We start from the raw sequence: 105,625 nt of genomic DNA on the forward strand, positions 1-105,625 counted from the left end.
CGGGTTGTAAATTTGGAATTTGTAGGTTAAGGATAGTAATAGAAGCCAAGGGGGCAGATGAGATCTTTCAGAGAGAAAATGTGACCTGGGAAGAGAAGTGAAACCTGATACACATCACATGGATTTAACAGAACATTTGAAGGTTAGGCAGAGGAAGATGAGCTGACAAGGAGAGAGGAGGAGAGGCTGGACAGCTAGAGCTAGGAAGAAAACCAGCATAGGGAAGCGTTCTGTAAGTTGAGGGAGGAGAACATTTCCAATAGGAGAGAATGGTCGGATGTATAATGCACAGTCGGACGGTCAAGTTAATTAAGGTTTGGAAAGTGTCCATTTGACTTAGCAGTGAAGAAGCCTCTGAGGACCACAGATTCATTTAAGTGGAGTGGAGGGAGCACAGACTAGATTGGACTGAGATGAGGAGGAGGTAGGAGGGGAGGAAATAGAGACGGTCTGTATATACAGTACTTTTTGAGAATTTTTGTTGTAAAGGAAAGCAGAGAAATGAGATAGTAGCTGGAGAGAAAAAATAGGCTCAAGGGAGAATTTAATAAAGGATACAGTAGAGTGAGAGAGATTGGGAATAAAACTGAAAGGAAAGGATAGCCCAGTGTGGAAATATGTTCAGGAGGGAGGGCATGAGATTCAGAGCCAGGTAGAGGAGGTGGCCCTAAATTGGTGGAGAGACCTCTGCACCGGAGGGATGAAGCTGACTTGGAAGTAAAAGTACGTGGCTATTTCCATTCATGGCATCTATTTTTTTTTTAAAAGCAGGTTGTAGGGTCATTTTCTGGGGCCAAAGGGGGACATGGAGATTTGAGAAGAGTTAGGTGATTTGAAATAGAAATAGAATGCACAAATTGACTGTATTAACTCCAGCAGTGAAGGGCCAGTAGGATTAGTGATTGGGAATTTATGGAGGCACCATTTTCTCTGAAGTGTGGAGAAATGAGTTGTTTGACTCATTTGGGTTTAGTCTCTTTGCCCTCAAGTATGACAGGGGCTAGGAGATGGCAAAGATATTATCAGTAGAATACACAAAAAGCTAAATTATGAGTTTTTGCTTAGTTGGGAGGGAAATAAAGGTAAAATAAGGCTGATGGATATGGAGGAGATGAAAGATAATAATAGGGAAGGTGCCAGTGGGACTGAAGAATTGTTATGTTGGTTGTTCCCTGGTAGCTCAGTGGGTTAAGGATCCAGCATTGTCACTGCTGTGGCTTGGGTCTTTGCTGTGGCATGGGTTAGATCCCTTGCCCAGGAGCTTTCTGCATGCCACAGGCATGACCAAAAAAAAAAAAAAAAAAAAAAAAGATTGTTATGTTGAGGATAGTCCAACAAACAAGCTAGAAAATCAGCATAAAGATGCCTGATTTGGTGACTTCAAAGGTTGGGTGTTTTCTGGAGTGAGGCTGTGGAAGGAATGGAGGGGAAGAGAAAGCAGTGGAGGATGAGAGTCAGTGTATCGGATGCATCGTCTCTGTGGACTCTGAAGTCTTCCAGGAAGGTAGCAAGAATTGGGTGGAGAGAGGAGAGTGCCGAAATCTAATGAAAAGTTGGTGGATGACAGCAGTAGATTTGTGGAATAACAGCACAGCATGAATCTCAAAGGAGGAAGAACTTTCTCTAAGAGGATAAACAGCAGTGGGGATCGAGGAGGACCTCATTTCTAGCTGAGGACTGAAGCATTCTTTAAAGCATGAGAGAATCATGGTCACCTCTTGCAAGGGCTTCCAGAGAAGCACTGTTCTTGGTGGGGAGTGGGGGTGGGGGCGTGGATTTTAATTCAAGCCAGGAGGTGGGGGAATGTTCCAAGGGTCGTAAGGAATCTCATCTGTTCTAGAAGAGTCAGTGTTAAGTGTGCAGCTAAAACTGGCTGCCATTATCAGACCCTACCTTCCTTTCCTGCTTCTTTGCCAAACTTCTGTCCATTTATCTATTCATTTTTCTTATGTAACCAAATGAAATGGCAATGTAGATCGGAATATTAGGTTGTAGAAAATGTTGGCAGAAAATTGGATCATATATTAAGGACTGTTAAAAACTGCTTTATAAATTATTTTAAATTGTGGTTCAAGATGTAGCATTCAACAGTTGTCTAATGATGTATAGGAAATAGGTGGAGGTGAGTAACATACCAAAGGGAATCTTGCTTCTCCAGAAGATATAAATAGAATCTATCTTTTCTTTCTTTCTTTCTTGATGCTTAAAAAGATAAATCGACACAGTGAAAAATAGAGACTCACAAATTCTTTGCAGGTAAATTTTTTATCTGCAAAAATCATTAAGTACAAAACAGAGTGACAAAGATTTTCACATTGTGTGCATTTCTTTGGTCACTTTTGAGCATTTGGATGAATTACTCTTCACTTATGATTTTTGTGTGAACCTCCCGACTCTTGACCCGCAACTTGTTGACCTGGGACTCAGCAATGTCAGCCCGTTCCTCGGCCTCCTCCAGCTCGTGCTGGAGCTTGCGGAACTTGGAGAGGTTGACGTTGGATTGTTCCTCCTGAAAATAAATGCAAATGCATTTATGAGGGGAAAAAATTTCAGAATTTCTTGTTTCTTAGGTCAGTGGGTCTTGAATTTCCTTTTACTTAAAAATGGTTCACTCTAGTAAGCCTTTTAAAAAGCCTAGAAAAATGCTTTTGATTTTAAAAAAACATACACACACACAAAAACTCTTACGCTCCTTGCTCCTGGTAGCAAGGAGGGACAGGTCACATTTGTCTCCAGGTTGTTCTAAAAGTTCTCCTTTTATAACATCCAAATTTATGAGAGCTACTATTAAATATGCCGGCTTTCCAGCCTCTTTTTTTCCCTCCTGGAATCCTGAGAATGGAACTAGCCCTCTTAAAAATGCAGGGATACAATATATATTATACCAAACTAATACTTTTGAATATAAATTGTCACTGGAGTATAAATTATTGCCAATTAATGCAGTTTAGAAATTAAACAAGATAGGAGTTCTTATTTTGTCACAACGGAAATGAATCCAACTAGTATTCATGAGGATGCAGGTTTGATCCCTGGCTTCACTCAGTGGGTCGGGGATCTGGCACTGCCATGAGCTATGGTGTATAGCTGCAGCTATAGCTCAGATTTGACCCCTAGCCTGGGAACTTCCGTATGCTGTTGGTACAGCCCTTAAAAAAAAAAAAAAGAAAAGAAAAGAAAAAAATTAAACAATATAAAATAGTCTGACTGGTCCCTGATTATGTGTGAATATACAGCAGTAAATTTGAAAAGGCCAGTTCCAGTTTAGTCTCTAGTAACCATTCTTTTTAAAAAGGCTCATTAAGAACCATCCAAAATATAGCATTCAAATTTAGAGCATTTAGAAAACTTTGAGTCATTAAACAATAGAGCTTGGGGAAAAAAAAACCCATATCTTCCTCTTAAAGATGAAGAAAATAGGAGCCAGAGAAAAGTTAAGTCTCTTTCTCTCTCATATCTTAGAGGTCAGGGGAAAAATCAAAACCTTAAGTGAACAAAGGAACTAATTTGTGATATGTAGGTACATATTTCCACCCTTCCATACTTAGGAAATGGATATCATTTGATTGCTATTTCAAATAAATCACAGGCTGGAGAAAGGAGGTGAGGTGGAGTGCTGAGGATCTAGTGGTTTGAACATAACTGAGACCTTCTGAGACTTAATAGTTAACTGCATACTGGACACCTTCACTTGTGTATATAATGGCACTTCAAACAATATTTCCAAAACAGAATTCCTGTTTCCTTCTTGGACTCAAATATGTTCGTCCCTTAGTTTCCCATTTTTGTAAGTTATCATGCCATCCACCTGGTGACTCAAACCATAAACCTGATGAATTGCCCTTGTTCTTCTTTCTCTCACCTCCCAAGCACAACCTATTAGCACATCTTGCAGTTTCTACCTCCAAAATATATCTTGAATCTCTCCACTTCTCTCTGCTCCACAAGCCACCAGACCACCTGAAAATCCTCCTAAAATGTCTCCCTATTCTTAACTGTGTTATCTGACAATCCATTCTCCACATAATAGCCAGAACACTCTTTTTAAATATATATCAGGGCATGACCAACCCAGCATAAACCCTCTTACAGTTTCCCAGGCTTCCACTGTACTTCGAATAAAAGCCAGACTTTTTACCATGACCTAGAAGACACGTTGACCCTTCCCAGACCTCCAGCTCCATTTCTACTATTGTCTCTTGTTCTTTCTGCCTCTCTGACCAGACTCTTTTCCACTCAAAAGCTTTGCATTTGCTTTTCCTCTTCCCTAAAACACTCTCCCCCGGCTTTTCAAGTTGTTGGTTTCTTCTCATTCTTCAGATCTTCATTGAATCATTTTCCTTTGATCCTTCCTTATTTTACCCTTCTTTCACCACTGTAACTGACTTGGCTTGGACACACCTGAGAAGAAGAGACAGCCCAGTAACTCCAAGGAGTTTTAAACTCACCGCTTCCTCAGCTTGTCTCTTGTAAGATTTCACCTTTGCTTGCAGTTTATCCACCAGATCCTGGAGCCTGAGAATGTTCTTGCGGTCTTCCTCAGTCTGAAATATTTTAAAGAGTAAGTTTCTTGAAAGTACAGATACCATCACATTTTGTTGTATATTTGGTTTTTGATTACTTGTAGATTAGGGGGAAAACCGAGATGGGATATTTTACTTACTTGGTAAGTGAGTTCCTTTACTCTTCTCTCGTGTTTGCGTAGACCCTTGACGGTTTCAACATTGCGCTTCTGTTCACTTTCAACTTCTCCTTCAAGTTCACGTACCTGCAAGAAAGTGGGCATTTTATAGACATCCACTATGATCCATTTACTCGATGCATTTTTACTTCATCAGGTTACCCATAATACTTGCACTCTGCTTTATATGTAGTCCTTGATGCCCTGGTCTAATCATTCCCCTTGTAAGCTCTTGGGTGGCAAGGTGTATCTCTTGTTCATCTTTGTATGCCCCGCATCGTCTAGCGGTGCTAGACATTCAAAATCGTGCATTGGATTGGAATGAGATGGGACTATGATGATCAGAAGACCCACCCTGGCCTCCAGCTTCTGGATCTGCTTCTTCCCGCCCTTCAGGGCCAGCTGCTCAGCCTCGTCCAGACGGTGCTGCAGGTCCTTCACCGTCTGCTCCAGGTTCTTCTTCATCCGCTCCAGGTGGGCGCTGGTGTCCTGCTCCTTCTTCAGCTCCTCGGCCATCATGGCCGCCTAAGTAGCAGTAAAATGAAATCAGTCGAGGGAGCTGAGTAGCCCATTGGGACTGTAGCCTGACCACCCCTGCATGGCCCTCTGCTCACATCAGTGATGGCCTTCTTGGCCTTTTCTTCTGCGTTGCGAGCTTCCTGAATAATGTCCTCCATCTCTCCCTGGATTTGGGAGATGTCTGTCTCCAGCTTCTTCTTGGTGTTGATCAGGCTGGTATTCTGGTTAAAATATAAAATTTAGAAATATTGAGTACATAGGAACAAAATAGGGATGTCCATTGTTCTAGTGAATTCCCAAACTAAGTTAACTAATTCATCAACTCTATCACAGTTTAGATAAACAAATATTGTTAATCCAAAAATAGTAAACGTTGCTGCTGTATAGCACTGGGAACTGTATTTAGTCATTATGATAGAGCATGATAATGTGAGAAAAAGAATGTATATATGTATGTGTGACTGGGTCACCTTGCTGTACAGTAGAAAATTGACAGAACACTGTAAACCAGCTATAACGGAAACAATAAAAATCATAAAAAAATCAGTAAACATTGTAAACTTTAACCCCCATAAGACACTATGAATTAATTTTTAGCTAGTACTAAAATTTGAGCAAGAATTTCACCTTCAGTCCACTGTAGTTTTTACTCTTCTGTTATACTCACTCACCTGGGTGTGCAGGAGCTGGACACGCTCACTGGCATCCAGGAGCTCCTGTTCTGCGACTTTCCTACTCCTCTCTGTCTGCTCCAGCGTGGCCCGCAGCTCCTCAATCTCAGCCTGCAGCAGGTTGGCTCTGCGCTCCACCATGGCCAGCTGCTCCTTCAGGTCCTCTTGGCTCCTGAGAGCGTCATCCAGGTGGATCTGGGTGTCCTGTGGGATGAACGGTCATTGAGACGCCCTGTTCTCAGGGCCACAGTCACCCCAGCATCCCTGGGACCACCTCCCGAGCCCGTGTACCTTGAGGATGCCTTGGGTGTTCCTGTAGTTCCTCAGGGCCTCGGCAGCCATGCGGTTGGCGTGGTTCAGCTGGATTTCCATTTCATTGAGGTCTCCCTCCATCTTCTTCTTGAGCCTGATGGCGTCGTTTCTGCTCCGGATCTCAGCATCCAGCATGCTCTGCATGGACTCCACGACTCTGACGTGGTTCCTCTTCAGCTGGTCGATTTCCTCATCCTTCTCAGCGATTTTCCTGTCCACCTCCGACTTGACTTGGTTCAACTCCAGCTGGATGCGCAGAATCTTTCCTTCTTCATGTTCAAGAGATGCCTTAATGACAGCAAAGGGTGACATTAGCAGGGGATGGAAGTAGGTAGTATTCTAGAAACAGGAATTAGTTCTTACCTTTGTGCTACCATAGCACATCTTTATTCCATTGTTATGGAAATTTCTGTAATGTTTTACCATTGGTTTTGTATAATTCTATCTCCCCAGTTAGCTATTCCCTTGAGGGCAGGGCCCTTAACTTATTCATCTTTGTTTTCCTGCAGTTCCTAATGTACAGTTATGTTGTTTGCATGGTCAATTTTCCATCCTCACATTTAGGACACAGATGCTATTTGTCTTTTCTCTTGATTCACCAGTTCTTACATGCATTGGATCTTAATTCCTCTCGAAATTGTTTTAGAGTATACAATAAAATGTATACCTCTGCTTCCTCTAAAGCAGCCTGAATCTCAGACTTTTCTTGTTCCACTTGTTTCTTTATTTTCTCCAGTTCGTGGATACGTTTCCCTCCTTCTGCAATCTGCTCCGTGAGGTCAGAAATCTCCTCTGTTGGTGAACAAAGATTTAAAAATTTATTCATTGAGGGAAAACTTCCTTTTAAATCTTTCTTTCGAAGAAAAGGTAAAATTTACTCACGTTGCAAATTCTTATTTTCACGCTTCAGGGTTTCTAGTTGGTCTAAGGACTCCTCATAAGCATTCTTCACCTTGAACAGCTCTGTGCTAAGGGAGCGGGACTCCTTCTGAGAGGCTTCAAGTTCAGCATGAGTTTCTTCGTACTTTTGTTTCCACTCTGCTAGGATCTGTGCGCCAAAGAATGGGCAAGAAATTTGGTGGAGAAGGTTTGATGGAATGAAAACCATCTGTTCTCACAACTTTCAGAGTTGCAATGAACTGGGACTGAAAAATAATTATGAATCAGAAGTATTAGGAACCATGGGTGCTCCCTCCCTCTTCCCACTTACTCATGGAGCAGGAGTGGCTGAGAACAGCCCTCGTGTGGTTTGAATAAGGCACACGGAAGGTAGCAGGCTGCCTTTCATCACGTGTTGAATGCTGGGGCAGAAACATGTGCAGAAATTACCTTATCAAAGTTCCTCTGCTTTTTGTCGAGAGCTGCGCAGGCAGCATTGGATCTCTCTACGTCAATCATGAGGTCCTCGACCTCATTCTGGAGCCGCTGCTTGGTCTTCTCAAGGGAGGCGCACTTGGCATTCACAGCTTCTACATGTTCCTCAGCATCCTGCAGACGCTGGGCCAGTTTCTTTCTGAAAGAAGGACAGTAGAAGTGAATGGTCACTCAGAATCTTCTAAGGGATTCACCCAAACTTTATAATCCTAACTATATGGCTGTCTGTTATTCACAGAATAAATGACTAGATCTCTCCTTAAACTTTCTTTTTCTTTCTTTCTTTTTTTTTTTTGTCTTCCTGTCTTTTTAGGGCTGCACTTGAGGCATGTGAGGTTCCCAGGCTAGAGGTCTAATTGGAACTGTTGCTGCCAGCCTATGCCACAGCCACAGCAACCCAGGATCTGAACCACGTCTGCGACCTACACCACAGCTCATAGCAACACCGGATCCTTAACCCACTGAGTGAGGCCAGGGATCGAACCCGCCACCTCACTGGATTTGTTTCCAGTGCCCACAGTGGGAACTCCTCTCCTTAAACTTGGTGATAAATTAGATTCTCCCTCATAAGTTCAGTCTTGGAACTTTTGATCGCATTGAATATTTAGACTTTGTTATATAAATGGTTTTTATATATATATACACACACACATATATGTATGTTTTCTATATAGATTTATTTATGATTTTCTTTATATATAGCTTGTATTTCTTATTAGAATTTAATTTCTACTTTTTAGTTTTTAATAATGTGTTTCTTTTTCACTCTACAAATAGCCATATTTTTATATCTCAAAAGGAAGAGCTGTGCCTTAAAGTCTGATTATTTTTCTCTTATATACCTATCGCCTTGGATCAGTGTTTCCATTAGAGGCTAAGAAGGAGAAGCACAGGAGAGTGTAATTGACTCTTATTCTATCTATACTCACATGAATAAGATGATATCAAAAGTTCCCTCTTTTAAGAATAATCATTCAGCTCCCTCTTGCCTTATGTTCTTTTTCCTTTTATCCTCTAACTTAATTTCTTTCCCTAGAAAACCTAGAGTATTTGTTTTCTTGCTTAGGTTTACGTCATGCGTGATTTTTCTCTAGGTTTGTGTTTGTTGGGGAGCAGTGGACATTTGCCCATGTGGTACTTATAGCAGGTGCACTTCGATTGTTAACAGAGACATTTCCATTTTGATTAAGTCTAGAACATACTTGGCTTCCTCCAGCTCCTCGGTGCGCTGGATGGCATCCGTCTCGTATTTGGTCCTCCACTGGGCAACCTCGCTGTTGGCCTTGGACATTGCCCTCTGCAGCTCGGCCTTGGCTTCCTGCTCCTCCTCATACTGTTCCCGCAGCAGGTCGCAGTCGTGGCGGGAGGACTGCACAGCATGGGCCAGGGCACTCTTGGCCTGAGAACATAGAGATTGGTCTCTTAATTTTATATCTTTAAAGTGATGTTTAGTCCCTAAGCTCCAGTAGGCCACCAGAAGAAAATCTATAGAAGAAAGCAGAAAACAGCCTCAGATGCAGGGAAAATGACAAGAACAGCAGTAGCGGTAAATAGGGCTAACCTTGATCTCCTCTTCAAGCTGCCTTTTCAGTTCCTCGATCTGTTGTGTGAATGCTTGCTTGCCCCTTGAGAGCTGAGAAACTAACGTGTCCTTTTCATCTAGCTGGCGTGAATATTCACCTATAAAGACCAAGAGCCAGAAAACTTACCTTATTTTGTAAATTAAAGCTCTAAATTACAAACTAGAGTAGACTAAGGGAGCTGGGTGTGAAAGACAAAGGAGAGCGTGAATTCCAGCAAACCACCACCATCTGCTTCAACCTGGGGAAAATGAGGGGTAGGGAAGACTTTGAGGCAGATTATGTGCGTATGAACAACATAAAAGACTTTAGGAGATAGTTAAAATTATTTGATCATAACAGATTATGAAGAAATTTGTGAAAAGAAGTGTAAATCAAAAAACATTCTAAGAGATAGCAACAATAACAACAACAAAAAGACAAAAAGACAAAAAAAAAACAAAACAAAACAAAAAAAAAACATTCTAGTGATTTTTGTCTAAAAGGCACCAGTGTTGTACTAGTTTACCTGCCACTGAAAATTTATTGAAACAGAATTTATTCTGTGGAAAATAGGAGGCTTCCTCTCTGTAAGTGGAAGTGATATTTGAAAGAAAATCCTGGGAGGAGTTTTATATTAAGAAACAATCAAATGTCCTTCCATTCCAAGAATGAATTGGTTTATGGATAACCAATCAGTCCCTGAAGTAAGTGGCATTTAAATTTGCTCCTCATTCTTTAAGTACCATAATTCAGAAAATACGCTCTGCAGTTGACCCTCGAACAAACCAGTAGTTTACGGGTTCTGACCCCTTTGTGCAGTCAGAAATCCACGTATAACTTTACAGTGGGCCTCTTTGTCCACATCCATGGATTCGACCAACTGTGGATCATCCAATACTGTAGTACATATTGATTGAAAAAAATCCACATTGAAAGTTCACCCACACTGTTCAAACTCCTGTTTTTCATAGGTCACTTGTATTATGTTAAAAAGAGAGAAAACTCTTTCAGCACTATTTTTTGAACTGGTTTACTGGAAGCCTTATTATCTCTTTAACATTTACTAAGAATCACAAACTTCTCTTTTTTTCCATACTAGTAAATTACTAGGAATAAACATGTGTTGAGGAAAAGAAACTACAAGGAGCATTTTGATTCTTTGAGAATACAGATTTTCTTTTTCATAAAATGTACTTACCACCTGTATAATAGTAATAAAAGCCTTACTTGAGCTTTGTTCTAGAACGAACAACATTAGGATGAATTTTTAAAGAGTAAAATGGCTCTCCCACACTTTGATCTGCTCATGTGGGGAGGCAGGAAGTTGGTCAAGTTGATGGGGGGAGGAGCGAATGCAGAGATGCTCCAGTTTGGATAGTCAAGATTCTCTGAACCTCACATGAATGCTCCTGGCTGGACTGCGGACTAACCCTAACCCTGAGTACCTCCCTACTACTTATCTGTGATGCTCCCAGCCATTGGCAAGACATCACGAAAAAGACTAGACCACACATTCTTGGACGGGTCATGTCATTCACTACCAAAATCTGTCATCTTTAAATGAGGATAACGTTACACAGACCTAATGAAGGTAAAAAAGTGATGAGTAACTTGTGGAAGCATTTTGAAAAGTGAAAATAAATACTGTGAGGATTTTTATTTGATCACTTTCAGCTTAGAGTCAAATCTGCTTGAATACAGTAACAAACAAAAGAGCCTGGATTTATTTATTTAAGGGAAAACAAACCCCAAACCAAAAAGACAGACAGAAAGAACGTAGTCCAGGCCAGTCAATAATGTGTTTGCATGAATGGGCACCTCCCAGGGAGGTCATATGTGAGCTCAAGGATCTCAGGGCAGAGTTTTTTGGCAAATTGAGCATCTAAGGTCAATTTGTCATTCAAGGTCAGCAGTGGTAAATGGCCCACCTGATTCTGTCTGCAGGCGTGCTCTCTGAGCCGTCAGGTCATTGATCAGCCGCTGCTGCTCTTCCTCCTTCGTCTTAAGTTCACTCAGTTGATCTTCTAGAGTACGGCACATCTTCTCCAGGTTTCCCTGCATTCAAAAAAGGGTAGATGGTATCTCAAGCAAGTATTTTGGACCACAGAAATTTTCAGTAATCCAGGCATTCAACAGGAGCTGCAGTACTCATTTATTTTGAGAATAAACGTTATTTACAAACAAACACAACTGAGGCCTTAGATTATGGTAGAGTGACAAGACATATAGTCTAAACACACTGCCATGGAATCACTTTGTGAATTCCAACATTAACTCAGTGGGCTTATCTGTCATATGAAAATGGTGATCTTGATAATTCAGCTCATGAGATTATTTTGAGAAGCAAATTATGTATTTGTGCATAAGAGAAAAAATGAAAAATTTCAAAATATGTCATTGAATTGTGTTTTTTATTTGAAAGGACTTAACTTTTTAGGATGCACCTTCTTTCAGTTTATCCCTTCTCATGTGAAGATGGAGCCCTTTGCCCATCATACCAGAGTTGCCCCTCCCTCCCACCAGCCTCCCACCTTGCCCTGTCATAGTCTCCTCCTGCCAGTAACTAATGATCCTTGAAAGGCTCACTCACACTTACCCTACAGAAATCTCTTTAAGGCTTAAATCATGATTATACCTTGGCTTTGGAGACGGTCTCCATGTTGCTAGCAAGGTCATCAATCTCCATCTTCATCTCACTCTTCTCCTTCTCCAGCTTCTGCTTGACCCTCTGCAGGTTGTCGATCTGCTCCCCCAGCTCGGCCACGCTGTCCGCGTGCTTCTTCCTCAGCGTAGCTGCCGTGGCTTCGTGCTGCAGGGTGGCCTCCTCCAGGTCCCGGCGCATCTTCTGGAACTCAGCTTCGCGCTTCTTGTTCATCTCAATCTGGGCTGACGTCGCCCCTCCGGCTTCTTCCAGCCTCTCGCTGATCTCCTCCAGTTCCCGGGAGAGGTCGGAGCGCTGCTTCTCTGCTTTGGCCCTGGAGGCCCGCTCTGCCTCGATCTCCTCCTCCAGCTCCTCAATGCGGGCCTGGCAGTAGGGAAAACCCACACTTAGTAGCTTCTTTGTGTTAGTAATTTGGTCATGTTGAATGAGACTGATGGAAGTCCTGTCCTTACCTGTAACTCCTTGATCTTCTTCTGCAGCTGCATTGCAAGGGCCTGTTCATCTTCAATCTTGCTTTGCAGATTGCTCATTTCAAACTCCTTCCTGTTAGGAGAGCAACACACTGGCTCACAGTCCATCCTCTTACCAGTCTGCTTTTCTGTGTGTAATTGAACGTCTGTATACGGCTGATGGGGGAGGCCATGCAGAGCGCATGTTTTATATGTCAATGATGTGCCATTGTCATTAAGTACGGAAGTCAGAAATGTCACTCTTTGTTTTTTTTTCCATGTGCCGTGAAGTAATATGTTTGAGATCCAGACAATAAGCAGGTTACAGTGGAATTCTATCATCCTTACTTTTTGAGTTTCTCATCAAGTTGCTGTTTGTCATTTTCTATATCCATTGTGGATTCTTGTGCCAACTTGAGGTCACCTTCCAGTTTCCTCTTGGCTCTCTCTAGGTCCATGCGAAGTTTCTTTTCTTGCTCCAAGGACCCTTCAAGCTAAATAGAAATAATGCTGAGTCAAAAGGGATGCTTAGCTTCCTTTTGAAGAAAATAATTTCCTTGATAATCCTAGACTTACGTCATCCACTTGCTGCTCTAGCTTGGTTTTAGCTTTGGTCAGGGTGTTGACTTTGTCCTCTTCTGCCTGCAGGTCATCCAGGGTCTGCTGGTGGGCCTCCTGGAGGGCCTTCTTCTCCTTGGTCAGCTTTGCGATGGTTTCGTCCAGGCCTGCCATCTCTTCCGTGAGGTTTTTCACCTGGAAAGGTCAAGGCGAAGATTATCTCTATTCTAAAGCAGTTTAATTAGATGGCAGATTCTGTCTATGCTATGTAGAAATATGGTTCCTACCTTGTTCTCTGTGGCATGTTTCTCCTTTTCAACCTTGGCCAGTGTCAGCTCAAGGTCATCGATGTCTTTCTTCAGTTCTGAGCACTCATCCTCCAGTTTCCTCTTCTTGGCCGTCAGCTCGGCATTGATCTCTTCCTCATCCTCAGCTCTCTCAGTCACCTCCTTGATTTTGGCCTCCAGCTGGATTTTGGTTTTGATCAGCTGGTCACATCTTTCCTCTGCATCAGCCAAGCTATCTGCTTCCTTAAGAAGGGCCAATAGACACTTTTAGTTTTTGTTCTGTGGACATTTTCAGATTTTATTGAGATTTTGAGTCCAAATAAGTAAATTTGTGCTTTAGAGCCGTAAGTTAATTTTTATTAGCTTTCCATCACTTAGGAAATATATATTGAGCACTTATGGGGCTAGAGATTTTTAAAAAAGGAATTTAGGAGTTCCCTGGTGGTCTAGTGGATAGGATTTGGTACTTTCACTGCTGTGGCTTAGGTTCAGTTCCTGATCTAGGGACTTCTGCAAGCCATGGGCATGGCCAAAACAAAACAAAACAAAAAAGAAAGAAAATAAAAAAGACAAGAAAATAAAGGAAAAAAAAGAATTTAAGTCATAATTCCTGATGTAATTATGATTCATTCATACTTGATGATGTCGCTCAGGATATACTGTCCCCAAATATGGCACCTTGGCATAATGAATATCTTAAGTTAAAGGAGTTTGAGAAAACAGTGGAAACAGGAAGCCTACTCTGACTTACTCCCCTCGCCCTTCTTCCCTGAAACAGGTTATAAAACTCCCCTGTGGAAGGTGCCCTCCCTGTACTGGGAGGAAAGAAAACATTCTTTTCACAGGAAGTGGAGAATTTAGGGCTGAGGAGAAGGCTGTATAAACAAAACTTTTTAAACTACATTCCAAGTTACTTCTTCACCATTTACTGCCCCTAGTCCACCCCTTTGTCTTGTCCATTCTTCACCTAGTCATCATTTCTTCATCTAAGTTATAAAAGCTTCGCGGTTAGGTCAGTTCTTTAGGTTTTCATTCTCTTGCGAAGACTCCCATGCGTATGTAAAAATTAAATCCAGTTTGTATATTTTTCTCCTGTCAGTCTGTCTTTTTACTTTTGAGACCCCACCAGGAACCCTAAGGTCAAAGAAAATTTTTTTAACTCCCTTACGTGATAGCCTATGTTTCATGTGTTGGTATATAATTCCAGTTAATTTTCTTTATCTATTATTATTTTTGAGAAAAGCTTAGTACATGAAAAACAAAGAAAATGTCTGGGTCTTTAGCATGTTGCTCAGAGGGAGGGGTAATATCAGAAAGTGACTTAAAGGGAAGATGTGCTACAGTGACAACGTAGCTGGGGATTAAAGGGAGCACGTGGAAGAACTAGGGGAATGGAGCATTTCAAAAGGTGGTGCAAGAGAAGTAGCAAGTGTGTTTCTCAGGAGAAAAAATCAAAGTTGGAATACAGCAGGGACTCTGTCACTTGCTCGAAGGTGTATCCCTCATGCTTGGAACTGCGTGAAATATTTATGAGATGGGTAGCTGACAGAATAATGTTGAAAAGAGGATGCAGAGAGGAGAGGAGTGTGCTTGGATCAAGCTTAAGTACCCTGTAAAGTTATTCCTAATTCTTTTTTTTTCTTTTTGAAGCGAGTTTATTTTATTTTTAATTTTTTTTACATTTTAAAATTTCCGTATATTTCTTTTTTTCCATTATAGCTGATTTACAGTGTTCTGTAGATTTCTACTGTATAGCAAAGTGACCCAGTGAGAGATATATACATATATATATATATATTCTTCTTCTCACACTGTTTTCCATCATGTTCCATCACAAGTGACTTATCCTCAATTCTTGAAGGTGTGATGAGCCCCTCCTCAATTTAGACAACCTTGGTCTATGTAAACTACAAGGACAGTCATAGTGCCAACCTAGGTATTTACAATTCATCTTTCTTTAGCTTTTCTAAGTCTGTGTCTAAAACCTGTGCACCCGGTGGAACCAATGTAGATTCCTTTCTGAATTCAGAGAAATAGAGAGCAACTTTCAAAGTTTCTGTTCTGTTGTTGATTTCCATGGTGGCCGGTAAAATCCTTTTGTCATTTGGGGTATAAAAATGGGTTAGATGGTGGTATTGATCAAATATTTCTTCCCAAGCCTCTGGATATAGCTTGGGGTGGCAAAGCAAAAACATCAACACTCTCTTATGTTTTGCCTAATTGACACTCTTTGTAGAAAGAATCGCCATTATCTTTGCAGTGACCCTATTTAGGTACTAGAGAGTTTCTAAAGAGATAGTTGAGAGGGAAATCGCCAGAGGGCTATCGATATCATCAATCAGATCAATTCAGAGTATTGGTTTCAAGTTGACAGATTTTTATCGCAAAGTCTCTTCCCTCTTCACTGTCAATATTGTCCTTCTTTCACTTGTTCTTATTTACGTTTTCAGTAGGAAGAATCTCAGGGAGCAAAGATTATTTTATTTCCTGCCCATACTCTGCTAGGAAAAACAATGGAGGGGAAGGAAAAACGGCTTAAATTCTTCCCTTCTCTTTGATAGGATTCTCAACAACAGGGAATCCTACCATAGAGCTTTTTAGTAATATTGTGTATAAAATTTTATGGGACATTCTGAGGAGTTGTGAGCTAGGAAAGATTGATAATCAGTCCCTTAGTAGGGTGGAATCTAGACTGTCCCCTAGCAACTGCTGAAGTGAAATGTTAGTATTGGATCACAAGCAGTGGGTTCTGATACTCACAGCTTGAACCTGCAGCTGCAGGTCATTTTTCTCTTGCATCAGAGCAACCATCTTTTCTTCCAGTTCTTTTCTTTTGGCCTCTGCCTTTGCAAGGCTTTCTTTGGTCTTCTCAAATTCTTCCTTCATGTTGGCCATCTCCTTCTCTGTCTCTGCGCTCTTGAGGAGGGGCTTGATCTTGAAATACAGCTTCATCCAAGGCCAGTGCTTCACATTCATGAAGGCACGGATATTGTACTGGATGCAGAAGATGGACTCTCTGTGATAGGAACAGAGATGTTCAAAGTCAGGTATAATAGGAAGCAGAATCAAAGGCCTAAGCTGACAGGGTATAATACCCCATTTAATACCTTCTCTCCACCATCTTCTGGTACTCCACTCTTGCCAAGAACCCTCGGCACCTGGCCTGTGTTCGGGTAATTAGCTGGGCCAGCTTTTCATCTCGCATCTCCTCTAGGAGCCCCAGGAGACCAGCTTTGAAAAAGACCTGTGTGGGGGCAGAGCTGCCGATGAGGAACTTGACATACACTTCAAAGGGGCAGGCACAGTGTCAGGCGGGGCTTGGAGACTTACCTTGGTGTGACCAAACTTGTACTGGGTGTGGTCAATGTCAATGGACCCGAGGAGCTTCTCAGAAGCCTTCTTGCTGTCGATGAATTGTCCTTCAGGGATGGCACTTGCGTTTAATACCTTGTATCTGTTCAAGCCAAAACAAGTAAATGATATAGGTGTTGTCACTAATAAGAAATCTGCCTGCCTTATACAGGTGGGTAGTCTAACAAACATAAACAAGCAATCCTTTCTATCTATTTATTCTCTGCATGTTCAAACATTTAGTATATCAATACAGAGTCTGTTAAATTTCTCTTTTATGCAATTTTAATAGAAGTTATAAATGCTAGGATTGTTTCATTGAAAAATAAGAGGAACTTCTTTTTTTCTTTTTCTTTTTCTTTCTTTTTTTTTTTTTTTTTTTTTTTTTGTCTTTTTGCCATTTCTTGGGCCACGCCCATGGCATATGGAGGTTACCAGACTAGGGGTCTATTCGGAGCTGTAGCTGCCGGCCTACGCCAGAGCCACAGCAACGTGGGAATCCAAGTTGCATCTGCAACCTATAGCACAGCTCACGGCAACGCTGGATCCCTAACCCACTGAGCAAGGCCAGGGATTGAACCTGCAACCTCATGGTTCCTAGTCAGATTCATTAACCACTGAGCCACGACGGGAACTCCAAGAGGAACTTCTTAAAATAATTCCCAGTGAGGAAGTCTGACCTCTGTTTGAAGTCTGCATAAAGGATTCTGCTTGGGAAGCCCTTCCTGCAGATGCGGATGCCCTCCAGCACGCCGTTACACCTCAGCTGGTGCAGGACGAGTTCGTGCTCCATGGCCCCTGAAGAACAAAGACATGTTTTCCATATACTAGTCTAATGAGAAGTCACGCTGGCGTCTTATGTGGAGATCAGCAGTGTCTCACCAGGAGTTTTGGTCTCATTGGGGATGATGCAGCGCACAAAGTGAGGGTGGGTGCTCCTCAGGTTGGTCATCAGCTTGTTCAGATTCTCCTGTGGAGCCATGTGAATATTTGGTTAAAAATGCACTGTTTTTCTACATTCATATTTATAGACATACTTGTCATGATCCATGATAGTGGTTCAATTCTAACAAACGGTACCCAGATTGAATTTACGAAGGGCTATCTCTGGAATTTCCACATTCCCAACATGTTCTTCTGCTACCTATTTTTGTTCATTATAAACTAGCTGCTGACATGGTGTCCACTGCTGTTGAATTTCCTAGCATATGTTGTAGATTCATGACATTTTAACATATGGAAATACTCCTCCCGTAATCTTTTGCCTAGATATGTGGTCTGATTTACAGATAAATTCAGTCTTCCTCCAGATGTCCCATTTCCTTCTTTACCCAACTTTCAGTTGTATCTGCTTTTCCATCACATGCTTATTCTTTATAATTACAGAGCTGTGCCCTCCTGCTGGTTTCTTAGAAAGGGGCCTTTTAATGCCCGTTGTAGAAATTGGCAGAAAACAGACAGCCATATTACCAAAGGTGGGAAGTTTTTCACCCCATGGAAATCCTGATTTTTCAGAATAACTAGACCTTCAGTTATTACAGACTAGATTGTCAAAAGATAACTCAATTTTCCTTAAAGAGCTATTCATATCATATCAGGTTTCTTATTTTCTTCTTTTAGATTAGATTAGCCTCCAAATCCTACCACTTTTTCTATCCTCAGCTTTCAAAATCTACTCATTTCAGTTGTATGCCATTATACACCTAAGCAGCTACCTCATTTGGATGCTCCTAAAGGCTCAAGGAAATCTCATGTTTTTCTTAATTATCTCCCCAAAGAACCTTTTAAGTATCAAATGACCTTATTTCCCAGCCCCAGTATTGAATTTTATCATCTCGTGCCGATCTTGACCTCCTGACACCTGTGTTTCCTGACACCTGGAGCTGGCTCTACCAAGCTACCCCACACTTTCCCAAGGGACTGTGTTCTGTCACTACGTACTGACCCAGTTCCTAGAGTCCGTCTGGCTCTAGACTCTGTATGATTACGCCCCTTCCCCCACAAAACAAAGGGACAAGAAATTAACTTCCTGAATGTTTTAAGAGAGAGAGAATGAGGTTTGTACCCTGAAAAGGGCAGACACAGTCTGGAAAGAAGAACCCTTCTTCTTGCCACCTTTCTTTCCACCTCCAGCCTCTGTGAGGAAGAGAAATCACAGTTATAATGCAGGCTTTCTCTACCCAGCTTTTATCCATAGAATAGAAAAAAACTATTGAGAATTACCTGCATCAGCACCTGCTGCGCCAGTGAAGAGGAAAGCCAGAGTCTTCACGGAAGACTTCTGGTACAGCCCGACCACCGTCTCATTCAGGGGGTCCTTGTTCTTGTCCAGCCAGCCAGTAATGTTGTAGTCCACGGTGCCCGCGTAGTGGATCAGGGAGAAGTGGGCCTCGACCTTGCCTTTGGCAGGCTTGGGCTTCTGGAAGTTGTTGGACTTTCCAAGATGCTGTTCATAGAGCTTGTTCTTGAAGGAGGTGTCTGTGGCCTTGGGGAACATGCACTCCTCCTCCAGGATGGAGAAGATGCCCATGGGCTGGAAGCATGAAGGAAACATGTCAGTCGAATGTGTCCTCCTTGAGAAACAACGGGTAGCATTATGGTCCTACTGAAGTAAGTGCGTCCTTTACTTCTCTAGACTTAGTGGAAACTGATTTCTTCGGTCAGAAGTTGTTAAAGTACAGGTATGTGTCAAGTCCCATCAGGACCCAGGTCTGGTGTTGGCCTTAACACCCCACACTTACCAAAAGCATTTCTAGGAGTGAGATTAGGGAAATGTGCAGTTGTACTGAGGACTTGTGGCAAGTCTTGGGCACATCTGAGAGCCTGCTCTAAAGTGCTAGAAATCCTGGTTTGACATAGCAGCAGTACTGAATCCAAGGCTGACCAAGAATAAGAAGTAAAACATGCTCTCCTCACACCTCTTTTCTTAGGAAGGATGGTTTTTGTATAAGGCTTGCATTGTAGAATGTGGAGAAATGGAGAATTTTGGTCTCTCGAATAAAGATTCGATCTCCTTTCCCCAGAATGCCTACCTCAGCGTTGGCAAAACATGGACTTTTCCTGATTTTTATACAAGGTATTTTTTCCTGTTTTATTTGATATTGCTATAGTATCTAGCTGGTTTTGCGATTTTCTTTGAAATGCTGGTGAGAAGTATGATCTGTGGCCTGAAGAAGGGAACGAACCTTCTCGATGAGCTCGATGCAGGCGGCCAGGTCCATCCCGAAGTCGATGAACTCCCACTCGATGCCTTCCTTCTTGTACTCCTCCTGCTCCAGCACGAACATGTGGTGGTTGAAAAACTGTTGCAGTTTCTCGTTGGTGAAGTTGATGCACAGCTGCTCCAGGCTGTTGAACTGAATAAGCAGAAGAGACACACAAAAACATTGGCCTTGTGATGACAGCTTCTGTTTGAAAGGGGCTTTTCTTGCTCGGTGAGCCTAACTGCCACCTGCATATGAACACCACTGGGAACCCTCTTGACCGAGAGCGCTGTCAGCGTACACGGAAGCCAAAGAGGTTCTATAGCAGGGGTGAAGCTCGCAAACATTCGGCTGAGTGAAAGGAGCCAGGTTCAAAGGCCTGGGTGCTGTATGATTCCATTTCTAGGACCTGTCCAGAAGAGGCAGCTCAGAGTGAAGACAGAGAGCAGATGCGTGGTTTCCAGGGGCTGGGGCGAGCAGGAAATGGGGCCTGACTGCTTGCCGGGGAGGCTTTTCTTGTGGGGGGAATGAAGAAAATGTTCTCAAGGCTGTTGTCGTGAGAGTTGCACATGTCTGGGATATACCCAAACCGGTCGAACTCCGTATGAAACTAGATGCACTGTCCTGTGTGAGTTACATGTCGGTTAAATTGTTGTTTAAAAACTCTCAGGGAAGTCACAAGTGTGCGCTGTGCTTAGCTCTCTTACTTGAAAGGGTGTGGTTGACTCTTCCTGTGGCTGCTTGGGTGCAAGAGTATTCCTTGTGTTGTGTGGGGGCTTGGGACTTTGTGAAAGTGCTCTTGTCCCTACACTGAGAAGATCTCATGCAGTGTCCATCAGTGCACTCACAGACAGAGGTGTAGAACTGGGACCTTTGGATCAGACACACCTGAGCCACTGCGGTCAGGGAGAGGCCCTCGGGAACCTCGTTCCTAAGCTGCATGGGAGGTGTTGAATTTGAGTGTCTTTCCAATGCCATTTGCCTCCTCAGCCCCTGGACGTGGCAGGGCAGGTAGGAATCTCAAACCCTTTCTTTGAAGTGGTCCTGGCCTTCCCCAGTGCCTTTTGTTGCCACTGCTTCCCTCACCCCCTTCTCTGTCATGTCCTGGGTGCTGACTATGTGCTTGGGGACTGTTCCTCGGTCTTGAAATTGAGAAACCTTGTAGTGGCAGGAAGCTCTCAGAAGGGAGTGTGTGTTATCTGGAGGGCTAGGAGCTTTCCATCCGGGTCATAGTGGGATTTGCTCCATGGTGGGTCAGATACTATGTCCATTATCCAGGTTCCCAGGTAGGAATTGGCAGGTGGAGTCTGAGGCCAGGTCTGTCTCATGCCAGAGTTGATGCCCTGCCATGGACTTTGGATCTTCTTTCAGGTGTCGATTTGGTTACCCTGCATAGACCCTTCCTAGCACTGAAGGCGGCAGTGGGATTTGTAAGCTTTCCTCCTGCCGTGTCTGCTAACTCACATCAAAGATCTCAAAGCCGGCGATGTCCAAGACCCCGATGAAGTACTGCCTGGGCTGCTTGGTGTCCAGCTGCTGGTTGATGCGAGTGACCATCCACAGGAACATCTTATCGTAGACGGCTTTGGCCAGAGCACCCACCGCATTGTACACCTTCATCGATAGAATAGTAATTGTTGCTGTTATTACAGACAGGTACTGAAACCCTGAGATGTCTGTGGTTCGTAGAGCCATGTACTTGCCTGCTGGACAGTCTGGCCTTTGGTGACAAACTCATTGCCGACCTTGACCCTGGGGTAGCAGAGGGCTTTGAGCAGGTCAGCAGAGTTCAGACCCTGGAGGTAGGCAGCCTTGTCAGCAACTGCGGAGACACAATTCAGGTATCCAGTGTGACCTGCTGTGTGTGGCCCCCCACTCCTGGGCCCAGAGGAAGGAGTGAATCATGACTGTGTGGGTTAAATTTGCATTTGCCTGTCAGACGCTCAGCTGTAGAGGAGCCCTGAGTTTGGAATGGCTTATATAGTCTCTCATTTAACCACCTTGGCGGTTCGTTTGGTACCTTCTGTGCCATCTGGCTCTGCTTGCTCCTCGCGTTGCTTTTGCTTGAATTTCAAGTTTCCATAGTGCATTACCGCCCCTGTGAGCTTGTAGATGGACACCCTTTCGTCAGAAGTGAAGCCCAGGATTTCAATGGCACTCTACCAGGAGAGGTGAGAGGACAAAGGTTAGGGCAGCCGATGCTAACTTACTGAGGAGAATTTATCCTGTGTCCTTAATAGCACCGACAGCGGTTCGTCACGGTCATTTCCATACCCAACGAATTGTGCTTAAAACACTTACATCTGTGGCCATCAGCTCCTCTTGGTCATCAATGCTGGGGACAGTGATCTCCCCTTGACTGACGAAGGTGTAGTCATATGGGTTGGTGGTGATCAGGAGCATTTCTGGGGACACAGAGTTCGGGGTATGTGTTTTACGTCAGAAGGTGCTAATAAAACAATTAGCTTCTAGCTTACACATTGAAACTCCTTCTTACCAATGAGCTCTGGCTTCTTGTTAGACATGATCTGATAAAAAATGTGGTAGCTTCTTTCTGCCTTTAGCTGGAAAGTGACTCTAGACTTCTCTAGAAGATCTGCCAGGGCAAGCGGACAATGATTGGAGAGAAAGGTCGTAAAGTTCCTGGAGTGATTTTGGCAGTTGGGGGTTATGAGCTAAATCTCTTTGGCCCCTTGCGATTCCAGGTGAGTGATCCCATGAGGTAGTCATAGTGTGTCTCTGCGGAGACCACTGGGGTTGCTCTTACCACCTCTGGAGGGAAACTGCAGCTGCGGGGCTCAAGGCTTTTTCACACCGTACAGCATATCCTTGACACTGGCGTATACCTGGTTCTTGATAGCCTGTTCCTCCCCAGGCAGGGTCTCTTGTTTACTTTATAAGAGAGGGGTGGCTAAGAGCCACGTTTATCAAGGCTCACACTGGGAAGAAATGATAGACCCTCAACCCTTAGGGAGCTTAATTACCCCTCGCCTTAGATTTTTCTTAGAAACTCTTGAAATTGTTTTCTGAGGCTGGCATACTTGAGGCAAGGCCAGCAACTCCTGACAGTTTCTGCAGAACAGTTAGCTCATGCTGAAGTGGGGACAGCACACGCTGGGCGGTGGTTGAGCCTGGCATTAACCGCAGGCGTGTTTGGCAGCAGGTGGGGGTTCCACAGGGCCCAGGCTCAGCGGGAGCTGTAGAATGTTCCTCCCCACCATCATTTGTCATTCTTGGATTCTGTGGAGGCAGTCCTGTTACTCACATGTTTCGATGTCAGCAGAAGCCAGCTTCCCAGTGGTACCGAAGTGGATCCTGATGAATTTACCCTTGCACGTGAGAAACAGTGATGTCAGAAACCAAACTGGAAGCGCACGAGGGAGAAGAGACTGAGATGATAACTCAGACAGGCTTCTCTGGCACCCGAGGGCCGAGAAGACCCTTCCGTGTGCAGGAGACTTACAAAGCGAGAGGAGTTGTCGTTCCTCACGGTCTTGGCGTTGCCAAAGGCCTCGAGCAGGGGGTTGGCACTGATGATCTGATCTTCCAGAGTCCCCTGCCGAGAAGGGCGAGAGCAGTGCTCACCTGTGGGGCTCCAGGAGTTTCTCCCCGGAGAGCCCAGGCCGAGCTGGGCTCCTGATCCCAGCAACCCGACCCACCTGCATTTTGCCAGAAGTAGGTTCCTCCTTCTTCTTCTCCCCAGTGACGGCGATTGTGGCAAAGTACTGGATGACACGCTTCGTGTTCACAGTCTTTCCTGCCCCGGATTCTCCGCTGTGAAACAGTGATGAAATATGTGTGAGGAATTTAGCTCTGTGACGAGTGACTTCCTCCATCTGCATTTACCGTCTCATATGTCTGTTCTTTATGTGTCTTCGTCAGAGTGTCCTCGAACTTTCTCTGCGGCCTACATTTAGCTCATGCTAGTACTGTTGTTTTGCAGTAAGCTGAAGCATTCATTCAGTAATCATGTAGCACATATTTCTTGAGTGCTTAAAATATACCAGCCTCTCTTGTAGGTGCTGAAGCCAGGGTTTGAGGAGTCCCAGAAGCAGCTCCTCAGCCACTATGTTGTAAATTTTTAGTAATTTGTGTGTAGTTAGTAAAGAGCCTCTGAAATAAGACATGTGTTCTTCAGCTTCCTTAGACTAAAGTCATTCCCACATTAGGTCTTTAAAGGAACAGATGTTCCTTGGATAGGCCTTGGGAATGAACCATTGGTAACACGGCCCAGACTGCCCAAATTTCAGAAGGTGTGTCTGCTCCCTGCTCAGTACTGGATTCTGGCTCTGTGGTACCTGGTGTTTTACCTCTCTACCTTCGCAGAACTTTTAGGATTGAACTAACAAGTCATGTATTCTGTGTTTTATCCTCAAGATGCAATTTAAACCCTACAATTTCTGTTTCTAGGCTGTCATAGCCATTGTTTTAATATGGGAATATGAGCTAATTTCATCTTTTAGTTTGTCATTTTCCCAGTGAGAATAAAATAGGAATCAGTTTCAGAGAAGTAATACATACGTGATTAAGATAGACTGATTCTCCCGATCTAGAAGAAAAACAGCAGACCATCAACATATATACCAGCCGCCGAAACAAAACTTTTTATACAGGAAACACTGTGGGCATTGAGTATAAATGGAGTTCAGTGGAGTTTTTCAATATATAATTGTAAAGTTACATGTAGTGTTATTCATAAGTCCCTTAAGTTGGGGAAGAGAAACATTAAAATGCTGTCATATTTTAAGCTCCTTAAGCTCCACCAGAAGTGTGTCCTTCTAGTTTAAAGAAAAAAGCAGTCCTTGCCAGAACCACATCCCTGGTTGTCATTCGCAGACTTCAGTGGCCTGCTGTCTGCTGCTGAATGCATGTAACAGAAAGATGCATAATATGCTAAGGGTTTGGACTCTGTTTCATAGGTTTAAATAGTCTTAATCAAGCCAAGATTGAGATTTAGTTTCTAAATGGATCAATTCATCAGACACAGCGTCCTCTATCTCCAGATCACACACTCCAACCCCAACTCTCATCAGCCTCCCAAAAGTATACCATTGGGACAAAGAAAGATCAGGCGAGAGAGGGTACCTCAATCAGAATGCAGTCCTTTTAAAGGGGAACAGTAAGTACTGCTGTTTATATAATGTAGCCCCAAATATCATCTTCGTTCAAGGAGACAATATCATTTCTTAAATCGGTTCTGATGACTTTAATGAAATAACAGTACATCCTAAAAGTATCTGTATCTATCCATAATCAGCAAGCAACTTAGATTAAAAAAAAGGATTGAGTACACATTTTTCATTTCTATTAGACAATACTACTCAGCAGTTACTCAATCTTTTGTTACTTAAATATTTAAGATAAATCATGTATTCCAAGCCAGGAGACTATAATCAGTCAAACGTAAGAGGGATGGAAGAGTAGCGTGGCCTAGTCAGGTTGTGGATCTGGAACCAAGAGAACTGAGTCTTTGTCCCCATTACCAGTGTCTTCCTCTCTGTGCTTTAAGTCACCTCTTCTGTGCAACCTGGTGGTGGGATCTGATGACTCCTGAGGATTGTTTTAGCGTTAACATTTTGGGATTATAGGTGGCAAAATAATTTGTATGAACCATGGTTGGGCCACTCACCAGTCAGCATGAACTGATAGGCGTTGTCGGAGATGGAGAAGATGTGGGGCGGGGCCTCCTGGCGCTTTTTGCCTCTGTAGGCCGTCACCACCTCGGCGTTGTACACCGGCAGCCACTTGTAGGGGTTGACGGTGACACAGAAGAGGCCCGAGTAGGTCTGTACCATAAAGAAACAAAAGGGCGTAGAATTATTTGCTGGGGATCTCAGTAACGTTCTGTTTTTCCAAACATGAACGACCCGCATGAGCGGAAGGCCACGGGGATGAACTCACGTAGATCATCCAGGCTGCGTAACGCTCTTTGAGGTTGTACAGCACAGCGGGCTCGTGCAGGTGGGTCATCATGGCCATGTCCTCGATCTTGTCAAATTTGGGAGGGTTCATGGGGAACACCTGGTCTTCTTTCACTGTCAAAGTCTGGGAGACAGGAAAGATAAGCATTGATGTCAGTCGAGTGGCCAGACAGAAACACTCAGTAGAATGTGATCGGCTTCTGGGGCTCTACTCACCGCCCCTGCTTCCGTCTTCACTGTCACTTTCCCTCCTTCTCTGCTCTGGACAGTCCCTTTGACAAAGGATTCCTTGGGCTCCGCCACAAAGACTGACGTTTTGGCATCAAAAGGTTTATTCTGGGCCTCAATGCGCTCCTTTTCAGACTTTCGGAGGTAAGGAGCAGCCTCCCCAAAAATAGCCATTTCCTGGTCGGAACTCATGGCTGCGGGTTATTGATGGCAGCCCAGTCAAAGACCCTGCCCGGCAGAGAAAGAAAAGATGAGAAATTCAGAAACTGGACCATTAGATTCTTGTTAAAAAAAAAAAAGCAAGACCTTCTTTCTTCCCTGACCAGCTGAGTGCTAGCATCTTGCTGGGTATGACCACTTCCCTGGCTTGACTGCAGGTGAAATGTCACCCTCTGTATTCTGTGCCAGTGCTGACAGATACTCATTCTTGTGTTTCAAAAGAGTCTGTTGTTTCTGGCTCATATACTGTATCATATTATAGCTCCTTTCTCTGTTTCATTTTTTGTATTCATCTTTAGAAGTCCTCTATGATTGATCATCTTATACAGAAACAATGCTAAGATGCTTCTCCAACGCTTTTACTCATAGTTTTTATCTTCCATTTGATTTATAAGCACCACTTGGGCAGAGTATTTTCCTTCTGCAGCATCCTTCATGCATCTTAGAACACATGTCAGGGCTATGGGGAAGGACCAAAGCCAGCTTTGTAAAGTAAAATATCAATAGAAATATGTTGCTGAAATTATAGGAACTACTTAGTACATGGTGAAGACCTTTTCATTATAGATTTGGGATTTAAAAACAACTACCTAATAAAGGAAAGCAGGAACGTGAGGAGCTTTGTTTTGCACTGTTTCGTTAAAAATATTCTGTCATATATCAATTTCTCTTGTTCCTATCATAATGTTGACACTCAGCTTCTTCACCTGTCTTTAGTATTTCTCAGTGACTTCTATAAAATGTTGTTATTTATGTTTTCTTCCTTTATTAACAACACTCATAAAAATTGAAACTTTCTTTTCAAGATCCAGCCCTTGCCACTTGAACATTCATTAATCCTTCAATAGTGATCATATGTCACCAGTTTTATAATAATAAAGATGTCTTTTCCAGGAAACTCAAAGCACTCGTGTAGTTGCAATATTTGTCTATTCAAACTACAGTGATTTAGTAGCACAGTTAAAATCCTTTGTCTTTCTAAAAATGCTGAGTCAGTTTTCATACCATATTTTTTAAAAAGTCCATTTTACAGAGTATGGAGCAACATGCAGGTTTCAGCTCAATCCATTCCATTCACCCATTTAGACAGTATCTTAAGATTTTTTTATATTATATATAGTTTTGAGTAAAAGCTGTAGTCTAGGAAATTTACATTTTCTCTATAAATGAATAATAACACTGAAATGTATTGCGTGTTATAATTCAATTTAAAAAATCTGCAATGCTCTAAATAGGAAAAATTGTATCTAAAAACTTCTAAAGATTCTCAGAAAACATTTCAAGTATTGCAAAATGTATAAATGAATGAAAACCAGTGTCTAAAGCTCCCCTCATAGTTTTTCAAGGGAAGCATAAACAGCCATGAAATTGAAATACTTTTAATTCATAACTTCCTGATCACTCTTCAAACCACTGCAGAAGATTTCTTGCACCCTGCAAGCCATGAGAAAAAGAAACCATTATCTTACCTTTGAGATGCAACCTTGAAGTGGGGCAGAACTGTAAGAAAAAGAGCAAATTTCTTCTGATTAAATTCTAACAATTCCCAATAATAGCATGAATGAGTCTGAACTGAGAAGCAAGAAATGACTGGGACCCTAAACATCTAATTAAAATTGCTGCAGAGTAAGTTGGTGCTTGGCTGGCAGGGCTGCCAGGGCAGTAGGAGCCAGGATGTGTGGCATGTGTCGGGCAGCCAGGCATCCCTAATGGCCCTTTAGACAGAGCCCTGTCCTCATACACACTTACCTTGAAGCTTTATGAGGAAAGACAAGTCACACTCATTCCAAGGGTACTTTTATAGGGTCAAATATGGAAAACATGTCGCCGCCTCCTCTTTCTTAAATCATATTTGGCCAAACTTGTTTTTGGCAATGAACGTCTCCAAGTATAATTCCCCTCATATTAAAGATGTTTGGATATAATTAGAAGTATTTCCTCTCCCATTGGGTTAAGTGTATAAATCAGTCTCCTATAAATAATTTGAGTTGTTGGCAACCTGAAAGTGACTGCCTTTGGAATAATGTAAGGTGTTGTTTCAAAGAGAGCTATGATTTGGATTCCCTGGACTTTGTTGCCTGCTGCTCTTGTATTTCACCGAGTCGCCTGTGTAAAGTCTTTTCAGCTGCCTGCACAATTGCATATAGTATATTAGGGAAGAGAGTGTTTGCTCCTTACCGGAGACTCAGAAAAAGATTGTTAGTTTCAGATTTTTTTTCCAGTTTATTATACTTTTTCGATGATGCTTGGAAACTTAATTTTAAAACCTACTTTATGAAGAGCAGCCAAAGACAGACTGATGCTTTTGTTTTCCTTCAATCGGTCGCCTCTGATTCAATTCATGGTCAAATTATCCATTGTCTCACCAAGCTGGGTTGTCTTGCTTCTTTTGCCTTTTTTTTTTTTTTTTTATTGCAAATTGCTTGTGAAATCCCTTTACCTCTAACTCAAACGTAGGAAACTCAACATAGGAAAATACTAGAAAACAGGACATTTTTCTGTCTATATATGCAGCATCTGTGATTTCTCCTCCATCAGTTATCCATGATATGTTTTTCACATTTTCTTTACAGAGAGTTCCTGCACCTTATTTTCTATTCTGATTTTTCATCTTAAAAAAAAAAATTGCGTTATTGTCTATGTGGCCTTGCATCTCTTTAGGTCAGCATTGTCCTTCTGGGACTGGGACAAAATTTGCTTAATATATACCTTGTTTTGCAACCATTCCTACATTATTTGTGCTTATAGTTCAGTCCATTTAATGGAAATAGGCTGCCTTGTGAAAGCAGATGTCTGAAGATACTGTTTGTCATGGTCACATGACTTTATTGCTGTAAGGGATATCTAATCCATATTCCTCATCTCACTAATGAAGCAAGTGAGAGCCAAAGAATAGAAGACAGTTCATGAATCACACAGTGGTCTTGACCTTGATCACCTGGTTTATGGTCCGTGTGGGTCCTGGTAGCACTCCTCTACCTGGAGCAGGTTATCACCATCAGGAAGGGTCTTGCAGGAGACAGGCATCTGAGAGGGGCTTTCCTAGCCATCTCTCAACCTGCTTTGTAACCACAGGTACGTTATTTTACTTTCTTTATCAGACATCTGGAAAATGTCACCGTGTTCTCAGGAAGAGAGAACATTTTAATTATGCTCTCCGTAGGTTTCAATAGGAATTTGTAGACGGTCTTTTGAATGCTCTGGATAGGTTTTCCAATAAGTAGAAAATAAGGTGTTCTTTCTGGTCATCACTGCCAAGTTCTCAGGCACTTAAGCATTTCCAGGTGATGTGGGAACACAGTGAAAGGGGCCCGTGCAGCGAGAAATGAGTCCACACATTTCCTGAAGCCAGTGTGATGTGCGAATCCAAAGTACCTGTGAAGCTACTTCCACACGTCTAATTAAGTCGTTCTCTCACAGGGCCATTTAAACCAATAAACTGCAGTCACCATTCAGTTTTCCTTTATGCTACCCACAAAGTTTATGTTTTTAGCTATGCATCGCAACTGAATCCAGTTTAAAATATATTAATTCTCTCAGGAAACTTCTCTGCAGAATTTGGATTTCCGCTACATCTAGTTTTTGCACCAAATTCATACTTACTGTTATGTGTGTTCATTATATCTTTGGACAATTTATTTGGGGATTCATATTTTATTGACACTTTTAATAATTTGTTTTGGCTCTTTACATAATTACAGAAGACCTGGAAGCATAGGCTAATAAATAGCTTATCAATATTTTATGATACATAGAATAATATTTTGTCTCCAGACTTCATAACTGCTTTTTAGCTTTCATAGGGAGAAAGGTTACATCTCATGGTTTCATGTTGTACATATTAATGATGAAAACTTTCTTGGGCTAATAATACTACTTTGAATTTTTTTTTCTTTTTTTGCATTTTTAAGGATGCACCTGCAGCATATGGAAATTCTGAGGTTGGGGATCAAATTAGAGCTACAGCTGCTGGCCACAGCCATAGCCACAGCAATGTGAGATCTGAGCTGCATCTGCCGCCTACACTGCAGCTCATGGCAACGCCAGATCCCTGACCCACTGAGCGAGGCCAGGGATTGAACCCACATCCTCATGGATACTAGTTGGGTTCGTTTCCACTGCGCCACAACAGGAACTCCCAGAATTTGTATTCTTGGTAAGAGTTATTAAGCAAGGAGAATTAATGATACAGCTCAGAAGGAAGTCCTTGTGTGAAAATATAACTAGTGTCATCCTTTGCATGGACCTGAAAAACTAGGTTCATGTTAGGGGAAGCAGGAGCTATCTAAGATCTTACTATACCCCAATATTAGGAAAGGTTAGAAAGAAATAAAAATAGCTTCCACATTTCTGTTCATCAGACTTCCCTGATTAGCAACATCTTTATGGTCTTAAAGTATCACTATTGACCAAAATAAAAGCAAATACATAATTAATTCTTAGCGGCAGGTCACGTGTGATTATTTGATAGCCTTGTGATTATTCAAGCTTTGACATTGCTTTAGGAGAGAGAGAAAAGACCAGTTTAAGGATATTGTTTGCAAAGTACCCTATGCTCTTTATTTTCTTTGCAATAGGGTAGGATAGGCAATAATTACAGAGAAAAAAAATGACCAAAGACTTCACATTTTGTGCCTCTCTTCAGTCATTCTATAACATCAGGACATGATCATTCTTCACTTATGACTTTTGTGTGAACCTCCCGGCTCTTCACCCGCAGCTTGTTGACCTGGGACTCGGCAATGTCAGCCCGTTCCTCGGCCTCCTCCAGCTCGTGCTGGAGCTTGCGGAATTTAGATAGATTTGTATTGGATTGTTCCTCCTGAGAATAAAAATGGAATTGTAAGGAACCCATACTGTGCACCGTTCTAGACATTATAGGCCTAAGGGAAGAAAGGACCTAGCATCTATGAAGTTAAAATACTCATCAGGAAAACATTAATGTCTTACTACCTCTTGGATTTTGCCTGTCATTAAAATTAACTTTATGATTTATTTGAGGCTTCATGTCTCATAAATAATTGCAAGTCTATTTTTGCAACCAAAACATATTAAAAAATATATACCAGGAGTAGAGGAAGAAAAAATATAAGAGCAGAGAAGAAGGCAAGGATAAAATCATGCTTGTTCATACTTGCTGGGAGATGATGACTGTTCACTTGAGTTAGGTATTCTGTATCATTAAGGATGAATTTCTTTTTCTTTTTTTTTTTTTTTTGTCTTTTTGCTATTTCTTTGGGCCGCTCCTGCGGCATATGGAGGTTCCCAGGCTAGGGGTCGAATCGGAGCTGTAGCCACTGGCCTACACCAGAGCCACAGCAACGCGGGATCCGAGCTGCGTCTGCAACCTACACCACAGCTCACGGCAATGCCGGATCCTTCACCCACTGAGCAAGGGCAGGGACCGAACCCTCAACCTCATGGTTCCTAGTCGGATTCGTTAACCACTGCACCACGACGGGAACTCCAAGGATGAATTTCTTAATAGCATCTTTAAACTGATATAAGTGTTGGGTTTTATTATATGTAATTTTGGCACATTTCAGAAAAACTTTTTTTTCCTCCTGCTTTGATGAAATGATTCTGTGGACAGACTCCTTAATATTAAGTAGCCCTTTCATTGTAGGAATTAAGCCTTTTTCTCACTTAATAAAGTAAGAGTTTCAGTGACCTAGCTATAACTATACTCATGAGTAAAGCGGCCTTTAGTGTCTTCCCCTGTTCTCTCTTGGACAGATTTTGATATGAGGGTTACGTGAGCTTCTTAAAATGATTTGGAAAGCTTTCTATCTTTTCCCTTGCTCTGGAATGGCTTACATAGCTCAGGGATTATCTGTTCCTTGAAATTTTGAAACAGCTATTTGGACTTGAGTCCATTTTCAGAAGTAATTCTGAAGTAACTTATTCAGCCAACTTAATAATTTATATTCCCTTATTTACATTCTCTTATTTCTTCAAGATTTTCAAGTTTTCAAGATTTAAATTTCTTGACAAATTTATATTTTAAAATTCATCTTCTACTTATGTGGCTTGTTCTCTTTCTCATTCATAATGTGTGTTTGTATTTTCTCTCACTTTTTCCTTGATTAATCTAGTTATAAGTATATTTATTTTATTAATTATTCATAAATTACTGAAATTATAAAATTATAAAATTCATCAATTTCTACCTTTATCTTCAACAGTACATCTTACTTTCATTACTATTATTTGTAATTTCTTTATTGGACTTTCAGTTTCTTAATTTATTTTTATCTTTGGTTTATAATGAAAACATAAAGCAATGAATTGACCTCTAAGGGCAGCTTTGGCTATGTTCTAAGTTTATAAAAGTCTTGTCTTCCTTAAAATTTTATTTATAGTTAATAATTATTCAATAATTGTGTTTTTATTTCAATTTAATCCAAAAATTTTAGGCAAGTTAGTTTTTTAACATTTAAGTGCTTGGAAATTTTTGTTTATATATTCTACTTTACAACTTTATCAGACTGTGACTAGAGAATGTGGCCTGTGTTATTTTTGCTATGAAATTTTTTGAGATTATTTTGTGGATTGAAAGTTAACTTTTAAAATCAAGCTATTAATATTACAAATAATCACTAAGTAAAAAATAGTGTACAAATGTTTTAAAGAAGTACACAGTCTTCTATAAAGCAAACAGCTTATTTACTACAAGGAGTAATTAATAAATCTAATTATTTATTTATTACTTTTTCTTAACAGAGGTCTCTCTTCCCTCTACCATAAGGATACTTACAGCCTCCTCAGCTTGTCTCTTGTAAGATTTCACTTTTGCCTGAAGTTTATCTACCAAATCCTGAAGCCTGAGAATATTTTTCCGATCCTCTTCCGTCTGAAAGATTATAGAAACCATAGGGTCTTATTTCAAAAGCACATGACTGTTATATCTTTCATGTGAGGGTTTCCTGTATATGTAGAGTGCCTAGCTGATAAAAACTGTTGCCACACCTGGTAGGTGAGTTCCTTCACTCTCCTCTCATGTTTGCGCAGGCCCTTGACAGCTTCAGCATTACGCTTTTGCTCACTCTCAACCTCTCCTTCCAGTTCACGCACCTGCAAATGAGTAGGCTCTTAAGAATTTTGTTCCAATAAGGCATTGGGAACAAATGGAAACAGATAGATATCAAGAGACCCACCCTGGCCTCCAGCTTCTGGATCTGCTTCTTCCCGCCCTTCAGGGCCAGCTGCTCAGCCTCATCCAGACGGTGCTGTAGGTCCTTTACCGTCTGTTCCATATTCTTCTTCATCCGCTCCAGGTGGGCACTGGTGTCCTGCTCCTTCTTCAGCTCCTCGGCCATCATGGCCGCCTAAGTAGCAGTAAAATGAAATCAGTTGAGGGAGCTGAGTAGCCCATCGGGACTGTAGCTTGACCACCCCTGCATGGCCCTCTGCTCACATCAGTGATGGCCTTCTTGGCCTTTTCTTCTGCGTTGCGAGCTTCCTGGAGAATGTCCTCCATTTCTCCTTGCATTTGGGAGATGTCTGTCTCCAGCTTCTTCTTGGTGTTGATCAGGCTGGTGTTCTGTTTTAAAGTAAGTTATACATTTTTAAAAATCCTGTTACCAGAATATTTAGTGGTAGCTATTTCTTGAAAAAATTTTCAGATAAAAATTTGCAAGTTAAGTGCCCTTTAATATTTTTTAAAATGATAGCACACACGGCTCGGATTCTGTGTTGCTGTGGCTCTGGTGTAGGCCAGCGGCTACAGCTCCAATTGGACTCCTAGCCTGGGAACCTCCATATGCTGTGGAAGCGGCCCAAGAAATGGCAAAAAGACAAAAAAAAAAATTTAATGGAAATGTTATAGAATATTTAGCATTTTCAAGTACATAGTTTGTAGTTAGACCTAATAACTTTATAATTGTATAGCTGCCATTTACCAGGGAGACCACTGACAAGGATAAGCTTATAACAGATGTTCAAAATTTCAAATCTCCACAGTAAAAATGTCAATGTTGATAATGAGAGTCAACAAAGATATTAACACAAAAGAATATGAGCAGCCTTAGAATATTTTAGGAAGTGAATCAATAATAATATATGCAAAATAAAACAGTGAAAGATTTCTCAGTAATGCAGTGAAAATCTGATAGAAGTACAAAACCTGACTGTCATATATAAAATTCAAGCTTATGTTTTGGGACATAAGCATTAACTGAAAGTGAGCTCTTTGTGCTGAAACCTACCTGGGTGTGCAGGAGCTGGACACGCTCACTGGCATCCAGGAGCTCCTGTTCTGCGACTTTCCTACTCCTCTCTGTCTGCTCCAGCGTGGCCCGCAGCTCCTCAATCTCAGCCTGCAGCAGGTTGGCTCTGCGCTCCACCATGGCCAGCTGCTCCTTCAGGTCCTCTTGGCCCCTGAGAGCGTCATCCAGGTGGATCTGGGTGTCCTGTGGGATGAACGGTCATTGAGACGCCTTGTTCTCAGGGCCACAGTCACCCCAGCATCCCTGGGACCACCTCCCGAGCCCGTGTACCTTGAGGATGCCTTGGGTGTTCCTGTAGTTCCTCAGGGCCTCGGCAGCCATGCGGTTGGCGTGGTTCAGCTGGATTTCCATTTCATTGAGGTCTCCCTCCATCTTCTTCTTGAGCCTGATGGCATCGTTTCTGCTCCGGATCTCAGCATCCAGCATGCTCTGCATGGACTCCACGACTCTGACGTGGTTCCTCTTCAGCTGGTCGATTTCCTCATCCTTCTCAGCGATTTTCCTGTCCACCTCCGACTTGACTTGGTTCAACTCCAGCTGGATGCGCAGAATCTTTCCTTCTTCGTGTTCAAGAGATGCCTTAATGACAGCAAAGGGTGACATTAGCAGGGGATGGAAGCATTTTGGAAGTTTTTCTGCCCACCTTCCACTAATTTTGTGCTGTTTATCTTTCTAGTCAATGTATATGGACAGTCCTAATTTTTTTCTGAATTTGTTTACAGTGCACATTTTGACCTATACCTCTGCTTCCTCTAAAGCAGCCTGAATCTCAGACTTTTCTTGTTCCACTTGTTTCTTTATTTTCTCCAGTTCATGGATACGTTTCCCTCCTTCTGCAATCTGCTCCGTGAGGTCAGAAATCTCCTCTGTGGGTAGGTACAAGACAGAGATTTGATCAGACAGAGAACATAAAAGGAAGTTTCCTCCAAGGTATGAAAAGTATGGAAAGTGAAAGGAACTCACGCTGCAAGTTTTTGTTCTCTCGTTTCAAAGTTTCTAGCTGATCAAGGGACTCCTCATAGGCATTCTTCATCTTGAACAGCTCAGTGCCGAGAGAGCGGGCCTCCTTCTGGGAGGCTTCAAGCTCCGCGTGGGTTTCCTCATACTTCTGTTTCCACTCTGCCAGGATCTGGAACACCAAGAGTGGTTAGCTGCTGTGAAAGATAGAGGACAGTGGTGGAGAGCAGAGCCTGCTGCGGGAACTACCTTATCGAAGTTCCTTTGCTTTTTGTCAAGGGCTGCGCAGGCAGCGTTGGTCCTCTCCACATCGAGCATGAGGTCCTCGACCTCATTCTGGAGCCGCTGCTTCGTCTTCTCGAGGGAAGCACACTTGGCGTTCACAGCTTCCACGTGTTCCTCAGCTGCCTGCAGCCTCTGGGCCAGTTTCTTCCTTTAGGATAACGTATGTTTGTGGAGAGAAGTGAACCAAACCAAGAATTATGAACTATTACCACACTGAAAGGTATTGGAAGCTTCATATTAAAACTATCCATTCATTCATTCAGCAAATATAGATGAGCTCTTTTTATAAAGCAGGTGCCGAGTCCACAGCAGTGAACAGGGCCAAAAAGTTCCCTGTTTCATGAAGCTTCTAAACAAGTGAGAGAGATAAACAACAGGCCAGTGAGAAAATGCATAACAACATGTTGCACCTGTAAGTGCAGTGAAGGACAATAAAATGGAGTAAGGGGTAGGCAACGATTCCAGATATTCAGGGAAGTCCTCTCTGAGGGGGTAACGTTTGGGTCAAGATCTAAAAGAAGTCAGAGTGAGCTGTGGGAAGAGTATTCCAAACACAGAGGGACCAACAGCTGCAAATCCCTGAAGCAAGAATGAGCTTGGTGCACTTGAAAAACAACAACAATTCCAATTACCTATACAATTACTTTTCATTCTTTGTTTCCTTAATTAGATTTTAGGCTAGGAGGGAGTGATAGTGTTTGCTTTTTTCATGTCTTAATCTCAGGGCCTGATAGTGCCTAGCAAATAGGAACTAATTAATTAATGCACGTTCGTGGGCTAATTCACTGAATCTCCAAAGGTTGTGTCTTTCTGATTCACTGTACAAAGTTCTCTCTGCACATTCTTGCATGTCTGCGCACATACTTGGCCTCCTCCAGCTCCTCGGTGCGCTGGATGGCGTCCGTCTCGTACTTGGTCCTCCACTGGGCAACCTCTGTGTTGGCCTTGGACAGCGCCCTCTGCAGCTCGGCCTTGGATTCCTGCTCCTCCTCATACTGTTCCCGCAGCAGGTCGCAGTCGTGGCGGGAGGACTGCAGAGCGTGCGCCAGGGCATTCTTGGCCTATAGAGATAGTTACACCTTCATTTTACTGGATATTTAATGTTTAATTCTTAAGTTTCAGAGTCCTTTAAAAGTTGGTGTAAGGGACTCCAGTTAGGGTCAGGTCGTGGGAAGAAAAATGAGTCTTATGATAGTTACCTTTATCTCCTCCTCAAGTTGCCTCTTTAATTCCTCAATCTGTTGAGTATATGCTTGTTTGCCCCTTGATAACTGAGACACCAGAGCTTCTTTTTCATCTAGCTGACGTGAAAATTCACCTGATAGGCAAAAGAGATGGCGCTATTTTTCAAAGTGAAGAAAATTTTGCAAGCCCGTATCAGAAATAAATTGAAACTCCCAACACCCCCTTCCAGTGAGTGCTCATATGATTGAATTCTCTGTTGACATCTTCGTGCTTAAGGTCAAACTTGTGATTTTCATGGTAAAAAATCTGGATGAATAAATACAACTTAAATTTTATTTGTTCTCCCCATAGCTGATTCTTTCAGGGTCACATGATATTGTGCAAAACCTGCTGATGACTGGTCAGAGAAGGAAGCTAAATGTCTAATTCTACATGGTCCATGTTTTGTAAGATTTTCAAGAGACTGGGTTATCCATTGCCCTATTCAGGAATGTGGTTCACTTAGATATAGATAAAAAGAAGCTTGGCCTAAAACAGAAGCCCTGGACCCGTGCTGGGGTGACCAAAGCACTCCTCCATGTGGCCAGATACTCAAGGCCTTTGCAGAGCAGAGTCTGGCCCCGTCCTATGGAGGTTTTTCTCGCCAACGCTGTCCTCAAGTGACCTTGTAAGTAGAACGAGAGTCTGAGATCTTCGTTGACTCACACATGTTCTCAGTTGCTTTTCTTAGGCTCTCACATCACCAAAGCCATTGTTTTCCACCACATCATCTCCACTTTTAGGAGATGAGAGGAGAGGAGAGCTTACCAGATTCTGTCTGCAGACGTCCCCTCTGAGCCGTCAGGTCGTTGATCAGCCGCTGCTGCTCTTCCTCCTTGGATTTCAGCTCGCTCAGCTGGTCCTCCAGAGTGCGGCACATCTTCTCTAGGTTTCCCTACGAGGGAGAAAGTAGAAGGAAATGAAGCTACCATTTCTTCTAAAGCAGAACAATCTTCATGTTGACACATAAATACATTCTTTAATATTAACGTGATATATAAGAATTTTTCCTTATGGTTTCTGATCACTAGCCTAAGATGAAAATATTCATTGGGATTTTTTTTTTTTCAAAAGCTAAGTGTGAAGCTTTGTTCACTATTCCAGACATACTTTAATTTATTGCTCTTTGCAGATAGCACCTTTTTTACAAAGTGAAGGTTTGTGGCAATGCTGTGTCAAGCAAGTCAGTGCCATTTTTCCAACGACACATACGCACTCTGTGTCTCTGCATCACGTTTTGGTAATGCTCACAGTATTTAAACTTTTTCATTATTACTTGATTTGTTGTGGTGATCTGTGATCAGAGATTTTTGATGTTACTACTGTAACTCATTGACAGCTCTGATGATGGTTAGCATATTTTAGAGATGAAGTATTTTTAGATTAAGGGATGTACCTTTTTTTGACGTAATGTTATTGCACACTTAATAGATTACAGTATAGTGGAAACCTTACTTTTACACGCACTGGGAAACCAAGAAATTTGTGTGACTTGCTTTGTTTCAATATTTACTTCATTGCAGTGGTCTGTAACTGAACCTGCATTATCTCTGAGGTCTACCTATAATAAAAAAATCTAAAGATTATATTCTAAATTTAAGATTTCTTAAGAATTGAGTGGCATATTTTCTAAAAGCATGTTCATAAATAGTTTATTGACTTCATGTACATTTCTTTTTTTCTTTCTTTCTTTCTTTTTTTTTTTTGTCTTTTTGTCCTTGGAGCATATGGAGCATATGGAGGTTCCCAGGCTAGGGGTCTAATCAGATCTGTAGCCACCGGCCTACACCGCAGCCACAACAACGCAGGATCTGAGCTGCATCTGTGACTTACACCACAGCTCATGGCAACGCTGGATCCTTAACCCACTGAGCAAGGCCAGGGATAGAACCCATGTCTCATGGATACTAGTCAGATTCATCTCCGCTGAGCCAAGATGGGAACTCTGCCTTTATGTACATTCCGTACTGGATAATTGAGAATATGGTCCTATGTTCTCCAGTTGGAGAGCAAGGGAACACTGATGACCTATGTTCAGTGCTGGTGCTGGCATTTGTTAGTGCTATGAGGGGCGCCGATGTGTCTTTGAATTTTAGTTTCTTCATATGGTTAAATGAAAATAACACAAGTACTAATATCGTTCTTGCTTTACTGCCTGGATTATTGCAAAAAAACAAATGATTTGATGTGTGTAAAGTGCGCTGTATAAACCGTGATATGTACGTAAAGGATCATTGTGAATAACAATTTCCCAGACTCTGTGGTACCTTGGCTTTGGAGACGGTCTCCATGTTGCTAGCAAGGTCGTCGATCTCCATCTTCATCTCACTCTTCTCCTTCTCCAGCTTCTGCTTGACCCTCTGCAGGTTGTCGATCTGCTCCCCCAGCTCAGCCACGCTGTCCGCGTGCTTCTTCCTCAACGCGGCCGCTGTGGCCTCGTGCTGCAGGGTGGCCTCCTCCAGGTCCCGGCGCATCTTCTGGAACTCAGCCTCGCGCTTCTTGTTCATCTCAATCTGGGCTGACGTCGCCCCGCCGGCTTCTTCCAGCCTCTCGCTGATCTCCTCCAGTTCCCGGGAGAGGTCGGAGCGCTGCTTCTCTGCTTTGGCCCTGGAGGCCCGCTCTGCCTCGATCTCTTCCTCCAGCTCCTCAATGCGGGCCTGGCAGTGGGGGAATGCCCAAAATTAGCTTCTTTATGTCACGTCTGTGCCTCTTTGAGCCAGACTGATGGAAATATGAACTTACTTGCAACTCTTTGATCTTCTTTTGCAGCTGAATGGCAAGTGCTTGTTCATCTTCAATCTTGCTTTGTAAATTGCTTATTTCAAACTCTTTCCTTTTAGAAAAGTAGAAAAAGATAACAGTTGAGTCCATTTGCAACATTAGATGCAAGTTCATAAGCAATTCTTTCCTACTTACTTTTTAAGCTTTTCATCAAGTTGCTGTTTTTCATTCTCAATGTCCATTATGGACTCTTGAGCCAACTTGAGGTCACCTTCCAGTTTCCTCTTGGCTCTCTCTAAGTCCATGCGAAGTTTCTTTTCTTGCTCCAAGGACCCTTCAAGCTAAATAGAAATAATGCTGAGTCAAAAGGGATGCTTAGCTTCCTTTTGAAGAAAATAATTTCCTTGATAATCCTAGACTTACGTCATCCACTTGCTGCTCTAGCTTGGTTTTAGCTTTGGTCAGGGTGTTGACTTTGTCCTCTTCTGCCTGCAGGTCATCCAGGGTCTGCTGGTGGGCCTCCTGGAGGGCCTTCTTCTCCTTGGTCAGCTTTGCGATGGTTTCGTCCAGGCCTGCCATCTCTTCCGTGAGGTTTTTCACCTGGAAAGGTCAAGGTGAAGATTATCTCTATTCTAAAGCAGTTTAATTAGATGGCAGATTCTCTCTATGCTATGTAGAAATGTGGTTCCTACCTTGTTCTCTGTGGCATGTTTCTCCTTTTCAACCTTGGCCAGTGTCAGCTCAAGGTCATCGATGTCTTTCTTCAGTTCTGAGCACTCATCCTCCAGTTTCCTCTTCTTGGCCGTCAGCTCGGCATTGATCTCTTCCTCATCCTCAGCTCTCTCAGTCACCTCCTTGATTTTGGCCTCCAGCTGGATTTTGGTTTTGATCAGCTGGTCACATCTTTCCTCTGCATCAGCCAAGCCTTCAGCTTCCTTGAGTTGAAAACCAAATCAAAATCGGGAAGTATAAATGAAGTATTTCATAGCATTAACAGTGTAAATCTCCACTGTTATTTCTTTGGATTAAACTTTTTTGAACAACTTGCTGTGTGTGATGCAGGACACTCCACATTGTGGAAAAAAATCAAAATGTATCAGATACTGTCCTGTTCCTTTAGAAGAGTATATTCTTTAGTAAATTATAAAGCTTACCTCAACAGGCTACCATTGATTCGAAAGCGGTTAGTGACATTAGAGTTTCAGAGTTGTATCAGAAACGGTTTTGCGAATGAAGTTGCATTTGAGTTGGGCCTTGGGAGGCGGGTGGGATTTGCTTTTGTAGAAAAGAGTTTATTGGGGGAAGGAGCAGGAGGAGAGAAAGCATTTCAGCAGGAGAAATTCCAGATGCACTGCTCCCAAATTAGTTCCCTTCATAGCCCTGGAGGATGATCCTGGCTATGCTTTCTCAATTCTCGTCGAGGCATAAAGTAATCAGGAAATTCCTAGAAACCTATGTTTCTACTTGAGAGGGTTGGGGGTGGACAGGAAATGAGAGAGAAAGGGAATACCCATTCATCAGTGAACCTCCATAGCAGCCTTTGAATACGTACAAGAAAAAAGTGTGCTGCACATGGCCATGTGTTGAGTACAGTGGTTCTAGGGACAAGAGACGAGAATTCGGGATAAATTTGAAGGGGGTGGGAGCATAAAAACAGCTCTTTCACCCTCTGTAATCTAAAAGAAGGAATTATTATACCCCCCAAACTTGACAGAAGAAACCAATCTTAATCAGCAAGAAAAAATACATGATTTTGTTATGAGTAAATTATACCTGACCAATTCACTTCACTCCAAATGAAAGACGGTCTTATAAATTACATTTCAGAGTTGATGGAAACAGGTCTAAAATGACTGGTTTGGGAGTAGCAGTGAGCAGGCTGGGTGGAGAAAGAGAGGGCTGGGTGTGGGCAGAGCAAGTTGGGTGCTGATGCAGCAGTCTGGGCTTGATAGGATGTGGAACTGACTATGGAGATGACGTGGAAAGAGCACTCGGTTTTGGAGATCAATAGCAAATAATAATTCAGTAAAATTTGACAGAGAATACTGTCATTTGTCAGCCACACATAACTGATTTAAGACCCATGGACATCTAGAAGTTCAAGGCAGTTTCAGAGGGAAAAAAAAATCACTTTCTCCACGCTCTCCTCTCCTTAATATTTTATCTGGGCTAGTTTCATGTGAAAATCACTTTCAAGGACTTTCTTGAAAGGGAAGAGAAGTTGTAAGCCCTCTAGTTTGATGAAATTGTATAGAATGGAAGGCAAAGGTCAGTTCTAGCTCATTGCCCTGGTTCTGGTTTGGGAGGGGGTGTTTATTGGGCGATGAGGAATATGGAATTTACTAGTACCACTGGGGGGCCTCAACCTTCTCCCTGCAGGCGGTGTCGCCCACACTCATCATGCAACTCACTGCCACCAGTGGCCAGAGTTGCTTCCTAATTAGAAGTACCCAGAATGACACTGCTACTTACAGCTTGTACTTGGAGCTGCAGGTCGTTTTTCTCTTTCAACAGAGTCACCATCTTTTCCTCCAGTTCCTTCCTCTTTGCCTCTGACTTGGCAAGTTCATCCTTGGTTTTCTGGAACTCCTCCTTCATGGTGGCCATCTCCTTCTCGGTCTCTGCGCTCTTCAGCAGAGGCTTGATCTTGAAGAAGAGTTTCATCCAGGGCCAGTGCTTGACGTTCATGAAGGCGCGGATGTTGTACTGGATGCAGAAGATGGACTCCCTGAAATTTAATTGATATAAGTTAGATATTGTATGGATGATGAATGAGATGAAATCTTGGCAGTGAGAGTTGGAGGTTCTGCCCCTCCAAAAGTGTTCCTTGCCTGCTTTCAGATGCACAGACGAAAGAAATTATATTTGGGGATGGTGGTCAAGGACTCATGGGTCATTCATTTCTCCGCATCAGTGCTTCTCAAACTTGTTGTGCATAAGAACCATCTAAAGGTCTGGTTAAAATACTGGTGCCTGGACCCTTGCCCCAGAGATTCAGATTCAGAAGATATGAGGTCAGGCCTAAAATTTGCATTTTTAACAAGTTTGCAAGAGATGGTGATGATGTAGGTCCAAAGATCATCCTTAGAGCCACAAAAACAAAAACAAACAAAACAAAGACCACCCTTTGAGAAGTACTGCTCTCCTTGAGTGCATCTTCCAGCTTTCCTTCGAGAACACCACTGAGGGCAGTGATGGGAGAACTAGAGCCCTGAGATATATGGGACATGGGATGAAGGGACTCGGAATTTCTTCAAGAAACTCCGGTTTTATATTTCAATGCTGTATGCATTCTGTTTGCATTCTACTCTGTCATGTCATCCTATTTGCTTTAATCTAGGTTATTTTAAAAATTAATTACCTTCATATATAGCAATTAAATGCGCATATGTATATATACAGTGGGTCATGACCAAACTTATTTTTCTCAATGAAATAGAATATAATAGAAAACATTAGCATAACTACAGGTAACCAAATCTGTTTCATGTAAATCATTTATATATTTACACACACATGTATGCATGGATGTACAGGTGGCAATACAAATGCATTTCTCCCTCTGGGTCCCATTCATATGTGTCCTGCAGTTTGAGAAGCCTGACTCATAGTCTTTGAACTCTGTATCAAGTTGGATCACTAGAAATCTAGGCACCTTGGTAAAATTGTATTAACTTCCTGAAAAAAATTTTTCAGATTTTGCCCTTAATATTTTAAATCATAATAATTCAATAATATAAATGATCAGATGAAGGAGTTGTTTCTTCATTTTCTGTAAAACTACTGTTGAAAATACTGTGTTATGCAGTTCAGTATTTCTTATTTAATGATCTACTCAATATATTCATACTACAACCAAGTGCTAGGGCAACATTTTGTCTCTGCTTTACTCACTGGTATATTTTCTTTTGTTAGATAAGACCTGCACACAGATTATCCTTCTCTTTCTCTTTTTAAAATCCAAGCATTCAGTGTATTCCATGGTGATTCCTACCTACGTTTCAAGTACATAGGTATCTTCACTGGAGTGTCAGACTCTTATTCATCCCTTCTTACTCTGGTGGTCTTATCACACCTGGGTCCTAACTGTGAGCCAGCTCACATATGCTTCTGAAGAAGGAAGATGTGAATAACTAAGCCATGTGCTTGTATACCTTCTCTCCACCATCTTCTGGTACTCCACTCTTGCCAAGAACCCTCGGCACCTGGCCTGCGTTCGGGTAATCAGCTGGGCCAGCTTGTCATCTCGCATCTCCTCTAGGAGCCCCAGGAGACCAGCTTTGAAAAAGACCTGTGTGGGGGCAGAGCTGCCGATGAGGAACTTGACATACGCTTCAAAGGGGCAGGCACAGTGTCAGGCGGGGCTTGGAGACTTACCTTGGTGTGACCAAACTTGTACTGGGTGTGGTCAATGTCAATGGACGCGAGGAGCTTCTCAGAAGCCTTCTTGCTGTCGATGTATTGTCCTTCAGGGATGGCACTTGCATTCAATACCTTATATCTGATAAAGTGAATATAGCTTTGTAAAACTTGGTTTATTAATGACGCTAGTAGTAGCTAAGCATTAAACGATCCATTAAAAAATCAGCTTGAAGACAGTTACTACTCTTTCTTCACAGGAAGGTCATTGCATACATGGATGGTCAACCTGGTATCTCCTGTCTATTTTTATTTCATTTCACCTTCCTGTGCAGTTGCAACTTTCTGCCTCATCAGACCCTATTCTCAGGAAAGGATTCTATAACATGTTCACCTGGTGTATAGATGACTGATAAAGAGTAACATGTTATCCTTGCTAGACGCATCTGCTGTTAACAGCACTTACCACTACTGAGTTTTTGGAATGATTAAATGAAATCATCCAAACATATTAAGCACTTAAAAAGGATTGTTCTCCTAATTTTTGAAGTTCATGTAGACATCCATGCGCTAAGCCAGGAGCATGGTAAATCTAGTGGAAAATCTGAGAGTGCTTAGTATGTGCTCTCTCTGCATTTTAAAGATCCTTTGAAGCTCATAACTCTTTGCTCTTTAGTGACAAATTAAAAACAACACATAGAGGCATGTTTCTCACTAAATTGTTTTGATTACACTAAATATATTTATACTAAACTTCACGATAGACCATAATTAGGAGAGGCTGACCTCTGTTTGAAGTCCGCATAAAGGATTCTGCTTGGGAAGCCCTTCCTGCAGATGCGGATGCCCTCCAGCACGCCGTTACACCTCAGCTGGTGCAGGACGAGTTCGTGCTCCATGGCCCCTGAAAAAATATGTATTTACTTCACCATAGAGTGTTTTTAAAGAGAAAGTATGGCGGTCATGCTTTGTGCTTCTGCTCTGGAACTTCTCACCAGGGGTTTTCGTCTCATTGGGGATGATGCAGCGCACAAAGTGAGGATGGGTGCTCCTCAGGTTGGTCATCAGCTTGTTCAGATTCTCCTATAAAATCGGGAAATCCTGTTATCTGGTTACGCACATTTGGTGATGTCTATAAAATCAGTGTCTAGGCTAAGTTGACTGACCTGTGTGGACCCTTAGAACCTAAGGTAACACATTGGTATGTTTCTTCAGAGATGCCACTTCTGCTTCCATACCTCTTTTTCCACTTGAGTTGGCAGAAGTTACTCATGGAAAGTGGCTGACAGCTTCTTTTCAGTGTATACAAGCACCGTCCTCCTTCCTGTCCTGGTCCCTGGCCACCCCCATACACACATTTACAAGCCTAGATGGTCACACTTTCTTCTAAATTCCGTGGTTCTCCAATAAGGAAATGGAAGCCTGAACCATATTTGGACTTATAAGCATAGCTTCCCCTTTCCAATGCTAGCAACTTTGGGGACATAAAGATTATCTCTAAGGGGAACAATCCTACCAGCTATAATTGAGAATTGATTAGATTAAGAACAAGGCCACGTATTAGGTTCTTTATCAGCTAGCTGTTAGATTTTCATTAGTTTTACTGATGATGTAGCCTTTCTGAGGACATACCATTGCTTATTTCCATGACTCAACTAGTTGATGAATAGCAGAGCATTACGCTGTATAAATTTTCCTATAAAATATTTTTCATTACTTAGCTTAGCAATGAGCTAATAATTTCTGAGTAGTTCAGAGCTCTTAGTTAATGTCAATCCTTTCCTAAAGGATGTATGGAGAGAAGATCTTATGCTTTTAAAGACAAGTTCCCAAAGTAACAGGAGAGTATCAGAACCAGTTTCTTGCTTACTCTGAAAAGGGCAGACACGGTCTGGAAGGAAGAACCCTTCTTCTTGCCACCTTTCTTGGTCCCACCGGCCTCTGTAGAAAAAATAAGAAATTTTTCTTATTTTTCAAAACTGTCATTTAAATACAGTTTTGAATCAATGGCTATTTCTTGCCTATTTGCTTATTTGTGTGCTCAAATGGAGCATTTTTCAACACAAACAGCCTCTCTGAGCCTGAACAAGTCTTATCTGTCAACTAAGTTTATAGCCACTTTTTAGTGATTTTTTTTTTCCTCCATTAAAAAATGAAGTGAAGGCCATTCACTGTATGGAAATGGACTCCTCAATATTAGGACATCTGTGGACATAATAACTTTAAAAATCATTAGTAGATGCTAGAACTGAGAGGCAGAAGTTTCTCCCTTTATTTCCTTGAATGTCTCCAGATGCTCAGTATCCAGCAGACATGGAAGAAGGAGCAAGAGAGAATCACAGAAACCGAGGCTTTATTAGATGAGCCATTGGTTGAGATGCTGAAAGTTCCTTTCTGGCCCTTTGCAGTAGGGCCTCTATCAGGCCTGGAGTGAATCACACATGTATAATCGCAATGCAACCTACTTAGTCAAAACTTGGAGGCACCGGAGTTCCCGTCGTGGCTCACCGGAAACGAATCTGACTGGTATCCATGAGGATGCAGGTTTAATCCCTGGCCTTGCTTAGTGGGTTATGGATCTGGTGTTGCTGTGGCTGTTGTGCAGACTGGCAGCTACAGCTCCAATTCAACCCCTGGCCTGGGAATCTCCATTTGCCATGGGTGTGGCTATAAAAAGACAAAAAAAAAAAAAAAAAAAAAAAAAAAGCAAACAAATAAACGAAAAAACAAAAAAACTTGGAGGCACAATGATTTGGCCCTATAGCACTTCAGCCAGGGCTATGCCAGCAGTAGCCTCAATCTATCATCACATTTTACAGTATCAGGAGAAAGTGTTGGGATTTTTTGAGTGTTACCTGCTTCACCAGTTTGAGCCCCAGAGAAGAGGAAAGCTAGAGTCTTCAGTGCAGACTTCTGGTACAGCCCCACCACTGTGTCATTCAGGGGGTCCTTGTTCTTGTCCAACCAGCCAGTAATGTTGTAGTCCACGGTGCCTGCATAGTGGATCAGGGAGAAGTGGGCCTCGACCTTGCCTTTGGCAGGCTTGGGCTTCTGGAAGTTGGCCGACTTTCCAAGATGCTGTTCATAGAGCTTGTTCTTGAAGGAGGTGTCTGTGGCCTTGGGGAACATGCACTCCTCCTCCAGGATGGAGAAGATGCCCATGGGCTGGAAGCGGACCATAACACAAAGTTACAGTTCTGTCAAAGCATTTTTCTCTGTCCATAGAATTAAATAAGGTGCAATTAATAATTTAGTTGTCACAAGACAGACCTTCTCGATGAGCTCGATGCAGGCGGCCAGGTCCATCCCAAAGTCAATGAACGTCCACTCAATGCCTTCCCTCTTATACTCCTCCTGCTCCAGCACGAACATGTGGTGGTTGAAAAACTGTTGCAGTTTCTCATTGGTGAAGTTGATGCACAGCTGCTCCAGGCTGTTAAACTGAATAAACAGATGCGTTTATTTTTCTTTTAGCAAATTGAGCATTATAAAGTATAGGGTTTTGGAGTTCCCTGGTGGCTCAGTGGGTTAAGGATCTCATTAAGTGGAGTATTTCTCATAGGAGTGGAATTGCCTCTACAGTAAATGATTAGTAGCTGCCCAATCACTCTCTTTTTTTTAAATTTTAGCATATCTTTTTCATGGTGGTAATTAAAAGCTATAATATTTACAAATTTCTTATTGATATTTCCATTGCTTTACTGTGCAAAACCCTTACCAACTGACTGCCCACTCACATCAAAGATCTCAAAGCCGGCGATGTCCAAGACCCCGATGAAGTACTGCCTGGGCTGCTTGGTGTCCAGCTGCTGGTTGATGCGAGTGACCATCCACAGGAACATCTTCTCGTAGACGGCTTTGGCCAGAGCACCCACTGCATTGGTCACCTTGAAAGACAGAAGTGTATCTCTTCAGGTTAATGGAGGATTGTAAAAGGCTGGCATCACTGGCAGTGAAGTTGAATTATGCACCTACCTGCTCTACTGTCTGGCCTTTGGTGACATATTCATTGCCGACCTTGACCCTGGGGTAGCAGAGGGCTTTGAGCAGGTCAGCAGAGTTCAGACTCTGAAGGTAGGCTGCCTTGTCAGCAACTGAAAGGAAGAAAGAATAGAATGATGTTATTATGGCCCAAAGGAACCTACTTCCTCAAATTAAAAAAAAAATTTAAGCTATAGGCATTTTATGCAATATTTTCAGAATATCTTTTTGCATATTCTAGTCCTTTTTTTTCCCACTGAGTTCAAAACTTTGATTATGAGTAGTGTGCCCTAAAGAACTTCAGAAATTGTAGGAACATCTGTCTGATGCCCATGTCTTTTCGAGGTATACTTTCAAATGCAGTTCTTGGTAATGAATTTGTCTTCCTAGGAAAGCTCAAGGCTCAAGGGTAAAAGGTTAGGAAAGTGATCTTCAAACAAACGTGAAATCAGGTGGATTGTTCACTTGGTACCTTCCGTGCCGTCTGGCTCTGCTTGCTCTTCACGCTGTTTTTGCTTGAATTTTAAGTTTCCATAATGCATCACAGCTCCCGTGAGCTTGTAAATGGAGACCTTCTCTTCATTAGTAAAGCCCAAAATATCAATAGCACTCTGCCAATACAACCGATAGAATAATTGTTAGGTTACGATCCACACGTTTACTGTTAATAGTTCATGTTTGCATTCCTGACTTGGTGAAACTGAGGAAACTACCAGAATTGACGGGGAGCAAGGAACTCCTTAGATTGGGTGTATAGGGAGCTGGTCAATCAAAGGTCAGCACAGAGCATTCGAATTACCTCTGGGCGTTCCCACTGTGGCTCAGCGTTAACAAACCCAACTAGTATCCATGAGGATGTGGATTCGATCCCTGGCCTCGCTCAGTGAGTTAAGGATCCGGCGTTGTCGTGAGCTGTGGTGTAGGTTGCAGATGTGGCTCAGATCTCGCCTTGCTGTCGCTGTGGTGTAGGCTGGCAGCTACAGTTCCAATTTGACCCCTAGCCTATGAACTTCCACATGCCACAGGTGTGGCCCTAAAGAGAAGAAAATTTAAAAAAAGAATTACCTCTGAAGATTCAAAAAGGAAACTTAAAATAGATAATGAGGATAGTAAACTTAAACAGATTGTTATTTGAGAGGCAGTATGGATTTAACATAAGTAGATTAGGTCAATTCAGAAAGAATGGGTCTTTAAAAGACTACTAAGGGAAAATGAGATGTTGTAGGAGCACTTGCTGATCCTTTCGGTTGATTCCAGGTGGGGCATCCATACTCAGCCTTGAATCTTGTGATTTCTACTAGAAACTGAATGTTCATCTAGAGGCACCATGGCTCCAACCCCAAATAATCATTCTCATTTTCTTGTGTTCTACTTACATCTGTGGCTATCAGTTCTTCCTGATCATCAATGCTGGCTACACTGATCTCCCCTTGACTGATGAATGGGTAATCATATGGGTTGGTGGTGATCAGAAGCATTTCTAAGTACATGGAACAAAGCAAAGGGTAAGCAGAAGTATCCTCTTCATTAGCATAAGAGATTTACAGGCAAACCGTAAGGCATTAGAACGGAAAAAGCCATGATGTGTTACTGCTCAATGAGAAAAGTAGTTTATGGAAGAGCCTGTCACTGTGGTTCCACTTACTGTACTTATGTATCTATCTGCAAAGATATGTGTACAGAAAATAACTAGAATGATACTCATCCGAGTCTTCATAGTGGTTATTTCATAGTGATAGGATTTGGAGGCATTACTTTCAGTTTTCCTTTTGAATTTTTATAATGAGCCCACATAAAGTTTTACCAAACTTAAAAACCTATTTTCGAAATCAAGATAATGTATTCAATTGACAGAATACTCTCCTGGGATACTGAGTTGGACCAAGCATTGATAGGTGCTGGTGCAGTAATTCTGAAAAAGAATTATGACATTTCTTACCAATGAGTTCTGGTTTCCTGTTTGATGTGATCTGATAAAAAATGTGATAGCTCCTTTCAGCCTTAAGCTGGAAAGTAACCCTAGACTTCTCTAACAGATCTGGAAGGAAATAAATAACAGGAAAGGTATAAAAATTCATAAGAGATGTTTTTGTTTTTGGTCATTATTATGGGTCATAAGAAACAGAATTGATTGTAAAGGATATCCAAGCACTTACATGTTTCAATATCAGCAGAAGCCAGTTTTCCTGTAGTGCCAAAGTGGATTCTAATGAATTTACCCTTGAAAGAAAAATTAGTGTTACTACTTTGTTTTTGAATCATATCAAATCTTTGAGCAACTCAAAACATTTGCAGCGCTAACGTTTTTAATACTAAATCTGTCCAGAGACTATTTGTTTTGGGTAGAAAAAGATATATCTCCTATTTTGTAGGTAAACCAATTTTATCTTTAATTTTAAAGTTGTGAATAATTGTGGGTAATGAAAGATAAGAACTCAGATGTAGGGTCATATGTCTTTTCTTAGACAGAACTTGGATCCATGTTGTTACATGCTCAGAGGAAAAGGAAAGAACCATGGCATGGTATGATACAACGGGAATGCGAAAGACTCAGAGAATGGAGTCACAAACATCCCATAAATTTTGACCAGTGAGCAGTGCCTATAATAGTGTGCAAGAGACTTACAAAGCGAGAGGAGTTGTCATTCCTCACGGTCTTGGCGTTGCCAAAGGCCTCCAGCAGCGGGTTGGCACTGATGATCTGATCTTCCAGAGTCCCCTGCAAAGGCAAGAGCAGGGCTCACCTGTGGGGCTCCGGGAAATTTCTTACCTGACAGTCCAGGCCGAGCTGGGCTCCTGATCCCAGCAACCTGACTCACCTGCATTTTGCCAGAAGTAGGTTCCTCCTTCTTCTTCTCCCCAGTGACGGCGATTGTGGCAAAGTACTGGATGACACGCTTCGTGTTCACAGTCTTTCCTGCCCCGGATTCTCCGCTGTCAAATAAAAACTAAGCAGATGAGTTCCCAAAGCTGGCAGCTATTGCAATCGTGAAAAGAAAGCAAAAGTCTACTTACGTGATCAGGATTGACTGATTCTCTCGGTCTACAGAAGAGAAATTGTAGGCAGTCAATACTGTTTTCTAGTATGTTTATAAATGGTAAGCAAATAAAATGGCATGAACTTGGTATTTTTCAGATTTAGTATTTTTCAGTAATCCCCAGGGCTTGATGGTCCCTAGGCCTACCACCTTTTCCAGTACCCCCCTCCTGTTCCTTGTGACTCCCCTGACCCCACTTGAGCATACGAACAACTGTACAGAAGCACCAGCCTCTCTCATGTTATACTCTTCACTGACTAAATGCCAAAAGTGGACTTGGATTTTCAGGTGGATTTAGATAACAAGTGAGTAACGTAATTATTGTAGGCCTAAGAAGTAATGAAAAACTAGGCATTAGAGATATTTTTAGTGTTTCAGAGAGGTAATAAACACAGTAAAGGTGGTATATTTGGAAGTAATCATGGCCTCAGTTATAGTTTTGGGGAAAGGTAAAATTCATTTTGATGTTTTATACTCTTCAATGCAGAAATCTCTCAGCCCTTTCCCCCAGGTGTCATCGCACCTTAGGTTGGTCAGCTGAGATGGTGTTCTAGGGAGAAGGTTCATAGTGTTACTGTTTTAATACCAGATACTATGCTTAGGTTGGTTCTAGGCAAAGGGCAATAGCATTTACGGGACGACCTCAAAGAGTGTGCTGCGATGGGTAGAGTCTCTTTCTCCCATGGTTCTTCTCTAAAAAGGTGCACATACAAAGTGTTCAACTCACCAGTCAGCATGAACTGATAGGCGTTGTCGGAGATGGAGAAGATGTGGGGCGGGGCCTCCTGGCGCTTTTTGCCTCTGTAGGCCGTCACCACCTCGGGGTTGTACACCGGCAGCCACTTGTAGGGGTTGACGGTGACACAGAAGAGGCCCGAGTAGGTCTATGCAAGGGAATAAGAAAGAATAATATCCAAACACCATTCCTGTTATTTGTGCAGTTCACTTATTAAATGAGTTTTTACCACAAGGAACACTTTAAGTAAATACTCTACATTACTTCAAGGCATCAGCATGAAAACTAGTTGAAAAGTTCAACAAGATAGCAAAATCCTTGAGGCAAGGGGCTACAGTTTAGACTTCTTGTTATATCTCTTGGAATTTGTCACAGAGATTTTCACATAGCAGGAGCTGCAAAGTTGCCTTTTTAAAAAAATATAAGATTTTTTAACTGTAGTTTGGAAAATAGGCATATATTTCCTTTGTATCATTAAGATAGTTCAAATTTATGAGAACCTACGTACCCAACGATATGGAATAGTTAGGTGAACTATGAAAAATGTTCTCAAGATAGTATGATGCAGACATTTAGAAAGGTAAGCGTGAAGGTATGCAGCAATACTGGAGAAACAGGCATAAAATACTACTGGGTTATAAAGTAACGGAACACAGATAACACAGATACACTATGATTACATCAGGGGAATTTCCAAAATCTTTTGACAATGGAGCCAGGATAGACATCAGCCAATCAGAATAGATACTGACTCTGAATACCAGGTACATATGTGCAGGTGTTGTCCAACTGAATAGCAGCAGTGGCTAACCTATGCAAAATTGTCAACCTAACATAATAAATTAAACTAGAAAGTATTACTGAGTTTGTATTCTGTGCCAGGCCTCTGCAAGGCCCTAAGAATGAGTCCTAAATGAGATGTTGTTCCTTGAGGAATTCCAGTCTGTGTAGGAGACAGATATGTAAATGACTGATGGTTGAAAAACACTGTCAATATTATTGCAGGGGCAGAAAGAACAGGACAGATCATCCGATTCTTCCTGGGGAAGTTGGAAAGTTTTCATCAAAGAGCCATTCCACATAGAAGGGAGCAGAACACAGAGATACAAATTGCTATTATTTGGGGGGAGTGAAAATTGGTCTTTAAAAACATAACTTTTAAGTGTTAAGACGTAAGTTCATATTTTCCCTCTGGACGTTTCTCCAGCAGGAATGGGAAGGGGGGAGTTGTAGGCATGTGGCTTAGATATAAGAAGTAGCTGCTCCAATGTTCATTCAAGGTATCTGTGGCAAAGCCAGTCCATGTGGACAGTGGCCTTGCCTGCCTTTGGATGGGAAGACAAAGGATTAAATGCCCACTGTTGGTTCACAGTAGCGATTGTGAACCTTTTAACTATTCCAGTACTAGTGAAAGTGCAAGGGTTCCCTGCACCTAACCCATTTATACTAGAGTGGGCTGGCAGTGATAAAGACCACTCACGTAGATCATCCAGGCTGCGTAACGCTCTTTGAGGTTGTACAGCACGCCCGGCTCGTGCAGGTGGGTCATCATGGCCATGTCCTCGATCTTGTCAAATTTGGGAGGGTTCATGGGGAACACCTGGTCTTCTTTCACTGTCAAAGTCTGGGAAACAGGAAAGATAAGCATTGATGTCAGTCGAGTGGCCAGACAGAAACACTCAGTAGAATGTGATCGGCTTCTGGGGCTCTACTCACCGCCCCTGCTTCCGTCTTCACTGTCACTTTCCCTCCTTCTCTGCTCTGGATAGTCCCTTTGACAAAGGATTCCTTGGGCTCTGCCACAAAGACTGATGTCTTGGCATCAAAGGGCCTATTCTGGGCCTCAATGCGCTCCTTTTCAGACTTTCGGAGGTAAGGGGCAGCCTCCCCAAATATGGCCATTTCCTGGTCGGAACTCATGGCTGCTGAACTCAGAGGTCCTAAAGGAGATGAAGCATTTCATATTAGAGATTCTGGATGGTCATCTATGTCCATACATCTCTATATGGGGCTATTTTGTGGGCCCAGTCGGAAATTCCACCAGGCTGGTGCGCTGCATGCCCTGCTATAGTTATGGAAACAAACATAATCCAGGGACTCAGAGGCATCAGGAATCACTGTGTCTCCAACACTTTACTCAAGGCTTTCCATCCACTATCTTCTTTCATCCTTTAAGACTGATACTCTAATCAGGGAGCTGGACTGTATCCCTGCATGCTGCTAAGGTGCTTGTGTCTTCAGGTTAGGCACTGGATCTTTCTGAACCTCAGTGTCTCCATCTTTAGAATAGTGGTTACAATATTGCCTTTCTTAAGTCACAACCCCTGAGATACAGTGAAGACCTCTGAGAAGAAAAAGGTAAAATAATGACTGAGAAAGCAATTTGAACTAGTGCAGCCTACCATTGAGATATAAAATGTCATTTATTATCATGTTAAGAGAATCCCATTTCTTGCCATATAATGTAAGAGAACTTTATTTCCTCCTTTAGATGTTCAACCAGCAGAGTTCACGTTCAAATGGATTTTGGAGGGGGGATTATAATTTTGTTTACCCCCTTTTTTAAAATCTGGATGTTTATTCTCTCACATAACTTCTTTGCATATTAAGTCCAGTTAATCACTTCAACCCAGTTAAACTAATGGAGGATAAAAGCCACAGCAGACGTTATCCGCATTCTTCCACATCGAAGGCTCCCTTTGCTGTTCCACACTTCCTTCCAAAGGACGCAGGCTCAGGCTGCTCCATTCTGTTATCTGCAGGTTGCCGATGGCATCAGTACAATGAAAGGTTTGGCAGACGATGCTACGGCAGTCATTACGTGATCAGATTACTTGAATTTATTTTAATTAGCTATCCACCAGTCTTTCTCTTTAGCAATGCAGTGTGTGGTAGTGGGGCGGACTAGTTAGTGCCTTTACTATCTATGTAACAAAAACGTCACAGTGTTTGGTTTCATACAGCACTCTGCATTGGGTAAGGTAAGTTTTTAAAGGTCTTTAAAGAAGTAAAGGAAGCGTTTTCTTAGGTACTTCTTTTTTTGCTTGTTAGATTTCATGTTTACTAAATGAATTCTAAAAGCAGGACACATTGTTATCAGATTTGAGATTTTGAGCAAGAGAATCTTAAGGTAGATATTTTTTCCTACAAAAACAAAATAATATTCAATTGACAACTATTCCGTTGCTAAAATGTCATCCCACCAGTGCCTGAGTCCTAAATAAGACTGTGTGCATCGTTCTAAAAGGCAAGTTCTCCCTCTCCCTCTCCAGCACCTTTCCTGAAATACAGTTGTTAAGGTATTTACTGAGACAAGCACTTTCTCAAAGGTTGCTAAGTGACACAGATCCATCCCAGAGGCTCTCACATGCTCCTCCAGAGACTGGTTAGTCCAAATCTTACCTTCTTAGCAAGTGAGAAGATGCAGCCTGGAAGTGAAACAGTTCTATAAAAGAAAAGGGAAAAATACCTGATTAGTTAACCAAAACCCAAATCCCCTTTGCCGCAGTACTTGCTATTGTAAACGGAAGACAACAAAATTCATGGATATAAAACGTGCAGAATCAGAAGGAGCAGTACCCCAACCAGCAGCTGCAGCCGACACTGGGCAGCGTGGCTAGTGTCCCTCCTGAAAGTCCAGTCCTGTTCCCACTTACCTTGGAGCTTTTTAAAGCAGGACGAGTCAGCTTCATTCCAAGGGCTCTTTTATATGGAGAGCTATGGAAACAATGCAGCTGCCTCTTCTTTCTTAAGTCAAAAGGAATTGTTTGGCAAAAAAAGTCTTGGCAATCTTGTGTCCCCGCATAATTCTCATTCATGTTAAGAATGGTTGGATATAATTAGAAATATTTTTCTTATTGAGTATGTGGATAAATCTCTTATGGATAATTTGAGAAGATGATCTGAAAGGAAGGTTCAGGCTGGTGGATAAAGGCAGTGGCTGGGCAGCCAGAATACCTGGCTTCTCTCACAAATTCCTCCTGGCTCTGCTGGGCATGCCTTTCGGGCTTGTCTTGCATCACTTTTCATATTTAACAGATTAAATGATAGAAATAAAATACAGATATTTATTTTAATTTTGCCAGGGTTAATTTTCACCTGTTGAGTCTTCCAGCTCTGCAAAATTAAGCTATGTGTCTTCACCAATTTAAAAAGACAGTTCTCTCTTTGTTCCAATATTCTGATAGTTTCGAGGCTACCCTTACTCTCTCCTTGTTTTGCTTTTGCCCACGCTGGTCCTCCCACAGCACACTATTCCCCGTCCACCTACTCATTTGACTTGCCCGTGGAAAGAAAGGCTGAAGATTTAAAGGTGCTCTTAGGGAGTACTTCCCAACATTTTTCATGTCAGCACACCAAGAAAAAACGGATAACGTTTGTGGAGTGCGCTTAGAATAATGGGGATGTGATTTCGTTTCGTATATGAAGGCCACGGTGAGAACGCGTCTTTATATTTCTTTTTCTGATATAAACACAATAAATATAATATACATAGCATTTAGGAAAGTATTAAGTACTGAATGTATCCAAAACTTCCAAATAATATATTTTTTAAACCTTTAAGGAGACACTTCTGCTAGATGGCATAAATAAAACTTGTTTACTTGGCTTTATACTTGAAGTAAGGACACATTTCCTGATGAAGAAGGGCACACAGTATGTACGTTCTTGATAATTACCATCGTGAAGAAAGTTTGCACAAGAAGGTTGTAAAAATGTAAAGCTATATATATATACATATATATAACTTTTGAAATTATATTTTTTAAATGTCCAGCTCTTTTTCCTTCATTGACAAATATAATTTGCTGGAATTTGTAGGATAATGAAAGTAAATCTTGAATCCACTTGAACTCTTTTTCATATCAAATATTTAAAAGATGATAAAGTTCTAATCTTCAAAGAGTCCACGTATTATGGGAGTCATCCTGCAGCTAGGCTGGTCATCACTGTAGAGGACACATTACCCACAAATACACAGAAGTGCCTGCTAAAGTCCAAGATTTGGAGCTTCCACTCTGAGCTGTTTCCACTGGGACAGTCCACTCGGCCTTGCAGCTCCCCTGTGCTGGCTGGCTGTACTGGCTGCATGCCGCATTCCAGGCATCCTGGCACACCAGCCGTCCAGTGACTCCAGGGGTCCCTTGCCTATAGCTGGCACATCACATGCTCGGCTCCCTTCTGAAGTACATGCCCTCCTTGGTTCCACTCAGCATGTGGTAAATGCCACCACTGTGCCTGCCTGCTTTGCAGATGGTAAAGTCCATTGCCAGACTCTTAACTCAGCCCAGGCTGTCCTCTCAGGAACCCTTGGTTAGCTTCTCACGGCAAGAGACCACCTTCCAGGGCTCTGGCCTCTCTGCCCAGCAGCCATCCCGTGACTGGTGGGATAAGCACTTCATGGCACATCTGTAAACTTTTTGATGCTACAACTCACGGGTTGGCAGCGTGGTTCTATTTCCCCATACTAAACAGGCATTTTTAGTGTCCACACCAATATTTTGACGTGTTCTATTCCTGCCGCCCATGGGCATTTTCTCTGTGCTTTAGTAAAAGTTTCTTATTTTATGTTCTTTATAAAATGCCCTTTATTCTTAAGTCGTATGATGGTTATATATTGTGCTTCCTCAGTTTGTAAACTCCTTCGATGAATACCATATTTACTGGTAGAGGTGTCTAATGTATACCTTTTAGTGTAAAGAAGAAAAGGCAAAGCCTCACTCTCAGTGGTTGAGAAGTACTCCTAGTTGTTCCCTGTGCCATGTAGCTCATGACTTGTCACTGGTAAGTGTCCTCTAAGAACTAAGGCCTAAGGAATATGTAAGCCAGGATAATCTGCTTTTCTGTGCTGCAAACAAGTCAAAGATATTCATCCACCTCTGGAATTTTTCTTGATTTCACCAGTGTTTTCACCACAGGTCCAATGAGTCAGTAGCTTTTGACTTTACATTGCTTATCCCTTGGGATATGTGTCACCTTTAGGTCTAGTGACACTGAGGAATAGCGAGGGGTCTAGGGTAGATTCTGGTATATGCAGTGAAAGGAAGTTCAAAGGGAATGACAGCCACTGACTTTGTCCTCAGAAGGTTGTAATCTAGCTGGGAAACTAAAAAAGCATAAGGAGGTGGCTCAGGTCACCTTCTAAATAGTGTGATAGGTTTTAAATTACCATGTACTGGAGTTCCCATTGCGGTGCAGCAGAAAAGAACCTGACTAGTATCCATGAGGATGTGGATTTGATCCCTGACCCCACTCAGTGTGTTAAGGATCCGGCATTGCCGTGAACTGTGGTGTAGGTCGCAGATGTGTCTCAGATCCCATGTTGCTGTGGCTGTGGTGTAGGCCAGCCGCTGCAGCTCTGATTCGACCCCTAACCTGGGAACTTCCATATGCCTCAGGTGTGGCCCTTAAAAAAATATATATTTTATAGAAATTATTGCAGGCAGGAGCCATATATTAGGCATGTGTTTGAGCTTCATCAACACCTAGAATGGTGTAAACATATAGGAAGCGTCCCTCAAATTCCACTTTACAAATTCTGAATGTTCCACATTTCTTTATCCAAGTCATTCTTGTTCCCAACAATAAATCGAAACCTGGATTTGACTTGAATATACACCAGCTGGATATCCTTGGAAATTTACTAAACCTGCCCAGTAGACTGCATTTCCTGATCTATAAAATGGATGATGAAGTGATACCTCCTAAGGGTGTTTGGAGAATAAATAATACATTGCTTAGAAACTGAGAACAGTGTCTGGCATCAACTACTAATTGATGATTAGATATTAACAACTGTGATTTCTATGGCCTCTGCCTTTTGTTATGCTTTATTGTGAACTCTGTTGCAGTGAAGTTGTTTCCTTTCTGATTCCTGTAGCAACTTTGTTTATTTCATTGGTTATTTTCAACTACCCAGTAAACATTTACAGAGCATTTCTATAGGCTCTTGGGTAAGTTCCCCATTGCCACCGTGGGATTCCTACCTCTCTTTTTTTTACCATTCGTATGTCTCATGTTTATCAAAATCCAGCTCAGGACTTAGCCAGACGTTTTTTGCAGTTATTCTGCGTGCTAGGGGAAGGGTAATTTGGCCTGGAAAGAGACAAAGTGGTGTAAGAGACAAGCTGTTACATTAAGACAGCTGTGAAGAGATGGGAGTCTTGTCTAGGGAGTTGGTGGTAGAAAGGAAAAGAAAGGATGTGCAAGAACCTGGCGAACTGGTACTTTCTGAGGGAGAGGAAATCAGTGTTGGTAGCAGAGTGGGAGGGAGACTGAAGTTTCCCACTATACCTTTTTGTTCTTTCGAATTGTGTGCTGGGTACATCTATCACTGCTTTAAAAACAAAAAATGATGATTTGTCAAAAGAGAATGCCTCTGAAAAATGTAGCAAAGAATGGATGTAATTGAAAGAAGGGTGACCACAGAATTAAAGAGGAGACGAGATCTAAGAGGTAAGTTCTCGGTGGCCACTTCTCTCTCCTTTCTGCAGACTAGACTCCAGCCCCATCGACCCACATGTTGAGGACTATGGGTGTTGATGTTGTTTTCTAGGAATTTGTTGGCTTTCTGGCTCAAACTTGGTCCCTTGGCACTAGCAACCCACGTGTATAAAGTCCCATCAGTAGAAATCTGCACTTCCAGATGTCTAGTCATAGAATTTCCTGAGAATTTGTTTTATAAAGAAAAAAGAAAACTGGAGTTCCTCCTATGGTGCTGTGGGTTAAGAATCCAACTGCAGCGGCTCGGGTCACTGCAGAGGTGTGAGTTCCGTCCTGGCTCAGTTCAGTGGGTTAAAGGATCCAGCATTACCACAGTTGTGGCGTAGGTTGCAGCTGCAGCTCAGATTCAACCCCTGGCCTGGAAACTTCCGTACACTGTGGGTGTGGCCATCAAAAAAAGAAAAAGAAAAGAAAATGGCTAGCAAGAGGCCTCTGGGAGTCCTCACAATTGAGAGTTGTTGAGAGAGACGGTGAAGATCATTCGAAAGCCGTTTATAACTTGGTCTTGTCGTGTGTTACATGGCTCTTTCTAATACTTGCAGATTGAGCTTTGAGATCATACATTGTTTAGTCCCAATGTGAAATAGATGTGGGGGAAAGAAAGTTTGTATCTCTGAGGACTTGTGAGCAGAATTGTTCAGGAAGTTGCTGGGACTATGCTGTGCCAAAATCCAGGAATCCAAAGGCTGGTTGTTGGTAAAGCATTCTTTTAAGTGCTTAGGAGAGAGGATGATGGGTGCCTCAGTTCCCCAGCACAAAGCACGTGACCTGTGCCTTGTAAAGGAAGTTTGGTGAACTTTCACGGAGAAATTTGGCAGAATAACTAGTTCGCTTAAGACTAAACCAGTGTTTGTTTTCCTAATGACAAACGTAATGCGGATGTTCTAGAAGTCTGGGGAAAAACCAACAAAAGAATGAAAATCAAGGTAATTTGTTTCTTAATGGTGGATGGAGAAAAATGCATTCACTTCTGCACATCCCAGCACTCTCCTACCAACTTGTTACCAGGTTGATTTGATTATGCAGCTAAGAGGAGTAATAAGCCTGTGTAGGGTCTCTATTATTCTCCTGCTTATCAAGGAGTAGACATCAATTCATGTTAGTCAAATGATTAAAGAATAAATGAACATTATTTTGATAACACCACTATGTACATATAGCATTTTATAGCCTATAACCATCCTATGGGCATTATCTCACTTTCGGCTTTCAAAACTCTGAGGGATGGGGCAGATAAGTCCTCGTTTTATATTTGAAGAAACCGTGATCCAGAGGGTGCATGATATGGTTTCATAAGCAGAGTGGAATCAAATAAAGATGTCCTGCTCTGCTCGCCATTGCTTTTTAATGCCTGATGTATGTAATGCTGATTGTTGTTCATTCCAGAACAACAATCTAACTCTTCTAGGTAGACCTTTAGGATGTAAGTTAGTAAACTGCCAGCCTTAACCAGACATCGTACAACATCCTGGGGAAGGTAAGATGATAGACTAATATAAATTTATTGGTAGTTGTTCTGGAATGCAGACCGTTTTAACTCTGCGCCTCCAGAGGGATGGGATGGAATAGTCCTTCTCCCCAGCCCTTTGCCACCCTGACCTCTCAGTCATCTCGACGTTGGTACACTGATGTAACACACAAACTTCAGAGATGGGATCTGGTGGAGGGATGAGGGAAGGCGTTCACAGAAGTGACATCTGAGATGGTCCTTGAAGAAATGGGTAGGGTTTGACAGGTGGAGATCCTGGAAGAAAGAAATTCTAGGTGCAAGAACAGAAACAGAACAAAGGCTGAAGTCTGTTTGAGGAAGAGGGAGTCGTCTTGTCTGACAAAAGTAGAACAGATGTGTAAGGGAGATGTTTGGGAAGACAAACTGAGACCAGATGTAGCAGAAGAGGTTTCCTAACTAATGCATTCAGATTAAAATGGCCCCAGACTACAAATGAGGCTGACCAGAGCACCTGCCATAGGAGCTTGTTAAGCCTTTGTCCCCAGACCACTGACACCCCACCCGCCCCAGTTTCCTTATTTTTCATTCAGTTCCACACTGTGATTGGTTTTCCTTCCCCCATATCCACACTCACCATGATAGCCTTTCACTCTTGGGCTCCTCTTCTGCCCTTGATTTGCCCTTGATCTCCTCCCCTGGACCACGCTTGATCATGCTGTCAGGACACCCGACTCCTCACCCTCTCTTTGACCACGGTCCTTCCTCCCACTGAGGTCTCAAAGCTGGAAACAGCTGTGGCTTTTGCCCAGCTCCTACGCTGCCCTCCCAAGCCCACTCACAGCATGTGACAGCAAGGGGCCTTGAATGCTGGACACAAGTATCTGACTTCAATAAAATAAAAGTTAGCCCCCAAAAACAGCACTCGTGAATTTAGAATATCTTACCACCAAGTACCAAAATCATCTCCCACGTGGTTTAAAATAAAATCTACCCAATGTTTCTCTAAGAAAATTTTATTTTATTTGACTGTGATGAGATTTTTAAAGACAATTTTTTAGGAATAGAAAAAGTATTCAATTGAATCCAATATTGTTTTCCTTGGACCTAGTTGCAAGAGGAAAAGCTCAATAAAATAACTTTTAGTGTTTTACCAAGATAATCCTGCTTTAAAAAAAAAAATCCCCCCAAAAAGAAAATTTTAAAAGGAGTGTGAATTTAGGGTAGGAATGGAATTCTCATGGTCAAGGGAGAAAAGATTTTTTTGTTCTTTCTGAGAACTGGACATTTCAGGGAAAACTAAATGTGATTCAGCTTCCTCAAAACTGCTTCTTTTTCTTTGCTCTTGGCTTGTCCCAGTTAAGCAACCGGTCCAATGGGCAGGCGCTGATGAAAACAAGGCTGAGCTCCAAGGCTGAGGCTTATTTTTAGGTCTCAAGGAAGAAGGTTTTTTTGTTTGAAGAAAAGGGTGGTAATGTCATCCAAATGCTAGCCTGGTGCAGAAGCTGGCACTTGGCCGGGCTCAGGAGGCAGACTTCGAAGGGAAGGCAGCCAAGGCCAAGTGTCCAGAGACTGTGGAGACCCAGTGGTTCTGGCCTCTCCAAATTTCTCATTCCTCGTCCCTTTTATAAACTGTCAGTGAATATAGGTGGCTGCTCTGTTCTGATCGCCCCATGGGAGGCTCGAGCCACATGTTCTATACTCTTTCCCCTTAAGCAATAATAATAAAAATAACCTTTGAAGCTCCTAAGGTGTGTCATATCCACATGGGAATGCTGGCCAACCTTGAACAGTCCTCAAAGTAAAAGTTATGCAAAGAAACGATGGATCGAAGATTAAATGCCTGTGTGTATACACACACAGGGGTGCATCATGTGTTTACTGTGCCCAGCACACATGCATGTGCTGAAGTAAAAGCGCCCTGTGCAGTTTGGAGAAAGGCAGGAATGACAGAGCTGCCCGTCTTTTCATGGATGCCTTGGCCTGACCACAAGGTAGCTGGGGGTTAGATGAGCCCTTTCCTCTGAGGTCTTACTAGAACAAATGATTCTAAATTAGCACTCAGGAAAATCAATAATTTAAGTAAAATAAGGAAATTGAACTTCTAGAAATTGTCTTCAATTGAACTTTGTGGTGTTGGTTGAGCTACTCAGGACCCATGGGCAAAGGCTTATGAGCAAAAATTCTGTATCTGTAATGGTATCTAGTAATCTGGGAACGTCTTCCAACGGTATAATAAACCAACTTTACTCAAAATGTGTCCTTAGGACTTTAAGTCCAGCACGACTGATGGGAAAGGGATTTGGTGATCACAGACCAGGGGCACCCTGCCCTCCACGTTCTTGTCCTAAGGAGTGTCCATGCTGCACAGGAGCATGATAAATGGCCTCAGCATAAGTCGGACTTTATTGTTCTAGGTTTTTCATATACTTTTTTAGCCATGGGAATTTTTCTCTTTCCCCGTTTGTACTTGCACCACCCTCTAAATGCGGAAAGTGCTAACACAACATGTAGCTGTTCCTGAGCTTGATTTTTCTGTGTGTAGGTCATTAATTACATCAGAGCTAATCAAAGAGGAGTCTCTGGACAGGCTGCTGTATGTGGTCAGAGTCACCTGGGAGCTTATTAGAAATGCAGTTTTGGGGCCCCCACCTGAGACCTACTGAATCAAAATCTCTGCAGGGAGCTCCCTATGGGATTCTTATCTGAACCCCAGTGCAGCCGTTGAGTCAGAACTGAGGCTGACCATTGCATGTCTTAGATGACAATCAATCTGCCAGACCTTGTGAATTCTCTTCTTGGATTTCAAGCCCCCACTCGACCCATGCAAACTTAATTTACTTTTATTTCCAACGCCACACCGTGCTCTCTGTCTTTTGTGCTTACTCTGCTTCTCAGAGCCACCGAGCCTTACTGTCTTCACCTGTTTTTGTGTCATAGACCCCTTCTAGAATAATCTTTCAAAGTGAAATCTTACAAAGAAACACATAAGATTTCAAAAGAAATCAAGTTGTACCGAAATAGAGTTAGCAAAATATTTTAAAAGCTGTGTTGATAAAAGAAGCAAGTATGTTTGCATTTTGTACATGATCTAGAGGCAGATCTGTAACTTACAATTTTGAAGCAGTACTATCTATAAACAATGTTTTTGAAATACCTACAACTACTGAAATATGATATGAAAATACTTGTAATTTCTTTTGGTGACAAAGTCACAGGCACTGCCACTAGTACTGGGTTTGTCACCATATTTGAAGGAAATGGACTTCAAGTTAATTTTTCTATGAATAACTTGCCTATTTCCTACTACTATCTAAACGCCACTCATTTTCTGAGACCCAGAGGATTTCTTCACTCATTCCAGCCTCCATATTTCTGGAACCTTTGTGTGCGTGTAATAACAATACCCAGCAAGGCACTCCAGTTGTCCACAAAATTCAACTTTGTGTTTTATCTCTCCCATCTCAGTGTAGTTTCTTGGAAACAGGGACTGGACTTGCATTTCTTTTGAAATTCCCTGCTCAGCAGCCATCAAAACATTGTTGGTACTCCACTGGTTCTCAACCCTGGACACAGATTAAAATTACCTGTAGATGCTCGGGTAATATGCCCGAGGCCTGTGGTTGTCAAAGTGTGGTCCAGATCAGCATCACCTGGAAATTTGTTAGAAATGGAAATTGTTAAACCCTATCCCAAACCTACTGAATCAGAAACTCTGGAGATGGAGGGGACAGCAGTCTGATTTGATATGCACCAAAGTCTGAGAATCGCTGAGAAAGTATGGGGTGGAATTTAGGAAACTGTATGGAAAAATGACTGTATTTAGTAAACTTCATGAGGTGAAGGGTACAGTTCAGTTTTACTCACAATTCTTTCTCTAGTGTCTCTCTCAGTGCCTGACATATGGTCAGGACTCAAAAGAAGGAAATGTGGTTTCTGGAAGTTCCCTTGTGGCACAGTGGGTTAAGGGTCTGACACTGCTGCAGCTTGGTGCACGTTTGATCCCTGGCCCAGCAACTTACATATGCCATGGGTACACCCACCGCCCCCCCCGAAAAAAAAGAAATGTGGTTTTGAAGCCCCCTAGTTAAGTAATGAGCAATTATATGTCTCAATGTCTGGCAACTTTTATAGGAATTAGGTGGAACAAGCCTTTTGGAAGGTGAATAGTCCCTTCGAAGGTACCATTTATTGCAGGACATTCGTTATTGAATAAATGGTGCACTTGTGAGTCATCTGATAGCTCCAGCTAGTGATTTAGTTTGTGAGAGAAGTATGTAAAATAAACCAAAAGGCTAGAATTTTAAAACCTTAAAGTCTTCACCAAGTTAAATTAAATTGTCCATTTTTTTCCCTGAGGAGAACTTCCCATGTTGAGCTTGTTGCCGAACTGAACTGGGTCCACTCGCATGCTGTGCAACAAAGCCAGTCTATTGATGCCGGGTTGCAGTGAAGATAGGTACAGCATTTACTGCAGGGCACCAAACAGGGAGAACAGTCAGCTCATGCTCCAAAGACCTGAACTCCCTGATGGCTTTCAGGAGAGAGTTTTTAAAGACGGTGTGGGAGTTCCTATAGTGGCTCACCTGTAACAAACCTGACTAGTATCCATGAGGACATGGGTTCCATCCCTGGCCTTGCTCTGTGGGTTAAGGATCTGGCATTGCTGTGGCTATGAAGTAGGCCAGGAGCCACAGCTGCAATTCGACCCCTAGCCTGGGAACTTCCATATGCTGCAGGTGCGGCTCTGAAAAGACAAACACCACCACCACCAACAACAAAACAGTGTGTGATCTGCTTGTGCACAGTTCTCTGACTGGTTGATGGTGAGGTAACAGGGTGACATTTCAGGAATCTCAGTCATCAGCCCTCTGGTTTCAACCTCTCTGGGGTCTGTGTGCTAGTGGTCAGCAGTTTTCATCTGGCGGGAGTCTGGTTTCTAAAAACACCTCAAGAATGTGGTTTAGGATATTATCTGTAGCACTTCAGGAGGAGGTAAGATTCCTTGACTTTGTTTTATGGCTCAACTATTATTATTTCATCTTGCTTGGTTGTTTTGGTTTGTTTTTATATTTTCCTCTCTTCTCTGATTAAATTTGCTCTTTGGAACTCCGGGAAAGCCTAGGAGTCCAAAGCTTTTCTGCAAACTAGAGGCAGGGACACTGGGTGGGGAGGTTTTCCCCAGGAAGGGCCTCAGGGTCCTGCTTTGTTTCAAGCTCTCTGGGGTTTTCTGATCTTCACGAGCAGCGAGTGTGATCGGACCTCTTACACCCTTCAGAGTGGAGGAGGAAAGTCCTCTGCTTTCCACCCTCCGTCATAGGCAGAGTAAACTCAAGCTGCAAAGCAAAGCAGTGTCATTTCCAGAAGACCATGACTGACGTGCAGATGAAAGGTTGTCAGAAGGTGTGCTTTGCTCTTTAAATACTGTGTCACTGATGCGTTGATCCTATTCTGTGCAAATCGTTGTTGAAGACCCATCAGGGAATACTGAAAGGTATTCCTACTCTCCAAGAGCTCACAGCCCAGAAGAGGAGATGGAGAGAAGACAACTAGGGTCCCTCCTCCTCCCCATTAGTGCCTGACAGAGCCATGGTCCGTGTATTTCTCTTTTTAATTTCTCTATTCACTTATTTGTGAGTTTATTATCGTTTCCCCTCACTAGAGTATAAGTTCCAAGAATCTTATCCACCACGATATCTCCCCAGCAGTTAGGGTATTTCTTGGTGGACACAAGAACTATTTCTTTTCTTTCTCTCTCTCTCTCTCTTTTTTTTTTTTTTTTTTTCCTGTCTTTTTAGGGCCACGCCTGTGGCATATGGAGGTTCCCAGGCAAGGGGTTGAATCGGAGCTACAGCTGCCAGCCTACACCACAGCCACAGCAACGCAGGAACCAAGCCACATCTGCAGCCTACACCACAGCTTACAGCAACATCAGATCCCTGACACACTGAGCGAGGCCAGGGAACGAACTCACATCCTCATGGATACTAGTCGGATTCGTCTCTGCTGTCACAACGAGAACTCCCACAATAACTATTTCTTGAATGAAACGCTGACAGAGAAAATGCAAAGTTAAAGGAGTGAGTTACCACTTTTCAAGTGTTAGGTTCCACGTTTGGGTCTTTATTTTCACCAAGCTCTGGATTCACATGACTCTGAAAATTTATTGCCCCACGTTGCCTTGACCACTTTGGCTTAACTTCCGATCGCTTCCGCTGCCTCCTTCACTGTAGTCTGTGAGGAAAATGAGGGACGTAATGCACATTAGGCACTTAGCACAGCATGTTTTAGCTATTAGTTGTTATGGAAACAGAACATTTTAAGCCTTGTCTTCTTTAATTCCACCCTTGTTAGAGATTATAACTGAAGACAGAAACTACAGATGTGGGGTGGCAGTTTTAAAAGAAAACTTGAAGGGATGGAGGGCTGTGAGAAAATGAGCTCTCATCTAGCTATCATATGTTGTCAGAAGAAAAAGACGAGCACATCTTCACATAAAATTTAACCTAAACGAGTAGTCCCTCTGCTTTGTCCATCCTTGAGCTTGACTTCTAAGTCTCTTTGTTAAGATGAGCAAAGAGATTTCCTGTAATGTTAAAAAACATGTTTACTAGTTCCAAGGATTGTTGACTCAGAATTGTGAAGCTGCGAATGTTTTTATAAGAAACCGTGTACATTACATTACAAAATTTTTTTTCTTTTTTTTTTTAGTATTTTTTTTTATTTTCCCACTGTACAGCAAGGGGGTCAGGTTATCCTTACATGTATACATTACAATTGCATTTTTTCCCCCACCCTTTCTTCTGTTGCAACATGAGTATCTAGACTAAGTTCTCAATGCTATTCAGCAGGATCTCCTTGTAAATCTATTCTAAATTGTGTCTGATAAGCCCAAGCTCCCGATCCCTCCCACTCCCTCCCCCTCCCATCAGGCAGCCACAAGTCTCTTTTCCAAGTCCATGATTTTCTTTTCTGAGGAGATGTTCATTTGTGCTGGATATTAGATGCCAGTTATAAGTGATATCATATGGTATTTGTCTTTGTCTTTCTGGCTCATTTCACTCAGTATGAGATTCTCTAGTTCCATCCATGTTGCTGCAAATGGCATGATGTCATCCTTTTTTATGGCTGAGTAGTATTCCATTGTGTATATATACCACATCTTCCAAATCCAATCATCTGTCGATGGACATTTGGGTTGTTTCCATGTCCTGGCTATTGTGAATAATGCTGCAATGAACATGCGGGTGCATGTGTCTCTTTTAAGTAGAGCTTTGTCCGGATATATGCCCAAGAGTGGGATTGCAGGGTCATATGGAAGTTCTATGTATAGATTTCTAAGGTATCTCCAAACTGTTCTCCATGGTGGCTGTACCAGTTTACATTCCCACCAACAGTGCAGGAGGGTTCCCTTTTCTCCACAGCCCCTCCAGCACTTGTTATTTGTGGATTTATTAATGATGGCCATTCTGACTGGTGTGAGGTGGTATCTCAAAAATTTTTTTTTCTTGGTGCAGCCACCATGGGGAATGGTACGGAGTTTCCCAAAAAACAAAAAAACAAAAAAAACTGAAAATATAGTTGTCATATGATCCAGCAGTCCCATTCCTGGGCATATATCTGGAAATGATGAAAACTCTAATTCGGAAAGATACATGCAGAGTTCCCTTGTGGCTCAGAGGGTTAAGGACCTGGCATTGTCACTGATGTGGCTTGGGTTGTAGCTGTGGTACAGGTTCAGTCCCTGACCCTGGAACTTCTACATGCTGCAAGCGTGGTCAAAAAAATAGAAAAGAAAAGATACATACCCTCTATGTTCATTGCAGCCCTAGTTACAATAGCCGACACAGAAACAACATGTCCATCAACAGATAAATGGATAAAGAAGATGTGTGTACACACACACACACACACACAGGAGTATTACTCAGCCTTAAAAAATGAAATAATGCCATTTGCAGCAACATGGATGACCTAGAGATTATCATTAAATGAAGTACAAGAGCAAGATAAATATCATATGGTATCACTTACATGTGGAGTCATAGAAAAACACAACATTGTAAATCAACTATACTCAATTAAAAAAATTTTTTTTCTTGTCATCGTAGAAAGCTGAGTGAACTCAAAGTGGTGAACTGTGTCATAAGGAGATAATTTTACTCAATAACCTTGTGGTAATTAAATTCACCATGACTTCCAAATTTGGCTCCAGTTAGTCCAGCAATATTAAAGGACTTTAAGATTGGGAACACAGCTCTAGGAATTCCCTCTGGTGGCAAAGCATTTTACACATCAAAAGGTGACTAAGAATAACTTCAGAACACAAGGCAGGACTTAATTTACCTTGAGAGTATGGTAGTTTATTCTGTTGAAGTAGTTTTGAGTTCTAATCTTATTATTTGAGGCTCCAACAATTCTAACAAAAGAAGTTTTTATGTGTGTGCATAATTATATGTGTTATATAGTCACCGAATAGTGTTTCTCAGAGCATGTTTTTCTGTTTCTTTCCATTGCCTAGAGGAGATAGGCCTTTCTAGGTGTTTCTCCAAAGAAGCCACAAAGCTCTGTGAAATGTACCTCCTGGGGTTGCAGATGCCTCCTCTGTGCCAGGAACCCCACCTGGGGCATCATGGGACCTGGGGAGAGAATAGTTGTCAGATCATGAAACTCTCCAGGCTCTTCTAGTTTCTTGCCTGTAAAGTCAGGATAATAATACCTGTCCTGCTTTAAGGATCAGGTACAAAGTCATGTACAGAGGGTTTGTAAATGGCAAGGCCTGCGTAACATTATATGTACATATGTGTGCATGGGCACATATATGAGTCCATACAGATAATGTGTCAATTATTTCTGCCGATGTTCTTTAATCGTTTGCTTTTCCAGATCCCTCTGGAGATGCTCATCAGGGGATTTCTGTCGGTCACTTGCTATTCACTCTCTAAATCTCAGTTGGTAACACTGAATGTGACTGGCCCTCCCATGTAAGAGCACGAGATAGAGCATTCTTCTCCCAGTTTAACACTATCTTGCTTTTCCTTCTCTTTCTTTTCCTGTGGCAAGTACTGGGAAATGCAGATCATTAAACACTTACTAAGCCTGGATCTTCGCCAGAAGAGTCTTTTTATTCCTCGACAACTACTTCTTGCTGGGAAACTGGGCCTTGGATGGCAAAGGAACAGGTCTGGCCAGAACACAAAGCCCTGCTAACCAGGAGGGATCTGGCCGTCGCTTCGCACAAATGTGACAGCCTCTCGCAGACTTGATGAGACCGTCCCAGGATTTCCAAGGCTTTTCTTTCAGACCTCTGTCCTCCTGCAGCTACATGCTGGTGAAGCTAGTTAGAGTTTAAATACTGCATTGCTGTATGGAGTGATAAGCTTTTTAAAACTAAGAATGTAGAATAAGAAGTGAACAGGCTCCTCCCCTCCGTCCCCTCTCTCCCCCATTCACAGGTGGGGCCTGCCTTCCAGATCAGTGGGTCTGAAGCTTCCGTGTAAAGAAATCTCTCAGTACATTTTGCTCTGCATTTTCCAAATCTTTTCATGTCAGAGCATGTGTCAATGCACTGCTTGAATGTGTATCATTCAACTTCTGATGGACATTTCTTTCCTTCTTTCTTCTCTAGTTCTCTCCCTTTGCTCCAGCAAACATTCTTGTACATACTCACACCACACACACACACACACACACACACAGATTTCTGAAGTACACTTGTAGTCTTGTTTTATACAGTTAGTTCTTTAATGTAGCTAAGTCTTCTTTTTATATATTGCTTCGAAACAAGCAGAAGGCCATTCGTTCCCAACCATTTATTGAATAGTCTATCTTATTTTTGTTGGTTTAAAACAGGAATTCATGTTGTGGCTCATGGGTAACAAACCTGACTAGTAACCATGAGGATAAAGGTTCGATCCCTGGCCCTGCTAAGTGGGTTAAGGATCCAGCATTGCTGTGAGCTGTGTTATATAGGCCAGCAGCTGTGGCTCCGATTCGACCTGTAGCCTGTGAACTTCTATGTGCCACAGGTGTGGCCCTTAAAAAAAAAAAAAAAAAATTAACTTTATCCTAAGCTAAAGTTGCATGTATACCTGGATTCTTCCAGTCATTTCCTTGTCTTTCCCAGATCTTTTTGACTGAACCAACCATACTATGATGTCATGTGATAATCTTATGGGATGTTTTCAAATCTGGTAGGATAGGTCCTCTAACACTGTCGTCAAAATGCTCTCATTATCTTTGCTTAATTCTTTTTCTTCTGGCTGAGCTTTGGTATTAGCTTGTCAGGTTCCATTTAAAAATTACACTGAAAATTTTAAAAAAATCAGCATATAGTAGAACTAACTTTTGGGGGGAATGCTGCGTGTATAACTTTGTGTGGGCGTCACCACAGCCAGGGTACAGAACAATCTCATCCCTCTTTGGTGGGTACACCCTCTTCCAACCCTCACCCCTAGCAGTCACCACCTACTCTCTGTCACCATACTTTTGTCTTTTTGAAGATGTTGTATACATGGAATCATAGCCTACCGACACTGCTCTTTCACCCAGCACAGAGCCTTTGAGATTCACCCAGGTTCTTGAGTTTGTTCCTTTTACTGTAAGTAGTAGTCCATGGCAGGGATGTTCCACGGCTCATTCGTTCTCCTGCTGCAGGACGTTTAGGTTGTCTGCAGTTTGAGGCCACCAGGAATAGAGTTGTCTTAAACACTCATGAACAGATTTTTGTGTGAACATCAGTTTTCAGTTTTCTTGGCTACACACCAAGCAGTGGGGTAGCTGGCATGGCTGGCTTGCATGGTGAGTTTATACTTAATTGTAAAAACTGCCAAACTCTTTTCCGGAGCAGCAGTTCTATTTTGCGACCCCACCAGCAACGTATGAGAGTTCCTGTTTCGCCATATCCTCATCAGCACTTGGTATTGTTAGTACTTTTTATTTTCGTCATCCTGTCCCGGGTGTAATGGTATCTCATCAGAGTTTTAGTTTGTATTTCCCTAGTGACTAATGACGTGAAACGTCTTTTCATGTGCATATTTGCCATCCTCATATCCTCTTTGGTGAAAGTGTCTGTTCAAATCTTCTGCCCATTGAAAAATGGGTTATTTGTTTTCTTATTATTGCGTTTTAAGAGTTCTTTATATATTCTGCGTACAAATCCTTTGTTGGCAAGGGTGGCTTCATGGGAGTGTGACCTGTGTAACCATCCAAGGCCCACACTCCGAAGGGCCCCGTGCTTCATTTAATCTTCTGCTGTTGCAGTCTTGAAATTCTTAATAAGTTTTCAAAAAAGGAGCCCACATTTTCAATCCTTAGTGAGCCCTATAAATTATGTAGCTGGTTCTGTTGTTGGATATATGATTTGCAAATATTTTTTCTAGTCAGTAGGTTGTCTTTTCTTTCTCTTAACAATGTCTTTCTCAGAGCAAAAGTTTTGCATATTGATAAAGTCCAGTTTACCCTTTTTTTTTTTTTTCTGAATGGATTGTGCTTTGGGTATCATGACCAAGATCCCTTTGATCACAAAAATGTTCTCTTCTGTTCCCTTGTAAATGTGTTACAGTTTTATGTTTTACATTAAGATATATTTCAATTAATTTTTGTATAGTATATATGATTTAGGTTTTACATTGAAACTTGGATTGGCAATATATTAAAATTATAGATTAATTTAGAAAGCACTGACATCTTTATAATGTAGCATCTTTATATCCAAGAACACAATAATGTTTTTTAAATTACTCAAGTCTTTTATGTCCTGTAAAGATTTATAGTATTATTAGTATGCATCTTGCTTATTTTTAGTAGTTTATTACTAGATACTTCAGAGGCTTTTTTTGGTGCTTGAATGAAATTTGCCTCCCACTCTATTTTCTAATTCACTTGTAGTTGATGAATATAGTTGAAAGAAAGCTGTTGTTGGAGTTCCCGTCGTGGCTCAGTGGTTAACGAATACGACTAGGAACCATGAGGTTGCGGGTTCAATCCCTGGCCTTGCTTAGTGGGTTAAGGATCCAGCATTGCTGGACAGGTTGCAGACATGGCATGGATCCCTCATTGCTGTGGCTGTGGAGTAGGCTGGCAGCTACAGCTCGGATTCGACCCCTAACCTGGGAACCTCCATATGCCGTGGGAGCGGCCCCAGATAAGGCAAAAAGACAAAAAAAAAAAAAAAAAAAAAAAAAAAAAGGCTGTTGTTTTTGTGTGTTGATCTTGTCACAACGACTTACTAAAGGGTCTTACTAACTGTTTGGTCTGGCAGATTCCCAAAGAGACAATTCCTTCTCTCTCACTTCCTGCCTTTCCACTATGTAAACTGGGGCTGGGGGTGGCATGGGCTGTTGGTCCTGTGACTTCTGCTGCAATGACAAATGCTGGCCAGAGACACGAGGGTCAGGGACTGGCCTCAGTTTCTGTGAGAAGCTTAACATCCTCATTCCTGTGTGGGGGGTTTAAGAATGAATTGCATCAGACAAGCAGTGAACACATTTTATCAGTTCACATTTATTCAGCTCAAGTAACAGACTAGTTAAGTGACATTTACTTTTAAAAACGTGTCTTATTTTTCTCACATAACAAGGAATCTGGAGGTAGGCCATTGCTAGTGTTGGTTTCGGTGCTTCAGTAATACCATGGGGAATCCAAACTCTTTCCTCTTAGACTTTTTTCAAAATAAACCTTTTACTTTGGAATAATTTGAGATTCCCAGGAAAGTCACAAAGAAAGTACAAGAAGTTCTCATATACCCCTCCCTTGGTTTTTGCTAACATTAATAACATCTCATATAACTAAAGTCAAAAGTGAGAAATCGGTATATTACTATTACCTAAGCTACAGACTTTTTTGGAGTTTCATCAGTTTCCCCACTAATGTGTTCGTCCTGTTCCAGAATCCAATCCAGGGTGCCACATTGCATTTAGGCTTCATGTCTCTGTAGGATCCTCTTGTCTGCGATGGTTTCTTCACTTGTTCACACTCATGACTTGGACAGTTTTTAAAGGATACTAGTCAGTCTCTAGAATGTTTCTCCATATGTTTTGGCTGACGTTTTCCTCATCCTTAGCTTGGGAGTGTGTGTTTGGGGGAAGAATGCCACCGAGGGGGTGTGCCTTTCTCATTGCATCACACTGGAGGACACATGATATCAACATGATTAATCCCTGGTGATGTTGACCTTGTAAAAGTCACCCGATTGTGGGAGTCTTTATCACAAAAGTGGTGTCTGCCAGATCTTTTGGTCTGTTTATTACGGAGAATTTGAAACATATGCTGAAGTAGAGAGAAGATGCATGTATGTCTAGCTTCAACAGTTATCTATTTACGATTGATCTTGTTTCATCTACACTTGTACCAACTTTCCCAGCAGCCCCCACTGGGCTTTTTTGAAGAAAGTTATGGACATCACAAGATTAATGTATAGATATCTCAGGGTGGCTCACTAAAAGATAAGGGCTTCTAGAAAAACAGCCACAAATTCATTAACCTTCATTAAAAACTTAACTGTGATTTCAGAGATGTTTCTGATTTCCCCCTCTGTTCTCCTTGGTCTCTGATTCTTTATCCTTGCTGTTTACCAGTTCCAGGAGATCTTCTGTAGCTTCAGCCATCACATCAAAGTTCAAGGCAAGACACCAAGAAGCCTGCCTTCCCAGATCCCTCCTTCCTTCCCTCCCTCACACCAGCAGGCTGCAAAGTGTGTTTCATTGGCCAGAGCTGTGTCATGTGGCTGACACAAGAAACAAGGGAAGTTGGGAAAGCTAGTGTTTGGCTTTCTAACCTCTGTTATAAAGCATGACTTGAAATAATAAGGTTGGGAATAGTTGTTAAGTAAGCCAGCTCTTGAATAGTAAGACCATTCATGTATCTTTCACACTAATTTCTGGAAGAGAAAAATTTCACTTGGCTCCTCTCTTCCTTCTGGGAAACTGGTCGTTAGGACTGGATGAGGACAGGGTGGAATTGGCAGCAAGAATTGCTGAGCTGTGGCCACTATCATGGGTCCCCTGTCCCTTCAGGCTGAGCCTATCTGGGGAGGCCTGGAGCCATGTGGGGCTGGAACTAGGCAATCATTTTAATTTGTCTTAAAACAACTCGAAGAAGATGTTAAAGAGTGTCATTTCTTAAGATATAAAATTGGGGCATTTCTAGATTACTGACTAGGCTAAGTATGTGCACTACCAAAGTAGGGAGTCTGTGAGAAAAGTTTGATTTTAATGACTTTATCAAGAATTTCGGGAAAAAAAAAAAAAAAAGAATTGGAGGAGTAGTTCCCACCGTGGCACAGTGGGAACATTAACATTCCAGCTTATCTCTGTGGAGGTGTCAGTTCAATCCCGGGCCTGGTGCAGTGGGTTAGGGATGCTGCTGCAGCTGTGGCATAGGTTATAGCTGCAGCTTGGGTTCAGTCCCTTGCCCAGGAACTTCCATATGCTGTGGGTACAGCCGAAAAAGAAAAAAAAAAAAAAATAGGAAGTTCCCTTTGTGGCTCAGGAGTTAAAGAACCTTACTAGTATCCATGAGGATGCAGGTTTGATCCCTGGCCTCGCTCAGTGGGTTAAGGATCCAGCATTTCCATGAGGTGTGGTGTTCCCAACCCTTGGCCTGGGAACTTCCTTCTGCTGCAGGAAGAAAAAAAATTAGAAAGAAGCTATTAAATTTCAGTGAATCTAAGATGTACCATTATTTCATGTACTTCTAGGAAAGAAAATATGCTGCCAACAAACTATGATGTGCCACTGATTCTAAGGCACATCCTGACTTTAGAAATGTTAAAATGTGAGAAATATGTCTTGGTATTGAGGAATATGGTATTTTAATTATACAAGTAAATTTATGGTTTTATATCACAATATTTAAACTTTAAAAAAAATTGAGTTATAATCAGATCAATGTAATCTCATTTATGTATACACATTTGTAACCACCACGAGATTAAGTTACATTTTGTCACCACCTCAGGAAGTTTCTTTATGTGTTTGTTCCATCAACCCCAACCACAAAGGTGACTGCTTTCTGATTTTTTTTTACCTCAATTAACTTCTGTTTGTTTTGGGACTTCATATAAATGGAATCCTTCAGTTAGTATTCTTTTATGTCTGGCATCTTAATTCAACATAATGTTTTTGGGATTTATCCATCAATGTACAGATATAACAGTTGTTTATCCATTTTCCTGATGAGGCATTTTTGGGTTGTTTGTTTGTTTTACTATTGTAGATAAAGCTTCTCTGAGCATATGTGTAGAAGTCCCTGTACCCATTCATATCTTTATTTCTTCTAAGTAAATACCTAGAGTGGAATTACTGTATCATAGGGTGGTGAATGTTTAACGTCTTAATAAAGTGCCAAACAGCTTTTCAAGGTGGTTTTACTATTTTATAGTCTCACCTGCAAGATTTGAGAGCTCTAATTTCTCCATGTCCCCCTAACACTAGAAATTGTTCATCTTTTAAATTTTAGCTAAATAGTAAATGTAAGAGGTGTCTCATTGCAGTTTTAATTTGCATTTCCTTGATGGTTCATAAGCTGAGTATGTTTTCGTGTGCTTATTGGCTACTTGGACATCTTTTGGGAAGTTCTCCTTCAGATCTTTTGTCTATTTTTTAAAAATTTAGTTTAATTTTTTTTTTCTTATTGAATTGTAGGAATTCTTTGTTGCTGCTGTTGTTGTTGCTGTGAGTTAAGTTTTATTGGGGGCAAAATGAGGATTTAAGCCCGGGAAGCAGCATCTCAAGAAACCCTGAGAAAACTGCACTAAGGAGGCCAGGGGTAGTGGGGGTGGGAGGTAGGATATATAGGAGTTTTGCAACAAAGGGCAGGTGGTCGGAACAAAAGATTAGTGTTACTAATAGAAAACTAGATATTTCAAGTTAAGGAATTTAGCACTTTTTTATGTATGAGAAGATGCAAGGGTCTGGGCTCCCTGAAATCATTCCTCTGATATGCACCTCGGCTGTCTGGGGCCAATATCCTGTGCTTTTCACATCTGGAGGGCCCCTGGTCAGGTTCATATGTTCTAGGTACTGAGTTCTTTTTCAGATATATGTTTTGCAAGGAACAATCACTTAAATGAAGGAAAACCATTACAGCTGAAACAAATTGTGAATGAAGTCTAACATTTACAAAGGCTACCTGATACTAGGCTCTTCCTGGACAATTGTCCCCTTACCCTCACTATGTGGCGGAAGAATTATTTTCTTGACATTTTCGCTATGGTCCTGGAACCCAGAAAAGTTGAGTAATTTGCTCAATGATCCCTAGCTTGTAAGGGCAGAGCTGGGATTCAAAGAATTCTGTGTGAATCCTTCTTTTAGGAATACTTCCTAGGAGTTCCCGTTGTGGCACAAAGGAAATGAATCTAACTAGGAACCATGAGGTTGCGGGTTCAATCCCTGGCCTTGTTCAGTGGGTTAAGGATCTGGCGTTGCTATGAGTTGTAGTATAGGTTGCAGACACAGCTCATACCCCAAGTTGCTGTGGCTGTGGTGTAGGCCGGCAGCTGCAGTTCCGATTTGACTTCTAGCCTGGGAACCTCCTGCAGGTGCAGCCCTAAAAAGAAAAAGAAAAGAAAAAAAGGCAAGAATACTTCTTAAAAATGAGTACACTTATATTGGGTGGCCTCTATTTCCCATTTCATCTCAAATTATATAGAAGGGATATTTAGTTTTCTCAAATCTTGGACCTCTAGATTCTTTTTCTATCCCTGAGTTAGGGCTAGTATTCTTCATAGAACCACATTGTGGGCAACAGTGGATTGATAAAAATCAGCAATGATTTGGGATAAGGAGAACCAAAGAAAAAAAATGGAATCTAAAGCAGGTTGAAAAGACAGTTTATATGCAGAGAGAGTACTGAGGCAGGAGGTCAGGATGAAAGAACAAGTTAAAGCCAGGTCACAAGTTGGAAGCCAGCAAGTCTCCAAAAGCTGGAGGTCAAAACAGAGCAGGCCTATAAAGTCAGTGAGGGAAAACAGATGCCCAGGGATAAAAGGACCATGGAATTCATAAGATTCCTGCCTAAAACATATGGTTTTCTCGCTATAACAGGTCTTCCAAAATGTGACTAACCCAGATCCCAAAGCTCAGGGGCTCCATTAGTTCAAGAGCTTGCTCTACCTGGCAAGAGTACAGCAACGTGGATGCCTAGGAAAACTTCCAGCCTTATTTAGTTGGGACTTGTGGCTGTCAAGTTATAGAAATGCAAATCAAGCTAATGCAGACAACAAAAGATGCACTGGTCTGTATTATTCAGAAATTCAAAGGAGTGAACCTGGCTTCAGACCTGGTTCAGTTTTGGGATTCAAATGATGCCTTCAGGAGTGTCTGTTTTTCTCCATTTCTTGGCTGTGCTTTTCTCTGTTTTGGCTTCATATCTATTCAGTTCCGCTCTCTGGGGTGGGATATGTAGGCAGCGGCAGCTTAAGGTTTCATTGTCCTTCTGATGAGAGAGCTCGGAGGAAAAAGAATGCCTTTTCCCAGGAGTCTCAGCACCAATTCTGATTGTCTAGTTCATGTCACCTTTTCTTCCTTAAAGTAAGGTGATCAGATAATACATAAGATTCTCAGGTAAAACTTAACTTCAGAGTTTCTGCTCTGGCTCAGTGGGTTAAGGGTCCGGCATTGTCTCTGTGACAGCACAGGTTTGATCCCTGTCCTGATGCAGTGGATTAAGGATCCTGCGTTGCCACAGCTGTGGTATAGGTCACATCTGTGGCTCAGGTTTGATCCCTGGACGTTCCCTGGGAACTTCCATATGCCACAGGTGCGGATGAAAAAGAAAAACTTAATTCAGACAAAGAATAATTTTTTAAGTATTTTTAAAGTCCTGTGCAATATTTGAGACCTGCTTCTACTAAGCACTTAATCTTTTATTTATCAGAAATTCAAACTTAGTGAGCATTTTGTATTTTTATTTGCTAAAACATGGCCACCTTATCCCCGCCCCCCATCACTTGTGACCAAGGAGATGCTGGACTCCTTAGTCCTGGGGGTGGAATTAGCTACTGAATCGTGGGGATCAGGAATGAAGGAGGGCTAATGGCCTAAAGAGACTGTGGGTAGACAAAAAACTTGTGTCCTATACCTCCTCTTTCTTCTTGCACCCCCAGTTATGTATGACTTAACCAGGACACCGATGTCACATTAAAACTAAAACTGTCCAAGTTCCCTTGGAGGCTCAGTGGAAACGAATCTGACTAGTATCCATGAGGACACAAGTTCAATCCCTGGCCTTGCCCAGTGGATCAAGGATCCAGTGTTGTCATGAGCTGTGGTGTAGGTGGCTGACTTGGCTCAGATCTGGTATGGCTGTGGCTGTGGTGTAGGTCGGCAACTATAGCTCTGATTTGACCCCTACCTGGGAACTTCCACATGCTGCACATATGGCCCTAAAATAACAAAAACAAAAACCCAAAATCATCACCTTCCTTTCTCTTTTCTTTCTTTTTGGTAAAACTACCAATTACTAACAACCAGTGTCACCATTCCTCTGACTCCTAGTTAAAGAATTTTAAAGTTTGGTACTCTTCATTTCTTGATTCATCTTCATACCTAAATCTATAGCTTGAAAGTCCAGCAACTTCTCATCCCTGTCTTAGCAAATAGAGTCGTATATTGCAGTATCTGACTCGGTTACAGCCCAGTCTGGCTCCAAGGTGACACAGAGCAGTCCCCTCGGCAGTCAGTACAAACCTGGGAATTCAGATGCAGCACATTTGTTGACTTGAAAGATCATTCTATTCTTTTTTTTTCTGGTCTTTTTGTCTTTTTTTAGGGCCACATCCACAGCATGTGGAGGTTCCCAAAAGGTCCAATTGGAGCTGTAGCTGCTGGCCTACACCACAGCCACAGCAATGCCAGATCCGACCCGCATCTGTGACCTACACCACAGCTAACAGCAACGCTGGAACCTTAATCCACTGAGCAAGACCAGGGATCAAACCTGCGTCCTCATGAATGCTAGTCAGGTTCGTTAACTGCTGAGCCATGACAGCAACTCCAGAGATCATTCTATTTTTATGAAAAGTTTAAAAATTATTATTTTGTGAAATAATGTATCACATCATAGGAGCAAAATTTGGACCTTACCTGGGGTGAGGGACTGAATTCAAAAAGTTTGCCTATTTGTCAGGGTTACTATTACAACAGTTTTGTGTACTTCAGGCATATGTATGCATATCTGATAACTTTCAGAAGACTTTCTGTCCAATTATGTCAGTTTATATCATTGGTGACTCTTCAGTATTGTCAGAATTCTTGGCAAATCGCATTTACTCACTTAGAAAAGTTTGTATCATAGTCGCTGAAGGGCCAGGCTATTTTATGGAAAAGTTCTTTCTTCTGGAAGCTATTGGATGTAAATCATCCCTGTGTCTCTTTTGAGCAAGTCACCCAAGAAATGTGTTGACCTTTAAAGGAAATTTCACAATAATTTTCCTCTGACTTATTTTTGGCAATCAAAACTAATAAGAGGCAGGGAGGGAACCACTGATTCACCCTTTGAAACCTTAGGTTTATGTTGAGATTAGAGACAGGATAGAAATTTGAAGCTTCATACTCATGGTCTTTGGGCAGGTGCTTTTATTAAAAAATAGACAACAACAAAGTCCACATGTAGGTGACAAAGGTGGAAGATGAAATAGACCAATACCAAGAAAAGTGGCATTTTGAGTTTTGCTCTCAGGGAACTAGTCCTTTGTGTTTCAGGAATAAGAGAGAATGACGTATTTCAAATCCAAGTTAATATTTCCCTTTTAGTTAAATTGTTCATGACTGAATGGTCTTTTTATATGCAAAGAAAATGATTCCTTTTCTTCCTTATGTTCTATTGAAAACAGTAGGCCAATTAATTCTTCCTGTTGATTAATCCGATAATACAAAGTCACAAATTTAGAACTTCTTGAGATATTCAAAAGGACTATAATTCATCAAAGATTCCCTTTTTGGGGAAAAAAATGCTTAAAAGTTTAGACAGCCCTAATTAGGTAAGTACAGTGGCCACAAGAAAAATGTTAGATTAAAACAAAGAAATTTTAAGAAGGTAGAGCAATTGAGACTGAGATCAGACTAATGCATGAGAGTGGAGAGATGTGCCAATGGCAAACAGGATTTAAAAGGACACATTTCAGATCCGTCAGTGATAAGTGGTAGAGAAGGTATGGGAAAAAAAGGACTGGGCCCCTTTTATGAATGTTTTCTTAATAGAAAGTCCTTGTGGAGGAAGAGTGACCTACAGCTTGGGCAGGTAAAGGGGGAACCTGTTGAATTCACTCTGAGCTTAAGTGCCTAGAGGAACTCATGACCTTGGCTCAGGAAGCAACCCGATATGTGACAGATATTTCCTGTAAATTCAGTGAGTAAAATCTGCTGTTACAAGGTCTCTATGAAATACATTTAAGGCATGTGATAAAGGTGGTTTTTTAAAAAAAATGTATCGGTAGTGGTTTTTTGCGATTAACGGTATTTTCCACACCCTTTCTGGGGATATCAGATTAAATACAGTCTTTTTTAGTGAAAGAAGAACTAGTATCATTATAGTCATTTGCCATCTAGATAAAGCCTTTTTTTGGTATAATTCCCCCAAATTTAGAGAGTAAATGATTTTAACTGGGAAACAAGTCAATTTACAAGACGTAATGATATCCAAATTTTTGCTGCCAACTAAATTAAAGAAAAACTCTAACTGACCTACCAACTGATCATTAAAACTAGTTTTTTATAGACCACTGTGTGATTTAGACCTATAACTTGTGCACATATTAATAAAATATTAATTTCTATGGTAAAATTCCTTCTCTTCTATTTACTTACATGAATGAAATTTCAGCACTTAACATCTATAAAAAGAAAAAACAAAAGAATTAATTCTGGAAACTGTTTCTCAGAACTAGTAATATTTATCCATAGATTTATGAACTAATTAAATTATAAAAACAGCCACATCCACCTCATTAAAAAATACTTTTCCGGAGTTCCCGTCGTGGCGCAGTGGTTAACGAATCCGACTAGGAACCATGAGGTTGCGGGTTCGGTCCCTGCCCTTGCTCAGTGGGTTAACGATCCGGCGTTGCCGTGAGCTGTGGTGTAGGTTGCAGACGCGGCTCGGATCCCGAGTTGCTGTGCCTCTGGCGTAGGCCGGTGGCTACAGCTCCGATTGGACCCCTAGCCTGGGAACCTCCATATGCCGCGGGAGCGGCCCAAGAAATAGCAACAATAACAACAACAACAACAACAACAAAAAATACTTTTCCAATACAACTTTACTCTTTATATTTAGTCGTACTTATCAAAACCTGTCACATATTTAGGAGTGCCCATGATGGCTCAGCGGTAACAAACCCAACCAGTATCCATGAGGATGCAGGTTCGACCCCTGGCCTTGCTCAATGAGTTAAGGATCCGGCATTGCCATGAGCTTCAGTGTAGGTCGCAGACGTGTCTCAGATCAGGTGTTGCTGTGGCTGTGGCGTAGGCTGGCAGCTGCAGCTCCTAATCTACCTCTAGCTGGGAACTTGCATATGCCACTGGTAAGGCCCTAAAAAAAACAAATGAACAACAAAACCTGTCACATATTTAGATTTTTTAAATCAAATCTTTACTAGCAATAATTGTAATAATAACTATATATGCAGAAAAACCTTATGAACCTTATGGTCACAAAAAAATTAATCTCAAATAATAGACATATTACACAGAGGAATTATGGTTTGCTTAATAATAGCAAGGACATTACATTATGATCAAATTCTGAGGAAGAAATAGAATAGAAGTAGAATTTTTAACTAAAGGAAAAACAATGGGAAATTTGGCCTGTTATGGAAGAGCTTGTTCATGTTTTTACATGTTGGAAACCAGTTGCCATGGTATTTTGATTCTGTTGTATACATGTAAAAGAGCAAATTAACAGTTTTATTTTAAAATGTCAAAAGTTACGAAAGATTATTTCTTTTGCAACCATCCAAAACTAATCATGAAAGATTTTGGATGTCAGCCTAAAAATGTGCAAGGGGACACATAGTTTTTCAAAATTCTTTTAGTTGTACATGAACAATAAAAACAAAAAATTGAGCACTGCTTCAGTTTTGGCTTAGGCACCCCCCGCCCCCATCCCCGCCCCATCCACCCCTGGAGGTAGCAGGAGGGGCATCACCTTCCCTGGAACTGCATAAATACCCAAACAGAAACCAGAGACTACTGGGAAGGGGCAAACGAGATTAGCTGATTCAGAATCTAGAAGTCCACAAATATAGGGGAGAAACCACTGAAAGGTTAATAGAGGAGGTCCCTGGTGGCCCAGTGGGTTAAGGATCTGGGGTTGTCACTGCTGTGGCTCTGGTCCCTGCTGTGGTGCAGTGATCCCTGAACTGGGAACTTCTGTATGCCATGGGTTTGGCCCAAAAAAAAAAAAAAAAAAAAAAAGAGAGAGAGAAAGCGAAAGAAAGGTCAGTAGAGTCGACGTAAGCTTCTCCCCTACCCTGGTACCCTGGTAGGGTGATATGTACTTTTCTGAAGGCAGAAGGGAAGAACTAGTGGTGAAATGGGGTCTAGAGGTCCAGTGGTGATGTCCTGGGGAGGAAGGGATTTAGAGAGAGACAGACAGTAGGTGTGTGACTTTGTAAATGGGTTATAGCAACTGGCTCTGACATCTTTGAACTTGAACTGCTTGATAGATGGACAGGCACAGCTGGTTGTGGCTGAGCAGAGTCTCCTGGGGATGGCCGTGGTTACAGAGCAGTTGTTTCCCGCAAGATCTAGCCGCGGCCCTGCCCCCATACAACATGAGAGCAAAACCCGTCTGTTTAATCATTGTTAAAAGGATATTGTTCAAAGGATCCAAACTTGCAGTTGTAAGATGAGTAAGTTTTGGGGCATCTAATGTACAGCATAGTGGTTATGGTTAATAATTCTGCATGATATACTTGAAAGTTGCTAGGGGAGAAGATGCTGAATGTTCTCACCACAGAAAAGAAATGGTAATTATGTGACGTGATGGAGAGGTTAGCAAAGGTTGTGACGGTAATCATGTTACAATACATAAGTGTATCAAATCAACATATGGTATACCTTAGACTTACACAATGCTATAATGCGCCCTTTGCATCTCAGTAAAGCTGGGGTGGGGAAGGATGTTGCTGTTTATTATACTTAGACAAGTAAATTTCCCACAAATAAAAATGCACTTCCAGGGCATAAGACTAAATCCCTGAACTTAGCTTCTCTTGGTTTCAAGCAGCAGTCATTATAGTAGTTTAACCAGATAGGCTGTTGCTGTCAAATCCATGGAGCTGGAGATAGGTCTCCTATATCTTTATATAGAAGATAGCACGTTTATTTATTTATTTTTTAATTTAAATTTTTTTTTTGCTTTTTAGGGCTTTGGGTTGGGTATAAGGCTTGCATTGCAGACTGTGGGGAAAGTAAAGTTTTGGACCCTGTAGAATAAAGATTCAGTCTCCTTTTACCAGAATTCTTAAAGAGTTGGCAAAACATGGATTTTTCCCGATTTTTAAAGGAAAATTATTTTATTCCCTTTTTTTTTTTTTTTTAACTATTTAGGGCCGCACTCATGGCATACGGAAGTTCCCAGGCTAGGGGTCGATTTGGAGCTACAGTTGCCAGCCCACACCACAGTCACAGCAATGGAGGGTCTATGTCATGTCTGCAACCTACACCACAGCTTAGGGCAACCCCAGATCCTTGACCCACTGAGTGAGGCCAGGGATCAAAACCCCATCCTCAGAGATACTAGTCGGGTTTTTTTCCGCTGCCCCACAGTGGGAACTCCAGCATGTTTATTTTTAAAAACCCATATTGAAGAATAAAATAAATGCAAAAATGTAAACATATGATAAGATTATGGCTTGATGAATTTTTACAAACTGAATATACCAAGGGGTCAGCATCTAGGTAAAAACAACATCACCAGCACCCCACAGCCCTGCTAAGTGTTAATCTAATAGTATTTAAACTTAACTCAGTTTTGGCCTGAGGCTACCAAAACAAACAAACAAAATATAGTCTGCCTTTGAAATAATATGGCAGTTTTACAGTTAACTGTTAACTTGGTTATGAGAGTATTTCACTTCTGGAAAACTCTGATTTCATTTTGCTCCTAAAACCACATATTTAAGCAAAAATCTGAATTGCTTGTAGAAATAATTTTCCTCTCTTGGTACATCAGCAGAATCTGTCAAATGAACTGATAAATTGGTGAGAAGTAGAGAATGTGGATCTTTATTAGGCAATGATGAATGAGCAAAGAAGCAAAATATTAGCAAAAAAAAAAAAGTGGGGACTAGACTTAGTATAGTAATTTGACTGAGTAATTTGAATACTACTATATAAATATGTACTGTGAGCAAAGTGTACCTGTTAATAGCTTTTTAAAGGGTTTTATTTTGTAAAGGTGATTATTTTTGGAGAAACTGGTTTTCTTTTACTTCATTTTATACTAGTAATAATGTCAATAGTATTTAGTCCTAAGTATCTAGGTTCTTTTGGGATTTTTTGTTAGTTTGTTTTCTTTTTTGGCCTCCCCATGGCACATGGAATTCCTGGGTCAGAGATCAGATCCGAGCCACAGTTGCAACCTGTGCCACAGCTGCGACAGATCAAGCCTGCATCCTGGCGCTGCAGAAACACTGCCAATATCCTTGAGCCACAGGGGAACTCCTAGTTTTATATTTTTGTAGAGCATTGATGTATTCCTTTTCATTGTTCTCATTCTTTCCTTTTTTATTTTATATCTATGTAGATCTGATATCTATTTTCATTCATTCTAATCAGCATAAGTATACTCATTTAAATGGAGGGTGGAGCGTATGCCTATTGGCTGTGGTGCCTGTGTTTTGAAACAGCAGTGGCTAGCTACAGTTTTATAGCTTTTTGGGTTTTTTTTTTCCTTTTTCTGAGGTGGGGTAGAAAAATCAGTTGAGGATTGCAATGGGAAGGGGCAAGATTGGAAGGGAAGAGATAAGAAGCTGAAAGGTCATGGGAGTTGCTTCTGCTGGAGTGTTTGTCAAACCAGGGGACCGGGGAGTCCAACTGAGGTAAAGAGGACACTTCTCCAGTGTCCTGAGTTCCCTTATCCCTGCCCGGCCTGGGCTCGGAGTGGTCGCCGTTGACTGGCCTGCTCCAGCTGGTAGGGTGCTTTCCTGTTTCCCTTTCCTCTAACCCTGCACAGTCCCTGGGGCTGGGCCGTGTGTTTGTACATGTAACTTTCTCCTCACTGCACACCCTCATGCTGGCACCTACTAGTTAGCAGAAAAATAGCAAACCTTGACATTTATTTCTTTAATTATCAGCAGTGGCCAGAGGAGTCTGGTGAGTGTCAACTTTGCTGTTGTAGTAAGAACATTTAACATGAGGGTAGTTTCGCGATAATTTTTCAAGCGTACAATACTATACAGTACTATTCAAGTGTCAAATACTGTTTTTCAAGTGTACTACTAGCTATAGACATGATGTTATACAACACATCTCTAGAACTATTCTTCTTGCAGGACTGAAACATTATACTTTTTGAATAGCGACTCCCATTGCCCCCTCCTTGTAGCCCCTGGTATCCACCATTTTGCTCTTCGCTTCTACGAGTTTGACTATTTCAGGTTCCTCGTATAAGTGGGATCATGCAGTATTTATCCTTTTGTGGCTTATTTCCCTTAGCTTGATGTCATCCAAGTAGCAAGTAGCAGAATTTCCTTCTTTTTTAAGGGTGCACATGTTCTATTATGAAACACATTTTCTTTATCCACTGGTGTACATTTAGGTTGTTTCTAAGTCTTGGCTATTGTGAATAACACTGCAATGAATATGAGAGTGTAAATACCTCTTTGAAGTTTTGACTTGAATTCTTTTGAGTAGATACCCAGGAGTGAGATTGCTGGATCATATGGTAGTTCTAGTTGTTTAAGTTTCTGAGCAACCTCCAAACTGTTTTTCATAGCAGCTGCACCATTTGTGAATATGTGATATGGTTGCTTAAGTTACTTAAGTAAATATCTCATTGCAGTATGGTCACCACGGGTACAGTTTCTACTTCTCAGTAAATATCTACACCAATCGTTGTGGCTTTCTAGGCTTTTAACTTGTGATAAGAGAGGAACTTGGAAATTTGGAAGATCTTGCTCTTTGATTCTCAAAAAGATGATTTTCGTCTAGCAGAAATGGTTTTCTTCTAGTTTTCTCTAGCTTTCCGTTTTCCTCCCCGATGTGGTTTAAATCCAACACTTCAGGTTTATTACTTTTTGCCTTCATTTAGATTTCCACTTAACTAATTGAAATGTAGCAGATGGCCCTTGACACTCTATTCTGTCGAACTGGACTGCTGTGGGAAGGTTTGTGGCCACAGTAACAGTGGCATTGTATCAGTACTCTGTGGATAGAAACAGTGATCGACTTGGAAGCTAAGACTCATAGGTTACTGATATGTTGAGGTCAAGAAAGTTAGCAGTGTGCTCCTGTTAATGGAAAAGTGTGCGGGTGACTGGTGATTGGAGACCAAGCAAAATATAGAGGGAGGAGTTAAGGCAGCAGGCTGAGAAGTTAGAGGGAGGAGGCTGAAGAAATCGAGGACCAGTGTGGGTTTCGGGAGCGAGGATACTGGTGGTGGGAGTGTAGAGCTTGGAGAGGGGAGAGGGGAGGAGGAGGCAGACAGGATGATTAGAGAGAGTGAAGTAAGATGAGAGGTGGTCCCTGGAATATCAGAGAAGAGGACCTTATGATACTCTAGAAGCAAGCATGGAAGGGGAGCTGAAGCCAACGATGGCAAGATGACTAGAGAAGGGGGTTCGGGGCAGAGAAATTAGTTTCCAGCAAATCCACTAGCATTCTACCTGCCTGTAGAATTACGGCCTTGAAATAGCTCCCGTCGAAAGCTAGAATATATAGGAAAGTAATTGGATACAGAGCATCTGTCAGTTTACTGAGCTTCGGGAAAGGCAAGAGCTTGATTTCCTGACTTGTGAATAAGCATTTATGCTACTAAGAAAAATTAAGGGACTCTGTCTCATCCAGAGCAAACTGAGTCCTGCTCCAAAGCAAAGTGAGTCCCTTTGTTTTTGATTAGTTTAAAGAAATACTTGTCAAGTGTTCCAGAAGTAGTACGTAAGAATATTGGTATTATATATTTTGCTAACAACTAGTAATCATTATATTAGACAGCTGCTTTCATAGAAATAAACATGTCTTATGCAGAGGTTTCTTCTTTATTAATCAAAATAAATGGGTTTAGCCAAAGAACTAAAATATCCCAACTGAAATGTCCCCACTACTACCTTCCTGAAAGATTGAAACAGTTTGTTATGTAGGAGAAACACCTTGATTTTAGAAATGAAATGTGTCTGCTGATAATGAAAGAATACTATCTGTCCTTATTTCTTGTGGGGCTTGATGGTGCCCAGGCACGTCCTGAGCCCGGGAGTGCTAAGTAGAGTGTTGCCCTTGGGAGGCTCACGATCCATCCAATGAAAGATGATTTGTGTTGAAAGACAAACCACTTCATCTGGAACTTGTAAATTTGAGCTGGGAACACATTTGTCACATAGCAGCCTTGAAATAAACAGGGTGGCTGCTCACCCAGAAAAAGCGTTTTCGTTTGCTGAGGGGGTTGGATTAGATGATCTTTCTGGTCTTGGTACAACTCTAGTCCTCTGTGGCCCATGCCTCTGCCTTTTAAATTAAATATGCCTCTGGCGAGGGCTTCTCAGCTCATGTTGGTGGTGCTAGAAAAAGAGGCAGAGGACATTTTGGAAGTATTTAGGAACACTTAAAATGCACAAGCTTCGTTGTAGCAGTGTCTATATCAGAAAGAAAAGTAAAAAAGACCTATCTACTCATCAGTGGGAGACAGAATGAATTTGTCCTGAATGTCCATTCAATAAAATACTAATCAGTACTAAAAAATGTGAGATACGAGTTCCCATTGTGGCTCAGCAGCAACAAATCCAACTACTATGCATGAGGACTCGGTTTGATCCTAGGCCCCACTTAGGAGGTTAAAGAGGTAGCATTGCCGTGAGCTGCAGTGTAGGTCACAGACGCAGCTCGGGTCTGCCATTGCTGTGGCTATGGCTTAGGTTGGCAGCTGCAGCTCGGATTCCACCCCTAGTCTGGAAACTTCCATGTGCCATGGGTGTGGCCGCCCCGGAAAAGTGTGAGATAAATTGATGTGTTCATCTATATGTGTTCTTCTGTGAAGGCATATATTTTTGTCTTTTTCCCTCCAATACTTAAAACAGTACCCAGAACACAGCAGATGCTAGCAATTTTTTTAAGTGACTGAAGGAATAATGAATGAGTTTGAAAAATGAGTTTAAAGATGCCTATTATAAATGCCTGAAGAGCATTCTGTTTTTCCCAAGGCTTTTCATGATTGGACCCTTGGTCTTTTCCAGTTATAATTGCAGAAGATAAGGATATTTTATACCATTCTGCCCTTGAAGAGTAGAAGGTTTTGTTTAGTAGTGACAAGATTTAGTCCCAAAACCCAATGACATCCCCTGGGGTTGTAGAGTTGGAGGCGGGGAAAGAGCCAGTGAAGAGCCACACAAACACTATTCACCATTCAGAGCATTCCACAAACAAGATGCTCAGGCCACAGGTGGCTTTAACTACGCTTGAAAACTGAAAAGCAAAGAAATTGCCAGCTGTTCCATTTAAAAACATTTTACTTGATTCCTAGTTAGTTTTAACACAAACTCAGCAAAGTTCATTCGCTAAATGAGACAAAATATTTCAAAAGAAGATATTTCTGCAACGAGCATGATGAAGTTTCTTATCAAGGAGTTTGAAGTGTTAAAAAGAAACCTCAAACCCCCCAATGAGAGTCACTTATGCTAATCTGCCAAGATTTAAATACCTAACCTAATTGCAGGCCCCTCCCCCACCGCACCCCAACCCTCCAGGAGCAGAATTTTAAATCAATCCCGTTCTGGAATTTCCTGCTAGCAGGTCATCTGCTAGAGACGGACCCCTTGCCTTCCCTAAGGGAAAATGACCTTGTCTGAATAATTCGATCTTTTAACCTCTTTCAGCCCCTTCTGCTTGCGACAGCCTTCCATTCCATACAGCTCCTAGAGCACCTTCTCTTTGTTAAATGTTACGTAACTCTGCTTGGACTCTTGCATCAAGCCAGGTAGAACTTTACATTTACATGGTTGAATTTTTTTTTTTAATAAAAATACATACTTAGTGAAAAGAATGTAACTTTCTTGAATTACTAATATGAGAGACTTTAAAAAAATCCTACCATGAGCCCGATTGTTACCTGTATTTTGAAAGATTGGAAAGCATGATTTCCTCCCCCTTTGCTATTTCTTTGCCTCATGTTTATTTTTATTTTCCATTCTGTCCACTTCAGTAAAACACACGGGGATACGCTTTTACAGGAGTTTGAAATTTATAGTGCCGCACTCCCAAGTCCTTTATTGAAGAAATCGTAAAGCCTAATAAATACAGTCACACCTGTTGGTTAAAGATACATGTTACAGAAAATAAAACTGCTGCTCATTTTCCTTTGCATGTTCTTGAGAACATTTAAGAACTTGTTTCAAAAGAACTGCTGAAAATGTGGAAACTTGACATCATCATAAAACTTGCTGAGATGCTGGGTTTCCAAATACACTCCCTCAGCACCCTGGTTGCTCTGGATAAGCCAAGCCTTGGCAGCCTGTTGTGGCCACTGAGATTCTTCTGACTCTCTTGTTGTCCAACTTAAAAACTTAGAAGAGTATGGCTTTGGGCCGACAGCTATAGGACTTTCAGGATCATGGTACTACCGTCTACAGCCTTCTTATTTGGGGAGATGGAGTTGAAGGAGATGGGCCGTTTCATTGCTTACCATTAACTAGAGCCTGCTCCCATCTCTACACCTTTTTTTTTTTTTTTTTTTTTTTTTTGTCTTTTTGCCATTTCTTGGCCCCTTCCGCAGCATATGGAGGTTCGAATCGGAGCTGTAGCTGCCCGCCTGTGCCAGAGCCACAGCAACTCGGGATCTGAGCCGCGTCTGCGACCTACACCACAGCTCACAGCAACGCCAGATCCTTAACCCACTGAGCGAGGGCAGGGATCGAACCCACAACCTCATGGTTCCTAGTCGGATTCGTTAACCACTGTGCCACAACGGGAACTCCTCTACACCTTTTTAATGGACTAAATGAGGAATGTGAAGAAATGTATTGGAAATATGGACTCCTCATCTAAATGAAGCCAAAGTCCCATTTGTCAGTTTATTCTATGGCAGCAGTTCCCCTCCCTACCACCACTTTTTATGTCTTTTAAATCTAACACATTTTATTTTTTCAGCTAATATTCATCTTCTCTTCCAGGATCCCATCTAGCACATCATATTTCATTGAGCTGTCCATGACTCTCTAGGTTCCTCTTGGCTGTGACAGTTTCTCAGGTTTTCCTTGCTTTTGATGACCTGGCTGGTTTTGAGGAGCATGGCTCTGGTATTTTATAGGATACCCTCTATTGACTGATGTTTCCTCATGATTAGATGGGTCCGAGTTCCCGCTGCCGTGCAGAGGAAACAAACCTGACTAGGATCCATGAGGATGCAAGTTCGATCCCTGGCCTCGCTCAGCAGGTTAAGGATCCAATGTTGCCATGAGCTGTGGTGTAGGTCGAAGACGTAGCTCGGAGCCAGTGTTACTGTGGCTGTGGTGTAGGATGGCAGCTGCAGCTGCAGCTCCGATTTGACCCCTAGCCTGTGAACTTCCATATGTGGTGGGTTTGGCCCTAAAAAGCAAAAAAAGAAATTTGGTGAGTCATTGATTTGAAGATTAAAATGACAGAGGCAAAATGCCCTTTTCTGTTAACACTGACTTTGGATCACCTGACTGGGGTAGTGTTTGCCAGGTTCTTCACTCTAAACTTACTCTCTTTTCCCCTTTCTATATTGTATTCTTTGTAAAGAAGTCACCACAGGCAGCCTACCCTCAAGGAATGGGGTTATGCTCCCGCTTCTTGGGGCAGAGTATCTATAAAAATTACTTGGAATTTTCTACTTGAGACAATTTCCTCTTCTCCCCCTTTATTAACGTAATCATTTGTATCAGTATAGATTCAGAGATATTTATTTTACCCTTTGAGTTATGGTCTAATTCTATTTTTTTTTATTATTATTTTTCCACATTTGGCCATTGGGAGCTCTTTTAGTTGGCCCCCCTGTCCCTTTGGCATATTTCCATTATTGTGTGTGTGTGTTCAATCACTTCCTTAATTTTATCTTCTATATTTCCCTCCCAACCCTTTATTCAGTTATTTCTCCAATAAATCCTTGTTCCTTTTATTGGAGAATGGTATAAGAAACACATATCTAGGCTTAGGTATACTTGCTGTTCCTGGGGTGCCGTTTCTTTTAGGAGTTGACAGCTGACAGAGCGAAGAAATATATATGTATATACTAACCCTTGTGTTAAGCTAAACATAAGTTTTTCCTGATGTCCCTTTATCTGTTACCACCTGGTACATTCTAGCCTCCTTCCTTTGATTATCTGTAAACTCACTCCAAGAAGAGAAACCTGGCTCCCAGTGTTGGCCATTTACTTAATTGTTCAAAATACATGTATCGCAGTATCAGAATAATCACCCCTGTACCCCCATGAAACAACTTTATCAACTAGAGCATAGTGCTTATGTTCAGGTCCTTTTGCTTTTGGTCTTGAAAGGCTCTCTTCATTTCCAAATTACTTAGGTCAACACCTTTTAGTCTCACCCCCTTCGGTGAGATGGTTTCATACATTTGTAATATAGTCATTTATAATCTGCTTTCATTACTAGGATCCCCTGACCTAAATGATTTTTCAAATTGCATATGTCCAAGTTCACCCTTAGTGCTGTAAGTACTCTAGGTTCTGACAGATGCTTAATGTCAAACCAGTAAAGTATCATAAAGATTAGTGTCACTGAGTAAATCACACAGAGAAAGACAAATACTGTACGATATCACTTTGAATATAACAACAACAGAAAAAAAGCAGACTCAGAGATAGCACAAATTAGTAGTTTCCAGTGGAGGAGTGAAGGGGGCAATAGGGATGAGGGAGTGAGAGTACCAACTGCTGGGTGTAAGACAGACTACAAGGATATTATGTAGCATGGGGAATATAGCCAATATTTTGTAATAACTGTAATTTTTTTAAAAAGCTTGAGGTAAACTTAAAAAAAAAAGTATATTATAGATACTATTGGAAAAAAAAAAAAAAGAATTGTGTCACTGGCCTAAACATCCCTTATGGATTCTCTTTCCCTGTGCCCCTGGCAAGCACTGATTTTTTAACTGTTTGCATAGTTTTGCCTTTTACAGAATTCCATATGGGTGATTGGAATCATATAATATGTGGCCTTTTCAAGCTTTTTTTTTTCCACTTAGCAATATGCATTTAAGGTTCCTCCATGTTTGGCTCGATGGCTCATTTTGTTTTATCACTCACTATTCTTCCATTTTATAGATGCATCACATTGTTTTCTTATCTACCCACTTACTGAAAGACATCTTGGCTGCTTCCAGTTCGGGATGATTTCAAATAGCTGTTACAAACATTTATGTGTAGGTTTTTGTGTGGATACAAGTTTTCACATCCACTAGGTAAGTCAGTTTCTTTTTGAGATAAAACTCAGAGAGAAATGTTTTTCATCTAACAATGGTGGAGAAGGAAAAGTCACTTTCCAGTGGTTTATGATTCCTGATTTCTATCTGATTTCTTAAAATAGCCATGCGATCCACATTTATCCTCTTCTTCCACCACCATCGCCCTTGGTTTTAACTAAAGCTGTACCAAGGCATTGCACATGTGGTTAGGACTGGGTGGTTTTCAGTAATATCTATTTGAGCATAAGTTCTTCAAGTACGATTGACCTAATGATGGACAAATTTAGTTCTTTCCTAGCTAACCCCCAAGCGAAACCTGCCTTTTGCAAGAAGCATCAAATTCTCCAGTGACAATGGAAGCAAAACCTGGATTCTGGCTTCCGGTTGAGGGATGGAGGTCTGAGTTCTGCCAGCATTGCGAGCTCACCTCTGTCAGTGTTCCCTTTCCCTGTAGCCTCCCGGGTAGTGTTTTCATCCTGCCAACACCCAGCCTCCCTGATGTGACTGGGGAGAGGGAGTTGCAGTTCTTAACCTTCTTTGAGCTGGGATGTTTGCTTAATGCTGCATAGGGAGAGGTGAGACCTCTCTGTGCAGAAAGGCAGGAGTCACATACAGCTAGACACCAAGAATTCACAGCGAGAGGCATCACATGGGAACCCAAAACGAGCACTTCAAACTGGGGAGGAGCTGCCACATTTGCAAGCTCACTGTCTCTTTCTTTTCTCACACTCCTCTGTGTTATGACTAGTGGTCTGCTGTGGTGATGGGAAGAGATATAATTGGGAAGGGGTTGTGCAGTAATGAGCTCAGCCATAACCTACCTCAGCTTCTGTCAGAGTTCACTCCTTCTGTGTGTTCTTGAGACAGCCATTGCCTGATCCAACAGATGTCATATTGTAAGAAAAGTGTTCAGAAATTCTGGGTGTCAGACTGATCTTGCATAACCCCTGGCTACCTTGGGACCCCACGAAAGATACAATTAATAAGGAAAGGCTAAGTTCCTTTCAGTTCTACTCTGAAAGCTTTCATTCCAAATCTCCATCGGATGATGATTTGCACTCCACCTTTATAAGCACACAGTTTGCTAAGTTGCCTTACTTTTTAACAAGTATATATATATATATATATTTTAAATCAGGTATTTAAAAGCTTCTGGAGGGTTCATGCCATGATGCACAAATTGGGCAAATATCAACATCCTTGTTCTGTAGGAAATTGTGACTAGTTCCCTACACAGATTAAATAAGATATGAACCCAAAAACAGAACATCAGTTTCTATCTTACCAACAAGGACATCATTTAACTGTTTAAATAATTGTTAGTAGTATGAAGCATATCATACAAATAAAAGAGCATATACAAGGTATATGCATAGTTTAAATCACAAGTTTTCTTCACAGTGAAGTGTGGTCTTTCATGATGTAGGAAGGCTCACACATGTCACACCAGTGTCTGCAGACCCCTCCAGACTCTCTAGCAGCAGGATTGGTCCCTGGTTCTACTGAGTCTTAATCCACGGGGCTTTCACTGTTCAGCTGTAAAATGCTATTATACCTTTTGTTGTTCCCGTTTTATTAGGATATAGATGACATGCAGCGCTATCTAAGTTTAAGGTGTACAAAGTAATGATTTGACTTGCATATATCATGAAGTGGTTCCTGCAGTAAGATCAGCAAACATTCATCATCTCTTGTAGAGACCAAAATGAGAAAGAGATAAAATGTTTTCCCTTGTGATGAGAACTCTTAGGATTTCCTCCCCTAACGCCTTTCATATATAACGTGCTGCAGTGGTAATTGTATTTATCATGTTGTGTGTTACATCCCTAGAACTTACTCATCTCATAACTGGAAGTTATACCGTCGACTACCCTCATTCAATCCCCCTTCCCCTGCTTCTGGTAACCACAAATCTGATCTCTTTTTCTATAAATAGTGTATCTTAAAGAGCAACTATTTGACATTAGTTTTGAACAAGAACCATCTTTCACGTCAAAATAGGTGCTATAATGATTATTATCTGCAACCATTCTCTATTACTTTTCAGTTGATATAAAATTCCCTTTTTTGGAGTTCCCGTCGTGGCGCAGTGGTTAACGAATCTGACTAGGAACCATGAGGTTGCGGGTTCGGTCCCTGCCCTTGCTCAGTGGGTTAACGATCTGGCGTTGCCGTGAGCTGTGGTGTAGGTTGCAGATGCGGCTCGGATCCTGCGTTGCTGTGGCTCTGGCGTAGGCCAGTGGCTACAGCTCCGATTCAACCCCTAGCCTGGGAACCTCCATATGCCGCGGGAGCGGCCCAAGAAATAGCAACAACAACAACAACAACAACAACAACAAAAGACAAAAGACAAAAAAAAAAAAAATTCCCTTTTTCTAGATGCTAGAGGAGCAAAGACCCAAAGATTTCTATCTCATTACATAATGAAGGAAGCGAGTGAACAGAAATAGTCTCTCAATACTAGAAGTTATGACCTTGTGGTTTTTAAAGAGTGACAGAGTCCAATAAAGCGCTACTTAGATCCTTCTGTATCTTGGTGCTCCTCCAAGGTGGTCCACAGACCAGCAGCATCACATCGCCTGGGAGCTTGTTAGACATGCAGCGTCTCTGGCCCTGCCTCAGGCTGCTGAATCCGAACCTGCCTTTAGCAGGATTCCCAGGAGATACACACACACAGTAAAGCACGCTTCCTACTCTGATGTCCTAGATTCATAATGAGATGTTCATGCAACTCACATTTAGGGCTCAGACAATCATTCCTGCATTTCTGGAGTCTCACAGGGGAGTAAGAATGGGGTTTCTGGAATGGATTTGTCTCCTAACGTCGTTTCTTACATACGCATGGTAATGTGTACCTTAGTGTGACCAGTCAGTCTCTGTGTCTTTATCATCCTTTTACTTAGTCACTGGAAGCCATCCTGAGATGAGCACCTAAGAATAGGGGCCACTCTGGTCTCTGCAGTTCTTGGGGGCAGAGTGATCAATAGCCTGTGAAATTGCAGATTACATCAAATGAGCTGGAGTCAGCTTCATTCAGTGCCATTGTTAAGTGACAATTTTGAGGACACAGTGGTAAAATAAGGACATCTATTGAGTCAGCAGTGCAAGCCTCAAAAATGAAACACTATACAGTGTAATAAAGAGTATGAATCTCTAGAATGAATTCTTAACATCTTGATTTTTGATTGTCAGTCATATGTCAAACCCTAAGCCGTTAAGTCATGAGTTTGATGGAATGTCAGCAGACTGACTTGAAGTAACACTTGAAATGCATTTCAATATGTATTAAATATGTTTTTAACAGGATGATACAGCATGATAAGGAAAGCAACTTTGATCTTCCCACTCCAGGTTTTCTCAACCTCTGCACTACAGGCATGGTCATTCTCTGCTGTGGGGGCAGACCTGTCTGGGCATTGCAGGCTGCTCAGCAGCTTCCCTGGCCTTTCCACACTGGATAGCAGTAGCATCCCCTCTTCTGAGATACGACAACCAAAAATGTCCCCAGTCATTGCCCGATGTCCCCCAGGGAGCAAAATCACCCCCAGTTGAGAACCACTGCCTTATGCCAAGGTAAACATTCACAAAAAAGGTGATGTCTGTTCCTTCGGAGTTCTGCCGGAATCATAGCTACAGTGTATCAGACAGACTTCTGCACAGTGCCTGGAAATAGCTGGAAGGTTGAATTTTTTTTTTTAATTTTATTTTCCCACTGTACAGCAAGGGGGTCAGGTTATCCTTAGATGTGTACATTGCGGTTACAGTTTTTTCCCCCACCCTTTCTTCTGTTGCGACATGAGTATCTAGACATAGTTCTCAATGCTATTCAGCAGGATCTCCTTGTAAATCTATTCTAGGTTGTGTCTGATAAGCCCAAGCTCCCGATCCCTCCCACTCCCTCCCCCTCCCATCAGGCAGCCACAAGTCTCTTCTCCAAGTCCATGATTTTCTTTTCTGAGGAGATGTTCATTTGTGCTGGATATTAGATTCCAGTTATAAGTGATATCATATGGTATTTGTCTTTGTCTTTCTGGCTCATTTCACTCAGGATGAGATTCTCTAGTTCCATCCATGTTGCTGCAAATGGCATTATGTCATCCTTTTTTATGGCTGAGTAGTATTCCATTGTGTATATATACCACATCTGGAAGGTTGAATTTTGAGGATGGGTCACTTAGCTAATAGGCTTGTGGTCTGATAACATCAGTGTTCATGAAAGTTCTGTTCTATCTCGTGCAGTTACATTCTCGAAAGATATGAGGGAGTCTCTACAACTCCTTTGGAATTGGGGAGATCCTGGGAGATGACTGTGAGCCAGGTCAGGGCATTGTTTGGATATGCAGAGCAACCAGTTCTCAAGAGCAGATTGGTGACTTTGAGAACTTTATGCACAACTACACTTAGTCTCATCCTCCTTGACCATAGCCCTGGACTCCTGGTGACCCTTGTAATTTCTTAGTCATTTCAGGCTGCTTCAACAAAATATCATAGATAGGAAGCTTATGGACAACAGAATTTATGGGAATTTAGTTCTGGAGGCTGGAAGTCCAAGATCAAAGTACCAGCAGATCAAGTGTCTGGTGAGAACCTGCTTCCTGGTTCATAGACAGCTGTCTTCTCTCTGTGGCCTCACATGAGAAGAGGTGAGGGAGCTCCCTGGGGTCTCGATTTATAGGGCACTAATCCCCTTCATGAGGATTCTACTCTCATGACCTACCTCCTCCCAGAGACCCTTCCTCCAAATACCATCACATTGGGGATTAGGTTTCAACATAAGAATTTTTAAGGGGACAAAGGAATTAAGTCTCTACAGGGGACATAGAGTCAGGAAGCTAGCTGTTTTTCTTTTCTTTTCTTTCTTTCTTTTTTTTTCCTTTGTTTTTTAGGGCCGCATGTGTGGCATAGGGAAGTTCCCAGGCTTGAGGTCCAATTGAAGCTGCAGCTGCTGGCCTATACCACAGGCACTGCAACACAGGATCTGAGCCATGTCTACAACCTATACCACAGCTCATTGCAACACCAGATCTTTAACCCACTAAGCAAGACCAGGGATCGAACCTGCATCCTCATGGATACTAGTCGGGTTGTTACCACTGAGCCATGAGGGGAACTCCAAAGCTAGCTGGTTTTAAGCAAAGCCCCCCTCACTTAAAAGGGATGCTGTAGAAAGAGCAGTGTTGGGTTAGAATTGAATCCAGTCATTATTCTCAAATCCTCCCCGACTCTAAGATTCTATATCCAATCCAAATATCCTCTCTTTGACAAAGCTGTTGGGATGGCTGATCATAGCAACAGCCCCTAAGGTGGCCCCAGGGAACTTTGCCCTTCTTAAAGCAGAGCTGCCATGGCCACTAGAATTCACTTCAGTGCCCACTTAGAGGCCGTTTCTTCTGGTGTCTTCTCATCAGCCCAGACTTTCTTCTTAGATGTTAGTGGATCATAGAAGTCCCTCCAGAGCATCCCTGCTCCACCCCAGGCCCCGCCAGCTCTTCCAAGTTCACAGCCACTCCCTACTTCATTCACCTGCCTCCTGCTCCCTGCCAACTGCCCCAAACCCATCTTGGTTTTCATTTGTCCAGCTGCTCTACCGTGGAGCCCCTGCTCCTTCCCCAGCCGCCTGTGTGATGGAGGAGATTCTACAACCGCCACTGCCCTGTCCTCATCTTGGTGCCCCAGCTGGGAACACTGATGTCACTGTCCTTCCCAGAGCTCCGGGCCTTGACGGTGGGGCCGCTCCCACCACACCTCTTCACCCTCGCCACACTCTTCCATCTTTTAGAATTGTGGCTCTCATCATTTGTGTGAAAATAGGGAAATTGTACGTCTCTCTAATGGCTGGTAGGTACAGTTGGTCCTCATTTTTCAGTGATTGCACATTTGCTAGTTTGCCCAGTTGCTAAAATTTATTTGTAACCTCCTAAATCAGTACTCGTGAACTTTTGTGGTCGTTTGTGGACAGCTCAGGGTGGTGAAAAATCTGAGTCACCAGACTTGTGTGTCCTTGGCTGAGGGAGGGCAAGGTGCCACTCTGCCTTCTTGCTTCAGCTCATATTGTGACCAGGGTCCTTTTCAGGCCTGTTTGGTGACTTTTTTTTTTTGCATTTTTAAGATTTTGTTGGTGATGCTGCTGTTTAAAGTGGCTCCCCAGCGTATCAATAGTGTTCTGTTTCGTGTTCCAAAGTGCAAGAGGGCTGTGGGGAGAAAGTGTGTATGTTTGATAAGCTTCCCTCAGGCATGAGATGTCGTGCTGTTGCCTGTGAGTTCAACGTTAATGAATCAACATACATATATTAAATAAGGTGCCTTTAAACAGAAATACATATAAAATAACCTTATGTATTGATGGGCTGATGGAAGTGTTGTGACCAGAAGCTTGTAGGAATAGAACCCTGTATTTCCCCCAGGAGCAATCATTCGGTATTCACATTTAGTGTTCATAGTAGCAATTTGACAGCATACAACTACTGCGAATAAGGCAAATGAACTGTGTGTGTGTGTGTGTGTGTGTGTGTGTGTGTGTGTTCACTTGAAGAATATGCAAACAACTAGCACTGATTGCTCCAGAGAGCAAAACCGGGCAGCTGGGGAACAGGGATGGAAAGAGACTTTTTACTGCAATACTTTTGTATTTTGTGCCATATGCTTTTACTCATCAAAAAAACTAAATTAAAGCATTTTAAAAGCAATTAATAAAATGAAAACAATACAATTTAATCATTTTTCTCTTCCCTTTTAGGGAAACAATACAATTCCTACCAAAAATCCACTCACTCAGGCTCCCTCTCTTATCTTCAGGGCCTAAACACCGTCTCGATGCCCTGCCTTTCCAGCCCTGCTGCTCTCCACCCACTTCGTGAATGTCTCAGGTCAGCCGTCTGGTCGACTCATTGCTCACTACTTCACTGCCATTGCTTCCTCCATCCGTCTCGTCAGAAACACTCTGTGCCCTCTCCCTAGCAACGCTCTGCATTTCCTTCAAAGCCTTTGAAGATTGCCCTGATTGCCCCACTCAAAGAGGTCTTTCTCTTCTCCTTGTTGGAACCCCTTGGAGTTCACTTTCACTTACTGTTTCCCACCTGATTTTGTTGGTTGTCTTTAAGTTTCAAGCCTCCCCAAATCTCTTCAAGTTCTCAAGGATGGGATTGGGGTCTTACATATCTGAACTCCTCCAGTGACTTGCATTTAATGGATACTCAATAATATTTGTTGATTGCCTTTTATCATTCAGTACCCAAAATATTTTTATGGAAGTCTTTTTTTCCTAAGTAAACTCCTATCCAGTTCTGTAAAAGTGAAGCATCCTGGGTGGTAAATTTTTGAGAGTAGCATGAGGATTTTGTTTAGTGACCTGGGAAAGACTTACAGTTGCTCTACAAGATCCATGAAAGTAGGATTGTTCCTACTGGGAATCTAGTAACTAGATTTTTCGCTCAAACAAGGCACAAAGTGGGAAGGGATCTGAGTGTGGCTGGGTTGAGTTTCCACAGGCCTGCGCATGTCAGTAGCAGCTAACACACCTCATTTTATTTACCTTCACCGGTCAGGTAGCTATAATGAAGCCTCTTTCATAGGTGAGCACACAGAAACTTAGTTACCATTCTAAGCCTTACACAGCTCGTAAACTGCAGAATGGAGTTAAGAACTCAGGTCTCAATGTCCACTGCTTTGGGTGGCCCTCTCAACACAACAAACAATAAATATTTTGAACAAACAGGAGTGAAAATACTCTTTTTTGCTGTCAATTTGCAGGATTGTGCCCCTGGGTAACCCAGAAGGCAAGAACATTTTGAGATGGCTCCAGGCAAAGCATCGTATTGCTGTGATCTGTGCTCTAAGGGGAGGGATAGAAGGAAGGACATGACCCCTCTTCAGAGCACTAGTGCCAGCCAGTAGTGGTTCTCAGTCCTGCCTGAACATCAGACTTGCCTGGCAATCTTTAAAATACAGATGGGGAGGCCATTCTGACCTAAGTAGTCTGGGCTGGGATTCAGGCAGTAGGACTTGAACAAAGCTTTCCAGAGGATTCTAATGGGAAGCCAATGTTGAGAACCACCGAGACCGAACCAAAGAGAAGAAGAAGGACCAGGTAGTTTCCTCTAGTTTAGTGACTTTAAAGTCTGGTCCCCAGACCAGCAACGTAAACATCACCTGGGAACAAGAAATGCACCCTCTCAACCCCACCTCAGATCACTGAATCAGACAGTCTGGGGTGGGACTCATCAATCGTATTTTAAGCCCTTGGAATGATTCTGGTGTATAGTCAGGTGTGAGAACCACTGTTCTTGAAACAGACGATTCACTGAAAAAGAAGTACAAATAGTCAATAAACCAATGAAAAAGCACTCAACCTCACATTTAGGGGAGTAAAAACGGAAACAACAAGGTGATGCAGTTTTCATCTTTCAGAGTGGTAAAAGTTTAAAAGATCGAAAGTAGTCTAGTGATAGGAGGCTGGAAAGAGAGATCTTCCTGTAGAGGCCAGAAGCATAAACCAATACATCTTTTTTTTTTTTTTTTTTAGGGCCACACCCATGGCACATGGAAGTTCCCAGTCTAGTAGGGGTCAAATTGGAGCTGCAGCTGCTGACCTACACCACAGTCACAGCAACCTGGGATCTGAGCCACATCTGTGACCTACACCACAGCTCAGAGCAATGCCAGATCCTTAACCTGCTGAGCGAGGCCAAGGATCAAACCCGTGGCCTCATGATGTTAGTTGGGTTTGTTACCACTGAGCCATGATGGGAACTCCGCAGTACATCTTAGGGGAGTTTGGTGATTGAATTTAAATTTTAAAATAAGCATATCTCATGCCCAAGCAATTTCTCATCTCAGCCTCTCCACTAGAGAAACACTCGAATCAGTGCATAAACAGACATATACGAAGATAGTCACCGTGCTGTTGTTGGCAGTGGGGAAAAGCTGGAAACAACCTAAATGTTCATCAACAGAGGAATGTCTAGGACCCGAGCACAGCTCCTGTGGAATACTATGCAACAGGTGTAAAGGACGGGTGGCCCTTTATGTCCACATGTGGAGCTCACCCTGAGACACTTTAGAACAAACACAAAGGCAAGTTGCAGAGATGTATATAAAATATGGTACCATTTAAGTTAGGAAAAGCATGAGCAAATGCTCTCAGTTTTCTCTGTGATTGCATAATTATGAAAATGCATAGAAAAGTAAAATAATTATTGCCTCCATAGGGGAAAAAAGCAAGGGGAATAGATCTGGGGTGGAAATGTGAAAGAGACTTCCAAGTTATCTACAGTTTTTAAATTTCTTATAAGATTTTTGTATGCAAGTACCTCTTGACCAATGGAAAACAGTTTTTGAGAGTGAACTGCTATGAATGGAAACAATATACTAATTCAGTGGTTCTCAATCATTTTTTGGTCATGACTTCTGAGAACTTGTTGAAAGTCTCCCCTGCCCCCCACTCCCCTGCCAAATTCCACAAAGACACAAAAGTTTTTAATTTTAGGGAATTTCTAGATACCCCAAAGCCCACCCATAGACCCCTCAGGCTGAGTGTTTCTGGCCTGTATGACCTTTCAGGATCCTGCATTAGTGTTCTACTCTGGGCTTCATGACCCCTCTCGTTGTGCTTGTCTCCAAGGAGTCATAATGTCTGACAGCTATTTTTATGAGTGTCAGCAGCTCTTCTTTGGCAGATTGAATTTCCCCAGAAGGTAGATTTTCGCTGACATCTTAATACTTGGAAGGGAGCAAGCGGGTGATCCTTGAGGAGGGAGTGAGTAAAGCATATGGTTTCTGCGCTGCAAACAGAAGCTGATCTGTGTCAGAGAAGCTTCAAGTGCGATGCATTTGCTCTGGGGTATCATCAGGTTCTTTTTTAAGCTCTGCAGTGTCATTCTCCCCTCACACGCACAGACCCTTTCTTAGTGCTTTCCACTTGGCTGTAAAAATAGATTTTGTTTTTCACTTTTATGTTTTTATAAAGAAAAAGGGGCCAGGAAAGGGGGTATCTTTTTACTCCTAAAATTTTAATCAATTTTGCTTCCACTATTTCAAAGTGGTTGCAGAATGGAAGTTTTTATCCCCCCCCCCCTTTTTTTTTAATGCCCTTTAAACTGTTAAATGGCAGAGTCGGTTCTCATCAAAGTCAGCTCCTTGTAACCTGTGAAGTCCAGGAGCTGCCAGGAGATGTATTCCTCAGGTACCAAGTCTGATCCTAAATGTTCTGTGCACACCTTTGCCGTGAGTCCCCCACACCAGTTCTCTGGGGGAGCACTTTGAACCTCCTCTCTGCCCACACAACCTCCCCCTCGCCCCGCACACCGGGGCAGGTCTGGGAGAGCCCTGGAGAAGCTGGCTTGGATGGGTTTGTTCATCCTTTCTCCAGCTTCCTGTTGCTTTGCTTGCATTCCCAGTAGGAAGTGAGAGGTCTGAACGCTGTACACAATTTTCTGACATTTGGATGATCATTTAAAACAACAACAGCAGCAAACTATGTGCTTTATTCAGGAGGGATGCAACTGAACATCCGTGGGTCTTTTAAATGGAGGAAGGAGCTGTAGCTGCATCGAAGTGTCTCCATGGGCTGGTCTGACCTGTGTTTTCAGGCTCACCGCTTGCTTCTATGAACTCTTGGGTCCAGCCACGCTTTTAAAAACCCCTTCCTGCCTCTGAGTCTTTGCTCCTGCCCTGCTGACCCTCCCTCACATGGCCCCAGACACGTCTGCCTTCGCTTTATTCATCATGACCCAGGTCCGAATCTAAGCTCTTGATAGCTTTGCAGATGAGGCCAGACGGCCCTTCTGCTTCTCCTTTGAGTGTTTACAAAACCCCCTCTCGTCCACTCACAAGGTACCGCTCTGTGGAATGTGTGTTGTGTTATAGCTGCCGCTCAACCCATGTGGGTAGAGCACTTACTGCCCACCAGGCTCCTTAGGTTTCAGTAAGAACAAGATTCTCTTCTCTTGGAGCTTGTATTCACTTGTGTGAAACAGAATTAACAAGTACAGGGGAAATGCAGTCATTTCAAAAGGCGAAGCAAGCGAAGCAAGGTGAGGTGCCATGTGACGGAGCAGGAGAGGGGTGAGGTCCCTCGAGATGCTCGGGGAGGGCTTCTGTGAGGAGAAAGCATTTGAGTTGAAATCTGCATGATCAAGGCACCAGCCATGCAGAAATCAGAGCAAGAGCATTAGGTAAGGAACCTAGATGTGGAGGCCTGGAGGCAGGGAGGCGCTTAGCACGTGGGTGATCTTTCTAGAAAAGGTTTTTTGTAAGAGGACTCTATGCCCCCTGCAGCACCTAGCGCGTAACGGGGCAGTCAGCTGCTAGTCAGTCATCTCCTTGAGGGTAGATCCCATGCCAGCCTCGGCCTCACCTTCCATGACTAGTGCAGCAGTTGGCGCACACCCGACACTCGAACTGATGAGGGATGGGCAGCCGCTTGTTGAGTGACTGAACGACTTATCTCTGGTCCGATGGCAGTTTTGCAACAAAGCCAGGATGGACCACAGAGCTCCTTTACTTCCTAAATGTTGGTCTGTGCTGAGCCAGCTCCCTTGCGCTCCCTGTCTCTGGGGTTTAGGGTCACCCTGCAGTCGGTAATTAAGAACAGGGCACTTGCTTTTTTGTGGGAGCAACATCGTACACACGAGTGAGATCTCATATACCAACTGTTTGGGACTTTTGGAAGCTGTTCAACGAATCCAGGCAGTTCCCACGGCATGGCTCAGCAGGTGCGAAGCCAGAAGTCACTGTGTATTAAGCTTTACCCCAGTAGCGGTGGGAAAGCACCATGACTGGTTCCTGCACTCGCCCCTGTAGGATTCCAAAGCTGGCACCTCTTTTAAGCTTTTGGAATGTGGACAAGGCATTCCACCGTGTTAGCAGGGCACGCTTACCTTCCATGCTGCTCAGTTTATTGTTGTAGTAATTCCAGAGCTCTGTCTGGCCCTCCTCCTGCATTCTCTCATGGGGAAGCCTACACGCTTCAATCATTCAGGGTAATCCCTAGTGGAGACATGTTTTTAGCACATGGAGGACACTGTGCCTTCGTAGAAGTGATATTGTAATAAGCTACAGTTTTCAGGAGCATCAGATCTAAGAAAGAATATAATCCAAAGCTTTGTTAAAATAATGAGCCTCCATAATACCTCCTCCTCTCAAATGACAATAAAACCTCAACAGTTGAAACTACAGGCCTATGTCAGCATTTGGGATAAGCATAGTGCATAAACTACTCTAAATGTCTATTGAAATGGCCAGGTGTAATTTATTCTTCCAGGGTTCTGCTTGTCAGTGTTACTAGGTGGGATTATCAAATGGTAGAGACAGTGGCCGCTTGTTCAACGAGGGCCATGGTGAAGCACCTTGACGCTCTTCTTCCCATGACATCAAGACACACCAAGTCCACCCTACCAAGGGGGCAGATAATTTCTAAACAGCAAAAAGTAGGTGCTTTGGAAATGAAATTTCCTAGAGAGAATTCTTAGCCATCTCCTATTTGCATACTTACTCCACTGCTATTGCCATAGCCATGGCAGTCCAGACCTGAATACAGGTACAGAGGCCAGCCGTGTGCT

The 105,625-nt window shown here is 42.1% G+C and overlaps 2 protein-coding genes across 5 annotated transcripts; both read right to left on the reverse strand.

The window, feature by feature from the left end:
- MYH1 (myosin, heavy chain 1, skeletal muscle, adult) lies at positions 2,247-28,161 on the reverse strand. Of its 2 annotated transcripts, XM_021066024.1 has the most exons (40): positions 27,747-28,161; positions 27,467-27,497; positions 25,767-26,006; positions 25,531-25,674; positions 25,259-25,415; positions 24,151-24,178; positions 23,289-23,403; positions 23,093-23,185; positions 22,895-22,958; positions 22,127-22,225; positions 21,931-22,034; positions 21,650-21,788; positions 21,333-21,451; positions 21,094-21,243; positions 19,612-19,782; positions 18,650-18,959; positions 18,492-18,562; positions 17,309-17,396; positions 17,107-17,224; positions 16,406-16,529; positions 16,183-16,319; positions 15,836-16,091; positions 13,076-13,318; positions 12,807-12,983; positions 12,579-12,724; positions 12,234-12,324; positions 11,755-12,144; positions 11,048-11,174; positions 9,119-9,237; positions 8,760-8,956; positions 7,513-7,696; positions 7,066-7,231; positions 6,851-6,975; positions 6,163-6,471; positions 5,872-6,075; positions 5,296-5,421; positions 5,036-5,206; positions 4,664-4,768; positions 4,449-4,544; positions 2,247-2,509 (listed from the first exon to the last, which is right to left on the reverse strand). In XM_021066024.1, exons 3-40 carry the CDS (start codon positions 25,968-25,970, stop codon positions 2,357-2,359), a joined length of 5,820 nt encoding a protein of 1,939 aa, XP_020921683.1. In that variant the 5' UTR covers positions 25,971-26,006; positions 27,467-27,497; positions 27,747-28,161; the 3' UTR covers positions 2,247-2,356.
- Positions 29,640-55,486, reverse strand: MYH2 (myosin, heavy chain 2, skeletal muscle, adult). 3 transcript variants are annotated; one of them, XM_021066217.1, is made up of 40 exons: positions 55,183-55,486; positions 54,929-54,971; positions 53,243-53,466; positions 53,007-53,150; positions 51,518-51,674; positions 50,768-50,795; positions 50,572-50,686; positions 50,379-50,471; positions 49,909-49,972; positions 49,692-49,790; positions 49,129-49,232; positions 48,225-48,363; positions 47,747-47,865; positions 47,509-47,658; positions 47,042-47,212; positions 46,627-46,936; positions 45,642-45,712; positions 44,767-44,854; positions 44,558-44,675; positions 43,790-43,913; positions 43,567-43,703; positions 41,885-42,140; positions 40,105-40,347; positions 39,836-40,012; positions 39,608-39,753; positions 39,434-39,524; positions 38,959-39,348; positions 37,460-37,586; positions 36,667-36,785; positions 36,332-36,528; positions 35,432-35,615; positions 35,189-35,354; positions 34,967-35,091; positions 34,496-34,804; positions 34,205-34,408; positions 33,415-33,540; positions 33,155-33,325; positions 32,967-33,071; positions 32,755-32,850; positions 29,640-30,819 (listed from the first exon to the last, which is right to left on the reverse strand). In XM_021066217.1, exons 3-40 carry the CDS (start codon positions 53,444-53,446, stop codon positions 30,667-30,669), a joined length of 5,820 nt encoding a protein of 1,939 aa, XP_020921876.1. In that variant the 5' UTR covers positions 53,447-53,466; positions 54,929-54,971; positions 55,183-55,486; the 3' UTR covers positions 29,640-30,666.

The sequence above is a fragment of the Sus scrofa genome, chromosome 12 (assembly GCF_000003025.6).
Source record: "Sus scrofa isolate TJ Tabasco breed Duroc chromosome 12, Sscrofa11.1, whole genome shotgun sequence".
In the NCBI taxonomy this organism is placed as follows: Eukaryota; Metazoa; Chordata; class Mammalia; order Artiodactyla; family Suidae; genus Sus; species Sus scrofa.

What these genes read in the sequence shown, in the direction of transcription:
- MYH1 (XM_021066024.1), bottom strand. Translation starts at nt 25,970, where the DNA reads ATGAGTTCCGACCAGGAAATGGCTATTTTTGGGGAGGCTGCTCCTTAC. An exon ending in AAGGCCAGACTGTCCAGCAG is followed by an intron (nt 21,244 to 21,332) that starts GCAAGTACATGG and finishes CTATCGATGAAG; the next exon opens with GTGTACAATGCGGTGGGTGC. An exon ending in CTGCTTTAGAGGAAGCAGAG is followed by an intron (nt 6,472 to 6,850) that starts GTATACATTTTA and finishes GCTGTCATTAAG; the next exon opens with GCATCTCTTGAACATGAAGA.
- MYH2 (XM_021066217.1), bottom strand. Translation starts at nt 53,446, where the DNA reads ATGAGTTCCGACCAGGAAATGGCCATATTTGGGGAGGCTGCCCCTTAC. An exon ending in CTACTTCTGGCAAAATGCAG is followed by an intron (nt 50,472 to 50,571) that starts GTGAGTCAGGTT and finishes TTGCCTTTGCAG; the next exon opens with GGGACTCTGGAAGATCAGAT. An exon ending in ACACCCAAGGCATCCTCAAG is followed by an intron (nt 34,409 to 34,495) that starts GTACACGGGCTC and finishes TTCATCCCACAG; the next exon opens with GACACCCAGATCCACCTGGA.